The sequence below is a fragment of the Chlorocebus sabaeus genome, chromosome 16 (genome assembly GCF_047675955.1).
Source record: "Chlorocebus sabaeus isolate Y175 chromosome 16, mChlSab1.0.hap1, whole genome shotgun sequence".
Lineage (NCBI taxonomy): Eukaryota > Metazoa > Chordata > Mammalia > Primates > Cercopithecidae > Chlorocebus > Chlorocebus sabaeus.
Genome location: NC_132919.1, coordinates 1,290,710 through 1,420,203, shown reverse-complemented (window position 1 = coordinate 1,420,203; position 129,494 = coordinate 1,290,710). Strand labels below are relative to the sequence as shown.

The following is a 129,494-nucleotide window of genomic DNA, read 5'->3' as shown; positions in this document are numbered from 1 at the left end:
TCGCCTGTAATCCCAGCACATTGGGAGGCCGAGGCGGGTGGATCACCCGAGGTCAGGAGTTCGAGACCAGCCTGGCCAACATGGTGAAACCCCGTCTCTACTAAAAATACAAAAATTAGCCAGGCGTGGTGGCGTTCGCCTGTAGTACCAGCTACTCGGGAGGCTGAGGCAGGAGAATCGCTTGAACCCAGGAGGCAGAGCTTGCGGTCAGCCGAGATCGCGCCACTGCACTCCAGCCTGGGTGACAGAAAGAGACCCCGTCTGAAAAAACAAAAAAAGAAAAAGGAAAGAGAAACAGACTGATATCCCAGGAAGCCTGGCCGAGAACTGAGGCCTCAGCGCCACACGCGTCTTTCCTCCTGCAATTCTGTCTGGGAGCCGCTGCCTAGAAGTCCCGGGCCGTCCAGGAACGCGAGCCTGAAGCAGCACCGAGCGGTTGGCGGCGCAGGCGCACGTCTCTGCGGGAGGCTGCGAGGCCCCGCCCCCGGGCCCTAGACCCCGCCTCCCATCCCCCTCAGCCCCGGGCCGGGCAGGGCGGCACCGCCCATGAGGCCGCATGCGCAGTGCGCGCGCGAGGACGCCTTGCCCTTCTCCCAATGGCGGGCCGCGGGCCCCTTCCCGGCAGCCTCCCTCGGGCAGGGAGCGCGTCATTTCCGGTGGGGAAGGCCCGCGGCTGCCGCCGCCATTTCGGGCGCTGCTGTGAAGCTGAAACCCGAGCCGGTCCGCTGGGCGGCGGGCGCCGGGGGCCGGAGGGGAGCGCGCGGCGGCGGCACCCCAGCGTTTAGGCGCGGAGGCAGCCATGGCGGGCAACTTCGACTCGGAGGAGCGGAGTAGCTGGTACTGGGGGCGGTTGAGTCGGCAGGAGGCGGTGGCGCTGCTGCAGGGCCAGCGGCACGGGGTGTTCCTGGTGCGGGACTCGAGCACCAGCCCCGGGGACTATGTGCTCAGCGTCTCAGAGAACTCACGCGTCTCCCACTACATCATCAACAGCAGCGGCCCGCGCCCGCCAGTGCCGCCGTCGCCCGCCCAACCTCCGCCCGGTGAGGGACTGACGGGACGGGGGGCCCTGGGCGGGGTGAGGGCCGCGGAACTCCCAGCCCGGCTGGCTGCGCCTCGAGAGCGGACCCTCGGGGTCGTGGGCAGAGGGCTGGGTGACCGTGGCAGGGGCCCGCCGGCTCCTGGGGCTCATTCCCACCCGGGGAACTGGAGTGTGGGGGAGGAGGAGCCGCGGACCGAGGCCCCGGGGTGTGCCTGGGAAGGGCAGCCCCGGGGAAGGGGAACTGCTTCGGCCCCAGGGTGGGGCTGGCTCCCGGGCCAGGCGCAAGGGTAGGGCAGGGCAAGGCAACGTGGGGACAAAGAGCTGAGGGAGATGTTGGCACTGCGGGGGCATCACTTGGCAGCGGCGCCCAGAATGAATCCGATAATCCTACAAGTGGCTTTTGGGCTGGAAGCGTTTCCTGCCGTGTTGGAGAGCCGGGTTTGGCCGTGCTCCCCTGGTGGCCTTTGGTAGGAAGTCACCACAAACTGGCCGGGAGGGATGGAGACACCCTCAGGAAACCGGTTAGTTTTTTCCTTTCTTGGGCATTTTTCCAAAATCCTTGTACCGTCCTCTTCCCCCGTGGAGGACGAAGGTGAATTAAGTGATAGAAGAAAGCCTTCAGTGACCAGCCCAACCCGGTTGAAGGCGATGCCTGGCTGCGTGCAAGAGATCTAAGCGTCCAGAAGACTGTCCGCCGGTAGAGGGTTCTGGTTTTCAAAGTGTTTAGTGGAGGAAAGACATTTTATTCCAGAAAATAAACCAGAAGTGAGGCAGTGGAAACAGACCCTTCCCTGGATGTGACTGGAGCTTCATTTTCTTTGGACTTAAACATTGTCAGTGTGTACTTCAGGGCGTGACCTTGCTCAGTTAGATGGGGCTGTGGGCTGAGTCTTCCTGGATGTTGGAAACAGACTCTACGCCAAGAACATAAATTACCTGCGCCGGGTTTTCCTTGCCAGGGATCCCTGAGATTGACTGTCTTTCCGATGCCGTTGGAGTTGATTTGGAAGTGTTTCAAGGGAATAGATAGATGCCCTTAGTACTGGAGATTTGTGAGGTACAGAGTAATTCTGGGGTTCTCATTGTATGTGTACCTGTTTAACAGCATCAGGAGTCCTCGTGCCTTCACACTGTTGCCAAGTCGAAGCAGTTTCTTCTTGGCCGCTGAGACTGGGTTCAGACTAGTCTCCTATGAATCAGGAAGCTCCTGAGCCATCCTCTGTAGACTTTCTCTTGTAGGATAGTTCTAATTTAGATTTACTTGCTCCGGCCAGAAATGGAGAATTGAATAGGCAGTCTCTTTGTTATTAACACATACCAATTTTTATTTTACTTTTTCCTGAGACGGAGTCTCGCTCTGTCGCCCATGCTGGAGCGCAGTAGCGCGATCTCGGCTCATGGCCACCTCCACCTCCCCGGGGCTCCCGGGTTCAAGATTCTCCTGCCTCAGCCTCCCGAGTCGCTGGGATTACAGGCACCCACCACCACAACCAGCTAATGTTGTATTTTTAATAGAGACGAGATTTTCACCAGATTGGCCAGGCTGGTCTCAAACTCCTGACCTCAGGTGATCCACCCTCCCAAAGTGCTGGGATTACAGGTATGAGCCACCACGCCTGGCCGACACATAACCAATTTTTTTCTTATTTTATTTATTTATTTATTACTTATTTATTTATTTTGAGTTTTTATTTATTTTGAGACGGAGTCTCTCTCTGTCACCCAGGGTGGAGTGCAGTGGCGCCATCTTGGCTCACTGCAACCTCCGCCTTTTGGGTTCAAGTGATTCTCCTGCCTCAGCCTCCTAAGTAGCTGGGATTACCAGTGCCTGTCACCATGCCCAGCTAATTTTTGTATTTTTGGTAGAGATGGGGTTTTACCAGGTTGGCCAGGTGGGTCTTGAACTCCTGACCTCAGGTGATCCACTCGCCTTTGCCCCCTCAAAGTGCTGGGATTACGGGTGTGAGCCACCGCACCCAGCTTTGTTTGTTTGAGGCGGAGTTTCACTTTTGTTGCCCAGGCTGGAGTTCAGTGGTGCGATCTCAGCTCACTGCAATCTCTACGTCGTGGGTTCAAAGGATTCTCTTGCTTCAGCCTCCCTAGTAGCTGGGATTACAGGCACACGCCACCATGCCTGGCTAGTTTTTGTATTTTTAGTAGAGATGGGGTTTTGCCATGTTGACCAGGCTGGTCTCGAACTCCTGACCTCAGGTGATCCGCCCGCCTCGGCCTCCCAAAGTGCTGGGATTACAGGTGTGAGCCACCACACCCAGCCCAACACATAACTATTTTTTAAAAATGAGTATGGGGTCTATAAGTTCACAAATTATTGTAGATCTTTCTCATTCTGGCCAGTTTAATGGTGTTATGAGATGGGAATATTGAAGTACCTGTGTTGGCCCTGAACCAGATATATGCTACTTTGATGCCACCTGCATGGTATCTGAGGTTTTGCATTATATGTAGTAACATGATGGCAAACTGTTATTGAAACTCACTTTTCAGGCTGAGCACGGTGGCTCAAGCCTGTAATCCCAGCACTTTGGGAGGCCGAGACGGGTGGATCACGAGGTCAGGAGATCGAGACCATCCTGGCTAACGCGGTGAAACCCCGTCTCTACTAAAAAATACAAAAAACCAGCCGGGCGAGGTGGCGGGCGCCTGTAGTCCCAGATACTCGGGAGGCTGAGGCAGGAGAATGGTGTAAACCTGGGAGGCGGAGCTTGCAGTGAGCTGAGAGATCCGGCCACTGCACTCCAGCCTGGGTGACAGAGCGAGACTCTGTCTCAAGAAAAAAAAAAACTCACTTTTCAGCCTTTTGTTTGTGTTTGTTGGTTGCCAGAGTTGAAAATGGCAGCCGGCAGGTTTGTTAGCTTGATATTTTTTTACATCTTAGCATAACGATTTTTATATCTCAAGACTTACTTGGATAATGGAGCACCACCTTTTCAAAACAGATAAGAACTCAGTTCCTTGGCTCAGGAAAGAAGGTGAAGATTGCCAAAGTTTGTGGATGGGGTGTGGAAAATTCACGAGTATTGTGATAATTCTGCCATATTGTACCCCATTTTCTTTTTTTTTTTTTTTTTTTGAGGCGGAGTTTCGCTCTGTCGCCCAGGCTGGAGTGCAGTGGCCGGGTCTCAGCTCACTGCAAGCTCCGCCTCCCGGGTTCACGCCATTCTCCTGCCTCAGCCTCCCGAGTAGCTGGGACTACAGGCGCCCGCCACCTCGCCCGGCTAGATTTTTGTATTTTTTAGTAGAGACGGGGTTTCACCGGGTTAGCCAGGATGGTCTCGATCTCCTGACCTCGTGATCCGCCCGTCTCGGCCTCCCAAAGTGCTGGGATTACAGGCTTGAGCCACCGCGCCCGGCCTTGTACCCCATTTTCTACGATTCAGTTGCTGTCTTTTTCTCTCTTCTGAGACAGGGCCTTTGTCTCTCAAGCTGGAGTGCAGTGGCATGAACACAGCTCACTGCAGCCTTGACCTCCCGGGCTCGAGCCATCCTCCCACTTTAGCCTCCTGAGTAGCTGGGACTACAGGCATATCCACCATGCCTGGTTAACTGTTTAACTTTTTTTTGTGGAGATGAGGGGTTTCACTGTGTTGTCCAGGCTAGTCTCAAATTCTTGGTCTCAAGAGATCCTCCCGCTTCAGACTCCCAAAGTGCTGGAATTGCAGGTGTGAGCCACTGTGCCTGGCTCAGTTGCTGTCTTTTTTGTTTGTTTGTTTGTTTGTTTGTTTTTGAGGCAGAGTTTTTACTCTTGTCTCCCACGCCGGAGCGCAATGGCGTAATATTGACTCACTGCAACCTCCGTCTCCCAGGTTCAAGCAATTCTCCTGCCTCACCCTCCTGAGTAGCTGGAATTACAGAGGCCCACCACCATGCTCAGCTAATTTTTGTATTTTTTAGTAGAGATGGGGTTTCGCCATGTTGGCCAGGCTGGTCTGGAACTCCTGAACTCTGATGATCCACCCGCCTCGGCCTCCCAAAGTGCTGGGCCTGAGCCACCGCGCCCGGCCTGTCTGTATAACCTCAGAATTACTTTGTACCTCACAAATCTCAAGTGTTAAATACTGAATCTTTGCTCCCCCTCACCAAGTCCTTTTGAAGTCACACAGAGAAATTTCTTGAATTTTAGAGAGGCGTATACAATATTAATAACTAATGTTTATTGACTGGTTATTCTGTGCCAGGTACTTTGCTTGAGTACTTTATGTGCCTTATTTCACCTGCTGTCTAGGACAGTCTGGTGAGATAAGTAATATGATCTCCATTTATTAAAATATTCCCATTTTATACAGGAGGAAACACTGAGATTCAGTAACTTGCTTAAGGTCTAGTAAACACAGCTAGTAAATGACTTTCCAAAGTTGAACCTAGGCATTCTGACCTGAGAACTGACCCTTTTATGCTACACTGTCAGAACCAGCGTCCTTTTGGGATCTCAGCAGTGTACGTGGAGGTCTGTATCCTCAATATCCTCAGTACTTTGTTTGTTTTGTTTTTTTGGACGGAGTTTCACTCTTGTTGTCCCCCAGGCTACTAGAGTGCAGTGGTGCAGTCTCGGCTCACTGAAACCTCCCCTTCCCTGGGTCAAGTGATTCTCCTGCCTTAGCCTCCCGAGTAGCTAGGATTACAGGCAAGCGCCACCATGCCCGGCTAATTTTTTTTTTTTTTTGTATTTTTAGTAGACACAGGTTTCACCGTGTTGGCCAGGCTGGTCTCTAACTCCTGACCTCAGGTAATCTGCCCGTCTCGGCCTTGTGTTTTTTTTTTTCCCCACTGTGTTGCTCAGACTGGAGTGCAGTGGCTGCTGACAGGCACAGTCATAGTACACTACAGCCCTTAACTTTGGGGCAGGCAGTCCTCCTGACTCAGGCTCTGAGTAGCTGGGACTACCAGCATGTACAGCTGCATCCAACCCAGGTTTTTTTAAAGACCAAAATTAAAGAATGGCAAGAAGAGGCCGGGCGCGGTGGCTGACGCCTACAATCCTGGCACTTTGGGAGGCCAAGGCGGGCGGATCATTTGAGGCCAGGAGTTAGAGATCAGCCTGGCCAACATGGTGAAACCCTGTTTCTCCTAAAAAATGCAAAAATTAACAGGGCGTGGTGGCATGCGCCTGTAATCCCAGCTACTGGAGAGATTGAGGCACAAGAATCGCTTGAACCCCGGAGGCGGAGATTGCAGTGCACCGAGATCATGCCACTGGCTTTATCGTTCAGACGATACGTATCTGCCATCTCAAGTCGGTGATGAAGAAGCTTTTTAAAATTGTTACTACTTTATTTTTTATTATTGCATTGGAGTCTTGCTCTGTTGCCCAGGCTGGGGTGTAGTGGGGCGATCTCAGTTCACTGCAACCTCCCCCTCCCTGCTCAAGCCATTCTCCCGCCTCAGCCTCCCGAGTAGCTGGGACTACAGGCGCACACCACCACGCCAAGCTAATTTTTTTTTTTTTTTTTTTTTTTTTTTTTTTTTTTTTTTTTTATTTATTTTTTTTTTTTTGAGACGGAGTCTCGCGCTGTCGCCCGGGCTGGAGTGCAGTGGCCGGATCTCAGCTCACTGCAAGCTCCGCCTCCCAGGTTCACGCCATTCTCCTGCCTCAGCCTCCCGAGTAGCTGGGACTACAGGCACCCGCCACCTCGCCCGGCTAGTTTTTTGTAATTTTTTTTTTTAGTAGAGACGGGGTTTCACCGTGTTAGCCAGGATAGTCTCGATCTCCTGACCTCGTGATCCGCCCGTCTCGGCCTCCCAAAGTGCTGGGATTACAGGCTTGAGCCACCGCGCCCGGCCTTTTTTTTTTTTTTTTTTTTTTTTGAGACGGAGTCTCGCTCTGTGGCCCAGGCTGGAGTGCAGTGGCCAGATCTCAGCTCACTGCAAGCTCTGCCTCCTGGGTTTATGCCATTCTCCTGCCTCAGCCTCCCGAGTAGCTGGGACTACAGGCGCCCGCCACCTCGCCCAGCTAGATTTTTGTATTTTTAGTAGAGACGGGGTTTCACCGTGTTAGCCAGGATGGTCTCGATCTCCTGACCTCGTGATCTGCCCATCTCAGCCTCCCAAAGTGCTGGGATTACAGGCGTGAGCCACCGCGCCCGGCAATTTTTTTGTATTTTTAGTAGACGGGGTTTCACCATGTTGGCCAGGCTGGTCTCAATTTCCTGACCTCAAGTGATCCACCTGCCTCGGCCTCCCAAAGTGTTAGGGTTACAGGCGTGAGCCCCTGCGCCCGGCTGGGTATTATTTTCAAAGGCATGGTACAGAATGGGCCAGGGATTCTCAGCCTTTTCTGTTGAACCTGTGTTTAACTTGTCTTGTCCTCAGCTTGCATCGGCTTCCTATGGTGCCATAGCTTGGGAGTTCCCTGAGGCCATAGGGAAGGGCTTGGTCAAGTCTCCTGGTCACATTCGGGCAGGTTGGGCTTCAAGATGGACCTCCTTGGAATGCTTGCAAGAAACTGGTTTTTTCCTCTTGGAATAGCTAAACGGTGACCAGTTGTCGAGTTGACAAAACGGAAGGAGTGTGAGTTAGGAGAGTCGTTAGGAGCTTGAGCTGTGCAGCCTGGCTTTGGGCCTTATTTAGCTACACTTACTACTTGTGTAACTTTGGGCAAATTGTTTAACTTTTCTCTGCTTCAATTTCCTCATCTGTGAAGGAGGGAAATAGTAATACTGACCTCAGGGTTGTAATGATATTCCATACTAAGTACTGGCATATTCAGTACTCCATAAGCATTTTATATATATTAATTTTAATAACATAACTGTGAGGTATGGGGGCTTTTGAAGCAAAATGGAAAACTCTTCTCATCTTTGAGAGGCTCCAGAATGCATGGTGTGGATGGTAGGAACTGGTGAAACAGTTTGTCTTAGGGAGTAAGTGCCTGGGTGGGGTGCATCTGTAAGTGTGAAAGGACCTCGGGTTCAGCACATGGCAATAAGATGGTGCTTCCTGTTACCTGCTCATCCCAAAGGCTTCTACCTGTTGCCCTAGTGGGTAGAGGAGAGCATAAAACTTGCTTCATTTTCAAGGCCTGGGACAGAAGCTAGGGTGTTAATAGTTTGTGATACCCTCTCAAGGTAGTGAAGAGTTACAGGCCAGGCTGGCAGCTGGGCCACGCCTCTTCTCTGGAGGTAGCATGAGGCTGCCGATGTCCCATTGCTGCCTTTTTACATCTTCAGCCTCTACTTCTCATTTGTTCATCTGTCTTGGCAGTTCACAAACCTGATTCTCTTGTCTTACTCTCGATGTCTTAGTGGCCTTGCCTCCAGTGGTTCTGGAGAAGTACTTCAGTGAGAGCTCCTTATAGTTTTTGAACCAAAATAATTCCATGGTGAAGGGAGTAGGTTTATTTATTGCAGGACTTCCCCAAGTATTTACTGTGCTCATGTGAATTGTGAGTTTCCAGGAGAGGGTGCTGGTTTTCACACCTGTTTGACTGCAGAACCTTCCGCCACCATGGCCCTGTTGCTCAGGCTGGTGTGCAGTGGCTCCATCATAGCTCATTACAGCCTCACTGTATGACCCAGGCTGGGCTTGCACTCCTGGCCTCAAGGGATTTCTCCCAAAAGATTAATAAATCAATTAAAAAAAAAAAAAAACAGAAAAAATAAAGAGATCCTTCTGCATCAGCCTCCCAAAGTGCTGAGATTACAGGTGTGAGCCACTGCACCTACCTGACCACAGAACTTTTGAGAAGCATCTTGAGATCCTATGGAATTTTCTCTGGGAAACAGTCCGGTGGGCTCTGGATTTGAGGGTGAATTGAAAATTGCTGAAGGAATTTGGAGGATTGGTTGCTTTTTATTGAGCACCTATAATGTATGAGCCACTTTTTTTTTGAGATGGTGTCTCGCTCTGTCACCCAGGCTGGAGTGCAATGGCGTATTCTCGGCCCATTGCGACCTTTGCCACCCAGGTTCAAGCAATTCTCCTGCCTCAGCCTCCCCAGTAGCTGGGACTGCAGGCGTGCAACACCACGCCCAACTAATTTTTGCATTTTTAGTAGAGATGGGTTTTCACCATGTTGATCAGGCTGGTCTTGAACTCCTGACCTCAGGTGATCTGCCTGGCTCTGCCTCCCAAAGTGCTGGGATTACAGGCTTGAACCACCATGCCCAGTCTCTAGCCACTTTTAGGAACTTTATTAGATGGGTATTTGACCTCATTTTGCAGAGTTGGGGTGAGGCACACGGAAGTTAGATAACTCAGACAGCTAGGAAATGGGAGCCAGAATGCACCAAACCTGCAAGGGACCATCCTCATGCCCACCATTTTTAGAACGTTCTGTTTGCTTAGGAAGCCATATATCTTCTCAGATGGAAGCCAGTGGCTTGCCCTTTTTTTTAATTTTTTTTCTTTTGGAGACACTCTCACTCTTACCAAGCTGAAATGCAGTGGCACAATCTCTGCTCACCGCAAGCTCCGCCTCCTGGGTTCCCGCCATTCTCCTGCCTCAACCACCTAAGTAACTGGGACTACAGGCACCCGCCACCACACCTGGCTAATTTTTTGTATTTTTAGTAGAGACGGGGTTTCACAGTATTAGCCAGAGTGGTCTTGATCTGCTGACCTCGTGATCTGCCTGCCTCAGCCTCCCAAATTGCTGGGATTACAGACACGAGCCACCGCGCCCGGCCAGCCAGTGGCCTTTTTAGTGTTTTGTATTGGTGGGTATTTAAGCAACCCCTGTGAATACCATAGGCAAAGAAGGAAGGGAGGGAGCAGGAATTGAGGAATGAAGGGAAAAGAGAGGGCCAGGTGTGGTGGCTCATGTCTGTAATCCCAGCACTTTGGGAGGCTGAGGCTGCCGGATCACTTGAGGTCAGGAGTTTGAGACCAGCCTAATCAACATGGCAAAACCCTGTCTCTCTTAACGATACAAAAATTAGCCAGGTGTGGTGTCGGGCGCCTGTAATCCCAGCTACTCGGGAGGCTGAGGCAGGGAGAATTGCTGGAACCCGGGAGGCGGGAGGTTGCAGTGAGCCAAGATCGCACCAGTGCACTCCAGCCTGAGCAACAGAGGGAGACCCCGTCTCAAAAAAAAAAAAAAAAAAAAAGAGAAAGTGCTGTGAGATCAAGGAGAGGCAGATGATCCAGTCGCGCGCTCTCGTGGTATCCTGGTAGCCGTGTCAGAAGTGATTAGGCCTATTTTAGCCCACAGAGCCCTCAGGTGTTCTTCAAGAAACCTTCAGGGAGAGCGTGGCCTTGTATAACTGGTCATAACCTGAGGCTTGAAATACTTAGCAGGCTTAGAAGTAACGGGTTGAGCAGGTACCGAGAAGCAGAGAGGATATCCCCTCCTTGCGTTGATTTTTATTTCTGTATGTGTGAATTCCTAACTCCACGTTCAGAATCCAGCACAAGGTGATGTAGAACAAGTCATTGAGGTTTTCCAAGTCCTGGATAGCTATGAGAGTCCTGTCATTGCTTCTGTTCTCTAGACTGGCTGACTGTGCCTCCTTCCTTTCCCGCCCTTCTGTTTCCTGCCTTTGGCTGTTTGTGGTTGGAAGGGGTGGAAAGAGAGAAAAGGAGCCGGAACACACAACTGTGGTGAGGTTTGGGCTTATCTGGGACTTAGGTGTGTTCTGTTCTCCTCCCTTCCTTCTGGAGTTTGGATCAATGAAGCTTGATGGCCCCCAGCAGTTCACAGAAACGGGCATTTCTCTGTGAAATTATTACATTGTCAGAGTAGAAAAATATAAGTAAAGTACATCAAAGGTTTTCCATGGCATTTTGCTTGCATTTCTGTGTCTGTTGGGATTGCCAAACCAAAAGAAACTCATAGTGAGCCTAGTTTACACTATGTGGCATTTGAACAAGAGGAGAATTGAACCTGCTTCCTCCCTTTGTGCCCGATGATCTGCCACGTTTTCTCTCACTCATCTTTCAGAGGGACTTGGCTTAGTAGTCTTATGTGTTCCTTCCCCGCAAAATGCATTTCACTCGGCCTGCAGTGCTGACTGAGGAACCATAACAGTGGGTGGCAGGGGGTGGTTGCCTGCCTTGAGTGGAGCCAGTACCTTGGAAGTGTTCACGGATGGTCATAGTTGCTCACGGTGATTCTGTTGTATCTCAGGACACAGTGTGTTGTTGCTGCAACTGTCTTGTGCAGGAACATAGCTCCAGGTGAAGATGAGAGCCGGGTGGGGAGGCTGTCTTCCTAAGACGTGCTGCTTTCTCCTTGTTCACCAACCACACTGTGCTTGCTGGGTATCTCCAGCAGTGCTGTGAGCTGCTCTGAGCTTCTGCAGTCTAGGAGGGCGTTGTATTTAGCTTCTTTCTAGCACTTCAGAGTTACACTCATTAAGAATAATATCTGGCCGGGCGCGATGGCTCACGCCTGTCATCCCAGTACTTTGGGAGGTCGAGGCGGGCAGATCACAAGGTCAAGTGATCGAGACCATCCTGGCTAACACGGTGAAACCCCATCTCTACTAAAAATAAAAACATTAGCAACACTTACTGAGCACTTAGCTGCCAACCACTGTCCCAGAACTCCCAGAAAGACAACTAATGGAACACCTTGGCATGTAGTTGGGTAAACCTTACCAAGGGAGGTTTTCTCCACCCAGGTGTGATCAGAACCATTTCTGAACCATGGGTGCTCAGGTGGCCTCCCTACCACTCTGCCCTGGAGTTTTCTTGACCAGGCAGTGCTCAGTAGGTCCCTATGCTCACACTGACCCTGTCCTTAACAGTTTCTCCATAGGCCTGAAAGATCATCTTGAATTCGCCTACTGGTGATAGGCAAGGTGGCCATGACTCTCCTTGACTGCCAGACTTGAATAGGAATTACTCTCCAGCAGTGATCCTCCTCAGTAAAGAGAATCTCCAGGATATAGCACTCCATGCCTGCTACAGTCCTAACCAAAATCGTCTTCCCGGTCCTGTACTTGGAACTTTTGCGATCACCCTCTATTGGTGCATGAGGAACGTTTGCCGTAGAGGACAGTCCTGGCACTCGCACCCCTTTCGGTGTCCTAAATTGGAGAGACAGCCAGTATTCCCGAGTCTGGGCTGTTCACTGTTTTAAGCTGACAGCCGTGAATTCCACAGGCGGACTTTGGGTAATGTGGGAAGTGTGCGGCTCTCCTTCAGACGCTCTCATCGTTCATTTGGATGGAAAGAGTGCTCATCAGTACTCATTCTACCCACAGGACTTTTCATTCCCTTCCAGAGTTAACATTGTGTCTTTTTACCTCTCTCCAATAGTGGAATGAATTTTCAATGTACGTTTTCTGATCATACTGGAAGAATTGCGGTTTTTTTCTTTTTTTATTAGAGACAGGCTCTCGCTCTGTTACCCAGGCTGGAGGGCAGTGGCACAATCCTGACTCACTGCAGGCTCCGCCTCCCAGGCCAATCGATCCTCCCACCTCAGCCTCCGAAGTAGCTGGGACTAAAGGTGTGCACCACCCTGCCTGGCCTTTGTATTTTTTTTTTTTTTTTTTAAGTAGAGACAGGGTCTCACTGTGTTAGTCAGGATGTTTCTAACATTGAACAAAATAATTAGGTCTCTAGCTGGTCGTGGTTGTACGCACCTGTAGTTCCAGCTACCTAGGAGTCTAAAGCAGGAGGATGACTCCAGGCCAGGAGTATAAGGCCACGGTGTGCAGTGGTAGTGTCTGTGCATAGCTACTGGAGTTTATCCTGGGCAGCAAAAACCTGCCTTTCAAAATTAACAAGGCCAGGCAAGGTGGCTCATGCCTATAATCATAACACTTTGGGAGGCCAAGGGGGAGAGCATTACTTTGAGCTCAGGAGATCAAGACCTGCCTGGGAGACCTGACAAAACCCCGTTATTTAAAAAAATAGGCCGGACGTGGTGGCTCACGCCTGAAATCCCAGCCCTTTGGGAGGCCGAGGCGGGCGGATCACAAGGTCAGGAGTTCAAGACCAGCCTGGCCAACATGGTGAAACCCCATCTCCACTAAAAATACAAAGAAAATTAGCCGGGCGTGGTGGTAGGCACGTGTAGTCCCAGCTGCTCAGGAGGCTGAGGCAGGAGAATGGCGTGAACCCAGGAGGTGGAGCTTGCAGTGAGCCAAGATCGCACCACTGCACTCCAGCCTGGGCAACAGAACAAGACTCCATCTAAAAAAAAAAAAAAAAAAAGTCTGGGCGTGGTGGCTCACACCTGTAATCCCAGCACTTTGGGAGGCTGAGGCGGGCGGATCACGAAGTCAGGAGATCAAGACCATGCTGGCTAACACGGTGAAACCCGGTCTCTGCTAAAAATACAAAAAATTAGCCGGGCATGGTGGTGGGCACCTGCAGTCCCAGCTACTCGGGAGGCTGAGACAGGAGAATGGCGTGAACCTGGGAGGCAGAGCTTGCAGTGAGCCAAGATCGTGCCACTGCACTGCAGCCTGGGCAACAGAGTGAGACTCCATCTCAAAAAAAGAGTAAAAATTAAAAAATATATATTAGCTGGGTGTTGGTGGGTGGTTTGTACCTATAGCCCCAGCTATTTGGGAAGCTGAGACTGTAGAATTGCTTGAGCCCAGAAAGTGGAGGCTGCGGCCAGGCGCAGTGGGTCACGCCTGTAATCCTAACATTTTAAGAGGCCAAGGTTGGTGGGATCACGTGAGGTCAGGAGTTTGAGACCAGCCTTGCCAACATGGTGAAACCTCATCTCTACTAAAAATACAAAAAATTACCTGGGTGTGGTGGCGGGCGCCTGTAGTCCCAGTTACTCGGGAGGCTGAGGCAGGAGAATCACTTGAACCGAGGATGGGGAGGTTGCAGTGAGCCAAGATCATACCACTGCACTCCAGCCTGGGCAACAGAGCAAGAGTCTATCTCAAAAAAAAAAAAAAAAAAAAGGCCGGGCGCGGTGGCTCACGCCTGTAATTCCAGCACTTTGGGAGGCCGAGGTGGGCAGATCACGAGGGCAGGAGATTGAGACCATCCTGGCAAACATGGTGAAACCCCCTCTCTACTAAAATACAAAGAAAATTAGCTGGACGTGGTGGCGGGCGCCTGTAGTCCCAGCTGCTCGGGAGGCTGAGGCAGGAGAATGGTGTGAACCCGGGAGGTGGAGCTTGCAGTGAGCCGAGATCGTGCCACTGCACTCCAGACTGGACGACAGAGCAAGGTCCATCTCAAAAATAAAAGGCCAGGCGCAGTGGCTCACGCTTGTAATTCCAGCACTTTGGGAGGCCGAGGCAGGCGGATCAGGAGATTGAGACCATCCTGGCAAACATGGTGAAACCCCGTCTCTACTAAAATACAAAAAAAATTAACCGGGCGTGGTGGCGGGCGCATATAGTGCCAGCAGCTTAGGAGGCTGAGGCAGGAGAATGGTGTGAACCTGGGAGGTGGAGCTTGCAGTGAGGCGAGATTGTGCCACTGCACTCCAGCCTGGGCGACAGAGCGAGACTCTGTCTCCAAAAAAAAAAAAAAGGTTGCAGTGAACTGGGATTTTGCCACTGCATGCCAGCCTGGACAGCAGAGTGAGGCCCTGTCACATACCAGGCTCAGTGGCTCAGGCCTGTCATCCCAGCACTTTTGGAGGCTGAGGCCGTCAGAACACTTGAGGTCAGGAGTTTGAGACCAGCCTGGTGGTGGAACTGTGTCTTACAAAAATTAGCCAGGCGTGGTGGCACACACCTGTAATCCCAGCTACTTGGGGGGCTGAGGCAGGAGAATCGCTTGAACCCAGAAGGTGGAGGTTGCAGTGAGCAGACATCTAGCCACTGCACTCCAACCTGGATGACAGAGCAAGACTCCATCTTCAAAAATAAAGAGACCCTTTCACACAAAAAAAAAATCGCAACAATAAGCAAATAATTAAAATTAATAATAGGCTGGATGCAGTGCTTCACATCTATAATCTCAATACTTTGGGAGGCCAAGGTGCGCAGATCGCTTGAGCCCAGGAGTTCAAGACCAGCCTGGGCAACACAGCAAAACCCCATCTCTACAAAAAATACAAAAACTAGCCAGGTGTGGTGTGCGCCTATAATCCCAGTTGCTCAGGAGGCTGAGGTGGGAGGATCACTAGAGCCTGGGAAGTGGAGGCTGCAGTGAGCCAAGATTGTGCTCAGGAGATCAAGACCTGGCTGGGCGACATGGCAAAACACCATTATTTAAAAAAATAGGCCGGGCGTGGTGGCTTACGCTTGTAATCCCAGCACTTGGGGAGGCAGAGGCAGGTGGATCTCTGGAGCTCAGGAGTTCAAGACCAGCCTGGGCAACATGGTGAAACCCTATGTCTACAAAAAATACAAAAATTAACTCGGCGTGGTAATGCATACCTGTAGTCCCAGTGGCTCCAGAGGCTGAGGTGAAAGAATGGCTTGAGCCCAGGAAGTGGAGATTTCAGTGAGCCAAGATCATGCCACTGCACTCCAGCCTGGGTGACAGAGCCAGACCCTATCTCAGAAAACAAAAAACCGCAGCCTGGGCAGTGAAGCAAGACACTGTCTCTATTAAAAAATTTGAAAATCGGCCGGGCGTGGTGGCTCAAGCCTGTAATCCCAGCACTTTGGGAGGCCGAGACGGGCGGATCACAAGGTCAGGAGATTGAGACCATCCTGGCTAACATGGTGAAACCCTGTCTCCACTAAAAAAATACAAAAAACTTGCCGGGCGCAGTGGCGGGCGCCTGTAGTCCCAGCTACTCGGGAGGCTGAGGCCGGAGAATGGCATAAACCCGGGGAGCGGAGCTTGCAGTGATCCGAGATCCGGCCACTGCACTCCAACCTGGGCGACAGAGCGAGACTCCGTCTCAAAAAAAAAAAAAAAAAAAATTGAAAATCAGCTGGGTGAAGGGCCGGGCACAGTGGCTCACGCCTTTGGGAGGCCTAGGTGGATGGATCACGAGGTCAGGAGTTGCAGACCAGCCTGGCCAAGATGGCGAAACCCCGTCTCTACTAAAAATACAAAATACAAAAATTAGCCAGGTGTGGTGGCGTGGGCCTATAGTCCCAGCTACTTGGGAGGCTGAGGCAGGAGAGTTGCTTGAATCCGGGAGGCTGAAGTTGCAGTGAGCCAAGATTGTGCCACTGCACTCCAACCTGGGCGACAGTGTGACTCCGTCTCAAAAAAAAAAAAAAAAAAAAGTCATCTGGGTGCAATGCCATCTGCACCTTTAGTTACAGCTACTTAGAAGGCTGAGGTGGGAGAATGTCTTGAGCCCAGGAGTTTAAGACTGTGGTGAGCTATGATCACACCACTGCACTCCAGCTTGGACAACAGAGGTAGACCCTGTCTCTAAAAAGAAATAACAAAAACATATACTCAGGAGACTAAGGTGAGAGGATCGCTGGGCCCAGGAGTTTGAGACCAGCCTGGGCCACATAGCGGGGAGACTCCTATTTCAAAAAACAAAGCCCGGGCCGGGCATGGTGGCTCAGACCTGTAATGCTAGCACTTTGGGAGGCCAAGGCAGATGGATCACTTGAGCTTAGGAATTCGAGACTGGCTTGGGCAACGTGGCGAAATCCCCTCTCTACAAAAAATGCGTTGTGTGTGGTGATGCGTGCTTGTCGTCCCAGCCACTCCGGAGGCTGAGGTAAGAGGATGGCTTCAGCCCGGGAGGTAGAGGTTGTAGTGAGCTAAGATCACGCCACAGCACTCCCGCCTGGGTGACAGAGCCAGACCACCCGGTCGCAAGACAATCGCAAAGCCAAAAACTCACAAAACTCATTTTGATTTTTTTTTTTTTGAGACAAAGTCTTGCTCTGTTGCCCAGGCCAGAATGCAGTGGCATGATCACGACTCACTGGAGCCTTGACCTGGTCTCAGGCGATTCTCTCACCTCAGCTTCTCGAGTAGCTGGGACTAACAGGCATGCACCACCTTGCCTGGCTAATATTTTCTTATTTTTTTAAGAGATGGGATCTCACTTTATTGCCCAGGCTAGTCTTGAACTACTGGTCTCAAGCAGTCCTCCTGCCTTGGCCTCCCAAAGTGCTGGGATTACAGACGGAAACCACTGTGCCCATTTTTTTTTTTTTTCACACTTACTTAGTTTTTCTTCTTTTAAGAGTTAATGTCTTGCTGTGTCATCCAGGCTGGAGTGCCTTGGCACGATCATGGCTCACTGTACTCACAAACTCCTGGGCTCAAGCGATCTGTCACCTTAGCTTCCCGAGTAACTACAACTGCAGGCGTGCACCACTAGGCCCGGCTAAGGTTTTTTTTTTTTTTTTTTTTGAGACGGAGTCTAGTTCTTTCACCCAGACTGGAGTGCAGTGGCACGATCTCGGATCACTGTAAGCTCCGCCTCCCGGATTCACGCCATTCTCCTGCCTCAGCCTCCCGTGTAGCTGGGACTACAGGCACCCGCCACCGCGCCCGGCTAATTTTTTGTATTTTTAGTAGAGATGGGGTTTCACCGTGTTAGCCAGGATGGTCTCTATCTCCAGACCTCGTGATCCGCCTGCCTTGGCCTCCCAGAGTGCTGGGATTATAGGCTTGGGCCACTGTGCTCAGCCAACCCAGCTAATTTTTAATAATTTTTGTAGTGATGAAGTCTTGGCTGTGTTGAAAGTCTTCGCTGTGTGAAGTCTTCGCTGGTCTGAAAATCCTGGATTCAAGCGATCCTCCCACCTCAGCCTCCTAAAGTTCTAGGATTAAGGTGTGAGGCGCCAGGTCCAACAAAATTCATTTTCTTTTATTTTTGTTTGACACAGAGTCTTGCTTCATTGTCCAGGCTGGAGTGCATTGGCATGATCATGGCTCACTGTAACCTTGACCTCCCAGGCTCAAGCCATCCTCCTACCTGAGCGTCCCGAGTAGCTGGGACTACAGAAGTGTGCCACCGTGCCCAGCTAATTTTTAAAATTTTTTGCAGTGACAACTATGTTGCCAGGCTGGTCTTGAACTCCTGAGCTCCGGGGATCCACCTGCCTCAGCTTCCCTAAGTGCTTGAGCCTGGGAGGTCAAGGCTGCAGTGAGCTGTGATCATGCCACTGCACTCCAGCTTGAGCGGCACAGTGAGACTGTCTCAACAACAACAAAAACCACAACAGTAAAGAGACAGTTTTTCTTATTCAGAATTATACATTCTAGATGTGGAGGGGAAATATATATGAGCTCAGTGTAGACACTAAGCTCTCTCCACCCTCTGGAACATCAGCAGGGACCCATGGAAAATGAGAGCTTGCTACATTTCCTGAGATTGAAAAATAGATGCAGTCCGGGCATAGTGGCTCACGCCTGTAGTCTCAGCACTTTGGAAGGCTCAGGTGGATGGATTACCTGAGATCAGGAGTTTGAGACCAGCCTGGCCAACATGGTGAAACCCCATCTCTATAAAAATACAAAAAAAAAAAGAAAAAGCTGGGCGTGGTGATGGGAGTCTGGAATCCCAGCTGTTCAGGAGGCTGAGACAGGAGCTTCGCTTGAACCTGGGAGACGGAGGTTGCAGTGAGCCGAGATCGCGCCCCTGCACTCCATCCTAGGCGACAGAGTGAGACTTGGTCTCAGAAAAAGATGCAACAGAACCTTGAGGCGTACACTGCTCTGTAAATAGGGCAGCGACAGAACGTGTTTGGAGGATGCACTGAAAGCCCCTCTGTCTTTGATTCAAATACGAGAGCGCGTCCTGACCAGCCTAGTCTCTTGGCCTTCTGATCCTTCCTTGGGGCCCTAGTGATGGGCATCTTTCTTCCCAGGGGATAGTTCAGCTTCCAAATGTGATGTCGGTATGCTGTGAAGAGAAGGGTTATTTTTTCTAGAGTTTTTTTTTCTGGTTAAATCTTGACTAAATGTATATGGGGCGTGAAATCTCCATTTCGGCCAGGCACAGTGGTGGCCTCCTGTAGCCCCAGCTACTCAGGAGTTTGTGGCGAGAGGATCACTTGAACCCTGGAGGTCAAGACCAGCCTGGGTAACACAGTGAGATCCTAATTCAAAAAAAAATAAAGTAAAATCTGTATTTCATTTCCAGTATAGTACATCATTAAATAACAGCCTGCTCTATTTTTTCCAGGGGTGAGCCCCTCCAGACTCCGAATAGGAGACCAAGAGTTTGATTCATTGCCTGCTTTACTGGAATTCTACAAAATACACTATTTGGACACTACAACGTTGATAGAACCGGTTTCCAGATCCAGGCAGGGTAGTGGAGTGATTCTCAGGCAGGAGGAGGCGGAGTATGTGCGAGCCCTCTTTGACTTTAATGGGAATGATGAGGAAGATCTTCCCTTTAAGAAAGGAGACATCTTGAGAATCCGGGACAAGCCTGAAGAGCAGTGGTGGAATGCGGAGGACAGCGAAGGCAAGAGAGGGATGATTCCAGTCCCTTACGTCGAGAAGTATAGACCTGCCTCCGCCTCAGTATCGGCTCTGATTGGAGGTAACCAGGAGGGTTCCCACCCACAGCCACTGGGTGGGCCGGAGCCTGGGCCCTATGCCCAACCCAGCGTCAACACTCCGCTCCCTAACCTCCAGAATGGGCCCATATATGCCAGGGTTATCCAGAAGCGAGTCCCCAATGCCTACGACAAGACAGCCTTGGCTTTGGAGGTACATAACGTGCACAATGTAGAAAGAAGAGATCTGCTGCAGGGTCTCCTCTCGGTCCTCTTAGAGCTTTGTAGCAATGCTGACTACAGCAGCATTGGGATGTTGTAGATGGCAAAGCTGCTAAGCACTGATTTTGGCATTTCATGTTGGGTTTTCTCTTTTTCATAGAAAACCTGTTTGGGAATGAGTAAGCTTAAAACTGTGTAACTGAATGTTCTTAATTGATCTACTAAACACACTTGGACTGCTTTAATAACACCACCTGAATTCACAGGAATTCACCTCAAATGTTTTTCCTCATCCACATCCTCATCTGTTTCTTGCTTTCTGTTTGTCGTTGTCTAAAAGAAGGTGGGTTCAGATGGATTTGAGCGTACTAAGTGGTCTCTATCAAAGCACTTAAATGGAATTTTCCCACAGAAACTTGTTTTTGCTTCAGGGGACGTGAAGTTCCTTACCACTAATTGTGTTCATTGAGTAAGAATCCAAGAGGAAGCAGGCATAGTAGAGGTGTGAAGAGACTCACACCCAGAAGTCCTCATTCTGAGGAGTGGCAGGTGCGGGTCTTTCTAAATCATTTAAGAAGCCAGTTCTTCCTCAGGAATTAATTTTTGCCTTAACTGGTGAAATACCTTCGGTAGCCCACTTCCTTCTGGCCAGCCATTACATGGTGTTAATTCCTTTATTCCTCTCTTTCTCAGTCACTCCTTTATCTCCTTCCTTTCTTCTTCCTTCCTTCCTCTCTCCGTTCCTTTCTTTTCAGAAGAGCTGATGGTTCAGTGTAAAAGCTAGTACAGACTGGGCACAGTGGCTCACACTTGTAATCCTAGTGCTCTGGGAGGCTGAGGCAGGAGGACCACTTGATACCAGGTGTTCAAGACCAGTCTGGGAAACGTAGTGAGACCTCAGCTTTTTAAACAAAAAGTGGGAAAAAACAAAAAACAAAAAACGGCCAGGCATGGTGGCATGCACCTGCAGTCCTGGCTTGAATCAGAAATGGAATGTGTGTTGTCAGGGTTATCACTGCCTCTTGTTCTCATTCTTTGTTTGGAGGAAAATAGATTTCTACCCTCAGGTCTTCCTGTGAGGTGAGATGAGATGACGGTAACATCTGGCATGGTGCTGTGTGTATGATGGATCTGACTCTTTTTTATTTTCTTGTTTTTTCCTCTCTTTTTTTTTTTATTTTTGTCTGGCCTTACTGAGTCACTAGGTGTAACTCTTGATATTTATTCCAGACTTTGTTAGCACTGGGTTGAAGTAAGTATGAAAACATGGATCAAACGCCGGGCGTGTTGGCTCATACCTGTAATCCCAGCACCTTATGAGGCTGAGGTGGACAGATCAGTTGAGCTCAGGAGTTGGAGACCGGCCTAGGCAGCATGGCAAAATGCCATCTCTACAAAAAATTAGCCAGGCATGGTGGCACATGCCTGTGTCCCAGCTACTCGGGAGGCTGAGGAGAGAGGATCACCTGAGCCTGAAAGGTCGTGGTTACTGTGAGCTGAGATCATGACACTGCCCTCCAGCCTGGGTGACAGAGTGAGACTCTGTCTCAAAAAAAGAAAAACCATGGAACAAGCCAGCTGATCCAGGAGAAACCAGTTATCACATGAATTTTGCTTCTATTTGCATTTCCTTTCTCAAAGAGATTTAATCATGCCTGCCTTAATTAGAGGCTTTACTGCTCAAAAAAATGGTTGAGCTTTTCTACCTGCTGTGAAACACAAATCTTATAAAGATTTGAGTAGAAAACTGGTTTATGATTTTAGTAAGTTTTTCTTTTTGATTTGGGTATTGGGTTTTTTTGGATTTTTTTTTTTTTTCTCTTTGAGACGAAATCTCGCTCCATCGTGTGGGCTGGAGTACAGTGGCACGATCTCGGCTCAGTGCAACCTCTGCTTCCCAGGCTCAAGCGATTCCCCTGCCTCAGTCTCCTGAGTAGCTGGGATTACAAGCACACACCACCATGCCCGACTAATTTTTGTAGTTTTAGTAGAGACAGGATTTCACCATGTTGGCCAGGCTGGTCTTGAACTCCTGACCTCAGGTGATTCAACCACCTTGGCCTCCCAAAGTGGTGGGATTACAGGTGTGAGCTGTTGTGCCTGGCCAATTTTTAGAAATGTCTTTATGTTGAGCTAAAATGTATGTACTGTGTGTGATCACTGCTTATCAAGGGGATGGGGAGCTTAGCTTCAGGCATTATCAGTTGAGCCAGAGATCTTTTGTGACTCACACCAGAGCCAGGGTAAGGCCTGTCTCCCTTTTCCACCTATGCCAGTTTCAGTCCGTCGCTGATGCATGTGAATAGTTACGGCAGAATCGTTCTCATTTGTTTCCATCAATTTGAAAGACTGTTGATGGGCCCTAGATATACTACCTGTTACTTAGATCAGGGGTCTGCAAACCTTTTCTGTGAAGGTTTTTGAGGGCCTTAAATTCTGTGTCCCAACTCTGCCATTGTACCAAGGAAGAAATCATAGATAAAACAACAAATGAGCTTGCTATGTTCCAATAAAGCTACAAAAACAACAGGCGGATGTTTGGCCAGGTGCTGTGACTTACGCCTGTAATTCTAGCACTTTCAGAGGCTGAGGTGGGAGGCTTGCTTGAGTCCAGGTGTTTGTAATCAGTCTGGGCAACATGGTGAGACCCAGTCTCCACAAAAAATTTTTTAAAAATTAGGTGATCTAAAAACAAGAAACAAAAACAAAACATACATGCCAGGCGCGGTGGCTCACGCCTGTAATCCTAGCACTTTGGGAGGCTGAGGCGGGTGGATCACCTGAGATCAGGAGTTTAAGACCAGCCTGACTGATACGATGAAACCCTGTCTCTACTAAATATACAAAAATTAGCGGGGCATGGTGGTGGGCATCTGTAATCCCAGCTACTCGGGAGGCTAAGACAGGAGAATAACTTGAGCCCGGGAGGCAGAGATTGCAGTGAGCCGAGATGGTGCCGTAGCACTTCAGCCTGGGCAACAAGAGCAAAACTCCATCTCAAAAAAAAAAAAAAAGCCAGGCATGGTGATGTGCACCTGGGGTCTCAGCTGCTTGGGAGGCTGAGGTAGGAAAATTGCTTGAGCCCAGGAGGTTGGAAGACAAGGCCCCTGTGCTGCCTCTCTCTACTTGCTTTTCCATGGTGTTGTGTGTATGAATTTGTGTGTGCGTCCTGCCCTGAGCTCACTGAAAGCAAGTCTGGATCAAAGGAATGTTTGCAGTCATTGGTGTGCTTCTGGTTGGTAGTAGGGACCTAGAAAAGCGGTCACCTGGGTTTGCACCAGCAAAGAAAATCAGAGTTCTGTGATGTCCCCTGGATAGTGAATTCCAAAAATGAATACCATTTGGGTTCTGATTTTATTCTTGTTATCTCTGGAACTCACTGATCAGCTGGGTAATCTTTTGTTCCTGGACTAATTCTAGATGTGACTGCACCAGGATCACGATTAGCCTTGAAAACTACATAGAATTAGGGAATGACCAGTGTTCATTACGTTCCTTGGGAGCAAAGAAACTGGAGTAACCACGTTGAGTCTTCTTTACCAGTGACTCCATGATACAGCGGGAGTTGCTTCCTCAAAAAGGAAAGACAGAATGATGCTTGTTATATTTTAGTCAACTTTTCTAGGTGTTTTGTGGATTGTGGTTCTTTAGGATATAGCCTTAAGTCCACCATTCTACTTGATAGCAAAATCTATGTTTAAATACCTCAATGTTACATTCTTTGTTCTTTCTTTTCTTTTCTTTTTTTTTTTGAGACAGAGTCTCGCTCTGTTGCCCAGACTGGAGTGCAGTGGCACGATCTCAGCTCACTGCAAGCTCCACCTCCCAGGTTCATGCCATTCTCCTGCCTCAGCCTCCCCAGTAACTGGGACTACAGGCGCCTGCCACCACACCCAGCTAATTTTTTTTGTATTTTTAGTAGAGACAGGGTTTCACTGTGTTAGCCAGGATGGTCTCAATCTCCTGACCTTGTGGTCCGCCCACCTTGGCCTCTCAAAGTGCTGGGATTACAGGCGTGAGCCACCGTGCCTGGCCTTCTAAGGGATAGATGAGTAGGGATTTGTATGAGGCAAGATGTTATTGGGGAAAGGAATTATGTGTAAATTAGACCTTTGGACCATATCAGAACTATTTTTAATGTATAGATTCTCTGTTTTTTTTTTTTTTTTTTTGAGACAGAGTCTCACTCTGTCGCCTAGGCTGGAGTACAGTTGCACAGTCTCGGCTAACTGCAATCTCCGCCTCCCGGGTTCACGCCATTCTCCTGCCTCAGCCTCCCAAGTAGCTGGGATTACAGGAGATCGCTACCACGCCTGGCTAATTTTTTGTATTTTTAGTAGAGACGGGGTTTTACCATGTTAGCCAGGATGGTATCCATCTCCTGACCTCGTGATCTGCCCATCTCGGCCTCCCAAAGTGTTGAGATTACAGGCGTGAGCCACCACGCCCGGCCCTTTTTTTTTTTTTAGATGGAGGCTCCCTCTTGTCACCCAGGCTGGAGTGCAGTGGCTCAATCTTGGGTCACTGCAACCTCCACTCCCAGGTTCAAGCAATTCTCCTGCCTCAGCCTCCCGAGTAGCTGGGATTACAGGTGCACGCCACCGCGTCCGTCTAATTTTTTTTTTTTTTTGAGACGGAGCCTCGCTCTGTCGCCCAGGCTGGAGTGCAGTGGCTGAATCTCAGCTCACTGGAAGCTCTGCCTCCCAGGTTTACGCCATTCTACTGCCTCAGCCTCCCAAGTAGCTGGGACTACAGGCGCCCGCCACCTCACCCGGCTAGTTGTTTGTATTTTTTAGTAGAGACGGGGTTTCACCGTGTTAGCCAGGATGGTCTCAATCTCCTGACCTTGTGATCCACCCGTTTCGGCCTCCCAAAGTGCTGGGATTACAGGCTTGAGCCACCGCACCCGGCCATAATTTTTTTGTATTTTTAGTAGAGATAGGGTTTCATCATGTTGGCCAGGCTGGTCTCCAACTCCTGACCTCGGGTGAGCTGCCCACGTCGGCCTTCCAAAGTGCTGGGATTACGGGTGTGAGCCACCGTGTTCGGCCAGATTCTCTTGGTTCTATCCTACAGAGGACAACCACATCAAAATCCAAATTTTTTTTACACCAGGTATGGTGGCATGTGCTGTAGTCCCAGCTACTTGGGAGACTGAGGGCAGAGGAACCCTTGAGCCCAGAGTTTTTTTTTCTTTTTGAGACAGTGTATTGCTCTGTCACCCAGGCTGGAGAGCAGTGGCACAATTCTGGCTCACTGCAAACTCCGTCTCCCGGATCCTTGTGCCTCAGGCTCCTGAGAACCTGGGATTATAGGTACCCACCACCATGCTCGGCTAATTTTTATATTTTTAGTGGCGACCAGGTTTCACCATACTGGACAGGCTGATCTGCAACTCCTGACCTCAAGTTATTCGCCCAACTCGGCCTCCCAAAGTACTGGGATTACAGGCATGAGCTACCTTGCCCTGCTGAGCCCAGGAGTTTGAGGCTTTGCCCAGCAACGCAGTGAAACTCTGTCTCTCTTTAAAAAAAAAAAAAAAAAAAAAAAAAAAAAAAGAGGCCAAACGCAGTGGCTCACCTATAATCCCAGTGCTTTGGGAGGCCAAGCAGGAGGAGGATTGCTTGAAGCCAAGAGTTCAAGATCAGCTTAGGCTCCAAAGCAAGACCCCATTTCTACAAAATTAAAAGTACAAAATTAGCCAGGTACAATGGCACGTGCCTGTAGTCCCAAGTACTTGGGAGGCTGAGATAGGGGGACCACAAGCCCAGGAGTTTGGGGCTACAGTGAGCTACACAACTGGGCACCCTAGCTTAGAGCAAAGCCTGATCTCAAAAAAAAAGAAAGAAAAAAAAAACCAAAAAGAAAAATCTTTTCTTTACAGTTGATTAGGTTCTTGGCAGAGATGTTCAAATATAGGGGGATGAGATAATGGCTATGCCATAACTGAAATGAATCTTTTTTTGTTTTGTTTTTGTTTTTTGAGAAAGAGTTTTGCACTTGTTGCCCAGGCTGGAGTGTAAAGGCACTGGGTTCAAGTGATTCTCCTGCCTCAGCCTCCCGAGTAGCTGGGATTATGGGCGTGTGCCCCCACACCTGGCTAATTTTGTATTTTTCACAGAGATGGGATTTGAAAATGTTGATCATGCTGGTCTTGAATTCCTGACCTCAGGAGTTCACCCACCTCGACCTCCCAAAGTGCTGGGATTACAGGTGTGAACCACTGCACCTGGCCTGATTCTGATTTTTAAATGGATAAAGAATAAAATTTGTAAGCAACCAACTGGGCTAATTAACCTGACCAAAATGGCCTTGAAGTAAAAATACCTCAAGGAAGACCTTACTAAAATTAAATAACCCTTTGTGTTTTTTGGGGCCTTTCTCCTGAAATGTTGAAAGCACACGAAAATTCTCCTGAGGTCCCAAAGGCACTATGGCGATATTTAGAGACCAGGGCTTCCTGTGGTGCCAGACGCTGCCTTAGGCTTTTTTTTTTTTTCTTTGAGACGGAGTCTCGCTCTGTTGCCCAGGCTGGAGTGCAGTGGCACGATCTCGGCTCACTGCAAGCTCCGCCTCCCGGGTTCGTGTCATTCTCCTGCCTCAGCCTCCTGAGTAGCTGGGACTGCAGATGCCCGCCACCGCGTCCGGCTAATTTTTTGTATTTTTAGTAGAGACAGGGTTTCACCGTGGTCTCGATCTCCTGACCTCGTGATCCACCCGCCTCGGCCTCCCAAAGTGCTGGGATTACAGACGTGAGCCACCGTGCCCGGCCTGCCTTAGGTCTTTAACAGTTTGGAGGAAGGGGTGGCTGCCGACTCTGGCTGGAGGAGGGCAGAGGAAGAATGCTGGAAGGAGTTGGGTATTCTAAGAACCACCATGGTGAAACCCCATCTCTACTAAAAATGCAAAAATTAGCTGGGCATGGTGAGGCGCCTGTAGTCCCAGCTTACTCAGGAGGCTGAGGCAGGAGAATCACTTGAATCCTGGAGGTGGAGCCAACATAGTGCCACTGCACTCCATCCTGGGCGACAGGAGCAAAAACTCCGTTACAAAAAAAAAGCCTGAAAGAAAAGATCTGGAGCCGGGCGCGGTGGCTCACACCTGTAATCCCAGCACTTTGGGAGGCCGGGGCGGGCGGATCACGAGGTCAGGAGATCGAGACCATCCTGGCTAACACGGTGAAACCATGTCTCTACTAAAAATACAAAAAATTAGCCAGGCGTGGTGGCGGGTACCTGTAGTTCCAGCTACTCGGGAGGCTGAGGCAGGAGAATGGCGTGAACCTGGGAGGCGGAGCTTGCCGTGAGCGGAGATTGCGCCACTGCACTCCAGCCTAGGCGACAGAGCCAGACTAGGTCTCAGAAAAAAAAAAAAGAGAGAGAAAAGAAAAGATCTGAAGGCACATCAGCAGGCTTTGCCCCACATTTTGAGAAATTGGTATCGTTCTGTGTTAACAGCAAGGGGTGGGACTGGTCCACTTTTGAACCTACCCTTCACTTCTTAGAGCTGTGTGGGATGTGATTTGAGACCACACTTTGAATGCTTAAGAATAAAGACAACATACGCTGGGCGTGGTGGCTCACACCTGTAATCCTAGCACTTTGGGAGGCTGAGGTGGGTGGATTACGAGGTCAGGAGTTCAAGACCAGCCTGCTTAGCATGGTGAAACCCCGTCTCTACTAAAAATACAAAAAAAAAAAAAAAATTAGCTGGGCATGATGGCGCGTGCTTGTCGTACCAGCTACTTGGGAGGCTGAGGCAGGAGAATTGCTTGAACCCGGCAGGTGAAGTTTGCAGTGAGCCAAGATTGCACCACTGCACTCCAGCCTGGGTGACTGAGTGAGAGTCTGTCTCAGAAAAAGAATGAAGACAATATAACATTGAGGTAGGTATGTATGTATGTATGTATGTATGTATGTATTTATATATTTATTTTGAGACGGAATTTCGCTCTTGTTGCCCAGGCTGGAGTGCAATGGCACGATCTCGGCTCACCGCAGCCTCCGCCTCCCAGGTTCAAGCGATCCTCCTGCCTCAGCCTCACGAGTAGTTGGGATTAGAGGCATGTGCCACCACGCCTGGCTAATGTTGTATTTTTAGTAGAGACGGGGTTTCTCCATGTTGGTCAGGCTGGTCTCAAACTCCCGACCTCAGGTGATCCGCCCACCTTGGCCTTCAAAAGTGCTGGGATTACAGGCGTGAGCCACCGCGCCCGGTCAACACTGAGGTATTTAAACAAATTTTGCTTTCAAATAGAATAGTGTACTTAAGGTACCTAAAGAGCCACCTTCCGCAAAATCTCAGGGATCCAGTTTGATGAGTTTACATCCACGTGCGCCTGTGTGACAGCCATCCAGGCAAAAGAACGTTCCCAGTGCTCCAGACGCTCCCTCATGGCCCCGTGTTTTCTTTTTGAGACGGAGTCTTACTCTGTCGCCCAAGCTGGAGTGCAATGGCGTGATCTTGGCTCACTGCAACCTCTGCCTCCTGGGTTCCAGCGATTCTCCTGCCTCAGCCTCCCTAGTAGCTGGGATTACAGGCATGAGCCATCATGCCTGGCCAATTTTTGTATTTTTAGTAGAGATAGAGTTTCACCATGTTGGCTAGGCTGGTCTCGAACTCCTGTCCTCAAGTGATGTGCCTGCGTCGGCCTCCGAAAGTGTTGGGATTACAGGTATGAGCCACCGTGCCTGGTCTCCTGTGTTTGTTTCCAATATGAGTAAAATAACGGATTCAGATATAGCAGATATTGGGGATGTTAGTGGAGAAGATGGGCCTTAAGTTAACAGACCATATTCTTTTTTTTTTTCTTTTGGGATGGAGTCTCGCTCTGTCGCCCAGGCTGGAGTGCAGTGGTGGGATCTCGGCTCACTGCAAGCTCCACTTCCCGGGTTCACGCCATTCTGCTACCTCAGCCACCCGAGTAGCTGAGACTACAGGTGCCCACCACCACGCCTGGCTAATTTTTTTGTATTTTTAGTAGAGATGGAGTTTCACTGTTAACCAGGATGGTCTCAATCTCCTGACCTCGCGATCCGCCCACCTCAGCCTCCCAAAGTGCTGGGATTACAGGCGTGAGCCACCGCGCCCAGCCAAGATGCTTCTCTTTTTTTTGGAGACAGAATCTTGCTCTCTCCACCGGGGTGGGGTGCAGTGGTGCACTCAGCTCACTACAGCCTCAAACTCCCAGGCTTAAGTGGTCCTCCTGCCTCAGTCTCCTGAGTAACTGGAACTACAGTTGCACACCATGATGCCTTACTAATTTTTTCTTTTTATCCAAGAGACACAGTCTTGCTATTGTTGCCTAGCCTGGCTGGGCTGGGGCATGTCAGAACCCTTTTTTTTTTTAAGAGAGTTTTGCTGTGTCGCCCAGGCTGGAGTGCAGTGGTACTATCTTAGCTCACTGCAATCTCTACCTCCCGGGCTCAAGCAGTCCTCCCACGTCAGCCTCTTGAGTAGCTGGGACTACAGGCGCACACCACTATGCCTGGCTCATTTATTTATTTATTTTATTTTTTGAGACAGAGTGTAGCTCTGTTGTCCAGGCTGGAGTGCAGTGACACAGTCTCAGCTCACTGCAACCTCTGCTTCCTGGGTTCAAGCTGTTCTCTGCCTCAGCCTCCCAAGGAGTTGGGATTATAGGCGCACGCCACCATGTCTGGCTAATTTTTGTATTTTAGTAGAGATGGTGTTTCACCAATTTGGCCAGGCTGGTCTTGAACTCCTGACCTCGTGATTCACCCACCTCGACCTCCCAAAGTGCTGGGATTACAGGCGTGAGCCACCGCACCCAGTCAATTTTTAAATTTTTTGTAGAAACGAGGTTTCACTATAGTGCACAGGCTGGTCTTGAACTCCTGAGCTCAAGTGATCCTCCTACCTTGGCCTCCCAAAGTGCTGGGATTACAGACGTGAGCCACAGCGCCCGGCCCAGATGTGAGAAACTTTGAATTCTAAAGTTTCTGGCAGGCCAGGTGCGGTGAGAGCCCTGGTGGTAGCAGCCTGTGAGGATTGTTATCTGTGTGTAAGGATAGGCTACCATCATCCCTTCCTCTCCTTCACACGTGTGCTCAGCCTTCATCTTCATGACGCAGGCAGATTTAGCTGCTTGGTTTTTTCTGTTTTTGCAGAAGGGTCTTGTTGCCCAGGCTAGAGGGCAGCCTCGACCTCCCAGGAGGCTCAAGTGACCTACCTCAGCCTCCCAAGTAACTGGGACCACAGGCGCACACCAGCACGCTTGGCTTTTTAACATTTTTGTAGAGACAAGGTCTCACTCTTTTGCCAGGGCTGCTCTCAAAATCCTGGGCTCAAGCCATCCCCCCATCTCAGCTTCCCACAGTGCTGGGATTACAGGCATGAGCCACCGCACCCAGCCCACTGCTGTTTTTTTTCAACCTCTATCTTATGTGTTTCTCTATCCCCTTCTTTCTGTCCCTCATTTTCTCAGCATCCTGTGACCCATACAATGACTTGAGGCCTCTGATTTTTAGAGAGGTCTTTAGGAGGCAGCAGAGGGGCCAGCAGGCCAGCTGTTCATCTGTAAGTGAGGCCCTGTGGCTGGACCTCCGTGGGCTTTGGTCAGTAGATGGCCTGCGGACGTTTCTAGGGAACCCAGTACAACCCCAGGAGCATGATTTGAAAGTTCCTGATACTGTATAAAATGCATACATGATGCGGAGGCTCATGCCTGGAATTAGCTGGGCATGGTGGTGTGCACCTGTAGTCCCAGCTACTCGAGAGGCTAAGGTGGGAGGATCCCCTGAGCCCGAGAGTTACAGGCTGCAGTGAGCCATGATGGTGTCACTGCACTCCAGCCTAAGTGACAGAGTGAGACCCTGTCTCAAAAAATAAAAGATAAGAAGCATAAATGGGCTTTGGAACCGGATAGTTCTGGGCTCAAATTCCCAGCTCTGTCACTAACTCTGCTGCCTCTGTGGCAGGTGTATCATGCCATTTCTCTAAACTGCCGTCTTTGGATTTGTAAAATGAAAGCAGTTCCTGTATTGCAGGATTATTATGAGGATTGGAAAATACCTTATACTTTAGTGTAATATAAAGTTATAAAATATAAAATGCCCTCTGCTATATAATAATTCAGTAAATAGTAGTTGGTTTAATAAAACCAAATGAACAGAGTATGCTCAGAATTCAAACATTGATACTTAACGGATGGTCATAAAACTCTTTAGTCCAGTGGCATGGCGCCTGAGGCTGTGTTCACCATTCAGCACTTCGCCATGGGGTGAATCCATTCATCAGACCTCTGAAGTTTCATAGCAGGATAGAAATATATCATAGATTTCGGCTGGGTACACTGGCTCACGCCTGGAATCCCAGCACTTTGGGAGGCCAAGGTGGGCGGATCACGAGGTCAGGAGATCAAGACCATCCTGGCTAACAAAGTGAAACCCATCTTTACTAAAAATATTTTCAAAATAGCATCTGGGTGTGGTGGCGGGCACCTGTAGTCCCAGCTGCTTGGGAGGCTGAGGCAGGAGAATGGCGTGAACCTAGGAGGCGGAGCTTGCAGTGAGCTGAGATCCCGCCACTGCACTCCAGCCTGGGTGACAGAGCGAGACTCTCTCAAAAAAGAAACAAAAAAACAACTTGATATTTCATTTTGCAACAAGAGACATTTCGTAAATACATGCTGAAATACAGGGGGTTTTTTTGTTTTTGTTTTTTGAGGCAGGGTCTGGCTCTGTTGCCTAGGCTGGAATGGAGTGGTGTGATCTCAGCTCACTGCAACCTCTGCCTCCTGGGCTCAAGCAATCCTCCCACCTCAGCCTCCGGAGTAGCTGGGACTGTGAGTGGCCACCACCACACCCAGCTAATGTTTGTATTTTTTGTAGAGATGGGTTTCACCATGTTACTCAGGCTGGTCTCAAACTCCTGAGCTGAAGCAATCCATCCACCTGTGTCAGGCCCACCAAGTGCTGGGATTGCAGGCATGAGCCACTGTGCCCGACCATAGTTGGTTTTTTTGACCCCTCATTGGGTAATGATCAGGTAATAAGCAGCATTGAGGGAACAGCAAGGTCTGTCCAATGGTGGGATTGGGGGGCTGGGCAGGCAGTGGCTTGTCAAGTAGAGCTTGCTTAATGAGGTGGGGGTTTTCTGAGAGCTAATTGGATTTGGAGTTTGGACCTCTACCTGCCCATGTGGGAAAAGGCTTGCCTTGGTCAGGAGGTGATAGGAACACTTGATTTTCTAGGACCAAGTGACCTGTGCTTGCCATGATCGCTTTCTGCTGTGCAAGCAGTAATAGACCAGGACATGTGTGCAAGTGGGCTGGGGGACTGTGCTGCTGCCATACGCTAAAGACGGCAGAAGGCGGCTGGGCGCTGTGGCTCACGCCTATAATCCCAGCACTTTGGGAGGCCAAGGCGGGTGGATCACGAGGTCAGGAGTTCGAAACCAGCCTGGCCAAAATGGTGAAACTCCATCTCTACTAAAAATACAAAAATTAGCTGGGCATGGTGGCGGGAACCTGTAATCCCAGCTACTCTGGAGGCTGAGGCAGGAGAATTGCTTGAACCTGGGAGGCAGAGGTTGCATTGAGCCGAGATCGTGCCATTGCACTCCAGCCTGGGCAAGAGAGCAAGACTCCATCTCAAAAAAAAGAAAAAACAGAAAAAAAGAGGGGAGAAGGTTGCTTCTTCTCGGACAGGGTCTGCGGAGCAGGTAGAAGGCTGAGGGTAGTGAGTACAAAGAAAGGGAATACTAGCTCACTCACTGAAGTTGGGATTGCTTGTTCAGAGACACTTGAGATTTCCAGTAATTACCACTTTCCTGTTTTAATCAAAAAGTATCATTATCTGGGATCCTGTTTTACTTTCTGTATTCTCTATTTTTCTGCACAGCTAAAAACACTTCTTCCTTCTGCCTGCATTAACCACAGGAATCAGTCTGGTGGCTGGGGCTGGGGAGGCAGCAAGGGGCCATTTCTGTAACATCCCTAGAGCAATCACATGGGCAGGGTGTGCTGACCAGAGAACGGAGTTGTGCAGCCTGCATTCCTAACTGGAAATAAAGTGCTCTCCTTATTCTCCTCCTGCAGGTCGGTGAGCTGGTAAAGGTTACGAAGATTAATGTGAGTGGTCAGTGGGAAGGGGAGTGTAATGGCAAACGAGGTCACTTCCCATTCACACATGTCCGTCTGCTGGATCAACAGAATCCCGATGAGGACTTCAGCTGAGTATAGCTCAACAGTTTTGCTGACAGATGGGAACAATCTTTTTTTTTTTTCCAGCTGCCATCTATACAGTTTTCTTACAGATGTCAAAAGCAGTCTAGTTTATATAAGCATTCTGTTACCTGTGATCTTTTTTTAGACTGAACTACTCCATTCCTAGTCTTATGTACCATATTCAGGGTACAAACTGGAGGGCTCATGTGTTAGCTTCTGAAATTGGCAATTGGAGGAGGTAGTGGCCGTGCCTGTGTGTATCAGAAGGGATAGGTATCTTGCCTCCTTTCTCTCAGGCAATGCAAATCACCCTGTGGAAAACCGATGGACAGGAAGGAGTATTACACACTGCTTACCCTGATTTATTCAGTGGTTTTGTTTTCATTCTGGAACCATACTATCAAATGGCGACAGACTGTTCCCTTCCACCCCCGTGAAGTAATCATGCACTGTGTGAATAGTATCAAGCAGGACTGCTTTCATTGTATGGAGCATGACCAGCATATGACTCATTCTGACATTTCAGATCCTAAGAATTCTAAGAACACTACTAGAAGCATTTGTTCCCTCCTAGTCGATGCTTCATACTTTTTCTTGGGATTCTTTTAGCCCTTGACATTCTTGTCCCCCAAACCTGTAAGTAGGTTAATTCCTAGGATAAGTGTGTATTTTCATTCCAGGTGAGAAGCAGAATGTACCGAGCACTTTATTCAGTGCATAGCTTTAAGCCAGTGTTGGATTCACTAAGTGGACAGCCAGTCTCCCAGCTCTCTGCCTTCCCCAAAGGGTCGTAGTAGGTCACTCTTCTACAGCAGTTAACTAGAGTCCTAACTGATGGGATGCAGCAGCGCCATTTATCCTGAAGGCCAGTATCCTATTAGGAGACTCTTGGAATTCTTAGGTTCTACTCAGAGTGGAAGGACCAATCACCTCTAATATTCTGTGGAAGGTTTTGGGGCCAAATTCTGCCCTCTGCATTCTGTGCAACTTGTATAAAAGTCAAGTTAGTATTACATGAGTTTGGGGTAGGGTTAGTGCTTTGAAAAATGTTGAACTGGCCGGGCGGTGGCTCACGCCTGTAATCCCAGCACTTTGGGAGGCCGAGGTGGGTGGATCACGAGGTCAGGAGTTCGAGACCAGCCTGGCCAACGTGGTGAATCCCCATCTCTACTAAAGATACAAAAAATTAGCTGGGTGTGGTGGCGCACACCTGTAATCCCAGCTACTCGGGAGGCTGAAGCAGGAGAATTGCTTGAACCTGGGAGGTGGAGGTTGCAGTGAGCCGAGATAGCACCACTGCCCTCCAGCCTGGGTGATAGGGCGAGACTCTCTCTCAAAAAAAAAAACAAAAAAAAAACCATGTTGAACCAATCCTGAATTACTGATGTATTATTCATTTCTCATGAGGAGAGTAATGCTGTTGAAGTATATTACATTATAAACTGCCTTCACTTTTGGCTCTTTTTGTGTTCAGGTTTAGTTTACAAATCGATTTAAGTATGGAATGATTTATATGGGGTCAGGTGCTCCAAAAAATAGACTTATGAGACCAAAAATGATCTAGGCTATTTAGACTACAGCATGAGACTTCCAAGTTAGTTCCCAGTCTATAAAGGCACTTACCAGTCTGTGGTGTGGTATGACCAGTAGAAACAACTTCTAGTTTGCTTGGGACCTCATTTTGGAAAAATAATCTACCTTTCTAATTGTTCTGCATAGGTTAATATGATCAATTTGCATTCTTTGAACCTATACCAGATTGTGGTATCTGAGTGACGGGCACATTGCCTAACACACAGTGTGCACGTATTTGAGTGAATGAGGAGACTGAGAAACTGGTGACGTGGCACAGGGAAGCCAGCTGGCCCAGGATTCCATACATGACCACAAGCAGACTAATGAGTTGACGCTAATTTAATGTATTTTTACCTCACACTAAGGTCATGCTTGATAAAGACATTAAACTCAACTTGCAGAAGATTAGCACAGTGCTGTGCACAGAGTGGGTGCTCAGTAGTGTTGAATGAACAGGTTTGTAATCCTAGATGTAATTCCATCTGACTGCTTTGTTAAATTTTCAGTTAGAACATAGATACTGTAAAATCCAGATACACATTAAATCTTGTTTTCCTGAAAGTATGGCATCTAAAATATTTGTAGAAAAACCTTGTCGCAAATGACTTGAATGTTCCTATTTTCTTTTCCTTTGACTTTGATATTGGCTTGTAATGTCTCTTTTCATCATATGTAATATCAGTGGAACATGCAGCGCTACTCAAGTCCTAAGGATTCCTCAGTGATCGGTGGTCCAGAGCCGTTCCATGAACCGCTGGCCTGGATTTGGCTGTTGGGTGTGGCAGTTAATGCACCTCAAGAAATCAAAGGATGTCTTATGTCTTCCCAAAAAAAGCAAATGCTGAAATCCTATTGGCAAAGTAAACTGAAATTGGCTGCTATATTTTATATAATCATTTCTGCAAATCCCGTTTTTGGAATACTAATATTTGACATGGTTAATTCTTATTAATTTGTTGGAATTGTTTATTGTTAATAATGCAAATAGATAATTTTTAATTATCCACAAGTAACATTTCACTATTAATGGTTTGAAATAGGTGATAAGCAAACCAATTTGAAATAAAAATATAAACATGTGCCATTGTATTATAACACTACACACTTTCTTGACAGTTAAATTTTAAAAAACTGTGTTTCGTAGCATGTATTGTATGTGTTTATAGTTTACATAGCAAATAAACATATGGCCAAATGTTTGGCTTGCTGATGTTTTGGAAAAAGGAATCTTTGAATATTTTTCACAAAAGAGCTAAATATTTTTTTTTTTTTTTTTGAGACGGAGTCTCGCTCTGTTGCCCAGGCTGGAGGGCCATGGTGCGATCTCGGCTCACTGCAACCTCCACCTCCTGGGTTCACGCCATTCTCCAGCCTCATCCTCCCGAGTAGCTGAGACTGCAGGCACCCGCCACCATGCCTAGCTAATTTTTTTTGTATTTTTAGTAGAGACGGGGTTTCACTGTGTTAGCCAGGATGGTCTCAATCTCCTGACCTCATGATCCACCCGCCTCAGCCTCCCAAAGTGCTGGGATTACAGGCGAGAGCCACTGCGCCCAGCCCTGTTTTGTGTTTTTTTTTTTTTTTTTTTTTTTTGGAGACGAAGTTTCACCCTTGTGGCCTAAGCTGGGGTGCAGTGATGCGATCTCGGCTTACTGCAACTTCTGCCTCCCAGGTTCAAGCAGTTCTCCTACCTCAGCCTCCCGAGTAGCTGGGGTTACAGGCATGCACCACCACGTCCAGCTAATTTTTTGTACTTTTAGTAGAAATGAGGTTTCACCATGTTAGCCAGGCTGGTCTCGAATGCCTCACCTCAGGTGATCCACCTGCCTCCGCCTCCTCAACTGCTGAGATTACAGGTGTGAGCCACCACCACGCCCAGCAAGAGGTAAATCTTTACGCTTAGGCAATAGGAGGTATGTGCCTTTAGCAGCCTACAGTCATGTAATTAGAGAAACAATTTTACAAGCTCTCTGGGTGCTTAAAGATGGGAATAGGCCGGGCGTGGTGGCTCATGCCTGGTAATCCCAGAACCTTGGGAGGCCGGGGAGCAGAGGCGGTCAGATCGGAAGGTCAGGAGTTCAAGACCAGCCTGGCCAACATAGTGAAACCCCGTCTCTACTAAAAATAAAAAAATCTGGCTGGGCATGGTGGCTCACTCCTGTAATCCCACCAATTTGGGAGGCTGAGGTGGGTGGATCACAAGGTCAGGAGATAAGACCATCCTGGCTAACGCAGTGAAACCCTGTCTCTACTAAAAATACGAAAAATTAGCCAGGCATGGTGGCACGCACCCGTAGTCCCAGCTACGTGGGAGGCTGAGGCAAGAGAATTGTTTGAACCCGGGAGGCAGAGGTTGCAGTGAGCTGAGATGGCACCGCTGTACTCCAGTCTGGGCAACAGCGAGACTGTCTCAATCAATAAAATACAAACATTAGCCAGGTGTAGTGGCGTGTGCCTGTAATCACAGCTACTCGGGAGGCTGAGGCAGGTGAATTACTTGAACCTGGGAAGTGGAGATTGCAGTGAGCCAAGATCGCGCCACTGCACTCCAGCCTTGGTGACAGAGCGAGACTCCATCTCAAAAAAAAAAAAAAAAGATGGGATTAATAAATAGATATATAGATACAGATTTTTTAGTTTTTTTGTTTGAGATGGAGTTTCACTCTTGTTGCCCAGGCTGGAGTGCAATGGCGCAATCTCGGCTCTCTGAAACCTCCACCTCCCAGGTTCAAGCAGTTCTCCTGCATCAGCCTCCCAAGTAGCTGGGACTACAGGCGTGAGCCACCATGCCCAACTAATTTTGTATTTTTAGTAGAAATGGGATTTATCCATGTTGGTCCGGCTGGTCTGGAACTCCGGACCTCAGGTGATGCACTTGCCTCAGCCTCCCAAAGTGCTAGGATTACAGGGGAGAGCCACCGTGCCTGGCCTTTTTTTTTTTTTTTTTTTTTTTAGACAGTTTCACTCTTGTTGCACAGGCTGGAGTCCAATGGTGCTATCTCAGCTGGTTGCAACCTCTTCCTCCTGGGTTCAAGCGATTCTCCTGCCTCACCCTGCTGAGTAGCTTCACCCTCCTGAGTAGCTGGGATTACAGGCATGTGCCACCATACCTGGCTAATTTTTGTCTTTTTAGTAGAGGTAGGGTTTCGCCATTTTGGACAGGCTGGTCTCGAACCTCCTGACCTCAGGTGATCCACCTGCCTTGGCCTCCTAAAGTGCTGGAGGTGTGAGCCACCGTGCCTGGCCTCCTGAGTTTTTTTGTTTTTTTGTTTTTTTTTCTTTTTTTAAGACGAAGTTTTGCTCTCGTGTCCCAGGCTGGAGTGCCGTGTCATGATCGCAGCTCGCTGCAACCTCGCCTCCCAGGTTCAAGTGATTCTCCTGCCTCAGCCTCCGGAGTAGCTGGGATTACAGGTGCCTGCCACCAGGCCCGGCTAATTTTTCTATTTTTAGTAGAGATGGGATTTCACCATGTTGGCCAGGCTGGTCTTGAACTCCTGACCTCAGGTGATCCACCCGCCTCGGCCTCCCAACGTGCTGGGATTACACGCGTGAGCCACCCACCGTGCCCGGTCTCTGGCCTGATGATATTTTTAAGGGTCTCCATGAGTATCAGTCATAAAATACTGATTTGAGGGGACCATAAGAATCATATAAAGGCCTGAAAGCAGGGCGGGTACTGTGGCTTGTGCCTTTAATCCTAGCACTTGGGAGGCCTAGATAGTCGAATCACGAGATCAGGGCTTCGAAACCAGCCTGGCCCACATGGTGAAACCCTGTCTCTGCTAAAAATACAAAAAAAAATTAGCTGGGTGTGGTGGCATGCGCCTGTAATCCCAGGCACTTACGAGGCTGAGTCAGAAGAATTGGTTGAACCCGAGAGGCTGACGGTGCAGTGAGATTGTGCCACTTCACTCTAGCATGAGCGACAGGGTGAGACCCTGTCTGAAACACACCTGTGGAATGGTGTGTTCGTTTATGTAGTCTACAGTATTCATACCACCTGTCATATTTTGTGACCTTGACTTCCAGGTTAAATTCTTTTCCTCTTACAGGTATGAAAACATGAGAGGGGGCCGGTATAGAAGAAAATGAAAGTAACCATTAACCCTGCTAAGTTTGACAGGGGGAGGCAAAGGATTTGACGTGCTGTTGCCACCCGTGTTGTGAAGACTATGAAATGGGAGATCAGGTAGAGGGCAGAAAAGAACCAGCCATGTAGAAGTGAAGCTCAACAACAGAGCAGGCCGGGCGCGGCGGGCGGATCGCCAGAGGTTGGGGGTTCAAGACCAGCCTGGCCAGCGTGGAGAAACCCCGTCTCTACTAAAAATACAAAAATTAGCCGGGCCTGGTGGCAGGCGCCTGTATTCCCAGCTACTGGGGAGGCTGAAGCAGGAGAAGCACTTTAACCCGCGAGGCAGACATTGCAGTGAGGAGATCACACCATTGCACTCCAGCCTGGGCAACAGAGTGAGACTCTGTCTCAAAAATAAATAAAAGTACAGAATTAGCCGGGCGTGGTGGCAGGCGCCTGTAATCTCAGCTACTCAGGAGGCTGAGATGGGAGACTTGCTTGAACCTGGGAGGCAGAGGTTGCAGTGAACCAAGGCCATGCCACTGCACTCCATCCTGGGTGACACAGCCAGACTGCGTCTCAAAAAGCAAACAAGTGGCTAGGCTGGATGGCTCACACCTGTAATCCTAGCACTTTGAGTCTGAGGTGGGCGGATCATGAGGTCAGGAGATCGAGACCATCCTGGCTGACACAGTGAAACCCTGTCTCTACTAAAAATACAAAATATTAGCCGTGCGTGGTGGCGGGCGCCTGTAGTCCCAGCTACTCGGGAGGCTGAGACAGGAGAATGGCATGAACTCAGGAGGTGGAGCTTGCCGTGAGCTGAGATCGTGCCACTGCACTCCAGCCTGGGTGACAGAGCGAGACTCCATCTCAAAAAAAAAAAAAAAAAAAAAGCCAACAAGCAAAAAAAACCTGATATTTAGAAAAAAGGAATGAATGTGGTGGGTGTTTTTTTTTCCTTTTTTTTTTTTTTGAGATGGGAGTCTTGCTCTGTCACCCAGACTGGAGTGCAATGGTGCCATCTCAGCTCGCCACAACCTCCACCTCCCCGATTAAAGGGATTCTTCTGCCTCAGTGTACCAAGTAGCTGGGATTACAGGCGCCCCCCACTGTCTCAAAAAAAAAAAAAAAAAAGGCCGGGCGTGGTGGCTCACACCTGTAATCCCAGCACTTTGAGAGGCTGAGGCGGTTGGATCACGAGGTCAGGAGTTCAAAACCAGCCTGGCCAAAATGCTGAAACTCCGTCTCTACTAAAAATACAAAATAATTAGCTGGGCATGGTGGCAGGCACCTGTAATCCCAGCCAGTCGGGAGGCTGAGGCAGAGAACTGCTTGAACCCGGGAGGTGGAGGATACAGTGAGCCGTGATCACACCATTGCACTCCACCCTGGGCAACAGGGTGAGACCCCATCTCAAAAATAAAAACAAATGGATGATCACGTTCCCCATTTGCTCCTCGTTCAACTTGCCTATCTCAATGTCTATCGTCATTGGCCAGGCCACAACTCTGGAGACAATCCTCTCCTCTTCTCACTCGTAATTTACCAAGTTCTCAGTCTTACACAGTTCACTTCCCTCCCTCCCCACTGCTGCCACCCTAGTTCAAACTGCCAGCGCCTCTCTCCTAGATGACCTCAACAGCCGCCTAACGGCTCCTTGTCACGAGTTTTGGCCCTTCCAGTCTATCCTCCACATTGCAGCCCCTGTGAGCTTTTATATCATCTCCTATTAGATTATATTCTCCTTCAGCCAGTGTCTCAACTCCCTGCAAAGGGAAACAGAGCTCTTCATGTTCCAGCTCCTTTCCTTCCCAGCCTCATCTTCCTCACTCTCCCTCCAGTGCTCTGGGCTCCAGCCACACTGAATTTCTTGCCCTGTCTTTGCCTGACCCACCTGCTCTCTCCTCTGGGCTTTTGGACACTTAACACTCTCTCATTTTCAAACATCAGTCTTATCTAATGTCCGAATTTGGATTAGGTGCTTGTGCTGTGTCCTGTCTTGCTACCATGCACTTACTGCCGTGACCTCACACTGAACTGAGATTGCCCATGAGTGTGTCCATCACAAGACCACGGCCATTCATTGTTGTATTCCCAACACCCAGTCCTGCTGGACACAGCAGATACCCAGGGGTTGTATTCTGAACCAAAGAATGAAAACACGATAGGTGGGCTAGGTCATCAAAAGCCACGTGGGGCTGGGCACAGTGGCTCACCCCTGTAATCCTAGCACTTTGGGAGGCCGATGTGGGCAGATCACGTGAGATTGGGAGTTCGAAACTAGCCTGGCCAACATGGTGAAATCCCATGTCTAATAAAAATACAAAAATTAAGGCCAGCCACGGTGGCTCACACCTGTAATCCCAGCACTTTGGGAAGTCAAGATGGGCAGATCACTTGAGCTCAGGAGTTCCAGACCAGTCTGGCCAACATGGTGAAACCTTGTCTCTACTAAAAATACAAAAACTAGCTGGGCCTAGTGGCAGGCACCTGTAATCCCAGCTACTCAGGAGGCTGAGACAGGAGAATTCCTTGAACCCAGGAGGTGGAGGTTACAGTGAGCCAAGATCGCACCATCGCACTCCAGCCTAGGCGAAAGAGCAAGACTCCGTCTCAAAAAAAAAAAAAAAAAAAAAAAAAAAAGCCGGGCGTGGTGGCGCACGCCTGTAATCCTAGCTACTGGAGAGACTGAGGCAGGAGAATCACTGGGACCCCTGAAGCAGAGGTTGCAGTGAACCGAGATCGCACCATTTCACTCCAGCCTGAGCATCACAGCAAGACACTGTCACAAAAAAATAAAAGTATATCAGTTAGCTTTTGCTGCAAAGTAAACCATGCCAATCCTTAGTGGCTTAAAACAACAGTCACTTAGTCATAATTACACAGGTCAGCAGCTGGGGTTGGGCTCAGTGGGGCAGTTCTCCAGGTCTTGGCCAGTTTCACTCATGGATGAGGTCAGCTGCTGATTGGCGGGGACTGGCTGGTCTTGGATGGCCCTCAGCTGACACAGTTTATCTTTGGTTCATGTGGTCTCCCATCCTACAGCAGGGCAGCCTGGACTGGTGGCTATTGGCAGGGTTCCAAGAGAGCAGGCAGTATTACACTAGGTCTCTTAAGATGTAGCCGTGGGGCCGGGCGCGGTGGCTCCATCTTTTAATTTAAAAGTAAACTTTTTTGTCAAAAGTGCAAAATTGGGCCGGGCGCGGTGGCTCAAGCCTGTAATCCCAGCACTTTGGGAGGCCGAGACGGGCGGATCACAAGGTCAGGAGATCGAGACCAGCCTGACTAACACGGTGAAACCCCGTCTCTACTAAAAAAATACAAAAAACTAGCCGGGCGAGGTGGTGGGCGCCTGTAGTCCCAGTTACTCAGGAGGCTGAGGCAGGAGAATGGCGTAGACCCGGGAAGCGGAGCTTGCAGTGAGCTGAGATCCGGCCACTGCACTCCAGCCTGGGTGACAGAGCAAAGACTCCGTCTCAAAAAAAAAAAAAAAAAGAAGTGCAAAATTGGGGCCGGGCTCAGTGGGTCACACCTGTAATCCCAGCACTTTGGGAGGCCAAGGCGGGGGATCACGAGGTCAGGAGATCAAGATCATCCTGGCTAACATGGCGAAACCCCATCTCTACTAAACATATAAAAAAATTAGCAGCCGGGCTTGGTGGCGGATGCCTGTGGTCCCAGCTACTCGGGAGGCTGAGGTAGGAGAATGGTGTGAACCCGGGAGGCGGAGGTTGCAGTGAACTGAGATCGCGCCACTGCACTCCAGCCTGGGCAACAGAGTGAGAATCCGTCTCAAAAAAAAAAAAAAAAAATGCAGACTTGGGGAGGGCAGAAAGATCACACACAAGGCTGCCACTTCACACCTGGAGGGTTGCACAGCTGCCAGGCAGAGGTGCTCCTCGCTTCCCAGATGGTGCAGCCGCTGAATTGCCCTGCATTCTGGTGATCAAAGCAAGTCAGGAGGCCAGCCCAAATTCAAGCAGGCTTTGTCTGCTTGCAGGATCATCATTTTTGTTTAGTTTTGTTTGTTTAGCTTTGAGACAAGGTCTCATTTTGTCACCCAGGCTTCAGTGCAGTGGCATAGTCACAGTTCACTGCAGCATCGACCTCCTGGGCTCAAATTATCCTCCCACCTTAACCTCGTTATTATTGGGAACTACAGGTGCGCACCACGCCCAGTTAATTTTTGTATTTTTTTTTTTTTTTTTTTTTGAGGCGGAGTCTCGCTCTGTCGCCCAGGCTGGGGTGCAGTGGCCGGATCTCGGCTCACTGCAAGCTCCGCCTCCCGGGTTTACGCCATTCTCCTGCCTCAGCCTCCCAAGTAGCTGGGACTACAGGCGCCCGCCACCTCGCCCGGCTAGTTTTTTGTATTTTTCAGTAGAGACGGGGTTTCACCGTGTTAGCCAGGATGGTCTCGATCTCCTGACCTCATGATCCGCCCATCTTGGCCTCCCAAAGTGCTGGGATTACAGGCTTGAGCCACCGCGCCCGGCCTAATTTTTGTATTTTTTATAGAGATGGGGATTTCATCATGTTGGCCAGCTTGGTCTAGAACTCCTGAGCTCAATCGATCCTCCTGCCTCAGCCTCCCTTACTGCTGGGAAGTCTTTTTTCGTGAGACAGAGTTTCACTCTCTCGCCCAGGCTGGAGTGCAGTGGCACAATCTTGGCTCACTGCAACTTCTGCCTCCTGGGATCAAGCGATTTTCCTGCCTCAGCCTCCTGAGTAGCTGGAATTACAGGTACCTGCCACCACGCCTGGCTATTTTTTGTATTTTCAGTAGAGATGGGGTTTCACCATGTTGCTTAGGCTGGTCTTGAACTTCTGAGCTCAGTTAATCCGCCTGCCTCAGCCTCCAAAAGTGCTGGGATTGTAGGTGTGAGCCACTGTGCCCGGCAGGATCATCATTTTTAAATCAAACTAGGGTGTTTATTTGGTAGGGATACCTTTTTTTTTTTTTTTTTTTTTTTTTTTTTTTTTTTTTTTTTAAGACAGAGTCTTGCTCTGTTGCCCAGGCTAGAGTGCAGTGGCCGGATCTCAGCTCACTGCAAGCTCCGCCTCCCGCGTTCACGCCATTCTCCTGCCTCAGCCTCCCGAGTAGCTGGGACTACAGGCGCCCGCCACCTCGCCCGGCTAGTTTTTTGTATTTTTTTAGTAGAGACGAGGTTTCACCGTGTTAGCCAGGATGGTCTCGATTTCCTGACCTCGTGATCCGCCCATCTCGGCCTCCAAAAGTCCTGGGATTCCAGGCGTGAACCACCGTGCCCGGCCAGACACAGCTCTTATTAATGGATCAGAATAAATCAATGAGGAATTGAGAGAAATGGGAGCAAGGAAAAACAACAAAGACTCAGGTTAATATGTCTAAATTGAATTCAGAAGTCACCAGAAAAACAAAGCACACACAGTCTGATTTGTTTCTATCAAAGGCAACTCTATAGAGATAGGAAATAGATTAGGGGTTGCCTCTGGCTGGGAGTAGGAATGGAGACTGATTGTAAACGGGCACAAAGTTGATTTTAATGTGACAGGAATGCTCTAAAATCAGACGGTGGTGATGGCTCGGTAACTCCATCATATACTAAAACTCATTGAATTCTTGCTCAAAATAGGTGAATTTATGGTGTGGAAATTGTATCTCAGTGAACATACTCTTTTTATTTTGTTTTGTTTTTTTGAGACGGAGTCTCGCTCTGTCTAGAGGTGAGGTTTCACCATGTTGACCCAGCTGGTCTCGAATTCCTGACTTGGGGTGATCTGCCCACCTCAGTATCCCAAAATGCCAGGGTTACAGGCATGAGCCACTGTGCCTGGCCCCAACAAACATATTCTTTAAATATTGTCACTTGTCAGTCTTAGCACAATAAGACCAAAGGAAGCTTGCAGCAAGCACCACCTCTGAGGTATTCTGGCCAAAAAGAAAAAAGAAAAAAATTTAAGGAATAGGAAATAATTTAAATAGCATCGCAAGGAAGCAAAGAAACAAGTCCAGAAGGCCGGGTGCAGTGGCTCACACATGTAATCACGAGGTCAGGAGATGGAGACCATCCTGGCTAATAAGGTGAAACCTTGTGTCTCCTGAAAATACAAAAATTACCCGGGCATGGTGGCAGGTGGCTGTAATCCCGGCTACTGGGGAGGCTGAGTTCAGAAGAATGGCTTGAACCCGGGAGGCGGAGGTTGCAGTGAGCCGAGATTGCGCCACTGCACTGGGTGACAGAGCAACACACCCCTGTCTCAAAACAAATAAACAACAACAAAAAAACCCAAGTCCAGAGTGTGAGATATTTTACATGACAAACAGCCCAGAGTCGTCGTCTTTTCATACATGATGTGAAAAATAAAATGTCCGGGTGCGGTGGCTCACGTCTGTAATCCCAGCACTTTGGGAAGCCAAGGTGGGTGGATCACCTCAGGTCAGGAGTTCGAGACCAGCCTGACCAACATGGAGAAACCTCGTCTCTACTAAAAATACAAAAAAGTAGCCAGGTGTGGTGGTGGGCACCTGTAGTCCCAGCTACTCAGGAGGCTGAGGCAGGAGAATGGTGTGAACCTGGGAGGCGGAGGTTGCAGTGAGCCGAGATCGCACCACTGCACTCCAGCCTGGGCGACAGAGTGTGACTCCATCTCAAAGACAGACAGACAAACAAAAAACAAAAAACCACCTAAACCCACAGGGCATCAACCTAATGGCTAAGGTTAGTATGACCATAAACCACGCATAACATTTTCGAACAGAAACATTCCACACTCCTTCCTGACCAGAGACATGTTAGCCCCGAGATAACCCCCTCCAGCTGGAAAGATGTCAGCCCCAAGATAACCCTCTCCACCCAAGACATTCCAACCCTGCCATAAAACTTACACACACAGAAACATTCCCAGCTTGTAATAAGCCCCCTCACCCTAAAACCAACATATACTCAGTCTGTAAGAGGAAGCACTCTTGACTGAAGTCAGCCAGAAGCCCCTCTCGGGTTTATTTTCTCTAAAATAAATCTGTCTTTAACTGTTGAGCTGCATTTCATGTTTTTTTCCTTCTTTCTTTCACTCATAGAGAGGATCACTTGAGCCCAGGAGATTGAGTCCAGACTGCAAAATAGCAAGACGTTTGTGTCTAAGAAATCAAATAGAGGCCAGGTGCGGTGGCTCACACCTGTAATCCCATGAATTTGGGAGACTGAGGCAGGTGGATCACTTGAGGTCAGGAGTTCCAGACCAGCCTGACCAACGTGGTGAAAACCCATCTCTTCTAAACTACCAAAATTAGCCAGGCATGGTGGTGGGTGCCTGTAATCCCAGCTACTTGGGAGGTTGAGGAAGGAGAATCGCTTGAACCCAGGAGGTGGAGGTTGTGGTGAGCCAACATTGTGCCATTGCACTCCAGCTTGGGCAACAGAATGAGACTCTGTCTCAAAAAGTAAATAAATTAGGCCGGGCACGGTGGCTTAGGCCTGTAATCCCAGCACTTTGGGAGGCTGAGGCAGGAGGATCACCTGAGGTCAAGAACTCGAGACCAGCCTGACTAACATGGAGAAACCCCATCTATACTAAAAATACAAAAAATTAGCTGGGCATGGTGGCGCGTGCCTGTAGGCCCAGCTACTCAGGAGGCTGAGGCAGGAGAATCGCTTGAACCCAGCAGGTGGAGGTTGCAGTGAGCCAAGATTGCACCATTGGACTCCAGCCTGGTGACAGAACAAGACCCCGTCTCAAAAATAAGTAAGTAAATAAATTAAAAAAATAAATAAAATTAAATGAATAAATAAATAAAACTAAGAATGTTGGAACATGGAAAAAGACAATAATGAAATAAAGCAAATTCAGCCCGGCCTGAAGGCTCATATATATTTATTTATTTATTTATTTATTTATTTGCGACGGAGTCTCCCGCTGTCGCCCAGGCTGGAGTGCAGTGGCACGATCTCGGCTCACCGCAAGCTCCGCCTCCCGGGTTCACGCCATTCTCCTGCCTCAGCCTCCCGAGTAGCTGGGACCACAGGCGTCCGCCACCTCGCCCGGCTAGTTTTTTTGTATTTTTTAGTAGAGACGGGGTTTCACCGTGTTAGCCAGGATGGTCTCGATCTCCTGACCTCGTGATCCGCCCGTCTCGGCCTCCCAAAGTGCTGGGATTACAGGCCTGAGCCACCACGCCCGGCCTGAAAGCTCATTTTTAAAAAACTCTCTCACCAAATTAGAATTAGAAGGATCTCCTTAACTTGATAAAAATTATTTAGCAGGGCTGGGCGCGGTGGCTCACGCCTGTAATCCCAGCACTTTGGGAGGCTGAGGTGGGCGGATCACGAGGTCAGGAGATCGAGACCATCCTGGCTAACACGGTGAAACCCTGTGTCTACTAAAAATACAAAAAAGGCCGGGCGCGGTGGCTCACGCCTGTAATCCCAGCACTTTGGGAGGCCGAGGCGGGCGGATCACAAGGTCAGGAGATCGAGACCATGGTGAAACCCCGTCTCTACAAAAAATAGAAAAAACTAGCCGGGCGCGGTGGCGGGCGCCTGTAGTCCCAGCTACTCAGGAGGCTGAGGCAGGAGAATGGCGTGAACCCGGGAGGCGGAGCTTGCAGTGAGCCGAGATTGCGCCACTGCACTCCAGCCTGGGCGACAGAGCGAGACTCCGTCTCAAAAAAAAAAAAAATACAAAAAAATAGCTGGACGTGGTAGCAGGCGCCTGTAGTCCCAGTTACTCAGGAGGCTGAGGCAGGAGAATGGCATGAACCCAGGAGGCGGAGGTTGCAGTGAGCTGAGATTGCGCCACTGCACTCCAGCCTGGGCAACAGAGTGAGACTCCGTCTCAAAAAAAAAAAAAAAAAAAAAAAAAAAAGAAAGAAAAAGAACTAATAAGACAGTTAAGTAAGGCAGTTGGGTACAAGATAACTATCAAAAATCATTGATTTGGGGCTGGGCACAGTGGTTCATGCCTGTAATCTCAGCACTTTGGGAGGCTGAGGCTGGAAGATTATTGAGCCCAGGCATTTGAGACCAGACAGATCAACAGGGCAAAACCCCATCTATACCAAAAAAAAAAAAAAAAAGAATTTTTGTATGTATCAGTGGAAGTATAGCTCAATCAGAAATATAAAATAGGGGGAGAGCCCATTTATAACATCAATAGCCTCCTAAATAGTTGGGAACAAAATGAATTAGAAATATGTGTGAGGCCGAGCGCAGTGGCTCACGCCTGTAATTTCAGCACTTTGGAAGGCGGAGGCGGGCGGATCATGAGGTCCAGTGATCGAGACCATCCTGACTAAAACAGTGAAACCCCGCCTCTACTAAAAATACAAAAAAAAATTAGCCGGGCGAGGTGGCCGGCGCCTGTAGTCCCAGTTACTGGGGAGGCTGAGGCAGGAGAATGGCGTGAACCCAGGAGGCGGAGCTTGCAGTGAGCCCAGATCATGCCACTTCACTCCAGCCTGGGCGACAGGGCGAGACTCCATCTCAAAAAAAAAAAAAAAAAAAAAAAGAAATATGTGAGACCTCTGTACATCTAACTATACAATTGTATTTAAGATCATTTCAGGCCAGGTGTGGTGGCTCACGCCTGTAATCCAAGCACTTTGGGAGGCTGAGGCAGGCAGATTACCTGAGGTCAGGAGTTCAAGACTAGTCTAGCCAACATGGTGAAAGCCCCTTTCTACTAAAAATAAAATATTAGTCAGGTGTGGTGGCACACGCCTGTAGTCCCAGCTACTCAGGAGGCTGAAGCAGGAGAATCGTTTGAACCCGGAGGCAGAGGTTGCAGCGAGCAAAGATTGTGCCACTGCACTCCAGCCTGGGCGACAGAGTAAGACTATCTCAAAAAAAAAAAAAAAAAAAAAAAAAAATCATTTCAAGAAGGAGACTGGAATAAAATTGGAGAATTTTCCTGAGAAAACTCATTTTTGAACATATCTCCAATTCTTGGGCCAGGTGCAGTGGCTCACGTCTGTCATCCCAGCACTTTGGGAGGGCGAGGTGGGTGTATTACGTGAGGTCAGGAGTTAGAGACTAGTCTGGCCAACATGGCGAAATCCCATCTGTACTAAATACAAGAAAATAGCCGGGCATGGTGGCACATTCCTGTAGCCCCAGCTACTTGGGAGGCTGGGGCAGGAGAATCACTTGAACCCGGGAGGCAGAAGTTCAGTGAGCCGAGATTGTGCCACTGCACTCCAGCCTGGGCAACAAGAGCGAGACTCTGTCTCAGAAAAAAAACAAAGAAAAGAAAAAAAATTTTCCAATTTTATTTGAATTAATCTATAAATTCAGAACAGTCTCCCAAAAAATCTACAGGGTCTTGAGAGAACTTTTCAAGTTGATTCTAAAGTTCATCTAGGAGAGTAAAAGTACAAAAGTGAGTGAAATTTTGAAGAAAAAAATATTTAACCATACATAAAAACGTACTATAATGGCATTATATTTAAAATCTTATCGACATAAGAACAAACAGATCAGTGGAACTGAATAGAAAGATTCTAAAACCAGACATAGGAAAATTTGAAACATAATAAACATGTCATTTCAAATCACTTTAGATATGGAATTTTTTTTCTTTTTTTTTGAGATGGGGTCTTGATCTGTCATCCAGGCTGGAGTGCAGTGGCTCAATCTCAGCTCACTGCAACCTCCGACTCCCTCGTTCAAGCGATTCTCCTGCCTCAGCCTTCCGAGTAGCTGGGATTACAGGCATTCACCACTGGCCGGGCGCGGTGGCTCAAGCCTGGAATCCCAGCACTTTGGGAGGCCGAGACGGGCGGATCACGAGGTCAGGAGATCGAGACCATCCTGGCTAACACGGTGAAACCCCGTCTCTACTAAAAAATACAAAAAACTAGGTGGGCGCCTGTAGTCCCAGCTACTCGGGAGGCTGAGGCAGGAGAATGGCGTGAACCCGGGAGGCGGAGCTTGCAGTGAGCTGAGATCCGGCCACTGCACTCCAGCCCGGGCAGCAGAGCGAGTCTCCGTCTCAAAAAAAAAAGAAAATACAGGCATGCACCACCACGCCCAGATAATTTTGTATTTTTAATAGAGACGGGGTTTCTTTTTTGTGTGTGTTTTTTTTTTTTTTTTTTTTTGAGACGGAGTCTCGCTCTGTCGCCCAGGCTGGAGTGCAGTGGCGCAATCTCGGCTCACTGCAAGCTCCGCCTTCCGGGTTCACGCCATTCTCCTGCCTCAGCCTTCCGAGTAGCTGGGACTACAGGCGCCCGCCACGCGCCCGGCTAATTTTTTTCTATTTTTTAGTAGAGACGGGGTTTCACCATGGTCTCGATCTCCTGACCTTGTGATCCGCCCGCCTCGGCCTCCCAAAGTGCTGGGATTACAGGCGTGAGCCACCGCGCCCGGGGAGACGGGGTTTCACTATGTTGACCACGCTGGTCTTGATCTCCTGACCTCGTGATCCGCCTGTCTTGGCCTCCTAAAGTGCTGGGATTACAGGCGTGAGCCACTGTGCCTGGCCTGTTTTGTTTTTTTGAGACACAGTCTCTCTCACCCAGGCTGGAGTAAAGGGGTGTCATCAAGTCCCACTGCAAACTCCAACTCTTGGGCTCAAGCAATTCTTCCTCCTCAGTCTCTCAAGTAGCTGGGACTACAATCACACACAACCGTGCCCAGTTAATTTTTGTATTTGTAGTAAAGACAAGGTCTCAGTATGCTGCCCACGCTGGTCTCAAGCTCCTGGGCGTAAGGGATTCCCCCACCTAAGCCTCCTGAAGTGTTGGCATTACAGGCATGAGCCACCAAGCCTGCATGGATTATTTTTCTTTTTTCTTTGTTCTTTTTCTTTTTTTTTTCAAGACATAGTCTGGCCCTGTTGGCCATGCTGGAGTGCAGTGCTGTTATCATGGCTCCCTGCAGCCTCCACCTCCTGGCCTCAAGTGATCCTCCCACTATAGCCTCCCAAGTAGCTGGGAGTGCAGGTGCATGCCACCACACTAATTTTTTGTAGAGACGGGGGTCTCACTATGTTGCCCAGGCTGGTCTTCAAATCCTGGTCTCAAGTGATCCTCCCACTTTAGCCTCCTAGAGTGCTGGGATTTCAGGCATGAGCCACTGTGCTGAGCCTGGGCTTTTTTTTTTTTTTTTAAATGCCATTAAGTCTATTGATTTTTTTCTTTTTCTTTCTTTTCTTTTTTTTTTTTTTTTTTGAGACAGAGTTTTGCTCTGTCACCCAAGCTGGAGTGCAGTGGTGTGATCTTGGCTCACTGTAACCTCCTCCCCCCAGCTTCAAGTGATTCTCCTGCCTCAGCCTCCCGAGTAGCTGGGACTATAGGTGTGCTGCCATCATATCCAGCTAATTTTTATATTTTTATTTTTATTTTATTTATTTATTTTTGAGATGGAGTCTCGTTCTATCGCCCAGGCTGGAGTGCAATGGCGCAATCTCAGATCACTGCAACCTCCACCTCCCAAGTTCAAGCGATTCTCCTGCCTCACCTCCTGAGTAGCTGGGATTACAGGCACCTGCCACCATACCCGGCTAATTTTTTGTGCATTTTTAGTAGAGACAGGGTTTCACTATGTTGGCCAGACTGGTCACGAACTCCTGATCTCGTGATCCATCCACCTTGGCCTCCCAAAGTGCTGGGATAACAGGAGTGAGCCACCAAGCCTGGCCTTTGTATTTTTAGTAGAGAAGGGGTTTCACCATGTTGGCCAGGTTGGTCTCAAACTCCTGACTTCAGGTGATCCACCCACCTCAGATTCCCAAAGTGCTGGGAATACAGGAGTGAGCCAACAAGCCCGGTTAATGATATTTTTGTAACATCTTATTTCTTTCTATCGTGCTTAGTAGACTGCCACGTATCCAGGGGCTCTCCGGACGGACTGAGTGAGTTCTTGTTTCTTATTAAAGCACATTTTCAATCAGGCAGGGAGACTTACACTTGGGGCTGTGATCTAATGACCTGGAGACTGTTTCAAAGGACTTTGAATAGCACATGAAGGATCTATTGCCACAGCAGCAGGGAACAGCAGTGAAGAGCGCAGGACCGTATCACGACAGCCACCTCTGTGCAGCACCAGGATGTTTTATATCTGTTTATAATCCCAAATGCTACATCAAAATGTTTCTGTGTATATTTTTGGTGCCCTGTCAACAATGTCTGCCCGTTAGTTCCGTGTATTGCGAGAACAGGCAGTACAGTCACAGAAGCAATCTACGTGTAGGATTTCTGCCGTCTCAGCAGTTACTTAGGAAGAGGCAGTTTTGGAGAGACTTCAGCGGGTCTGGGGAGACACTGTGCAGAAGCTTCTTTGAGAAAGCGACGACAGAAAGCTTCTTTCCCTAGCACAGACAGCGGCATGTGCACGGCAGCCCTGCAGTCAACCTGGCAGCACAGCTGTCTTTGTAGGTAGGGTTTTGTGAACGTGTTGACCAAATCCGTAATTTGCCCACCCCTGTTGGCCACTCATTGCTCTCAAATTACCTGTCTGTCTTCACTGCTCCTCTCAGGAGACCCCTACACTTACCAGTTCCACTTTCTCTGCTTCCCTGAGCTTCAACCAAACGCAGTAGGCTTCCAACACCATTTTGAAACTCCTCTTGAAGGTCACTAATGACCTAATCGCTATATCCAATGGCTTTCCCTCAGTGCTAATCTTACTTATGTTGCTGCAGAATTTAATTCGACTGACACCACCTTTAATCCTTTTTTTTTTTTTTTTTTTTTTGATATGGAGTCTCACTCTGTCACCCAGGCTGGAGTGCGGTGGTGCAATCTCGGCTCGCCACAACCTCTGCCTCCCAGGTTCAAATGATTCTCCGGCCTCAGTCTCCTAAGTAGCTGGGATTACAGCTGCATGCCACCACGCCCTGCTAATTTTTGTATTTTTAGTAGATACAGGGTTTCAGCATGTTGGTCAGGCTGGTCTCGAACACCTGACCTTGTTATCCGCCCACCTTGGCCTCCCAAAGTGGTGGGATTATAGGCGTGAGTCACCAAGCCCGGCCAACAGCTTCCCTTCTATTTGGGATGCATGTCCCCTTTTACAACTCCTTTGTGGTCATTTGTACCTGGGTGATCCTTAGGGTACCTAAGGATCTACCTGAGGATCCCTGATCCTCTGAACCAACATGTGCTAAAAGGAACTTTGTCTTTCTCTGGATTCCATCAGCAAGTGTTCCTAGCATTCCCATTTTTTGTTAATATTCTCAGGGTGGAGAGATGGAAAGTCAATTTTTATTATAAGATCTCCAATCTGGGCCTGGAGCGGTGACTCACACCTGTAATCCCAACTCTTTGGGAGGCCGAGGCGGGTGGATCACCTGAGGTCAGGAGTTCGAGACCAGCCTGGCCAATATGGTGAAACCCCGTCTCTACTAAAAATACGAAAATTAGCTGGGCAGTTGTGCACGCCTGTAATTCCAGCTACTTGGGGGACTGAGACAGGAGAATCGCTCGAACCCGGAAGACAGAGGTTGCAGTGAGTCAAGATCGTGCCACTGCACTCCAGCCTGGGCCACAGAGCGAGACTCCATCTCAAAAAAAAAAAAAAAGCTGCAATCTGATCAGCTACTTGTGGCTTCCTTCTATAGTGCCATTCCTATTTATCCTTTCCTTTCTATTTTTATTGCTCCCATCTATTATCTTTGGTTATCCTCCTCTTTAATCATTGCTATGGAATATTTGTTAATATTTCTGAAATATAACTATGATGGTGTCATTCTCCATGCAAAATCATACAGCTCCCTTGGCCACAAAATAAGATGCAAAGTTGGGTAAGCTGGTGCAAGCCTGTAGTCTCCCAGCTACTCGGGAGGCCAAGGTGGGATTGCTTGATCTCAGTTTAAGACCAGTCTGTGCAACATGGCAAGATCCCTCCCTATCCCCACTTTATTTTTTGAGACAGGGTCTCGCTCTGTTACCCAGGCTGGTGTACACTGGTGCAATCACAATTCACTGCAGCCTCAACCTCTTGGACTCAGAAGATCCTCCTGCTTCAGCCTTTGAAACTGCTAAGATATGGTGGGGCATGGTGGCTCACACCTGTAATCCTAGCACTTTGGGAGGCCTAGGCGGGCAGATCACGAGGTCAGGAGATCGAGGCCATCCTGGCTAACACGGTGAAACCCTGTCTCTACTAAAAACAAAAAATTAGCTGAGCATGGTGGCACATGCCTGTAGTCCCAGCTACTTGGGAGGCTGAGGCAGGAGAATCGCTGGAACCCAGGAGGTGGAGGTTGCAGTGAGCTGAGATCACACCACTGCACTCCAGCCTGGGCAACAGATGGAGATGCCGACTCAAAAAAAAATAAAAGGTTTTTGTAGACATGGGGTCTCGCTATGTTGCCCAGGCTGGTCTCAAACTCCTGGGCTCAAGTCATCCTTCTGCATGGGCCTCCCAAGTGCCAGGCACCGAAGCAATGTTCACTGAGTTATTCCTGCCTCCACAATCTTAATTTGATCTTGGTCCAACTCTTCTGTACCCTGTACTCCACACCATCCTCATCTAACAAATTCCCTGCTCCTATTCATGGTGGGCCTAGGGAGGGAAAAAGGTTAAATAGGAGGAGAAGAAAAAGATCAGTGTGAGGGGAAAGTTGATATGTGACAACTGGACCTTGTCTCTGACTACAACAGGACCCAGTTCGTTTCTTTTTTTTTTTTTTTGAGATGGAGTTGTGCTCTTGTTGCCCAGACTGGCGTGCAATGGTGTGATCTTGGTTCACCGCATCCTCCAACTCCCTGGTTCAAGCGATTCTCCTGCCTCAGCCTCCCAAATAGCTGGGATTACAGGCGTGCACCACCACACCCAGCGAATTTTTGTGTATATGTATATATATTTTTTTCTTTTGCGACAGTCTCGCACCGTTGCCCGGGCTGGAGTGCAATGGGGGGATCTCAGCTCACTGGAACCTCTGCCTCCCGGGTTCAAGAGATTCTCCTGCCTCAGCCTCCTGAGTAGCTGGGATTACAGGCATGCACCACCACGCCCAGCTAATTTTTTGTATTTTTAGTAGAGACAGGGTTTCACTATGTTGGCCAGGCTGGTCTCGAACTCCTGACCTTGTGATCCGCCCGCCTTGGCCTCCCAAGGTGCTGGGATTACAGGTGTGAGCCACTGTGCCCGGCCAGGGCCCAATTCGTTACCCTGAGTGTAAAAGTGTCTCAAACCAGGACTGGCAGAGAAACCCAGGACGCGGGCCGGGCGCGGTGGCTCACTCCTGTAATCCCAGTGCTTTGAGAAGCCGAGGCGGGCGGATCACCTGAGGTCAGGAGTTCGAGACCAGCCTGGCCAACATGGTGAAACCCCGTCTCCATTAAAAATACAAAAGTTAACTGGGCTTGGTGGCGGGCGCCTGAAATCCCAGCTACTCGGGAGGCTGAGGCAGGAGAATCACTTGAACCCGGGAGGCAGACGTTGTGTTGAGCCGAGATCGCACCACTGCACTCCAGCCTGGGGAACAAGAGCGAAACTCCGTCTAAAAAAAAAAACAAAAACAAAAACAAAAAGGAAACCAGGACGCGGTAGTGACAGCCGCTGCTTTCGGGGAGGAAGACCTGCCATGACAGAAACCGTTAGAGCCTCCGTCGTTCTCTTCCGCAGGTCGGGCCTCGGGCCCAGGTCTCCCGCTGGCTTTTTTCAGGAGCGGTCCCGGCCGGCCCCGCCTCAGCCCTTCCCGTTCCCCGGGGGCCGCTCCCTCTCGGCAGTCGCAGTTCCCGCCTCTGGGCTCCGGCGCCCGCTGAGCCGGCGGAGGAGGGGCGTCTCCTGCGCTGGTTCCAGCCTCTTCGGCCGCCGAGTTCCAGGACCCGCCCCCCGCGCCAGTTGCCAGGGAGCGGTTGCCATAGAGCTGAGCAGTTGTCCGCGTGCGCAGGCGGAAGTCCCGGATTGAGGCGCCGCCATTTTTGCTGCCCGGACGCGGAGCGAGAGGCTGAGAGAGTCGGAGACACTATCCGCTTCCATCCGTCGCGCAGACCCTGCCGGAGCCGCTGCCGCTATGGATGATCGAGAGGATCTGGTGTACCAGGCGAAGCTGGCCGAGCAGGCTGAGCGATACGACGGTGAGTTGGGGGGGCACCGGGGGGCTGGAATTCTCGGACCCTCTGCCGCCGCCCACAGAGGCCGGGAACAGGAGACAAAATGGCGGCATCGTCTGCGAGCCTGGCCCGGGGGCTTGGGTTCGGGAAGCAGGAAATGGCCTGGGAGTTCCCGGGGCGATGGGAGGCTGTATGCCCTGGAATGTGACCCCTTCGTCGTCCTTAGCTGCAAACAACTCGCGGGCCGGGAGGCCGGGGCGACGGGGTGGAGGAGTTGGTTGTAAAATGGCGGCTGGGGGGAGGGCGAGTCCCGGGGCGGGGGAGGGGGAGGAGATGGCGGGTGCTGTCTCCGAACGAGCAGCCCTCAGGGGAGCTTCTGGGACGGTCTTGGGATGTGGAGAACAATTGGGTGCGGTGACGGGGGAAGCAGCACCCGCCACATGGGAGAGAGCGGAGACCGGGAGCTGTAGCGCGGGCGCCTTTCAGGGAAATATGGCGGGTGGGGGCGGTGGCTTTTCCCCGGAGGCCCCGTGTGGGGCGGCGGCCGTGGAGTCTCACAAAGGAGAAGCCGTGAGAGCGATGGGCTTCCTCAGGCCTGAGGCGGGGGACAGTCCTGGGGGATGGTGGGGGAGAGGGGTGAGTGGGAATCCCTGCAGTTCGTCCGGGGCGGTGGCAGGCTCCGATGCTGCGATCGGGTTTCTCTCCCGTAGGCCGGCACCTCGTAGTGAGGGGGTTTGGGGTTTTCCTCCTCGCCGCCTGCTGGGGAGGCCCAGAAAACCCTCCCTCCCTCCCCTTTCCTCAGACTTAAAACAGGAGACCTCGAAGTTCCTGTAAGCTTTCTCTGACTGCATCACCAGTGGGTTCTGATGGATAGAAGCAGGAGACCAGGAGGCCACGACTCTGAGAGTTCGAGCCTTTGTAGGGCCCGAGCCTCAGTCCACCCGCTTGTAAAAACGATGACTTTACAGTTTGTGCGCACCATCATGACACATGGAAAGACCTGTTGAAATAAAGTTATTTCCAATAGTGTTCAGTCACTGTATTTTGGTTGACTCTGCAGGCTCGGAATGCTGGTCTGTACTTCGTGGGGGAGCTTAACCTATTCCAGGCACTCGGCTGAGGCTGGGGTTTTTGAGTTATGAAGGTTGGAGATCCTGTTGCTTTCTTTTTTTCCATTTCAAATAAATGGGTTTATGTAGAAATTTTAGTAATTCCTCTTTGTTCGTTGTTGCTTTGCCCATAACGGGTTCTCCAGTCCTTTTTCATAAGTTTATCGAAATATCCATTGTGTCTGTCTAGTCATTGTCAGGAAGTTTATTCTTAGTCCTCCCTCCCAGTCCACCTTTTGAAATACCCTCACATTTATAATTGTGCGATACTGTAGTATTAAAGGAAAAGTCATGTATGTGGGTCCTGTGGTTTTAATGCTTTTGTGTGGTAGGGTGGGATGAGACATGGTTGGAATCAAGTATCTTTGATCCTTAGATTTTTCCTGATTGAGCTACCTGTGTTTCAAAATGTTATGTAGGGCCGTTGCTTTCCTGGAAATGCAGATTCAGTCGTGTGAATAACCTCAGGGCTCTTACCCGTTATCAGAAACGAGGATTCAGGGATTTGAAAATAAGACCAGGCCTCTAGAAGTCAAATTTGGGAAATAATACTAAACTAAATTTCGTCTTGTAAATTCTTAAATTGCTATTTGTATTGAACAAGATTCCTGTTGGGAGACGGAGGGGGATTAGATGGGGAAGTACAGCTCAAGGTCAGCTTTGTCTTTATTTCAGTGTTTAAAAATCAAACAGATAAAGATGTGCTTGTATTGGAAGTCTCCTCTTCCGCTCCTCATCTCCAGATGTTCCCCTCTTCATCTATTAGTGTTCTTGGGAGGAAACAAATTATACTTGAATGCTTTCTGTTTTGTGGGCATTGGAGCTCTGAGTAAACTTGCTGTGATAACTAGAAAGGATGTGAGGGAAGGTCTTTTTTTTTTTTTTTTTGAAAGCTCCTTTAAAAAACCGATTTGAAAGCTTATGATGGTAGTTTCCAATTAAATGACAGGTTAGTGATAATTATATTTTTGATGTGAGTGGTGAGGATTTCTGACCAGAGCCCTTTCTGGTTATTGAACATAGGACTCTGATAAAGCCACATCCTTACAGTTGTTAATGTTAGGTGTCCCCTTCAGGATCTAAAGGGGTAAGGAAATAGAATCTACAAGGTGAGGAGCTATTCCTGTGACTTGGGGCATATGGTAGGGACTCAGTAGAAAGGAGAGGAGGAGAAGGAGACAGACACCAGGAATTTCTACCTGTGTCCTCTGCCTGTGTCCATTCCTTTATTGAGTGCAATATTTTTTTGTTTCTGGTGACGAAGTGTTTCCGGAGTCCTGGTCACCAAACAGAATTTAGCAGGTGTCGGTGGTGGAAGAAGGTAAGACAGTGTATTGGCAGGATTTCTTTGTTGGATACTTGTACCCAAATGCTGGTTTTCCAGCTGCTCTTTTATCTTTCTGTTAACTGCAGTAGGCCTATTTTATTTTGCTTGCTGTGATGAATTAGTGCCTAAACTTATATGTACCCTCATTTAATTCTATCCTGGGGCGTTGGAATCAATTTATATGGATTATTTAATGGTACGGGAGGAAGAGCTAAGCTGTATTCAGGAAAAGAACACTTTTATGTCACAGGAAATATTTAAGTTTGGGGCCAGGAGGTGAGGATTCAATCTAGCATCTCATCACTTTAACAAGCCAGTAGTCTAAGGAATCATTTTTACATCCTTTCAGACCGTATTAAGCAAGTCCATTATTTCTTTTTTTTTTTTTTTTTTTTTTTTTTTTTTGAGACGGAGTCTTGCTCGGTGCCCCAGGCTGGAGTGCAGTGGCGCGATCTCGGCTCACTGCAAGCTCCGCCTCCCGGGTTCACGCCATTCTCCTGCCTCAGCCTCCCGAGTAGCTGGGACTACAGGCGCCCGCCACCTCTCCCGGCTAATTTTCTTGTATTTTTAGTAGAGACGGGGTTTCACCGTGTTAGCCAGGATGGTCTCGATCTCCTGACCTCGTGATCCGCCCGCCTCGGCCTCCCAAAGTGCTGGGATTACAGGCTTGAGCCACCGCGCCCGGCCAAGTCCATTATTTCTTAATATTTCTCAAACATTGTTTGAGAATGTATATGAATTAGTATAAAATGAATAGTATATATGAATTAGTACAAAAAAGTGGGGAATAGGCCCGGCGCAGTGGCTCACGCCTGTAATCCCAGCACGTTGGGAGGTCAAGGCGGGTGGATCACCTGAGGTTGGGAGTTCAAGACCAGCCTGGCCAACAAATTATCTGTGCATAGCTACTGAGGAGGTTGAGGTGGGAGAATCACTTGAACCCAGGAGGTGAAGGTTGTAGTGAGCCATGATTGTGGCATTACACTACAGCCTGGGCGACAGAGCGAGACTCTTGCCTCCAAAAATAAAAAAGAGGCCGGGCGCGGTGGCTCAAGCCTGTAATCCCAGCACTTTGGGAGGCCGAGACGGGCGGATCACGAGGTCAGGAGATCGAGACCATCCTGGCTAACACAGTGAAACCCCGTCTCTACTAAAAAATACAAAAAACTAGCTGGGCGCGGTGGCGGGCGCCTGTAGTCCCAGCTACTCGGGAGGCTGAGGCAGGAGAATGGCGTAAACCCGGGAGGCGGAGCTTGCAGTGAGCCGAGATCTGGCCACTGCACTCCAGCCTGGGCGACAGAGCGAGACTCCGCCTCAAAAAAAAAAAAAAAAGAAAGTAAGGCTAGGTGCGGTGGCTCACGCCTGTAATCCCAGTACTTTGGAAGTCTGAGGCCAAGGCGGGCAGATCACCTGAGGTCAGAAGTTCGAGACCAGCCTTACCAACATGGAGAAACCTCGTCTCTACTAAAGATACAAAATTCTCTGGGGGTGGTGGGTGCCTGTAATCCCAGCTACTTGAAACCGGAGGCAGGAGAATCACTTGAACCTGGGAGGCCGAGGTTGCGGTGAGCCAAGATGACGCCATTGCAGTACAGCCAGGGCAACAACAAAAAACGGGGAATGTAGAGGGGAAAAATGAATAGTTTCCCCGTTTTGGGGGAGCAGAGGGGCAACATAAACTACCTTTGGGCTTGTGGAGCAGTTGTTGGTTTTGTGTCTTCCCTGTCAAGATTGGCTCCATGGAAGGTAGGGTGAAGTTTTGATGGTCATGTTGGATTCAGTAGGAATGCATCTGTTGTGTTATTTACTTGAGAGCTGTCTTTTTTTTTCCCTCCGCCTCCCGGGTTCAAGCGATTCTCCTGCCTCACCCTCCTGAATAGCTGGGACTACACCATGCCAGACTAATTTTGTATTTTTTTTTTTTTTTTTTTTAGTAGAGGCATGGTTTCTCCATGTTGGTCAGGCTGGTCTTGAACTCGCAACCTTAGGTGATCGGCCCACCTCGGCCTCCCAAAGTGCTGACATTACAGGCCTGAGCCACCGCACCCGGCCGAGAGCTGTCTTTTTTTTTTTGAGGTGGAGTCTTGCTCTTGCTGCCCAGGCTGGAGTGCAGTAGCACGATCTTGGCTCACTGTAACCTCCACCTCCTGGGTTCAAGCGATTCTCCTGCCTCAACTCCAAGATTACAGGTGCCCGCCACTATGCCCGGCTAATTTTGTATTTTTAGTAGAGGTGGGGTTTTGCCATGTTGACCAGGTTGATCTCGAACTCCTGACCTCAGGTGATCCGCCCGCCTCAGCCTCCCAAAGTGCTGGGATTACAGGTGTGAGCCACCAAGCCCGCTGAGAGCTGTCCTTTTAAAACACCAGAGTTTCACCTCTAGCTAGCTTATTCTGCTGGTTAGTGAAGAATAGGGAAGGGAGCATGTGCGGAATGAACTTTTTAAAAACTACGGTCTTCTTAGGGAAAAAGAGGTAGTAGTAAATTAACTTTGTTAATAAGTTTAGAAGCATTTTGATTACTCATTCTTTGACTGTAGGCCAGTAATATTCCATTGCCATTTCAGTTAATGGAGTAACTTTATGGAATAAAGTTTTTCTCCTCCTTAAATGCATAGGCAGAACTGGGTAATGTGTTAAAAATCCCTTCTGGCTGGGTGCAGTGGCTCACGCCTGTAATCCCAGCACTTTGGGAGGCTGAGGTGTGTGGATCACAAGGCCAGGAGATCGAGACCATCCCGGCTAACACGGTGAAACCACGTCTCTACTAAAAACACAAAAAAGTAGCTGGGCATTGTGGCGTGCGCTTGTAGTCCCAGCTACTTGGGAGGCTGAGGCAGGAGAATGGGAACCTGGGAGGCGGAGCTTTCAGTGAGCCGAGATTGTGCCACTGCACTCCAGCCTGGGCAACAGAGTGAGACTCCGTCTCAAAAATAAATAAATAAAAATCCCTTCTATGGCCGGTCACAGTGTCTTGCGCCTCTAATCCCAGCCCTTTGGGAGACAAAGACAGGTGAATCACAAGGTCAGGAGTTCAAGACCAGCCTGACCAACATAGTGAAACCCTGTCTCCACTAAAAACACACAAAAAAATTAGCTGGGAGTGGTGGCGGTCACCTGTAATCCCAGCTGCTTGGGAGGCTGAGGCAAGGAGAATCACTTGAACCCAGGAGGCGGAGGTTGCAGTGAGCCGAGATTGCACCATAGCACTCCAGCCCAGGCAACAGAGCGAGACTTTGTCTCAAAAAAAGAAAAAAGAAGAATCCCTTTTACAGGTAGTACTTAGCCTGTGTATTTAAAACAGATGCTCTTTTGTGTATCCTTTAGGTGTTTTTGTAAAATTGTATATATCTGGCATATTGTATTTGGTTGTCTCTCACAAATTTGCGATATATGAAATCAAGAATTCCTGCAATTTGCAGTGAAGGGTAAATTTTTAACTACTGTGGATATGCTGCCAGCCTTGTCACCTTTCTGTGAAAAGATTTCAATTTGAGCTTTTACAGTATGGGAAGTAACACGGCAAGTATTAAAACAGCAAGATTTTGGAGTCAGTAAGTACAGATACATTGAAAGGCCATGCAAATAGACTTTTCATAACTGTGTTATAGCTTGGTCAAAGGAGTAGGAGATATTTTTGAAATTCCTTGCCTTTAACCTGGTATACCAAGTGAAATTTCAGCCCCATAGATTAATATATTTCCTTAAGAAATAAATATGTTTTAAATACTTGATCCAGCTGATCTGAAAGCATTGTTTTTTTTTTTTTTTTTTTTTGAGATGGAGTCTCCGTCTCCCATGCTGGAGTGCAGTGGTGCCATCTTGGGTCACTGCAACCTCCGCCTCCTGGGTTCAAGTGATTCTCCTACTTCAGCCTCCTGAATAGCTGAGATTACAGGTGCACGCCACCTGGCTAATTTTTTTTTTTTTGAGACGGAGTCTCGCTCTGTCACCCAGGCTGGAGTGCAGTGGCCGGATCTCAGCTCACTGCAAGCTCCGCCTCCCAGGTTCACGCCGTTCTCCTGCCTCAGCCTCCCGAGTAGCTGGGACTACAGGCGTCCACCACCTCTCCTGGCTAGTTTTTTGTATTTTTTAGTAGAGACGGGGTTTCACCGGGTTAGCCAGGATGGTCTCGATTTCCTGACCTCGTGATCCACCCGTCTCAGCCTCCCAAAGTGCTGGGAATTACAGGCTTGAGCCACCGCGCCCAGCCCTGGCTAATTTTTGTATTTTTAGGGTCTTTTTTTTTTTTTTTTTTTGAGATGGAGTCTCACTCTGTCATCCAGGCTGGAGTGCAGTGGCGTGGACTTGACTCACTACAACCTCCGCCTCCCAGGTTCAAGCGATTCTCCTGCCTCAGCTTCCTGAATAGCTGAGATTACAGGTGCACGCCACCTGGCTAATTTTTGTATTTTTAGGTTCTTTTTTTTTTTTTTTTTTTTTTTTTGAGGCGGAGTCTCGCTCTGTCGCCCAGGCTGGAGTTCAGTGGCCGGATCTCAGCTCACTGCAAGCTCCGCCTCCCGGGTTCCCGCCATTCTCCTGCCTCAGCCTCCCGAGTAGCTGGGACTACAGGCGCCCGCCACCTCGCCCAGCTAGATTTTTGTATTTTTTAGTAGAGACGGGGTTTCACCGTGTTAGCCAGGATGGTCTTGATCTCCTGACCTCGTGATCCGCCCGTCTCGGCCTCCCAAAGTGCTGGGATTACAGGCTTGAGCCACCGCGCCCGGCCTTTTTTTTCTTGAGATGGAGTCTCACTCTGTCATCCAGACTGGAGTGCAATGGCGTGGTCTTGGCTCACTACAACCTCCGCCTCCTGGGTTCAAGCGATTCTCCTGGCTCAGCCTCCCAAGTAGCTGGGACTACAGGCACGTACCACCACACCCAGGTAATTTTTCGTATTTTTAGTAGAGACGGGGTTTCACCATGTTGGCCGGGATGGTCTTGATCTCCTGACCTCAGGTGATTTGCCTACCTTGGCCTCCCAAACTGCTGGGATCACAGGTGTGAGCCCCTGCACCTAGCCAGTTTTTGTTATTTTTAGTAGAGACAGGATTTTACCACGTTTGACAGGCTGGTCTTAAACTCCTGACCTCAGGTGATCCGCCCGCCCCGGCTTCCCAAAGTGTTGGAATTTCAGGCGTGAGCCACCACGCCTGGCGAGTTTTTTTTTCTTCCTTTTTTTTTTTTTTTTTTAAGATGAAGTCTTCGTCTGTTGCCCAAGCTGTAGTGCAGTGGCACAGTCTCGGCTCACTGCAACCTCTGCCTCCCGGGTTCAAGCGAAGCGATTCTCTTCTCTCAGCTTCCTGAGTAGCTGGGATTACAGGCGCCTGCCACCACGCCTGGCAAATTTTTGTATTTGCAGTAGAGACGGGGTTTCACCATGTTGGCCAGGTTGGTCTCGAACTGCTAACCTCATAATCCGCCCACCTCGGCCTCCCAAAGTGTTGGGATTACAGGCGTGAGCCACCGCACCTGGCCCGATTTGTACGACTCTAAGGCTGACTGATAACTGCAGGCATATTTTTTCTTTAAATTTCAAGAACACTGTACACCACCAGTAATGACAAGCACAAAGGCTACATTTTTGTTTTTATTAATTTTTTTGAGATAGAGTCTCGCTCTGTCACCTAGGTTGGGTGTAGTGGTACGATCTTGGCTCACTGCAGCCTCTGCCTCCTGGGTTCAAGCAATTCTGCCTCTGCCTCCCGAGTAGCTGAGACTGTAGGCACCCGCCATCGCACCTGGCTAATTTTTGTATTTTTAGTAGAGATGGGGTTTCACCATATTGGCCAGGCTGGTCTCTAACTCTTGACCTCAGGTGATCCCACCCGCCTTGGCCTCCCAAAGGGCTAGCATTACAGGTGTGAGCCATTGCACCTGGCCTAAATTTTTAGTTTTTTAATGGGTACATATTAGGTGTATATATTTATGGGAACGCTAAATTTTAAGCTTTTTTTTTTTTTTTTTTTGAGACAGGGTCTTGCTTTGTGATCCAGGTTGAAGTGCAGTGTTGCTATTATAGCTCACTGCAGGCTTGACTGCCTGGGTTTAAGTGACTCTCCTGCCTCAGCTTCCCGAGTAACTGGGACTACCGTGCCTGCCTAATTTTTGTGTTTTTTGTAGAGATGGAGTGTCTGTGTTGCCCAGGCTGGTCTTGAATTCCTGGACTCCCACCTTGGCCTCCCAAAGTGCTGGGATTACAGGTGTGAGCCACTGCCCCTGGCCTAAACTTTACATACATTACATATATGTAACATACATGTATGTGAATGTTATATACATATATGTATATGATATTATGTACCTCACAGTTCACAGACCACGTTGATGAAAGTTTTTAATTTATATAACCAGATTGAAGCAGGTAAAGTGTTACTCCCATTTTCTGGTTCAATAAAGTGAATTTGAGAGAGTTTTCTGTGATCATATGGCTAATCAGGTATTAAATGATAAAGCCAGAACTTAGTGTCTGCTCACCTTTAGACCGGTACACTTATTCTTCTTAGCCTCTCAAAAAAGACCTCTGTTTAAGTAAGGTGGTGCCTTTTAGGGGAGTAGGGGGTGAGTACGGTATACTTCTTTAACAATTCTAATAGCAATTACTTCACATCTTGATGTTTATGATGACTAATATCCATGGTGAATTGTAGACAGTCTTTCACTTTTAAGCCACAGTGAAATTAAAATGAGGGGAAGTTTAGGTACTCTCAGAATGTTTATTCACATACAGGTTCTTAAAAAACATGGTTTATTGTAGACAGATGTCACCTCTTTAAGCAAAAGGAAAAAACCAAAAAATCTCCAGCCAAGTGCTGTGGCTCACACCTGTAATCCCAGCACTTTGGGAAGCTGAGGCGGGCAGATCACCTGAGGTCAAGAGTTTGAGACCAACCTGACCAGTATGGTGAAACGCAGTCTGTTCTAAAAATACAAAAATTAGCCGGCTGTGGTGGCTCGTGCCTTTAGTCTCAGCTACTGAGGAGGTTGAGGTGGGAGAATCGCTTGAACCCGGGAGGTGGAGGTTGCAGTGAACCCAGATGGTGCCGTTGTACTCCAGCCTGGGCCACAGAGGGAGATCCTGTCTCAAGAAAAGAAAAGCCCCATATTTTATCATAATGTCTGTGCTGGAATATGGCTGATGCTATGCATTTCTGTAAAGTAGCTTTAAAATATTTTCCCCTCTCACTTTTATCTTTTTTTTTTTTTTTTTTTTTTTGAGACGGAGTCTCGCTCTGTTGCCCAGGCTGGAGTCCGGTGGCTGGATCTCGGCTCGCTGCAAGCTCCGCCTCCCGGGTTTACGCCATTTTCCTGCCTCAGCCTCCCGAGTAGCTGGGACTACAGGTGCCTGTCACCTCTCCCGGCTAGTTTTTTTGTATTTTTTAGTAGAGACGGGGTTTCACCGTGTTAGCCAGGATGGTCTCTATCTCCTGACCTTGTGATCCACCCTCCTCGGCCTCCCAAAGTGCTGGGATTACAGGCTTAAGCCACCGTGCCTGACTATCTTTTTTTTTTTTTTTTTTTTTTTTTTTGAGGCAAGGTCTCACTCTGTCACCCAGGCTGTAGTGCAGTGGTGCGATCTTGGCTCACTGCAGCCTCTGCCTTCCAGTGTCATGTGATTTCCCCACCTCAGTCTCCCAAGTAGCTGTTTTTTTTAAAAAAAAATTTAATTTGCCGGGCGCGGTGGCTCAAGCCTGTAATCCCAGCACTTTGGGAGGCTGAAGTGGGTGGATCACGAGGTCAGGAGATCGAGACCATCCTGGCTAACACGGTGAAACCCCATCTCTACTAAAAATACAAAAAAATTAGCCAGGCGTGGTGGCAGGCGCCTGTAGTCCCAGCTACTCGGGAGGCTGAGGCAGGAGAATGGCGTGAACCCAGGAGGCGGAGCTTGCAGTGAGCCGAGATAGTGCCACTGCACTCCAGCCTGGGCGACAGAGCAAGACTCCGCCTCAAAAAAAAAAATAAATAAATAAAATAAAAAAATTTAATTTAATTAATTTATTTATTTACTTGGAGAGGTGGAGTCTTGCTCTGTCACCCAGGCTGGAGTGCTGGAGTGCAGTGGCGTGATCCACGACGCCCGGCTAATTTCTTTTGTATTTTAGTAGAGACGGGGTTTCACCACGTTGCCCAGGCTGGTCTCAATCTCCTGAGCTTAAGTGCTAGGATTACAGGTGTGAGCCACTGCTCCTGGCCTTTGTTTTTTTGAAACGGAGTTTTGCTCTTGTTGCCCAGGCTGGAGTTCAGTGATGCGATGTTGTCTCACCACAACCTCCGCCTCCCAGTCAAGCAATTCTCCTGCCTCAGCCTCCGGAGTAGCTGGGATTACAGGCATACACCACCACGCCTGGCTAATTTTGTATTTTTAGTAGAGACGGGGTTTCTCCATGTTGAGGCTGGTCTCGAACTCTTGACCTCAGGTGATCCGCCCACCTCGGCCTCCCAAAGTGCTGGGATTACAGGCGTGAGCCACCGCGCCTGGCTTTTTTTTTTTTTTTTTTTAAGTCTAGGGTTTTGCCACCGTTGCCCAGGCTGTTCTTGGAACTCCTGGACTCAAGCAGTCTGTCAAACTTGGCCTCCCAAAGTGCTGGGAGTATAGACGTGAGCCACCACCTCAGGCTACCTTTGTCTTACTGAATGCTGTTAAGCTGCTAGGTTAGTGATGTAGTCATACATCTTTTTTTTTTTTTTTTTTTTGAGATGGATTTTGGTTGTCATCCAGCCTGGAGTGCAGTGGTGCGATCTTGGCTCACTGCAGCCTCTACCTCCTGGGCCCAAGTGATTCTCTTGCCTTGGCCTGCCTAGTAGCTGAGACTACAGACTTGGGCCTTCATGCCTGGCTAATTTTGTATTTTTAGTAGAGACAGAGTTTCACCACATTGGCCAGGCTGGTCTTCAACTCCTGACCTTAGGTAGTCCTCCCACCTCAGCCTCCCAAAGTGCTGGGATCGCAGGCGTGAGCCACTGCACTCGGCCAGATACAGTCATACAGCTTTTAGGAGGGACAAAGATTGGCATGTGATTCACAAATGTTGTTCCAGGTAGTTGGCTAGAGAGCTGTCAAATGGAATGCATTAAGGAGTAGCAAAGAGCAGCAAGAAAAAGGGCTATTTTCACTAGTACTTTTGAAATGGTCGGTTAACAGTTTGAGAGAGAGACATACTCTTTTGAGACAAGGTCTTGTTCTGTTGGCCAGGCTTGGATTGCATTGGTGCAGTAACGATTCACTGCAGCCTCAACCTCCCAGGCCCAAACGCTCATCCCATCTCAGTCTCCCACGTAGCTGGGCGCACAGCTGTGCACCACAATACCCGGGTAATTTAAAATAACTTTTTTTTTCTTTCTTCCCTCACCCCCACCCAAACCAGAGACAAGATCTCACTGTATTCCTCAGGCTGGGATGCAGTGTCACAGTTATGACTCACTGCAGCTTCGACCCCCTGGGCACCTCAGCATCCCTAGTAGCTGGGACTGCAGAAGTATACCACCACTTCTGGCTAATTTTTGTAGAGACAGGATTTTGCCATGTTGCCCAGACTGGTCTTGAACTCCCTAGCTCAAGATTCATGTGCCTCAGCCTCCCAAAGTTTTGGGATTACAGGCGTGAGCCACCATGGCTGGTAAAAAAAAATTTTTTTGGTAGAGGCCTGGTCCCAGCGGATTGCCCAGGCTGATCTTGGACTCCTGAGCCCATGTGATCCTCCCACCAAGTAGCTGGTACTACCATGACCGGCTAATTAAAAAAATATTTTTTTGGTAAAGACGGGATCCCACTGTCCAGTAACTCCTGGGTTCCAGCGATCCTCCCATTTTGGCCTCCCCAAAGTGCAGGGATTACAGGCATGAACCACTGCGCCTGGCCAGCTTGATATATTTAGGTATTGATATATCCAAGTTGATGAATTGGGTTGCCAGCAGAACTTCATGGGTTGTGCTCTGACTAAATGTTAATGCTAATCATGGCCCTGAGAACAATTTCAGATGTTCATTTAAATTTATTATTAAATTGTAGCAAGTAATAAGTCACCGTAATTTAACATCCAGATGAGTACATCTTGAAAAGACATACTAATTCATAAGCTAGCACAGCAGCCATAGACTGGGATTGTCCTGGGCAACAAACTTACCTTGTGGTCACCCTACTTAAGGCCATTTGTTACTAGATTTTCTCATTTAGACTCATAGAAAAGTTTCCTAAACTTTGTCCAACCTTTTATCACAGAGATATCTTAGATCTAAGTCTCTAGAAGGTTGAATTTCATTTTTTTCCAAATGAAGTTAGCATTTGGCAGAACGTAAGTCAAAGGAAAAGTGAAAATTTCCTCCTCCTAGCTCCCTCCCCCACAAATGGGAACGTGCTAGTTAAGGATGTGGTAGTTGCTGAAAATAGAGCTTGCTGGGATTCCAAATCCTCTGATGGTGTCAACACCTAGTGTGTTGGTTTTCTTATGGCTACCTTGAGCCAGTCCTGTGTTTAAAAATATAATAGACCAAGGTGTTGGTAGCAGTGTCCTAAGCTCAGAGCTTTCCCCACATACTTTTTTTTTTTTTTTAATTTTTGCAAGTCTCTTTCAAACCAGATACCCACATAAAAATTTAAAGACTCACCCGTATCTTGTTACAACTGTTCTGTTCAGAATGCCAAACTGTGTAGTTCAGACCATATGACTGTGATCCTGTCTTATCTCTTTTGAAATTTTAATCTTGAATTTATTGCCCTTTCAACAATCTATCATAGTAGCTGGACAGATCTGTTGTTGGTAGCTTGATTTGTGATCGGATCAGGATTTTGTCAAGCTAAAGCAATATGAAATATGTTCAACTCTTCATATCTAAAGTTTGAAGGAGACACATTACTGTAAGAGTTAGGACGGTATTTCATAATTTGGCAGATGTGGTGTATCTGCCATCCCAGAATGCACAGGAATCACTGGGTTCCTTATCTTTTGAATGGGGATAAGTGATGTCTCTCTTGCGTACTGATTTACAGGGTGGCTATGAAAGTGTAATACTTGTCAGTACTATTTATTGTGAAACATTCTTTTCTAACGTGAAAGGTCAGATAAGTGTTTTTGTTACTGCTGTGCTAGGATTATATTAGGAGATGATAACCTACCTTTTTGAGTTATTCTTAGCAAGTGTACTCTGCTGGGCTTAGTTCTTATGTGAGATCTGCACAAAGAAATATTCTCAAAATCCTTAATCTTACATCTGTAAATTTGCATATCCAAAGTAAAGGTCGTCCAAATTATTCCCAAATAGTAATTTTGTCATGTTGAGCTTGTATATAGTTGTTTTGGTATTAATTTTAGATTAATAAGAGATTATTTCTCTTTAGCAAATGTAACACCTTTTGTCTGAATTTGGGATGAAAGCTTCTGTAGTATGAAAGTGTAGGCTGGGCGCGGTGGCTCAGGCCTGTAATCCCAGCACTTTGGGAGGCCGAGTTGGGCCGATCACCCGAGGTCAGGAGTTCAAGACCAGCCTGACCAACACGGAGGAATCCCATCTATACTAAAAATACAAAATTAGCCAGATATGGTGGCAGGCGCCTGTAATCCCAGCTACTTGGGAGGCTGAGGCAGGAGAACCACTTGAACCCGGGAGGCGGAGGTTGCAGTGAGCCAAGATCATGCCATTGCACTCCAGCCTGGGCAACAAGAGTGAAACTCCGTCTCAAAAAAAAAAAAAAAAAAAAAAATTTTAGTGTTAGTAGGGGCCAGGTGCAGTGGCTGATAATCCCTATAATTCCAATACTTTGGGAGGCAGAGGCAGGAAGATCCCTTAAGCCCAAAAGTTTGAGACCAGCCTGGGCAACATAGTGAGACCCTGTTTCTACAAAAAGAAACAAAATTGACTTGGCCTAGTGGCATGCACCTGTAGTCTCAGCTACTTAGGAGACTAAGGTGGTAAGATGTCTGGCTTGAGCCCGGGAGGTCGAGGTGCAGTGAGCCATGATAAGACCGCTGCACTCCCTCCTGGGTGACACAGTGAGACCCTGTCTCAAAAAGGAAAGAAGAAAGATTTAGTGGGATTGATGACATGTTTTTGATTGTGATAGGTTTAATTGTAAAATAATTAGTTAAGATTTATGATAGGATTACCATGAAATTTTCAAGAACATTATTTGACCAGAAAATAATTGTTACTGTTGTATGATAGTTATGACAGTTTTTGTAGATTTTTAGAAACACATTCATGTGTATGAAATACTTTATACAGAATATACTGCTTAAGAAACATTAAAATATATTATTAAAGTATTGAAATTTTGGTGAGGGTTTCTTAGCTCATCAAAGAATTGAGGTACTTGTAATCTCATTACTTTTGGAGGCCAAGGTAGGAGGGTCATGTGAGGCCAGGAGTTTGAGACCAGCCTGAGCAACATTGCAACACCCCGTTTCTATTAAAAAAAAGAAAAAAAGGCTGGGTGTGGTGGCTCACGCCTGTAATCCTAGCAGTTTGGAAGGCTGAGGCGGGCGGATCACGAGGTCAGGAGTTGGAGACCAGCCTGACCAACAGGGTGAAACCTCGTCTCTACAAAAACAAAACAAAACAAAAATTAGCCGGTCCCAAGTGGTGGTGGCGTGTGCCTGTAATCCCAGCTACTCAGGAGACTGAGGCAGGAGAATCGCTTGAACTCAGAAGGTAGAGGCTGCAGAGAGCCAAGATTGTGCCTCTGCAGTCCAGCCTGGGAAACAGAGTAAGACAAGACTCTGTCCCCGCCCACGCACCCCCCCCCCCCCCAAAAAAAAATCCTTACCACTCTCAGCGACTTGAGAAAACAAGTCAAACCTCTTAAAAATCTGGATGGATAGTTAATCCTTCTTCTAAACTGAATTGGACCCAAAGGTTATTTATGGTGGTTTTCTTCCTGAGTATTCCAAAACAGAATTTTAAAGTATTTTTTGTTTCAGTGTCTTTTCTAATTCCGTAAAAAGATTTAGACTTTGATCTACCTCTTTTTCCTGTACTTAGTGTTTTAGGTCATTGATCTTTCCAGCCTCTTACTTTCCACCTCAGCTTTCACTGGACCTTCGCCTCTTTGGTTCTGCTGCAGCCAAATGTGTTTACCAGGGAGTGTCCTCATAAATTGAGAGGAGGAATCTCCCATTCTGGTGGACTAGGGGATTACTCCCCTATCCCCAGTATTTTTATTTTTGTTTTTTAATCTTTGTGCCATTCCAATTTTAGAATGTGGACTGATTTTTGTTTTTGTTTTTTTTGAGACGGAGTCTTGCTCTGTCGCCCAGGCTGGAGTGCAGTGGCCGGATCTCAGCTCACTGCAAGCTCCGCCTCCCGGGTTTACGCCATTCTCCTGCCTCAGCCTCCCGAGTAGCTGGGACTACAGGCGCCTGCCATCTCGCCCGGCTAGTTTTTTGTATTTTTTTAGTAGAGACGGGGTTTCACCGTGTTAGCCAGGATGGTCTCGATCTCCTGACCTCGTGATCCGCCCGTCTCGGCCTCCCAAAGTGCTGGGATTACAGGCTTGAGCCACCGCGCCCGGCCTGTTTTTGTTTTTTAATCTTTGTATCATTCCAACTTTAGTGTATCTGTTGCCAAAGTGAGCACAACCCTACCCTAAATATTGAGAGTGAAGGGAAAAGTACCTTTTGCAGTCAAAATTGTAGAATCTTGGTAAAAGGTTGTCTTGTTTTTGTTTCTTTTTAACCTAGCAGAAGCTGGTTTGGAAAGAAGTCTTAAAGTTCCATAGAAGGTTAAACAATTCATGTTTTACTCTTTTTTTTTTTCTTTTGAGATGGAGTCTCACTCTCTTGCCCAGACTGGAGTGCAGTGGTGCGATCTTGGCTCACTGCAGCCTCCACCTCCTTGGTTCAAGCGATTCTTCTGCCTCAGTCTCCTGAGTAGCTGGCATCACAGGCACCCGTCACCATGCCCAGCTAATTTTTGTCTTTTCTTTAGTGGAGACGGGGGTTTCACCGTGTTGACCAGGCCGATCTCAAACTCCTGGCCTCAGGTGATTGGCCCGCGTTGGCCTCCCAAAGAGTTGGGATTGCAGGCGTGAGCCACCTTGCCTGGCTCATGTAGTTTTAGAGTGAGGAGAGTTACCTCTGTTTAGGCTGGTATATGAAGAGGAATCTTGACATCCTTGAGTATCAAGATTATTGTCTTTTGAAAAACCTTAATCAAGGTATTAAAGTATAGAAAACAAGTTCCCAAACTCATTTGACAAATACTTATTGAATGCCAACTATGTACCAGGCACTGTTCTAGACACTTGAGACACTTGGTATTCATCAGTGAACAAAATAGACAGAAGATCTCTTCAAGGATTATATATTCTAGTGAATATATAATTGCTTTCAGAGTTACTCTGTTCCTATGTGTAATTAAGAGTTACTTTGAATTAGTTAACAACAATGGTGTCTGCTGTATGCAGCGTACAGTATCAGGTGTTGGGGGTCGCATATTAAAGACTGTAGAAAGCTCAGTGTTTTCTTCACTGACTACTGGTGTAAAATGGCACTAGCAAATTGAAAAACCTCTTTAAAGTGTTTCATTTTGATGATAAAACCCTGTAGTAATAATACCATCTACTGTTTATTGGCTATTTCTCTCACTTGTCATCCAAACAACCATGCAAAGTACTACCCATTTTACAGGTACGGATCAAGTACTTGAGGAGAAGTGACAAATTTGAAATGTCACTGGTATTCTGCCAAGGCTGGTGTCCTGCAAAACTGATACTCCTTCCACTTTGGTGTTTGTTGTAGGCTGGTGCCCTGCAAAACTGGTACTCCTTCCGCTTCAGTATTTCTTATGTGTAAACATCAGTCCAAACTGCTTGGGGCTCCCCCCTCTTTTTTGTGGAGACTAAGTCTCTCTATGTTGTTGCCCAGGCTAGTCTCTCAGCTCAAGCAGTCCTCCTACCTTGGCTTCCTAAAATGCTGGGATTGTAGCAGTCTTTTGGCTTAGCTTCTCTCTGAATAGTGTTATCTTTTTATTTGAGACAGAGTCTTGCTCTGTTTCCCAGGCTGGAGTGCAGTGGCGCGATCTCAGCTCACTGCAACTCCGCCTCTCGGATTCACGCCATTCTCCTGCCTCAGCCTCCCGAGTAGCTGGGACTACAGGCACCTGCCACCATGCCTGGCTAATTTTTTGTATTTTTAGTAGAGATGGGGTTTCACTATGTTAGCCATGATAATCTCGAACTCTGGACTTCATGATCTGCCCACCTCAGCCTCCCAAAGTGCTAGGATTACGGGCGTGAGCCACTGCACCCAGTCTAATGTTATCTTTAATATGAAGAAGACAGAATGGAATATAGGTTGAGTTATATTTTCCAGGTAACAGGTAATGGAACTAGCATTGGAATAAGAGTCATTAAATTTAGGAGCAGGCCATTTCCATCCTCCCTGGTCCTTTTCTCCCTGCTTTCCCCACCCTCTGAAAAATCTACATTGTTTTGAACTCTTTTTTTTTTTTTTTTTTTTTTTGAGACGGAGTCTTGCTGTGTCACCCAGGCTGGAGTGCAGTGACCGGATCTCAGCTCACTGCAAGCTCCGCCTCCCGGGTTCACGCCATTCTCCTGCCTCAGCCTCCCGAGTAGCTGGGACTATAGGCGCCGCCACCTCGCCCGGCTAGTTTTTTGTATTTTTAGTAGAGACGGGGTTTCACCGTGTTTGCCAGGATGGTCTCGATCTCCTGACCTCGTGATCCGCCCATCTCGGCCTCCCAAAGTGCTGGGATTACAGGCTTGAGCCACCGCGCCCGGCCTGTTTTGAACTCTTTTGATACATGGCAGGAGTCCCTAACGCCCAGGCTGTGCACCCATACTGGTCCCTGGAAAAATTGCCTTCCACGAAACTGGTTCCTGGTGCCAAAAAGGTTGGGGAGCACTGATATATGGGACTAAAGCTTTTTAAATGGCTGGATAAGAAGCTCTGGGAACTTAGTAAATTGCAGTATGGTGGTGCGCTTTTTCTTTGTGTACCTTTTCAGTAGATAACTTTTCACGCATGTAGTTGGGAGGCGTGGGTGAATGATCATAGGGGACCGTGGTGTTTTTCTCTAGACCAGTTGCTGGTAGATTTTCATCTTCTCAACAATTGATTTACATCATTAACGTGGTCCTTTTTTTTTTTTTTTTTTTTTTTGAGACGGAGTCTTACTCTTGTCACCCAGGCTGGAGTGCAGTGGCACGATGTCGGCTCACCGCGGCCCCCACCTCCCGGGTTCAAGTGATTCTCCTGCCTCAGCCTCCCGAGTAGCTGGGATTACAGGCACCCGCCACTACACCTGACTAATTTTTGTATATTTAGTAGAGATGGGGTTTCACCATTTGGGCCAAGCTGGTCTTGAACTGCTGACCTTGTGATCCACCTGCCTTGGTCTCCCAAAGTGCTGGGATTACAGGCATGAGCCACCGCGCCTGGCCCTTTAACATGGTCTTAATGCCTTTATCTGATTGCTGCAGATTTCTTTTTAGCCTTTACCGTTTCTAGTTTCAGAATACTGCCAACATTTCTTTATTCATTTATTCATTTTAGCTTTTTTTTTTTTTTTGAGACAGTCTTGCTGTGTCACCCAGGCTGGAGTGCAGTGGAGGATGAGCTTTAGCCAAGGAGTTACAGACTGTAGTATGCCATGGTCGTGCCTGTGAATAGCCACTGCAAGCCAGCCAGGGCAATATAGGGAGACTGCTCTAAAAAGAAAAAACAAATCTGAAACTGATTTTAAAAAAAATTTCTTTGGGAGTCTAAGGCGGGTGGATCACCTGAGGTCGGGAGTTCAGGACCAGACTGAGCAACATGGAGAAACCCATCTCTACTAAAAATACAAAACATTAGCCGGACTTGGTGGCGCATGCCTCTAATCCCAGCTACTTCCTGGAGGCAGAGGCAGGAGAATCTCTTGAACCTGAAAGGCGGAGGTTGCAGTAAGCCGAGATCATGCCATTGCACTCCAGCCTGAACAACAAGAGAGAGACTCTGGGCCGGGCGCAGTGGCTCACTCCTTTAATCCCAGCATTTTGGGAGGCCAAAGCGGGTGGATCACAAGGCCAGGAGTTCAAGACCAGCTTGGTGAAACCCTGTCTCTACTCAAAATACAAAAATTAGCTGGGCATGGAAGCATGCACCTGTAATCCCAGCTACTTGAGAGGCTGAGGCAGGAGAATGGCTTGAACCCAGGAGGCAGAGATTGTGGTGAGCCGAGATCACGCCCCTGCACTCCAGCCTGGGTAATAGGGCGAGACTCCATCTCAGAAAACAAAACAAAAAAGAAACTGTCTCCATCTCAAAAAAAAAAATTTTTTTTTTCTATGAACCAGATAAGAATTCTTTTTATGTTTACCCTTTATTAGGAAGACAGTTATCACATGCAACCACTGGTTAAATTACATTAAAATCAAGTTAGGGCCGGGCGCGGTGGCTCACGCCTGTAATCCCAACACTTTGGGGGGCCGAGGCGGGCAGATCACGAGGTCAGGAGATCGAGACCATCCTGGCTAACACAGTGAAACCCCGTCTCTACTAAAAATACAAAAAATTAGCCAGTCGTGGTGGCGGGCGCCTGTAGTCCCAGCTACTGGGGAGGCTGAGGCAGGAGGATGGCGTGACCCCCAGGAGGCGGAGCTTGCAGTGAGCCAAGATTGCGCCACTGCACTCAAACCTGGGCAACAGTGCAAGATTCCCTCTCAAAAAAAAAAAAAAAAAAATCACCTTGGGCAACTTGGATATTTTCTAGCTAAAATATCTACCCAGAATATTTTTTCAGTCCAGATGTATGTACATAATTTTGTATTTCACTGGGAAGCTTAGAAGAAAACTTCTAGGACCTGGTACTTTCTGTGCATGTGTTTTGTTTACCATTTCATTGTTACATAGATGCATATTTATGTCTGACTGAATATTACGTGAATATTTATCTTACATTATGAACTGCTTGTGAATGTTTTTATTGACTAACATATCTAATACTATTTTGTATTGACACTGCAGAGAACTATTTATATCCAAATTGTGATTTTTTGTAATTTGAATTGTTTACTAGTTATGAGAAGTGGGATTTGTTAGTAAATGAGCATAAATTTTTTTTTTTTTTTTTTTTTTTTTTTTTTGAGACGGAGTCTTGCTCTGTCGCACAGACTGGAGTGCAGTGGTGTGATCTTGGCTTGCTGCAAGCTCTCCTCCTGGGTTCATGCCATTCTCTTGCCTCAGCTTCCTGAATAGCTGGGAATACAGGCGCCCGCCACCATGCCCAGCTGATTGTGTGTGTGTGTGTGTGTGTGTGTGTGTGTATATATATATATATATATTTTTTTTTTTTTGAGACAGAGTCTCACTCTGTCGCCCAGGCTGGAGTGCAGTGGTCGGATCTCAGCTCACTGCAAGCTCCGCCTCCCAGGTTTACACCATTCTCCTGCCTCGGCCTCCCGAGTAGCTGGGACTACAGCTGCCTGCCACCTCGCCCGGCTGGTTTTTTGTATTTTAGTAGAGACGGGGTTTCACTGTGTCAGCCAGGATGGTCTCGATCTCCTGACCTCGTGATCTGCCCGTCTCGGCCTCCCAAAGTGCTGGGGTTACAGGCTTGAGCCACCGCGCCCGGCCATTTTTTATATTTTTAGTAGAGTCGGGGTTTCACCATGTTAGCTAGGATGGTCTTGATCTCCAGACCTCGTGATCTGCCCGACTCGGCCTCCCAAAGTGTTGGGATTACAGGCGTGAGCCACCGTGCCCAGCCGAATAGAAATCTTTTTACATGTGTACTCTTACTGTTTTGAGATGTGGTCTCACTGTTGCCCAAGCTGGTGTGCAGTAGCAAACACACCTCACTGCAGCCTTTACGTCCTGGGCTCAAGTGATCCTCCCACTTCTGTGTCCTGAGTAGCTGGGACTACAGGTGTGCCCACCGTGCTTGCCAAATTTTTTTTTTTTTTTTTTGAAACAGGGTCTCACTCTTTCTCCAAGGATGGAGAGCAGTGGCTGGATCTTGGCTCACTGCAGCCTTCGCCTCCTGGGTTCAAGCAGTTCTCTGCCTCAGCCTCCCGAGTAGCTGGGATTACAGGCGCCTGCTTCACGCATGGCTAATTGTTTTGTATTTTTAGTGAAGGCGGTGTTTCACCATGTTGGCCAGGTTGGTCTTGAACTCCTTACCTTGTGATCCACCCGCCTCAGCCTCCCAAAGTGCTTGGATTCCAGGCATGAGTGACTGTGTCTGTCCCTCTTTGGCTAATTTTTTAAATGTATGAAGAGATAGGGTCTTGCCAGATTGCCCAGGCCGGTCTTGAACTCTTGGGCTCAAGAAATCTTCCCACCTCAGCCTCCCAAAGTGCGGAGATTACAGGAATACTGTTTCTGTTTTCTGAAAAGGTTTATTAATTGTATATAATATTGGCAGCCTACAAATGTGCAGCACAAAGTTTAACTAAAAACTTGTGTTTTAAAAAATTTAAACAAGGGCAGGGTGCGGTGGTTCACGCCTTTAATCCTAGTGTTTTGGGAGGCTGAAGTGGGTGGATCACCTGAGGTCAGGAGTTCAAGACCAGCCTGGTCAACATGGTGAAACCCCGTCTCTACTAAAAATACAAAAACTAGCCTGGCGTGGTGGCACGTGCCTGTAATCCCAGCTACTGGTGGGGGTGGAGGCAGGAGAATTGCTTGAACCTGGGAGGTGGAGGTTGCTGGGAGGTGAAACTGCGCCACTGCACTCCAACCTGGGTAACAGACCAAGACTCTGTCTCAGAAAATAAAATAGCAACAATTTGTGAAATACAGTTTTTCCACTTGTATTTTTTTGAAACGGAGTTTCGCTCTTGTTGTAGTGCAGTTGGGTGATCTCAGCTCGTGGAAACCTCGTCCTCCCGGGATCAAGCAATTCTCCTGCCTCAGCCCCCAGAGTAGCTGGTATTACAGGCATGTGCCGCCACACCCAGCTGATTTTGTATTTTTAGTAGAGATGGGGTGTCTCTCTGTTGGTCAGGCTGGTCTCTAACTCCCGACCTCAGGTGATCTGCCCGCCTCAGCCTCCAAAAGTGCTGTGATTATAGGCGTGAGCCATCACACCCGGACTAATTTTTGTATTTTTAGTAGAGGTGGGGTTTTGCCATGTTGGCCAGGCCAATCTGTAACTCCTGACCTCAGGTGATTGTTGGCCTCCCAAAGTGCTGGAATTACAGGCGTGAGCCACTGCGCCCAGCCTCTTGGACTATTTAATCAATGCGTATTTATTTGGCATGTATTGGGAGCAACTTTCCCCTTGTGAGTAATAAAATGATTACTTACAATACCTATTATGGAAGAGCTACAGTCTAAGCAGGCAAGCTGTGGCTAGAAGCAATGATGATTGCCAGCTTGTATGATAGAGGCATTGTAGAGAAGGGGAATAAGGGATTGTGTGCTGTAGTAGTTGGGGAAAACTTGAGTAGTAGATGAGACATTAACTGGGGGGTAAGATTTGGATGTTGGGAGAGTGAGGTTATGTTACCAAAGGCACAGATATGGGATTAAATATGTGAGATGTAAGAATGGAAAATCTGGGTTAGAATAAATGGAGCCATACTCTACAAAAGGCTTTATTAGACTTAGATTCGAAACTCTGTGTTCTTTGTTTAGCTCGCTCTTAGGCACATTAACACCCCCACCTGTCTGGATTCTTGTTTTTTGTTTTTTGTTTTTTTGTTGTTGTTGTTATTTAATCTTGGAAGTGAGGCGAAGAAAAGAAATTAAACATATAATTGAATTTATATTATGTGCCAGACAATTTATTCTACAATCTCATTTTAAACTCTCATAACTCAGGGCTAGATATCCTCCATGTTATGAGTGAGGAACAAGCTCCTAGAGATTAAGTGGCATACTTGAGGTCAAATAGCATATGAATAAGCAGAAATGGAAATCTAGTCTGGGCTGGGTGTGGTGGCTCACGCCTGTAATCCCAGCACTTTGGGAGGCCGAGGCAGGCAGATTACCTGAGGTCATGAGTTCGAGACTAGCCTGGTCAACGTCATGAAACCTCGCCTCTGCTAAAAACACAAAATTTAACTGGGCACGGTAGCATGCGCCTGTAGTCCCAGCTACTTGGGAGGCTGACGCCGGAGACTCTTGAACCCAGGAGGCAGAGGTTTGCAGTGAGCTAAGATGGCACCACTGCATTCCAGCCTGGGCGACAGAGTGAGACTCTGTCTCAAAAATAAAATAAAATAAAATTCTAGTGTTCTAGTCTGAATCTTTTTTGCTGTAACTGGTGTTTTCTGTGCTGTGGTGGTACGTTCCTGTGCTGTTTCCCAAAGTGTCATTTTTGTCTAATAAAAGTGCAGGTGGTGTGGGTACTACAAGAAGAGTCAAAAGTTACTAGGTTAGAATAGGGCCTCTTCAGAGAAGCTTTTTAGTACTTGCATTATTTTCTGTTTACAGCATCCTGGTTCTTTCACAGTACTGAACACAAAGTATAATTTACATGTCAACGAATCCTGTTCATTTTACACAGTTTGTATCTTAACTTACATTAAAACACGTTCCAAGAGTGTTTCCTAAATCTTGTCCAACTGTTTACCTCAAGTTACTCCTTCCTTCATAACTCATTGTAACACACCCCAGGATACATCCCAGCCTTTTGCTTGTCTTAGTTGAATAGAGCTAGTGATTACTCTTCTTGAATTTTATCTTTCTAAGAAAATATGACTTAAGACTCCTCAAGCTACAGATTTGACATTTTGTTACATTCTTAGATTCTTTCCATGTTATTTACTATTAGAATTAGTGTACTTGATAATTTTTTTCATCATTCGAATTAGAAGTTTTGCATATATGAAATCTTTTGAGGCAGAGTCTTGCTGTCTTTGCCCAGGCTGGAGTGCAGTGGTGTGATCACAGCTCATTGCAGCCTTGACTTCCTGGGCTTAGATGATCCACCCACCTCAGCCTCCAGAGTAGCTGGAACTAAGGTGTGTGCCCCATGCTTGGCTAATTTTTTGTATTTTTAGTAGAGATGGAGTTTTGCTGTGTTCCCCAGACTGGGCTCAGACTCCTCAGCTCAAGCAGTCCGCCCACTTCAGTCTCCTGAAGTGTTGGGATTACAGGCACGAGGCCATGTAAAATCTGAAGTGTGTCTTAACATCCCATAGAGCTCTTAGGTGATTTGGAAGCACACTAACATGAGTATAGTCAACCTTAAAGTGGTGACATCGCAAACTTTGAACAGGCTTCAAGCAGCCGAATTAATTATGATAAAATTAAAATTGCCAAATTTGGGCAGAGCTTTAATGTTTAAAAACCAATATAAGTCAGGTTAGCCATCTGAGAATGTTTTGTAACTTTCTTGGGGATCATACTGAATTCTTTTTTTATTTTTTTGAGACAGTTTTGCTCTTGTCGCCAGGCTGAAGTGCAATGGAATGGCACGACCTTGGTTCATTGCAACTTCCTCTGCCTCCCAGGTTCAAGCGATTCTCCTGCCTCAGCCTCCTAAGTAGCTGGGATCACAGGTGTGTGCCACCATACCCGACTAATGTTTTGTATTTTTAGTAGAGACAGGGTTTCACCATGTTGGCCAGGCTGGTCCTGAGCTCCTAACCTCAGATAATCCACCCACCTTGGCCTCCCAAAGTGCTGGGATTACAGGCGTGAGCCGCCGTCCCTGGCCCATACTGAATTTCTTTTATGGTAAACTAGTAATGTTGCTCCTAAAATTTTCTGAATCAGGTTTTTTAAGACATTCTTTATAGTACAGAACTGATGCCTCCCAGATTATTTGTCAGTGTGATAGAGAAGGTGCGTGATAATTGTTTTAGAAAAAGTTTTGCTCCACCTTTATATTTCTGAATAGTAACAGGAGAGTTCTCGTGTCACTAACAAGATATTGGGACCTTTTAGAAATCAGTAAGGTGGGCCGGGCGCGGGGCCTCAGGCCTGGAATCCCAGCGCTTTGGGGGGCTGAGGCGGGCGGATCACGAGGTTAGGAGATCAAGACCATCCTGGCTAACACAGTGAAACCCCATCTCTACTAAAAATACAAAAAAAAAAAAAAAAAAAAATTAGCCGGGTGTGGTGGTGGGCGCCTGTAGTCCCAGAGACTCAGAGGCTGAGGCAGGAGAATGGAGTGAACCTGGGAGGCGGAGCTTGCAGTGAGCCGAGACTGCGCCACTGCACTCCAGCCTGGGCCACAGAGCAAGATTCTGTCTCAAAAAAAAAAAAAAAAGAAAAAAAAAGGTAAGGCAGAATGTTGATTGTCATTGAATTATCTGTGAATTGACTGTGTTTAGTGATTGTCCAGCTTTTGCTTAATTTTACTCATTCCTTGGAGGCTGTCCAAGCTTAATCAGGTTATTTGAAAGCTCCACGATTCCTGGGCATTCTCATGTCGGCCTTCTGCAGAAACGTCCTCAGTTATTTCATGGTGTCAGAAGTATCCAATTGAAGATTGCTTTGCATGTGTAAATCTAGTCATATATTTCCTGCGATGACTCCTTTTTAAGTAAATATCCACAAGGTAAATTCCTTAGAAAGTAGTACCTTGTAAGTTTTTCCCCAACAGACTTGCATACCACCCCTGCCAAACCATCAAAACAATTTGAGGCTTTTATTTTGAGATGGAGTCTTGCCTCTGTTGCCCACGCTGGAGTGCAATGATGCAATCTCAGCTCACTGCGAGCTCTGCCTCCCGGGTTCAAGCAGTTCTTCTGCCTCAGCCTCCCGAGTAGTTGGGATAATAGGCACCTGCCACCACGCCTAGCTAATTTTTGTATTTTTAGTAGAGATGGAGTTTCACCATGTTGACCAGGCCAGTCTCGAACTCCTGACCTCAGGTGATCCACCTCAGCCTCCCAAAGTGCTGGGATTACAGGCGTGAGCCACTGCTTCCAGCCAGGAAGTCTTTACGTAGTAAGACATTTGAGTGTGATCCAGAGGGATGATGTTTGCTAGGCGAAAGGAAAGGTCACTGGCTAATTGATTAGCCTTTATATAAAGCAAGCTCAGGACCTTTCCAGAACCTAAGTGACCGAACTGTTTCTTTTTGAGAGACAAAGTCTTGCTCTGTTGCCCAGGGTGGAGTGCAGTGGTGTGATCATAGCTCACTGTAGCCTCGGACTCCTGGGCTCAAGCGATCCTCCTGTCTCAGCCTCTGGAGTGGCTGGGACACAGGTGTGAGCCACATTCTCGGTTCTGACAGAACCTTTTTATGTCAATGCCTGATGCTATGCCCTTTTCTTCCCTTGGTGTGATTTCTTTTACTGTTCTTGAGCTGAAGAATTTGTTTCTGTGAGCACTTTGATTGCAAAGTCATTGAAGTTTGATGGTTAAAAGTTCAGGCTCTTAGATTGTCTGGGTTTGTTTGGGTTTTACCATTGTGTGAGTTTAGGAGCAATCCTCTCAGCTTAATTTTTCTGCCTTTAAAATCAGGATTAAGGCCGGGTGTGGTAACCCACGCATGTAATCCCACTGCCTAGGGAGGCCGAGTCAGGTGGATCACCTGAGGTCAGGAGTTCAAGACCAGCCTGGCCAACATGGTGAAACCCCGTCTCTACTAAAAATACAAAAATTAACCAGGCACAGTGGCGGGCACCTGTAGTCCCAACTACCAGGGAGGCTGGGGCAGGAGAATCACTTGAACCTTGGAGATGGAGGTTGCAGCGTGATTGCACTTCAGCCTGGGCAACAGAGTGAGACTTTGTCTCAAAGCAAAAAACAAACAAAAAAAAACAAACTTAGGGTTATGACCCTGTATGCTTTGGTAAGAGGTACATTAATCCTGTCAGCCAGTACAGAACCTGCTCGTTTTTCCCCTGACAGATTCTGAACAGTTGGCTTTTTTCCTGACCCTGAATTTCATTAGAAGCTGTAAATTGTGTCTTGTGACGTGTCAGCCTGATGGGGGAGACCTGCTCCTTTTATGATTTTGTACTCTGTGTCTGTCAGAAACTGTTGAAGCTCAGTGGAGACTTGTTTTACTACCAGGCAGGGACAGTCTTGGGAAAATCAAGTTTACTGGGATGTTGATGTAAAGATATTAGAGGTATGAAAGTAAGCTTTTTGTATTCAGGAGGCTGAAGTGGGAGGATTGCTGGAGACCAGCCTGGGCAACATACAGAGATTCCCGTCTCTTTAAGAGAAAAGAATATAGCCAGGCGCGGTGGTTCAAGCCTGTAATCCCAGCACTTTGGGAGGCCAAGACGGGCGGATCACGAGGTCAGGAGATTGAGACCATCCCGGCTAACATGGTGAAACCCCGTCTCTACTAAAAAATACAAAAAAAAATAGCCAGGCGAGGTGGCGGGCGCCTGCAGTCCCGGCTACTTGGGAGACTGAGACAGGAGAATGGCGTAAACCTGGGAGACGGAGCTTGCAGTGAGCTGAGATCCGGCCACTGCACTCCAGCCTGGGCGACAGAGTGAGACTCTGTCTCAAAAAAAAAAAAAAAGAAAAGAAAAGAATATAAAAAGCTTTTTTTGGGAGGGGGTGAACCTCTAGGTGGAAAAAGAAATGTGTTTTAAGTGGGAACAAACCTCTTTTCTTTTCTTTCTATCTCTTTGTCTTTTTCTTTCTTTGTTCTGTCTTTTCTTTCTCTCTCTCTCTCTGTCTTTCTTTTGACAGAGATTTGCTCTTGTTGCCAAGGCAGGAGTGCAGTGGTGAAATCTTGGCTCACTGCAACCTCCGCCTTCGTGTTCAAGCGATTTTCCTGCCTCAGCCACCCGAGTAACTGGGATTACAGGCATGCGCCACCACATCTGGCTAATTTTGTACTTTTAGTAGAGACGGAGTTCTCCATGTTGGTCAGGCTGGTCTCGAACTCCCGACCTCAGGTGATCTGCCCGTCTCGGCCTCCCAAAGTGCTGGGATTACAGGTGTGAGCCACTGTTCCTGGCCCCACGTTTTATTTTTAAATTATTGAAACTGTGTCTCGCTCTGTTGCCTATGTTGGCTTTGAACTTCTCAAGCCTCTTGCTCTGCAGGTAGGTCGGACTGTAGGCAGACACCACCATGCCTGGGTCTAAACCACATTTTAATATATGAAACTTGTCTTTCTGGTAGAGTCACGGAAACCAGTTATTTTCCCTCTGTTGTTACAGAAGCAAATAAAAGGATCCTCGTACAGATGCATTCAAATACATATTCAAATCTGAGGCAATGTGATTAAAGCGCAGCTCAAGTCAGACCCCCTGAATTGTAGTCCATTGGCTTTGTGATCTGGAATCAGTTTAACCTCTATGTTCTTCAATATATGGAGATATTCTAAAATGGGATAATATTGGTACCTACTTCAGAGGTCTATTTAGAAGATTAAGTGCATTAATACAGCGAAGCATTTGGAACAGTGCTTAGTTTAGCATGGGGTGTTTTATTTGTGAATTACTTTGTCGAATGAATGTATAAATTCTTGAAAGAACGCAACCGAAAACCAAACCTCAGTTAACAAGTTAGGGTGAAAAACTTCTGACTCTACTGGCAGCAACAGAGTATGGGTGTCCCAGACACGGGCTGGTTCCTTGTGGTGGATCTGTGTCTAGGCTATTATCATACAATGAAGGGAAACTTCCCTGGAACTAAACAGACTTAACCATGTTTAATTAACTTGTGAGGATTATGTTCTTCAGAGTGGTGATTTTAATCACCCACCCATTGTCCCCAAATCATGAAAAGTTCCAGAAATTCGATTTTGTTACTCAAACTTACTGTAGCAAAACTGCCTGTGGATCCAAAAGAAGTGGTTTCGACCATTTCGGTTTTCTGGTTCTTAAGTTTTGATCACACCTGCTGCAAGCACGTGACAGCCTTCCCCCACCCCCAAAATGCCTACATCCCAGTGATAAAATACTTGCTGCAAAGGTGACTTCAGGAAGTGCTAATTGTGTTGAGGACCTTTATGTGAATATAATGGTTGGAGTTCATCCTCTACTGAGGGAGGGCTGAAGGGTGTAGTTAGTCTAGAGTTTTGGATAAATCAGCTTTTTCTATATAGTTTTGGGGTACATTATCATTAGTATTATGTTTCTGTTACTGGTGTTAAAAGGACAAAGATGACAGTGATATTAGGAGAGTGTGTCATTGTAGTCATTATTTGTGCGAACTGGTACAAAGCACTGGTCGTAGAATGTTTGGAGAGATTGAGAAGTTAACTTTTCTTCCTCTTGAAGGAGTAGTGTGCTGGGTGGTGTGCACCTGTAGTCCCTGTTACTTGGGAGGCTCAGGTGGGAGGATCACTGGAGGCCAGGAGTTTAAGGCTACATAGTGCGTTATGATCATGGGCCTGTGAATAGCCACTTCACTACATACAGCCAGGGCAATGTAGGGAGTGAGACCCTGTCTCTTGAAGCAGTGTCTCCTGACTCATGCTACTTCTGTTCCTTAATCTGCTACCTTAAGGGATGAGTGTGGGGGGGGGTTGGGGTAGAGGAGTCAGTGGGATTTAAAAAATGAACAACTCCTACAAACCAGTAATGAAAAGACAAATAATTAAATATTTGGCAAAATGTTTGAATAGATATTTCTTCAGAGAACACACAAAAGGCTCATAAGCACATGAAAAGATGTTCAACACTATTAGCTATCAAGGAAATGCAAATCAAAACCACAAGGAAATACAGCTTCACACCCACTAGGATGACTAGTTGAAAGCATAACTAACAGATGTTCCTGAGGATGCAGCCAGATTAGAATCCTGCGTTGCTGGTGGGAGTGTAAAATGGTGCCGCTCCCATAGAAAAGTTTGGGATGTCCTTCCTCAAAAAGCTAGTTACTATGTGATCCTCAAGTTCCTCCTAGGTGTGTACTCAAGGGAACTGAAAGCGTATATTCATACAAAAACGTCAAGACTGTTCGTAGCAGCATTGTTTATAATAGTCCAAAAGTGGAAACAACCCAAACGTTCATTAACAGATGAATGGATCCCCCCGCCCCGAGACCAGATCTTGCTCTGTTGCCAGGCTGGAGTTGAGTGGCGCGATCTCGGGTCACTGCAACCTCTGCCTCCTGTGTTGAAGCAATTCTTCTGCCTCAGCCTCCTGAGTAGCCGGGACTACAGGCGTGTGCCACCACGCCCAGCTAATTTTTGTTTCTTTAGTAGAGACAGGGTTTCACCATGTGTTGGCCAGACTGGTCTCGATCTCTTGACCTCGTGATCTGCCTGCCTCAGCCTCCCAAAGTGCTTGGATTACAGGTGTGAGCCACTGTGTCCAGCCTTTTTTTTTTTTCTTACTTTTTGTTTTTCTTTTGGAGACAGTCTCGCTGTGTTGCCCAGGCTGACCTGCAGTGGCGTGATCTCAGCTCACTGCAGTCTCCACCTCCTGGGCTCAAGTGATTCTCCTGCTTCTGCCTCCCAAGTAGCTGGGATTACAGACATGCACTGTCATGGCGGGCTCATTTTTGTATTTTTAGTGGAGGCGGGGTTTTGTCTTGTTTTGGCCAGGCTGTTCCTGAACTCCTGACCTCAGGTAATGCAGCCGCCTCCCAGATTTCTGAGATGGCGTGAGCCACCGCCCTGGCTTAATGAATGGATTTTTAAATCATGGTATATCCATACAATAGGTGAAGTACTGATGCCATGCTACACTAGGTGTGAACCTTGAGACCATGCTATGGGAAAGAAGCCAGTCACAGCAGGCTCCATACTGTAGGTTCTGTTCATAGGCACACCTTGTTTATTGTACTTCACAGATACTACATTTTTACAAAACAAACGGAAGGTTTCTGGAACCTGCTTTGAGCAAGTCTGTTGGTGCCATTTTCCAACGCAGGTGCTCACTCTGTGTCACTGTTTTGGTAACTTGTGCAATATTTTACACTTGTTTTTTTTTTTTTGAAATAGAGTCTTGCTCTGTTACCCAGGCTGGAGTACAGTGGCGCAGTCTCTGCTCACTGCAAGTTCCGCCTCTTGGGTTCACGCCATTCTCCTGCCTCAGTCTCCCGAGTAGCTGGGACTACAGGCGCCCACCACCACGCGTGGCTAATTTTTTTTTGTATTATTTAGTAGAGACAGGGTTTCTCCGTGTTAGCCAGGATGGTCTCGATCTCCTGACCTCGTGATCCACCCTTGGCCCTCCTAAAGTACTGGGATTACAGGTGCGAGCCACGATGCCCAGCCTCAACCTTTTCATTATATGTTATAGTGGTTATCTGTGATCAGTAATCTTTGACGTTACTATTGTAATTTTTCTGGGGATCCATGAACTGAGGGAAATTAATTGATGTGTGTATTCCTTTTTGTTTGTTTTTTGAGACAGAGTTTCACTCTTGTTGCTCAGGTTAGAGTGCAGTGGTGCGATCTCAGCTCACTGCAGTTTCCACCTCCTGAGTTCAACGATTCTCCTGCCTCAGCCTCCCGAGTAGCTGGGATTACAGGCATGCACCACCACGCCTGGCTATTTTTTTGTATTTTTAGTAGAGACAGGGTTTCTCCATGTTGGTGAGGGTGGTCTCGAACTCCTGACCTCATGTAATCTGCCTGCCTCAGCCTCCCAAAGTGCTGGGATTACAGCGTGGGCCACCACACCCGGCCTGTATTCTTTTACTATTGATTTTTTGAGACAGGGTCTCACTCTGTCACCAGGCTACAGTCTTGTGATCATGGCTCACTGCAGCCTTGACCTCCTGGGATGAAGCAATCCTCCTGCCTCAGCCTCCTGAGAAGCTGGGACGACAGGCACACATCACCATGCCTGGCTAGTTTTTGTGTTTTTTGTAGAGATGGGGTCTCACCTGTTGCCCAGGCTGATCTTGAACTCCTAGGCTCAAATGATCTTCCTGCCTTCGGCCTCCCAAATATTGGGATTATAGGCATGACCTCTTGTTTGTGTTCTGACTCCTTGTCTCTCTGCCTCCCCTTAGGGTTATCTGTTACCTGAAACACAACAATATTTAAATTAGGCCAATTAACAACCCTGCAATTGCTTCTAAGTGTTTAAGGGAAAGGAAAAGTCCCAGTCTCTCACTTTAGGTGGAAACGATTAAGCTGAGTAAGGAAGGCTACCTTAAAAGCCGAGATAATGGTCTGAAAGCTGGTCCTCTCGCACCACAGTTGTGAATGCAAGGGAGACGTTCTTCAAGGAAATTAAAAAGTGCTACTCCAGTGAACACAGCAGTGATGAAAGCAAAACAGCCTTCTTGCTGACAGAAAGTTTTAGTGGTCTGAATAGAAGATCAAAACTGCCACACTATTCCCTTAAGCCAAAGCCTAATTCAGACTAACCCTCTAACTCTCTTCAAATTTAAGAAAGCTGAGAGAGGTGTGAAAGCTACAGATGTAAAGCTGGAAGCTAGCAGAAGTTGGTTCATGAGGTTTAAGGAAAGACGCCATCTCCATTACTTAAAAAGTACAAGGTTGGCTGAGCGCAGTGGCTCACGCCTGTCATCCCAGCGCTTTGGGAGGCCGAGGCGGGCAGATCACGAGGTGAGGAGTTAAAGACCATCCTGACCAACATGGTGAAACCCTGCCTCTACTAAAAAATACAAAAAATTAGCTGAGCGTGGTGGCAGACACCTGTAATCCCAGCTACTTGGGAAACGAAGGCAGGAGAATCGCTTCAACCCAGGAGACGGAGGTTGCAGTGAACCGAGACGTTGTGACAGCACTCCAGCCTTAGCGACAAAGTGAGACTCTGTCTCAAAAAAAAAAAAAAAAAGTACAGGGTCAAGTAGCAGGTGCTGATGTAGATGCTGCGTCTAATTATGCAGACGATTTAGCTAAGATTATTGATGGTGACCACACCAAATAGATTTTCAGTGTAGACAAAACAGCCTTGTATTAGAAGAAAATGCTGTCTAGGACTTTTCCTAGCTAGAGAGAAGTCAGTGTGTCTGGCTAGGACAGGCTGATGCAGTTAGGGGCTGATGCAGCTGGTGACTTTAAATTGAAACCGGTGCTCATTGACCGTTTCAAAAATTCGAGGCCTCTTTAAGAATTATGCTAAATTTACTCTGCCTGGTTTATAAATGGAACAGCAAAGCCTGGAAGACAGCACTTCTGTTTACAGCATGGTTTTCTGAATATCTTAAGCCCACTGTTGAAACTTAGTACTCAGAAAAAAAAAAAAAAAGCTACCTTCAATATATTACTGCACATTGAAAATGCCCCGAGGCTGGGTGCAGTGGTGCACAACTGTAATCCCAGCACTGTGGGAGGCCGAGGTGGGTGGGGCACTTGAGCATAAGAATTCAAGACCAGCCTGAGGAACATGGCAAAACCCTGTCTTTACAAAAAATAATAAAAATTAGCTGGGTATAATGGTGTATACCTCTGTAGTCCCAGCTACGTAGGAGGCTGAGATCGGAGCATTGCTTGAGCTGGGAAGGTTGAGGCTGTAGTGAGCTGAGATGGTGCCACTGTATCATCTTGGGTGACAGAGTGAGACTGTTTCAAAACACACACACCATACAATTCTTTCTCTCACACTAACACACTGTTCTTGGTCACCCGGAGCTCTGATGAAGTTGTATAAGGAGAACAAGAGCAAGGTTTTTTTTTTTAAAAATAGAGATGGGGTTTCACTATCTTGTCCAGGCTGGTCTTGGACTCCTGACCTCGTGATCCACCTGCCTTGGTCTCCCAAAGTGCTGGGATTACAGACATGAGCCACCACGCCCGACCTGCGATGTTGTTTTTGTGCCTGTTAACACGGCAGGTGGGCAGATCACCTGAGGTCAGGAGTTTAAGACCAGACTCACCAACATGCTGAAACCCCGTCTCTACTAAAAACAGAAAAGTTAGCCGGGCATGGTGGCGCCCGCTTGTAGTCTCAGCTACTCAGGAGGCTGAGGCAGGAGAATTGCTTGAACCCTGGAGGCAGAGGCTGCAGTGAGCTGAGATAGTGCCACTGCCTGGGCGACAGAGCAAGACTCTGTCTCCCAAAAAAAAAAAAAAAAAAAGTTTTTTTGTGGGTAAATGCTGTCCAGCAGCATCAGATGCTACAAAGAAATCATGCAGGAAAGGAAAAGTCCATCAACATGGCAGACTTCGTTGTCTTGCTGCGGCCACTCCAACCTTCAGCAGCTGTCACCCTAGTCAGTCAGTAGCCATCAACATCAAGGCAAAACCTTCCAACGGCAAAATATTATCACTTGCTGAAGGCTCAGAAGAACATTAGCATTTTTTAGCAATAAGGTATTTTTAAATTAAGATATGTACATTGTTTATACATAATGCTGTTGTACACTTAACAGATTACAGTGTAGTTTAAACATAACTTTTCTATGCACTGGGAAACACAAAATTTCATGTGACTTGCTTTATTGCAATATTTTTTTTTTGCAGTGCTCTGGAACTGAACCCGCAGTATCTTCCAAGGTATGCCCACACCTGAAATGTGCATAAGAGACAAGTGTGTAGAGGCGGAAAGTAGATCGTGGTTGCCTTGGGCTGGGGTTCGGGTACATGGGAAGTGATCGTTAGTGGGGTTCGGGCCTTTCTTTTTGAAAAAAGTGATGAAAATCTAAAATTATGATTGCAGAGTTCTGTGAATATACTAAAAACCATTGAATGGAAGAGTTTATTTATTTTTTGGAGACAGTCTCTCTCTCTGTCGCCCAGGCTGTAGTGCAGTGGCGCCATGTCAGCTCACTGCAACCTCCGCCTCCCGGGTTCAAGCAAATCTCTTGCCTTAGCCTCCTGATTAGCTGCGGCTACAGGCACCCGCCACCATGCCCAGCTAATTTTTGTATTTTTAGTAGAGATGGGATTTTACCATGTTGGCCAGGCTGTTCCTGATCTCCTGACCTCGTGATCCACCCACCTTGACCTCCCAAAAGTGCTGGGATTACAGGGGCTCACCCCTGCTCCTGGCCAAATGGTACACTTTAAATGGGTGAATTGTTACGGTAGGCGAATTATATATAAATAAAGGTATTATTAAAGGGATAACTGTTGCTTCTATAATTTTACCAGTCTGTGCATTGTTTTGTTTATATCTAAAATGAAGGCATTTATGCTTGAATCTGAAACAGTAGAGCATCACTGAGTGTTATAAATATATTTCCCCTTGCATTATAAAAATACTAAGTCTTCATTGTTGAAAATTTGTAAAGCACAGAAATTTGAAGAAAATGAAATCATGGGGAATAATACTCGAGATATGTAACTGTTAAATTTTTGGTAGTATTGGACATCTCTGCGTAGTTTTTCTGTATAGAATATTGTAAAGCCTTAAAATTAAAAGAATTAATGGTACTGTTTTTGTGTAGCTGGATTAAGATTTACTTTGCGATCAGTTTAGAAAGTTTAATTGGCTGGGCGCGGTGGCTCACGCCTATAATCCCAGCACGTTGGGAGGCTGAGGCAGGCGGATCTCGAGATCAGGAGATCGAGACCATCCTGATTAACACGGTGAAACCCTGTCTCTACTAAAAATATAAAAAATTAGCCCGGCGTGGTGGCGGGCGCCTGTAGTCCCAGCTACTCGGGAGGCTGAGGCAGGAGAATGGTGTGAACCCAGGAGGCAGAACTTGCAGTGAACCGAGATCGTGCCACTGCACTCTAGCCTGGGCGACAGAGCAGACTCCGTCTCAAACAAACAGACAGACAAAAAAAACCACGAAAGTTTAATTACAGACTTACCTCTGAGTTATATTTGACTTGCTGATTTTTGAGAATTAAACTAGTGTGGAGGTGAGATTACTTAGTCCGCTGCTTCTAAATTTAGCCTGTTTCATGACTATGGTTTAGAAAACAAAATTGGACATGTTTTAAATGAATGCTTTCAGACTCCTACAAATGAATTAATGAGTGGTCTTATTACCATATTGTAAAATTTTGTGTTTTTGGAGACAGAATCTCACTCTGTTGCCCAGGCTGGAGTGCAATGGTGCAATCTCAGCTCGCTGCAAGCTCCGTCTCCGGGGTTCAAGCCATTCCCCTGCCTCACCCTCCTGAGTAGCTGGCACTACAGGCGCCTGCCACCATGCCCGGCTATTTTTTGTATTTTTGTTTTTCTTCTTTTTTGAGATGGAGTTTTGCTCTTGTTGCCCAGACTGGAGTGCAGTGGCGCGATCTCCACTCACTGCAACCTTCGCCTCCCGAGTTCAAGTGATTCTCCTGCCTTAGCCTCTTGAGTAGCTGGAATTACAGGCATGTGCCACCACGTCCAGCTAATTTTTTCTTTTTCTTTCTTTCTTTCTTTTTTTTTTGAGACGGAGTCTTGCTCTGTCTCCCAGGCTGGAGTGCAGTGGCCGGATCTTAGCTCACTGCAAGCTCCGCCTCCCGGGTTTACGCCATTCTCCTGCCTCAGCCTCCTGTGTAGCTGGGACTACAGACGCCCGCCACCTCGCCTGGCTAGTTTTTTGTATTTTTTAGTAGAGACGGGGTTTCACCGTGTTAGCCAGGATGGTCTTGATCTACTGACCTCATGATCTGCCCGTCTCGGCCTTCCAAAGTGCCGGGATTACAGGCTTGAGCCACCGCGCCTGGCCCCGGCTAATTTTTTCACATTTTTAGTAGAGACGGAGTTTCTCCTTGCTGGTCAGGCTGGTCTTGATCTCCCGACCTCAGGTGATCTATCTGCCTCAGCCTCCCAAGGTTCTGGGATTACAGGTGTGAGCTACTGTTCCCGTCTAATTTGTGTATTTTTAGTAGAGACGGGGTGTCACCATGTTGGCCAGGCTGGTCTTGAACTCCTGACCTCAGGTGACCAACCTGCCTCAGCCTCCCAAAGTGCTAAGATGACAGGTGTGAGCCACTGCACCCGACGTGTCATCCTTCTTTAATGGTTCAGAATTGCATTAGAAACCTCAGCTTGAGGTGTACAGTTAAACGTGCCACTTCTACGGGTACAGTTCCGTGAGCTCTCCTTTGCACAAAAGCCCCTCACTTCACCCCTGCACCTTGATAACCATTTGCTTTGTCTTTTTAGTTTGTGTTTTTTGTAGTTTGATATAAATGGAATGATAAAATCTTTTTAATCTAGCTCTTTTCACTTAATATCTTTTTGAGATTATTCCATGTTGTTGCTTGTTATCAGTTAATTATTTTCTCCCCTCTTCCTCCTCTTCTCTTTCTGGACACAGGGTCTCTTGCTCTGTCATCCAAGCTGGAGTACAGTGTTAGGATTATACAAAGTAATTGTGGTTTTTACCATTGCTTTTAATGGCAAAATCCGCAGTTACTTTTGCACCAACCTAGTAGCTCACTGCAGGCCGAATTCCTGGGCTCAAGCAATTCTCTTGCCTTAGCCTCCTGAGTAGTTGAGGCTACAGGCACACACCCCCACACCTAGCTAATTATTGCAGAGGCAGTGTCTCACCATGTTGCCCAGGTTGGTCTCAAAGTACTGGGCTCGAGTAATCCTCCTGTCATGGCCTCCCCAAATGCTGCGATTAGAGATGTGAGCTACTGTGCATGGACAGTGAATTGTTTACTTTCGAGTGGTGCCCATCTTACAGATATGAGCAGCAGTTTGCTTATTCATTTCCCCTCTGGATGCACATTTGTGTGGTTTCCACTTTTTGACTATTATGAATATAGTTGCTGTGAGTGAGTGAGTGTGTAAAAGTCTTTGTAAAGGTTTATTTATTTTTCTTCTGTATAATACATAGAACTAGGATTGCTGAGTCATGTGGTAAATGTTTATTAAAACATTGCCATTTTTTTTCAAAGAGACTTTACAAAATATTCTCTTTTTTTTAATATTTCCAAAAGGATTAATTTTTGAAATATATTTTCCTGGATACATTAGGCACACTCCCCTTAATTTAGTAGTGTTTTGGTTTTCGTTTTGTGTTTTTTTTTTTTTTTTTTTTGGATACGGAGTCTCACTCTGTCACCCAGGCTGGAGTGCAGTGGCGCGATCTCAGTTCACTGCAGTGTCTGCCTCTCAGGTTCAAGCAATTCTCCTGCCTCAGCCTCCATGGTAGCTGGGATTACAAGCGTACACCACCATGCCCAGCTAATTTTTGTATTTTTAGTAGAGACGGGGTTTCACCGTGTTGGCCAGGCTGTTCTCGAATTCCTGACCTCAGGCGATCCATCAGACTTGGCCTCCCAAAGTGCTGAGATTACAGGGATGAGCCACTGTGCCCACCCAATTTAGTAGTGTTTTATGAAGTTACCATATCTTTATACCTGTTAAAGTATACTTATGCTTATGGTGTTAATGAATGCTAAGGATGCTTATTTAAATGCAGATAATTTTTGTTGTTGTTGTTTTTTTGAGACAAGTCTCGCTATGTTGCCCCGAGTGGCAGTACAGTGGCGCGATCTCAGCTCACTGCAATCTCTGCCTCTTGGGTTCAAGCTATTCTGCTGCCTCAGCTTCCCAAGTAGCTGGGATTGTGGTGGTGTGCACCATTGGTCAGGCTGGTCTTGAATTCGTGACCTCAAGTGATCTGCCCACCTTCGCCTCCCACAGTTCTGGGATTATAGGCGTAAGCCACTGCATCCAGCCTATTTTAATTTTAATTTAATTAATTAATTTATTTATTTTGAGGTGGAGTCTCCATCTGTTGCCAGGCTGGAGTACAGTGGCACAGTGTTGGCTCACTGCAATCTCCACCTCCCAGGTTCAAGCAATTCTCCTGTCTCAGTCTCTGGAGTACCTGGGAGTAGAGGTGTGCATCACCACGCTCAGCTAATTTTTTTGTATTTTTTGTAAAGACAGTGTTTCACCATGTTGGCCAGAATAGTCTCTATCTCTTGACCTCGTAATGCACCCACCTCGGCCTGCCAAAGTGCTGGGACTACCAGCATGTCCAGCCTCTATTTTAATTTTTTAGAGACAGGGTCTGACCGTGTTTCCTTGGCTGGTCTCGAACTCCTGAGCTCAAGTGATTCTCCTGCCTCAGTTCCCAAAGTGCTAGGGGTATGAGCCACTGCTACTGGCCTAAAATGCAGATTCTTGAGTCTCATCACCAAAGATTCAAACGTGGGTAATGTTGGAGAGCCACGTGGTAATATGGCATCAAAATAAGTTTCTGTTAATGTATTTATTCAGTTAATATTTCTTGTGCTGTTGGCGCTTTGCATTCACACACTGTTGTGTTAGCTGTATTTCTTCCCTATGCTTGCGATAGATCCCAAGGCTTCTCTGGGCCCCTTTCTTTGCTCGCCACCTAGTGGTAACAAATAGGAGTCATCAGAAGTTTCACCAGAAGGAGCTTCATACAAGGAAGGATAGAAAACATCCAAAGTCTGTTGGTGGCCAACCATACACTCCGTACATTTTTGCTGTATGAACAAATTGCCCCTTCTCTTGTTTTTTTGGAAATACTATTTATTTGTAAGACAATACGTTTTAGAATCTGTAAATTCTTAATCTTTCTCTTAAACTGGCGGCTTTTTTTTTCTTTTTTTTGCTTGGAAAATGGTTAGGTATGCCTAATTAGAGAGGTGCTTTCAGACCACACTAAATTGTATTAGATAGTATATGAAGTCTTCCTGATTCCATAGAACTTACATTCTAGAGTCTTTGCATTGGCTCTTAGTTTGGTTTCCTTTACATGTTTTTGGTTTTTTACTCATATTAGTTTTGATGATTATGAAATTATTTTTGTTAAAAAAATTTTTTTCCAGTAGCTTGACAGAAAAAAACCTACTTTGAATGGGATATGTTAAGAAAACTTCCAGTTTGTAAGATCTGACTTTTCCTTTTCCCATGCAGAAATGGTGGAGTCAATGAAGAAAGTAGCAGGGATGGATGTGGAGCTGACAGTTGAAGAACGAAACCTCCTATCGGTTGCATATAAGAATGTGATTGGAGCTAGAAGAGCCTCCTGGAGAATAATCAGCAGCATTGAACAGAAAGAAGAAAACAAGGGAGGAGAAGACAAGCTAAAAATGATTCGGGAATATCGGCAAATGGTGAGATTGCTGTGCCATTGTCCCCCCTTATCCACAGTTTGAGTTACCTGTAGGACGGTACACTAAGAGGTTTTGAGAGAGAAGGAGACTGCATTCATATAACTTACATTACAGTATGTTACAATGTTTGTTATTAATCTTTGTGCCTAGTTTATAAGTTAAACTTTCCCATGGCTATGTATGTATAGGACAAAACATAGTCTATATCAGATTTGGTATTATTCATGGTTTCAGCACATCCACTGGCTGGTCTCAGAATGGACGCCTCTTGGGTAAGGGGGAACTGTTGTATTTTCAAGCAAAATGATGACTGTTTTTAAAAAAAATACGGTGGGTTGGCTGGGCATGGTGGCTCATTCCTGTAATCCCAGCACTCTGGGAGGCCGAGGCGGGCGGATCACGAGGTCAGGAGATCCAGACCATCCTGGCTAACATGGTGAAACCCCCTCTCTACTAAAAATAGAAAAAATTAGCCGGGCGTGGTGTCGGGCGCCTGTAGTCCCAGCTACTCTGGAGGCTGAGGCAGGAGAATGGCGTGAACCCGAGAGGCGGAGCTTGCAGTGAGCCGAGATCGTGCCACTGCACTCCTGCCTGGGTGACAGAGTGAGACTCTGTCTCAAAACACACACACACACACACACACACACACACACACACACACACAACAAATACATTGGGTTAATTTGTCTCATTCCTCTTCCCCCCGCCCCCCCAGAGTCGCCCTGTCGCCCAGGCTGGAGTGCAGTGGCCAGATCTCAGCTCACTGCAAGCTCCGCCTCCCAGGTTCATGCCATTCTCCTGCCTCAGCCTCCTGAGTAGCTGGGACTACAGACGCCCGCCACCTCGCCCGGCTAGTTTTTTGTGTTTTTTAGTAGAGACAGGGTTTCACCGTGTTAGCCAGGATGATCTCGATCTCCTGACCTTGTGATCCACCCGTCTCGGCCTCCCAAAGTGCTGGGATTACAGGCTTGAGCCATCGTGCCCGGTCCTTTTTTTTTTCTTTTTTTTTTTTTCTTTTTTTTTTTTGAGACGGAGTCTTGCTCTGTCACCCAGGCTGAGTGCAGTGGCCGGATCTCAGCTCACTGCAAGCTCCACCTCCCAGGTTTACGCCATTCTCCTGCCTCAACCTCCCGAGTAGCTGGGACTACAGGCGCCCGCCATGTTGCCCGGCTAGTTTTTTGTTTTTGTATTTTTTAGTAGAGACGAGGTTTCACCGTGTTAGCCAGGATGGTCTCGATCTCCTGACCTCGTGATCCACCCGTCTCGGCCTCCCAAAGTGCTGGGATTACAGGCTTGAGCCACCGCGCCCGGCCTTTTTCTTTTTTTTAAAGAGAAAGTTTCGCCCTTGTTGCCCAGACTGGAGTGCGGTGGTGTGATGTCAGCTCATTATAACCTCTGCCTCCCGTGTTCAAGTGATTCTCCTGCCTCAGCCTCCTAAGTAGCTGGGATTACAGGTGCCTGTCACCACAACTGGTAAATTTTTGTATTTTTAGTAGAGATGGGGTTTCACCATGTTCACCAGGCTTGTCTGGAACTTCTGACCTCAGGTGATCTGCCAGTCTAGGCCTCCCAAAGTGCTGGGATTAGAGGTGTGAGGCACTACACCTGGCCTAGTTTTTTCAACAGAATAGAACATATCAGAGTGGGACACTGTAAGCATAAGGATTATTTAATGAAGTTATTTTACATACTGTGTGTGTATATGCATATATAAAATGTTTCTTATTGTAGGTCTTGTTAAAAAAATTGTATAGCCATCACTCTAATGCAGGCGGTTTTCAATTAGAGGTGCTTTTGTCCTTCAGAGGACATTTGACAATGTCTAGAGATACTTTTGTCACTTAGAGGGTGCTGCTAGCATCTAGTGGGGTGGAGACGGGATGCTGCTAACCATTCTACTGTGCGCAGCACAGCCCCACAGCAAACTCCAATAGTGCTGCTGGTGAGAAACTGATTTAGTGGAAGAGACAGGCACGTAACGCATGAAAGAGAACAAGGAAGAGAATTACAGGGCAGGTGGAAAGTGAGCTTGGTTGGGAGAGGGAAAGGTGGGGGAACCACAGTTACTGACTCACCAGCTGTACTGGGCACTGTCCTGAGTAGAGAAATATTTTTCTTATATGTATTTGTGCAAGGTAGTACATGAAATCTTTAAAATAGCACTGGAAGGGGGGAAGTATTATCCCAACCTATGAATGCACAAGCCAGGATTTTGAGTGTTTAACATACCTGAGGTCACTTAGAAAGTTGTGAGTTGGGGCCGGGCGTGGTGTCTCGTGGCTGTAACCCCAGCACTTGGGGAAGACAGAGGCAGGAGGATCGCTTGAGCCCAGTAGTGGGCAAAAAAGTGAGACCCTGTCTCTAAAAATAAAGTTGTAAGCTGGGGTTGATGTGTTAACCATTACCCTGAAATATGTTGGGTCAAAGAATTTCGTTGGTCAATAGACAAGTTGTGTGTCCCAGTGGAAGGAGGAGGTGAGGAAGTTGAAAGTGCTAAAGAAAGAAGCCCAGGAGCTCCACTGTGGGATTTCTGTGGGATTTTGGCTGCCTGGGAAAGGGAAGTGGGAATCAAAGAGAGCAACTGATAAAGTGGGAGAAGATGTAAAAAGCTCAAGAGTCTGGCCGGGCGCGGTGGCTCAAGCCTGTAATCCCAGCACTTTGGGAGGCCGAGACGGGCGGATCACGAGGTCAGGAGATCAAGACCATCCTGGCTAACCCGGTGAAACCCCGTCTCTAGTAAAAAATACAAAAAAATAGCCGGGCGAGGTGGTGAGCGTTTGTAGTCCCAGCTACTCGGGAGGCTGAGGCAGGAGAATGGCGTAAACCCGGGAGGCGGAGCTTGCAGTGAGCTGAGATCCGGCCACTGCACTCCAGCCTGGGCGACAGAGCGAGACTCCGTCTCAAAAAAAAAAAAAAAAGCTCAAGAGTCTGATGTCTTAGGTGAGATACATGCATTAAAAAAGAAAAAGTGGCGAGGCGCGGTGGCTCATGCCTGTAACACCAGCACTTTGGGAGGCCGAGGTGGGTGGGTCACACCTGAGGTCAGGAGTTCGAGACCAACCTGACCAACATGGTGAAACCCCATCTCTACTAAAAATACAAAAATTAGCCAGGCGTGGTGGCACGTGCCTGTAATCCCAGCTATTCAGGAGGCTGAGACAGGAGAATCGCTTGAACCCAGGAGGCAGAGGTTGCAGTGAGCCAAGATCGAGCCACTGCACCCCATCCAGCCTTGGCAACTAGAGCGAAACTCTGAATCAAAGAAAGAAAAAGTAAAAGAGTCCAGGTGTCTTGATGAGTCCATAAATAGAAATTACAAGAGAAGAGGAACTGAAAAAGGAAGCCATGGGCCCAGAGTGGAGTGTTACAATTCGGACTGCTAGTATGGGGCAGCGTGGTCATGGGTGTGGACAAGTGGAAGTCTTGGAGTAGAGAACCAAGAACTTGTCGAATGGAACACAGCCACACCATACCTTGGTGTGATCTCAGGTATCGGATGGGTTTGCTGTAGACATTCAGTGAATCTGGGAGAAGGGTGTAGAGATCTACTGAAGACAGAAACTGAGAAATAGAATGTAGACTATCAGCTTGTGAGGAGGAAGGATTTGGAGTAATAGGAGAGCAGTCATTGACTGTGCGAGGAGCTAGGAGAACTTAGAAATCTTCCTTCTCCTAGACCAGTCTCTGTTGGAAAAGCCGTCAGGGCGGTGGTTTATTCAGAAAATGATTTTGCTTGGGATAAGGATGTGATTATAGAAGAAAAAGTGAGAGAATGTTTTACAGTGAAACGGAGGTTCCGGGGGCATGGAGAGGAACGAAAGGTTCAGCAACAGTGCATGAGTTAATAGCAAATAGGAAGCAAGCTGGGGATGTGCGTCAAGAGGTGGTGTACGCGTTCAGCATTATCAGTGGATAGAGATGGTGGCAGTAGCTACTTTGGTAGATAGGTTTTTGGTGTCTTAACTAGTTACAGATCTCTGCCATTTAAGGAATTGCCTGGTGATTGTTAGGAATGTGAGTGCTGAAGGCAGACTGCCTGGGTTTAAATTTTAATTTTGTCCCTTGCAACCGGCCTGAGTTCAAATCCTAGCTCTGCTTATTAAATTCTTTTAAGTTGATCTTAGAACAATGTGTTTACATTGCTACCTCGTGGAAGAAGTTAATTCACGTAATTGACCAGCATTTATCAAGAAGCATCAGTGTTTTAGTCATTGGTAATTCTGTAACTGGACTGCGAAGGGAGTGTGGGGGCTGGCGTATGTGCGCCTGCATGTGTGTATGTAACAATAGCATGCAGAAAGGAAAAGATGCTTTTTATAACCTAGAGGCAGCTTTTCTCTGCTTTTGTGTCAATAAGGAAGAAGAGAGTTGGGAGAAGGTTATTAATTCTTTTTAATACTAAGCTCTCCTCCTCAAAACCAGAGATAGATAGAATGTGTAACAATTTGTAGAATTTCTAGACTTAATCAGATTTTAAAAAAATATTTATTTTTATTTTTTCAGGTTGAGACTGAGCTAAAGTTAATCTGTTGTGACATTCTGGATGTACTGGACAAACACCTCATTCCAGCAGCTAACACTGGCGAGTCCAAGGTTTTCTATTATAAAATGTAGGTTCTATACTAGAAGGGAAAATGTAAGATTGAAAGTTGGTCCTTTTAGAATTACAACTTTTTTCTATGTGGGTTTTCAACTTTTATTTAAGAATAATTGTTCAATGTTAGAAGGATAGTTAATATTGGAATAAAAACATGGACTATTATGAAAATGTAAAATTTTTAATAGTTGTAGAAAAACATAATTTTATATTTTCTGTTTTAGCATAAACAAGTTTCAGTCTTACTAATGTGTGTTAAACTGTTCTCCCATTTATACTTCAGATTGTTCCCAGCTTTTGCTTATTTTATATTCTTTTGTTTTGTGAGACCTATCCCATTCCCTTCCCCCAAGCGGCATACATTTCACAGTGCTTAGTGTTTTATATAGAAATTTTATTTTATTTTTAATAAACAGTCATGCCATTCCCTGGAACCACTTGCTTAATTCTGGTCTATTAGGTGATAATTTTGTTAATTTTTAGAGGCTCCTCAGTTAATTTCCTTGGGATTTTTGCTTATATTTAGTAATATGAAATGTCTAAGGAAAAACACAAAAGGAAGCCAATTATTCCTGAGGGTATTTAAAATTATTGAAGTATACCTGCTAATTGTTACATATATTTTTGTCGCATATTTTATATAATATAGAACAATTTTAGCTTATTTTCCTTTAAAAATCGTCATTCCTGGTTTAAAATTTTTTTTTTTTTAATTTTGGTTTTGTTTTAGGAAAGGGGACTACCACAGGTATCTGGCAGAATTTGCCACAGGAAATGACAGGAAGGAGGCTGCGGAGAACAGCCTAGTGGCTTATAAAGCTGCTAGTGATATTGCAATGACAGAACTTCCACCAACACATCCTATTCGCTTAGGTCTTGCTCTCAATTTTTCCGTATTCTACTACGAAATTCTTAATTCCCCTGACCGTGCCTGCAGGTAAGTTGTGGGGAAGAAAAAAGCTCTCAGCTTGAAAGTTAAGGGGTAGCTATTTGGATTTTCCATATTGTTTCTTGGGCCTGCCTTTGTAGACTTGGCTGCATATTACTCCTTTTGACTCTTACTGAAACTACTTTGGATAGTATTAAAACAGACCTATCTCAACCCACTAGCATAGCAGTCAGGGTAAGTATTTTTATGTGGGATATTTTGGTAGATTGAAATCTAACGTGTTAAAATGAGTAGAGGAAGGAAATGAGAGGAATTATAAGATAGAATTATTTTAATTTTATATATTAGTTTTCAGTCTTTTTTTAAAATTTGAGACCATGTCTCACTTTGTCTTCCAGGCTAGAGTGCAGTGACGCCATCTCAGATCACTGCAACCTCCACCTCCTGGGTTCAAGTGATTCTCCTGCCTCAGCCTCCTGAGTTACTGGAGTTACAGGGGCCTGCCAACATGCCCAACTAACTTTTTTTGCGTTTTTAGTAGAGACAGGGTTTCACCATGTTGGCTAGGCTGGTCTGGAACTCCTGACCTCAAGTGATCCACCTGCCTTGGCCTCCCAAAGGGTTGAAATTACAAGCATGAGCCACCACACCCAGCCAGTTTTCTGTCTTTATGGGCATGTTTTTAATAGTTACTCTCGTAGAAAACGTAATTTTATGTTTTCTGTTTTAGCATAAACAAGTTTCAGTCTTACTAATGTGTGTTAAACTGTTCCCCCCATTTATTCTTCAGCTTGTTCCCAGGTTTTGATAATGTAGATACAAATGTAAGGAATATTTGTATGTACATAGCTTTTTACTTTTAAAAAGTTGTGATAACCTGGGCGCGGTGGCTCACACCTGTAATCCCAGCACTTTGGGAGGCTGAGGCGGGTGGATCACCTGAGATCAGGAGTTCGAATCCAACCTGACCAACATGGCAAAACTCTGTCTCTACTAAAAATACAAAATTAGCCGGGTATGGTGGTGCATGCCTGTAATCCCAGCTACTCGGGAGGCTGAGACAGGAGAATCGTTTGAACCCAGGAGGCAGAGGTTGCAGTGAGCCTTGATTACACCAGTACACTCTTGCCTGGGCGACAAAGCAAGACTTTGTTTCAAAAAATACACACACACGCGCACACACACAACAATTTAGTGGCACCAAATACCTTGACAGTGTTGTGTAATCACCACTATTTATTTGAAAACTTTGTCTTCACCCCACACAAAGCAAATTACAGCCATTAAACAATCAATAACTTCATTTCCCTTACTTTGTCATTATGAATTTTGCGCCCATTCTAGATACTTCATGCAAGTAGGATCATATAATATTTGTCCTTTTGTGGCTGTCTTTATTTCATCTAGCATCATGTTTTTATCCATTTAAAAGCATCAATCAGAGATTCAGTCCTTTCCGTGACTGAATTCACACAATTCATTTTACGTGTTTTGACACATTGTTTAGTCATTAAACTTTGGGTGGTCAGTGGGTATCTTTCCACCCTTTTTCTGTGGTGAGTACAGTGCTGCTGTGAACATGGATGCATTAAGTATTTGCTTCAGTCCTTGTATTTAACTTCACCTTGAGGTGGAATTGGGACTGAAAATTCTGTGTGTACCTTTTTTTTTTCCCAGACAGGATCTTGTTCCGTCTCTGCAGTTGTGCACTCATAGCTCACTGCAGCCGTGGCTTCCTGAGCTCAGCTGATCCGCGTACCTGAGCCTCCCAAGTAGCTGTCACTAGAGGAGGATGCCACCATACCTGGCTTTTTCTTTTCTTTTCCTTTGTTTTTTGTTTGTTTTGTTGTTGTTTTTTTTTGTTGTTGTTGTTTTGTTTTTTTTGAAGCAGAGCCTGGCACTGTTGCCCAGGCTGGAGTGCAGTGGCACAATCTCGGCTCACTGCAATCTCTGCCTCCCAGTTTCAAGCAATTCTCCTGCCTCAGCCTCCCAAGTATCTGGGATTATAGATGCCCACCACCATACCAGGCTAATTTTTGTATTTTTATGTAGAGACGGGGTTTCACCATGTTGGCCAGGCTAGTCTTGACCTCACCTTAAGTGATCCGGTCACCTCAGCCTCCCAAAGTGCTGAGATTACAGGCGTGAGCCACTGCACCCGGCCTATTTTAAATTTTTACAGTAAATATTGCAGTAGCAAAATGGTTGTTTTTTTGCTTTTTTTTTTTCGATGAAGTCTTGCTCTGTTGCCCAGGCTGGAGTGCAGTGGCGCGATCTCAGCTCACTGCAAGCTCCGCCTCCTGGGTTCACGCCATTCTCCTGCCTCAGCCTCCCGAGTGGCTGGAACTACAGGCACTTGCCACTAAGCCTGGCTAATTTTTTTATATTTTCAGTAGAGACGGGGTTTCACTGTGTTAGCCTGGATGGTCTTGATCTCCTGATCTCGTGATCTGCCTGCCTTGACCTCCCAAAGTGCTGGGATTACAGGCGTGAGCCACCACGCCCGGCCTCTTTTGCTTTTTGTATGTTTTTTTTTGGTTTGTCAAGGACCACTGCTTAAGCCAAGTAGGTTTTTTAAGTGAAAGCCTTTCAGAGATTGAGGAAAGTAGATTAACTGATACATTAGAACTTTAACGTTGACTATTACAGGCATGCTTCACTGTGCTCGACTGATTTTTTTTGCATTTTTAGTAGAGACGGGATTTCACCATATTGGTCAAGCTGGTCTCAAACTCCTGACCTCAGGTGATCCACCCACCTCAGCCTCCCAGAGTGCTGGGATTACAGGCCTGAGCCACTGCACTCAGCCAATCTAAAAATATTCTTTTTTTTTTTTTTTTTTTTTTTTTTGAGACGGAGTCTCGCTCTGTCGCCCAGGCTGGAGTGCTGTGGCCGGATCTCAGCTCACTGCAAGCTCCGCCTCCTGGGTTTTTTACGCTATTCTCCTGCCTCAGCCTCCCGAGTAGCTAGGACTACAGGCGACCGCCACCTCGCCCGGCTAATTTTTTGTATTTTTTAGTAGAGACGGGGTTTCACCGTGTTAGCCAGGATGGTCTCGATCTCCTGACCTCGTGATCCGCCCGTCTCGGCCTCCCAAAGTGCTGGGATTACAGGCTTGAGCCACCGCGCCCGGCTGCTAAAAATATTCTAAATGGCTAGTTGAGTTTGTCCAGGATAGGGGTTGTAACTGAAGAAGCTTTGGCTGTTTAACTGATAGTGGTGGTTGCACCTTTCCTTGTCAGACTCCAGTCTAGCTGTCCCACATGTAGCTCCAGTTTTAAGTCACTTCCATGCCTTTGCTCATGCTTTTGCTTAAACCTGAAGTGTGTTCTTTTTGCTTTCTCCTGATCCATTAAGGTTAGCTCAGATTTGACCTTCCCATTAATTGCTCCTCCTGGGTCCCTGAGATACTTTATTTAGAGTAGCACTTCATTCTTCTTCTTCTTCTTCTTCTTCTTTTTTTTTTTTTGGTTCTTTTTTTTGTCCAGGCTGGAGTGCAGTGGCACAATTTCAGCTCACTGCAACCTCCGCCTCCCGGGTTCAAGCAATTCTCCTGCCTCAGCCTCCTGAGTAGCTGGGACTGTAGACATACACCACCATACCTGGCTAATTTTTTGTGTTTTTAATAGGTTTTGCCATGGTGGCCCGGCTGGTCTTGAACTCCTGGCCTCAAGTGATCTGCCCGCGCGCATTGGCCACCCAAAGTGTGCTGATTACAGGCGTGAGCCACCACACCCAACCTCCTCCTTTTAAAATAGTTACATATTTGTCCATCCTCCATTTCTAAAGTTTTAAGGTGATTGTGGACTTAGATTATGTCTCTCTTTATTTTTTCTATTGGTATCTGGTATCATTTCTTGGGCATAGTACACAGTATTCAGTACGTGTGGATTTTCTTTTAAAACTGTAAAAGGCTTACATGACCACATTTCCGTGGCTTCTGTGTTGCCTTTTATTTTCTTTGCTTCCCTGCCTCCATTAATGTGAAATTAAATTTTGTTAAACTTTGAGGTATTGTCCAAGATTTTCTTTTTGCATTAATACTTTGTTAAATATCTGGGGGTGGTGGTTTGTACCATTGGTCCCAGCCACTCAAGAGGCTAAGGTGGGAAGATTGCTTGAACACAGGAGTTCAGGTCCAGCCTGGGCAACATAACGAATCTCTTTTAAAAAAAAACTTGGCCGGGCACGGCGGCTCACTCCTGTAATCCCAGCACTTTGGGAGGCCGCGCCTCTGCAGATCGTGCCACTGCACTCCAGCCTGGGCTACAGAGCAAGACTCCGTCTCAAAAAAAGAAAAAAAAGTAGTGCTCCACATACCTTTAAGTTAATTTTTATTGTATTTCCTTTTTCTTTGTATCATTGTCACTATTACACACTGGAATAACTGAAGAAAAGATTGATGTCTAATATGTCTTTTCTAATTCTGATTTTGGACTTAATTTTTATAATACATTTATTTAAATACCTTTAGGTTGGCAAAAGCAGCTTTCGATGATGCAATTGCAGAACTGGATACGCTGAGTGAAGAAAGCTATAAGGACTCTACACTTATCATGCAGTTGTTACGTGATAATCTGACACTATGGACTTCAGACATGCAGGGTGACGGTAAGCAAACTAGGAAGTAAAAGAGGCACCTCTTTCAGTTGCAGGATTTGTTTTTACTCTCTGTAGACATTCCTTGGCATATCTTTACATCAAGCTACAATTTAGACTCACTGCCTGCTCTCTATGAAATTTTAATTATTGTCTTTATAGGAAATGGTGCTAAAGTACTATTTTGGGGAACTTAGTTTAACTCTTCCTTTACACTGTTTCAAAGGTTGAGGACAGGAAAAGTGGAGAGCAAGTAGTTTATCTTCATCCAGATTCAATTTTAGGGGGCTGAAGTTAACTATTTAAATCCAGATGGTATCAATAGGTATTTATGAAGTTTTTCTCTTTGTTGAAATATTTTATCTAAAAGGGAACTAATTTCCCATTTACCTCTGGGGTTCAGCAGAGAAATTGTATGTTGGCCCTTGGGTCTTTTTTTTTTTTTTTTTGAGACGGAGTCTCGCTGTGTTGCCCAGGCTGGAGTGCAGTAGCACAATCTCGGCTCACCGCAAGCTCTGCCTCCCAGGTTCAAGCGATTCTCCTGCCGCAGCCTTCCGGAGTAACTGGGGTTACAGGCATCCGTTATCATGTCCACCTAATTTTTGTATTTTTAGTAGAGACGGGATTTCGTCATGTTGGTCAGGCTGGTCTTGAACTCCTGACCACAGGTGTTCCGCCCGCCTCAGCCTCTCAAAGTGCTGGGATTGGCCGGGCGCGGTGGCTCACACTTGTAATCCCAGCACTTTGGGAGGCCGAGACGGGCGGATCACAAGGTCAGGAGATCGAGACCACGGTGAAACCTGTCTCTACTAAAAATACAAAAAATTAGCCGGGCGCGGTGGCGGGCGCCTGTAGTCCCAGCTACTCAGGAGGCTGAGGCAGGAGAATGGCGAGAACCTGGGAGGCGGAGCTTGCAGTGAGCCGAGATCGCGCCACTGCACTCCAGCCTGGGCAACAGAGCGAGACTCCGTTTCAAAAAAAAAAAAAAAGTGCTGGGATTACAGACGTGAGCCACTGTGCCCGGCTGTTGTTACTTTTAAGAGGTTTTCATTGCAAACAATTTAGCTAGAGTATTTTACTAAACTTAATTGTGATGCTGAGTGTGTGTTAATGTTTCCTTTAAATACAGAAGCCCAAATTTGTTACGTTTGTTGATTTTAAAGGAAATTTAATTCTCTCTAGAGAATCGTTTTTATCCATGGTAGATTGTTGAACAGGGATGGAGGAGAAGAAAAATTAGTGTGGTATGAGCATTATATTACAAGATAGTTTTACATTTGGTGGTGCTGGTGCTGGTAGGAGGTTGGAAACAAAGTCTGTTGTCAGTTTTAGCTGCGGTTCCTTTAAGCATGTTTCTTAAGCTGGGCTGGGTGCGGCCAACACAGTGAAACCCCTGTCTCTACTAAAAATACAATAGGTGTGTTGGCGGGCGCCTGTAGTCCCAGCTACTCAGGAGGCTGAGGCTGGAGAATTGCTTAAATCCGGGAGGCGGAGGTTGCAATGAACTGAGATCGTGCCATTGCACTCCAGCCTGGGTGACAGAGGGAAGACTCCATTTCAAAAAAGAAAAAGAAAAAAAAATGCTTCTTAGACTGAAACGTATGTTGTGTTGCTTGAGGCTATCTGTAGTGTCTGTTGGGGAAATCGACCTGCTGTATTGTCTTTGGAAGTGTTACACTTTTTGAAAATGCTTCTGAAAGTGGGCACGTATGTGTCTTTTCTCTGAAAGGATCAAATCAGATTTGTGACTTTTGGGTTATGGTACTAAAGTGAGACTTAGCTTTTACTGCTTCCTAGCTCTGGGAAATGTTTAGGATTTGACTAGATCGGGATTGGCATGAGATACTCATATACATAGGACTGACTTACACACTTGCAATAGTGCCAGATGGAGCCACAGACCACTTCCCAGCGCAGCATTTCAGGCAGCTACTCTCAGTCCTTGGAACTCAGAAACAATTTACCAACTCTGAACAAGTGGCTTCCAGCTTGAAAATCTATCCCACTCTGGTTGCAGTGGCTCATGTCTGTAATCCCAGGACTTTGGGAGGCTAAGGTGGGGTGATGCCTGAGCCTAGGAGTTCAAGACCAGCCTGGGCAACATAGTAAGACCCTGTCTTTAAAAAAAAGAAAAAAAAAAAAAAGGCCAGGCGCAGTGCAATGTGCCTGTAATCCCAGCTACTTGGGAGGCTGAGGCAGGAGCATTGCTTGAACACAGGAGGTGGAGGTTGCAGTGGGCTGAGATCGTGCCACTGCTCTCTGGCCTGGGAGACAGAGCGAGGCTTCATAGAGCAAGACTTTATCTCTCCAGTGAGGTTGGGGGATCTTGAGGCTGCAGTGAGCCTTGATTGCGCCACTGCATTCTAACTTGGATGACTGAACGAGGTGCCATCTCTTAAGGGGAAAAAATTGTTTTAACAACTATGAAGAAGAATGGCCAAACAGCTGTGGACTCCTAACAGTCATCCCCAGCTCAGATACTAGCATCTCTCTGCCCGTTGATGGAGGGAAAGCATGTGGAGAGTTTGGGAAGCGGGATTGACTTGAGGAAATGATACCCTCTCACACCTGAGGATGTGTGTTTGAGAGTAAAAGTGATAAGTAATAAAGGTGACTTGACTTGAAAGTTGTGTGTGTGTATGTGTATTTATTTATTTATTTATTTATTTAGAGACAGAATTTCGCTTTTGTTGCCCAGGCTGGAGTGCAATGGTGCTGTCTCAGCTCACTGCAACCTCTGCCTCCCGGGTTCAAGTGATTCTTCTGCCTCATCCTCCCTAGTAGCTGAGACTGCAGGTGTCCGCCACCACGCCTAGCTAATTTTTTGTATTTTTAATAGAGACAGGGTTTTACTATGTTATGTTGGCCAGGCTGGTCTCGAACTCCTGACCTCGTGATCTACCCATCTCGGCCTCCCAAAGCGCTGGGATTACAGGTGTGAGCCAGCCTGCCCGGCTCATTTTTTGGTTTGTTTTGGTTTGTTTTGTGATGCGGAGTCTCCCTGTGAGCCACCGTGCCTGGCTATTTTCATTATTATTATTGTTTTTTAAATAAAAACATTGCCAGGCACAGTAGCTCATGCCTGTAATCCCAGCACTTTGGGAGGCCGAAGTGGACGGATCACCTGAAGTCGGGAGTTCGAGATCAGCCTGACCAACATGGAGAAACCCCGTCTCTACTAAAAATACAAAAATTAGCCAGGCATGGTGGTGGGCACCTGTAATCCAAGCTACTCAGGAGGCTGAGGCAGGAGAATCACTTGAACCCGGGAGGCAGAGGTTGCAGTGAGCCGAGATCGCTCCATTGCACTCCAGTCTGGGCAACAAGAACAAAACTCCCATCTCAAAACAACACATTTGATGCCAGCTCATGACCAGGTCCTGGATTACAAAATTAAATGGTTTATAGTTAGTAGTGGTTCTGTAGCTCATTATCACTGATAACCAAGAGTTGATTAATGAAAGTAAACTACCTGTCAGTCTACATATAGAACTAACGATATCCCTTATTCTTGGTTGTCGAGTACAGTTTTAGGAAATGGATCATCTTAAAACAGGGTAATACATTCAGGCGTGGTGGCTCATGCCTATAATCCCAGCACTTTGGGAGGCCGAGGCAGGCAGATCACCTGAGGTCGGGAGTTCGAGACCAGCCTGACCAACATAGAGAAACGCCATCTCTACTAAAAATACAAAATGAGCCAGGCATGGTGTCGCATGTCTGTAATCCTACCTACTGGGGAGGCTGAGGCAGGAGAATCGATTGAACCTGGGAGTTGGAGGTTGCCATGAGCTGAGATCACACCATTGCACTCCAGCCTGGGCAACAAGAGAGAAACTTCGTCCAAAAAAGGGTAATAACTTCGCAGTTTTAAAAAATCTAGTGAAATTTGGCTGGGCGTGATGGCTCACGCCTGTAATCCCAGCACTTTGGGAGGTTGAGGTGGGCAGATCAGGAGATTGAGACCATCCTGGCTAACACGGTGAAACCCTGTCTCTACTAAAAATACAAAAAAATTAGACGGGCATGGTGCGGGCGCCTGTAGTCCCAGCTACTGGAAAGCTGAGGCAGGAGAATGGTGTGAACCCGGGAGGCGGAGCTTGCAATGAGCCAAGATCCTGCACTCCAGCCTGGGCGACAGAGCAAGACTCTGTCTCAAAAAAAAAAAAAATCTAGTGAAATTAATTTGCGTTCAGTTCCTTATTGGGTCTGTAAATCAGTTGATTAAAGTTGGTTAAGCAGACTGATTTTCACAATTAGTTTTTATTAAACGAAATATTTTTATTTATATAATGTTTCCAGTCATGAAATGGTTCAACAGTGAAAAATTCAGGTTGTCTGCTGACGTTCTGGTACAACTAACAAACTGAATACACAAATATTTGTGGGTACAGAGAAATTGTTCATCAGTTTGAGAAGTTGAATTTGTCAAAAAATAGAGTATTTACTTTTTTCTTTTTTTTTTTGAGACGGAGTGTCACTCTGTCGCCCAGGGTGGAGTGCAGTGGCGTGATTTCTGCTCACTGCAACCCCCACCCCGGGTTCACACGATTCTCCTGCCTCAGCCTCCCTGAGTTGCTGGGACTGCAGGTACTACAGGTACCCGCCACCACGCCTAATTTTTTTGTATTTTTAGTAGAGACAGGATTTCACCTTGTTACCCAGGATGGTCTCAATCTCCTAACCTCGTGATCCACCTGCCTCGGCTTCCCAAAGTCCTGGGATTATAGGCCTGAGCCACCGCACCTGGCCTAGTATTGCATTTTTTAATAAATTGGTTTTGAACTAGCCGGGCGAGGTGGCGGGCGCCTGTAGTCCCAGCTACTCGGGAGGCTGAGGCAGGAGAATGGCATGAACCCGGGAGGCGGAGCTTGCAGTGAGCTGAGATCCGGCCACTGCACTCCAGCCTGGGCGACAGAGCGAGACTCTGTCTCAGATAGATAGATAGATAGATAGATAGATAGATAGATAGATAGATAGATAGATAGATGATAGATAGGATAGATTAGATAGATATAGATTGGATAGATTAGATAGATAGATAGATAGATAGATAGATAGATAGATAGATAGATAGATAGATAGATAGATAGATAGATAGATAGGTTTTGAAACTGCAATGGTGCCTGCCTGTAATCTCAGCTGTTTGGCACTGTGAGGCAGAAGGATCACTTGAGTTGGACACCAGCTTGGGCAACATAAAAGTTCATCTCACGAAATAAAATACTACTACTGTGACTTGGGTTCCATGGTGATTATAGGAGAATCGTCATGAAATTGGCAGTTTACTAGGATGTGACTTGCATTTAGTTTAAGGATTATTTAGTGTTTTGTTTTTTTTTTTAAAGAGACAGGGTCTTTATGTCTTTTAACTTTAGAATATGTTAATGTCTGTCCCAGCATGTTGGAACATAATTTCTTTAAAGGGAGGGATCATTGCGTTTTCTCAAGTGATTTTAGTCCCTTTACCCTGTGATAAGAGGATTATTTCATATACGAATCCATAGATAGGAAATACGTGTTCTCTCTGCCTGTTCCTCTCCCTCCAAAATGTAGATACACTGGGCAAAGAAACACATCCAGGGAATCCTTTCTCCCCTAGTATCTGTATGCCTTTCAAGAGGATATTACATCCTTCTCAGAGTAGAAGGGAGGAGGAGACAGATTGTTTCTTAGAGTGAAGTTTATACGAAGTAAAAAGACCCAAGTCTGGCTCCTATGTCATTGATGTTTTCCTTTGTCCTGCTCTGTTGGTTTATTTTTCTTGTAATGTTGCTATCATATGATTGTTCTCCCTCCCTTTTTCCTTGCAATATAGATTCCTAAAGGAAAGCCCAACTCTTCCTTTCCTAAAAACTCTACTTTGTAAGTCATGTTCATGGCACAATGAATTCTGCTTTCAGTTTTGGTTCTTCACTAATCATGCCTGTGTATGATCGTCCTGTTGCTTACAGACTCTGCCTGTTCCACCTTCCAGGGCGCTGACCTAAGCCTTTTCTGGCCTGCTGCTCCTGCCTACTGTGGTTGGGTGTGATGTATATGACAGTGACATTTTTACGCCAAAGTTACTTGGAACTTCTGGCACATCTCATGGTTGCTTACGAGCGAGTTGTGTTCTAGTGTTGTGTGTTAACGATATTTTGGCAGTGATTTGCTGTTAACGAGAGTGAATGTTCCTGTCATGTTTCCTGTATTTGAATATATTACTGTCCTTTGGAGAACAGTTGGGTATCCATCAGTTCTTTCTTCCCTAAGCAATTTTTTTTTTTTTTTGCCTTTGCATGTTTTTTTTCTGTATTATGAATTAAAGATCTTCATGTATCTTAAGTAGTTTTTTAATTTTTTACACTTTTTTGAGACAGAGTTTCGCTCTTGTTACCCAGGCTGGAGTGCAGGGGCGCGATCTCCGCTCACTGCAACCTCCGCCTCCCGGGTTCAAGCCATTCTCCTGCCTCAGCCTACCGAGTAGCTGGGATTACAGGCATGTGCCACCACGCCCAGCTAATTTTGTTGTATTTTTAGTAGAGACAGGGTTTCTCCATGTTGGCCAGGCTGGTCTTGAACTCCCAACCTCAGGTGATCCACCCACCTCGGCCTCCAGAAGTGCTGAAATTATAGGTGTGAGCCACCATGCTTGGCCAGTTTTTTAAATTTTTTAAAGACAGGGTCTTGCTTTGTCACCCAGCCTGGAGTGCAGTGACTTCAAAGCTCACTGAAGACTGTAACTCCCCCCACCTCAGCCCACCAAGTACTGGGACTATAGACATGTGGTCCCATTCCCATTCCCATTCCCAGCATACATATTACTTTTAGTTTTTTTTTTTTTTTTTTCCCGAGACAGAGTCTCACTCTGTCACCCAGGGCGTGATCTTGACTCACTGCAACCTCCGCCTCCTGGGTTCAAGCGATTCTCATGCCTCAGCCTTCCAAGTAGCTGGGATTACAGGCATGTGCCACCATGCCTGGCTAATTTTTTGTATTATTTTTTCAGTAGCGATGGGGATTCACCATGTTAGCCAGGATGGTCTTGATCTCCTGACCTGATGATTTGCCCGCCTTGGCCTCCCAAAGTGCTGGGATTGCAGACATGAACCACCACACCCGGCCTTATTTTTATTTTTTGTAGAGACAGGGCTTCACTGTGTTGCTCAGGCTTACGTGTTTTTTTTTTGAAGTCACACATCAATGTCAAACATTTCCATCACAGAAGAGATTTTAAAACTGTCTTCACTGAAACTTTAATGCTGTGACATTTATCACTTTGAGATCTTTTAGGCTGTTTCAAAGCTGTCCTCAGTGTAAATGCTTCATGTTTGTAGGCAGCTAGTTTGGTGGTGTTTGTCCATCTTATTTAAATAATTTAACAAGCATTATGAATGGATGGTCATCTGAACGTTTATGATTCTTGGGTTGATTTTTCATTTATTTTGATTCAAACTAGTTAAGTATGTAGGAATTGTAAGTGGGTTTTTTTAAGTACAAGTGAATGTAACTTTTACCTGTTACATCATTTTTAAGAGAAAAGCCTGCATGCTTCTTTATTTCGGCTGTGTTTAATGCATACTAATAGGTAGATACCCTCCAACCAATAGGCTGGCTTTCTATTGCATGTCATAGTGCAGTTGAAACTCCTTCGGGTAATTACCCTGTTTAAAGGCGAAAGACAAATAGCATGAGTGAAGTGGTCCAAATGCCGTTCTTTAATAACCTCAGTGGTCTGATTTACTTTGAGCATGTTGTGTTTCACTCTGCAGTAAAATCTGATTAGTTTGGTGTATCTGGCCAAGATACAAAAGGTGAAATACTCGTAACAGCAGAACCCCACAATAAAATACTGTAGAACTTCTTGAGAACAGTTTATTGCTCAGTGAACTATTTTGAATCATTTCTGAAAATTAGCTTGTGGGTAAATTAGATTTTGCAAAAAGTTTGCAAAATACTCTTTGATTCTTGAAGAGGTGAGGTTATTGAGAAAAGAGTATTTTGACCCAAGATTTATGTGAAAGCTTGAATGTCATTCTAGTAAGATGGTTTCCTTGGCTGTCTACTTTAAGAGCTTGTTTAGCATAAAAGCATTGAGTTGTACTGTGCATCAGTTTTTTCATTCTGTTGACCAATAAATACTTTCAGGACCATAATCCCTTCTTGGCTTAGGCATCTCAGGTGTCAAGGATGATAGACGTCCTTTGCCTGTGTCATCGTAGCAAATAGGAGTCTTTATGCTTGGAATGACACCTTTGTTTGTGGCTACCATGGCCTAATGTAGTCAGTACGAAATAATTTAACTTCTTTTCTTTTTTTAACAGGTGAAGAGCAGAATAAAGAAGCGCTGCAGGACGTGGAAGACGAAAATCAGTGAGACATAAAAGCCAACAAGAGAAACCATCTCTGACCACCCCCTCCTCCCCATCCCACCCCTTGGAAAGTCCCCATTGTCACTGAGAACCACCAAATCTGACTTTTACATTTGGTCTCAGAATTTAGGTTCCTGCCCTGTTGGGTTTTTTTTTTTTTTTGGTTTTTTTTTTTTTTTTTTTTTTTAAACAGTTTTCAAAAGTTCTTAAAGGCAAGAGTGAATTTCTGTGGATTTTACTGGTCCCAGCTTTTAGGTTCTTTAAGACACTAACAGGACTGCATAGAGGCTTTTTCAGCATTACTGTGTTGTCTCCGTGCCAGATGTGGCAAGATCACCATTAGAAATGGAAATTACATTTGAAAGCCATTAGACTTCTAGGTGATGCAAGCATCTAAGAGAGGTTAATCACACTATAGAGGCATAAGCGGTATCAGTTTTCTAATTGTTTAAACTGTATTTTATACCAGTGTTTGAAAGTAATTGGGTGTTAGCTTGAGATGGTTAAGGGTTGTTTGAGGAGGGGGTTTGTTGTAATGGTTTTGCTGTAAAAAAATGTTTCAAACTCTGCTGAAATGTTGCTGAAAAGCGTGGTGCTGGTAACAGTTCAACAGTCCGTGGCTGCTCATTCTTGCCTACTTTACTCTCCCACTGAAGCAGGTTAGCGTTGAAGGTGGTATGGAAAAGCCTGCATGCCTGTTCAATTCTTTGTTTCTTCTCCTTCCCCCTCCCCCTACCTCCTTCCCCTCACTCCTCCCCTCCTTCGCTCGCTCAACCTCTTTTGTTCAGTATGTGTAACTTGAAGCTAATTTGTACTACTGGATATCTGACTGGAGCCACAGATACAGAATCTGTATTGTTCTTACTGAAACACAGCATGGAATTAACATTAAACTTAAATAAAACAAACCTAAATTAAAAATGCCAAATATCATCGCGCCTCCATCCTTTATACTTCTAAAATAAAATCTCTAGTCCAAGCACACTGACAGTATTATGTTTGCCTGAATGTGAAACATTCCTTTTTTCTTCCATAAATAATTTGTTTGCTTCCCAAAGATGTATATTTTGGAAAAAATTTGCCTGTAGTCTGGTTGTGAAGAACACGGAGTCAGTTGATGGCGTGTCTTGTCCTCCAGACCAGGCAGCAACAGGGTATTTATTTTAATCATCAAAGTACAACATGAGTAGTACAAGGTGTAATTATGGATCATTAAGCGTAGTATTTTGTACAACCAAATAAGGCTGAATGTCTTACAATAATTCTTACGGTAAAAACTGTGTGCCCTCTTCCTCCAGAGGCCAGTGGCGGTAGTGGAGAACTGCTCAATCCTTTGTTAGTAATCCATGCACACCTTGTAGACAGCAGTGTAGCAGTCTCCCTTCCCAGAAACACTCCCTCTAAGAAGCTTCTTTCCATTAACAGTTTGTACATCAGTGTGTGTAGATACCTAGTTACTGTAGATCTTTTTATGTTAGGCATTTAGATGTGTCTCATTCTGACTGTAACACTGATGTACACCTGATGTTTGTCAAGATCAGTTGGCTACTTTTGGGCAGGTGCTGCAATAAATACCCTTGCAGCAGTTTCTGCTTAAATATTTGTATTTATCTGGAAGGTACATTTGAGTTGATAAATGCTTCCTCGTCACACTAGTCTTCTAAAATTGTATGTTAAGACTGCAAATTTACTCTCAGCTTAAACTCTTAGTAGCAGAGATTTAGGAAACGAACAAATTAGTGATATCCTAGTTGTGTTTAGTGAGTGCTGGCAATGAGAATAAACATGTTTTTGTGACTTGCTTTTCCGAGAGATAGGGAGACCATTGAATATAATCATATACTGCTCTCTGTCTGGAGCAACCTCCAAGCAGCTTTCAAGCTGATTTGCTCTTGCTTCCAGCACACCTGCTACAGGTCAAAATCCAAGGAATTTGTCAAGTCTGTTGGAGAGTAAAGAAGCCACTCGTGGGATGCAGGGATTTGCTGCCACCACACTGAACACTAATGCATGAACGGACTCGCAGAGCTCAGATGAACACATGTAATTGGGGGTGTTCGTTTTGAAAACATGCTTAATGGAGGTGGCGCTGCTGTTTGTTTATCTTGTAACGAGGCAATACCAAATGTCACAACTGTCCCAAGTTGGTTCACATGATTTTTGCTTTGTGAAAGGGTTTCTTAAGACTTTCAGTCAGCAGTTTCAAGATGCATGAGCATTTTCAAAGGTGTGGCGATTTTTGCAAGGTGAAAAAACAGAACCTACCACTCAGAGAAACTTACAAAGGTAGTTAGGAAAGAGGTGATTGGAACGGGTTTATAAGAAAGATCCTTGTCGGCCGGGCGCCGGTGCCTCACTGCTGTAATCCCAGCACTTTGGGAGGCTGAGGCAGGCGGATCATGAGGTCAAGACATGGAGACCGTCCTGGCCAACGTTGTGAAACCCCGTCTCTACTAAGAATACAAAAATTAGCTGGCAGTGGTGGCACTAGCCTGTACTGCCAGCTACTCGGTAGGCTGAGGTAGGAGACTCGCTTCATTCTGGGAGGCGGAGGTTGCAGTGAGCCAAGATTGCATCACTGCGCTCCAGCCTGGGCGACAGCGAGACTCAGTATCCAAAAAAAAAAAAGATCCCTATCAAAAATTGAAAGGCCGGGTGCGGTGGCTCACCCCTGTAATCCCAGCACTTTGGGACGCCAGGGCGGGTGAATCACAAGGTCAGCAGTTGGAGACCAGCCTAGCCAACATGGTGAAACCCTGTCTCTACTAAAATACAAAAAAATTAGCTGGGTGTGGTGGTGCATGCCTGTAATTGCAGCGACTTGGGAGGCTGAGGCGGGAGAATCGCTTGAAAAACTGAAGGAGGAGGTTGCAGTGAGCCGAGATCGCGCCTCTGCACTCCAGCCTGGGCAGTAAGAGCAGGACTCCGTCTCAGCAAAGAAAAAAAAAAAAAAAAAAAATTGAAAGGCAGCCAGGGAAACCTGCAGAAGGTGCCGACGTGCTGTGAGGACAGTGTCACTCCCAGTTCCTGTATTTGTGGGCTGGAAAGGGAAGTGCCCCAGAAGTTTCTGCTCTTGATTTGAGTCCCTTTGAGGATCAGTTAAGTAGAAATTGTTAGTCACAACTTGAACGTAGCTAATTAGTGTTTTGATTACACATCTCAGTACTTTGCCTTGGAAAAGGAAAACCCAAAGCTTTCCTAAAATGTTAGGAGCGACAGTAAGTGGGTTTGTGTACATGCTCTGTTCCAGGTGGGTGCCCACAACAGCACGTCTGCACAGTTACATTTCGGTCCTACAGGAAGATGGGGATGAACTTCCATCACTGAAAGGGGAAACTGATGGAATAAATGGAGACATTTAATTGGCCCCTGTCCCAGACAATGCCTTGAGCCTTATAAATGAAACCTCAAATTAGCTGCTTCCTGATCCTAGGACAATAGAGTGGGCTTGCTGGAAAATCGGGATAAAGGTGTGAACCCTGTTTTCTTTTGAAAATTCTAACAGTAGTTCATGGAAAACTGGTGAAATCCTAGAATGTGTCATTAAAGGAAGCCTTTGTGAGCACCGTGAGAGGAAATGGGAATGCTGCCAGATCCAACCTGGATCAGGAAAACCGAGCCCTCTGTTGTTTTATCCTGTTTCTTTGAGTTTGTAGGATTGTAATTGATACTGTTAATATTTTGCTAACATTGGCTGGGCCTGGTGGCTCACGCCTGTAATCCCAGCACTTTGGGAGGCCAAGGCGGGCGGATCACAAGGTCAAGAGATTGAGACCATCCTGGCTAACAGGTGAAACCCCGTCTCTACTAAAAATACAAAAGTTAGCCGGGCGTGGTGGCGGCGCCTGTAGTCCCAGGTACTGGGGAGGCTGAGGCAGGAGAATGGTGTGAACCTGGGAGGCGGAGCTTGCAGTGAGCCGAGATCATGCCAGTGCACTCCAGCCTGGGTGACACAGCGAGACTCCGTCTCAAAATCAAATAATAATTTTGCTAACACTGAGTATCAGCTTTGCACCAGGCACTGTGCTCATTACTCAGCAATGTCTGGAATCTAGCACATAAATGCTCAAGAGTAATCAGGTGAGCTGCTGCCTGCGTTTTTGCATATGGAAAGCTGAATGGGAAGTACTTAAGGAACTTACTGACAGCTGCACAGCTGATGATTCAAATGCAGAATTCACTTCATCTGTATCACTGAAGAGTCCCATTAGGCCATACTACCTTTGCTCTTCATTAAAACTCAGTGTTTTCTCGAAATACTATATTCCCCCTTATTAATATATTCTAAAATGATCATTTAAGGTATTTAAACTTTTGTTGTTGTTGTTTGTTTTTGAGACAGAGTCTCGCTCTGTTGCCCAGGCTGGAGTGCAGTGGTGCAATCTCGGCTCACTGCAAGCTCCACCTCCCAGGTTCACGCTATTCTCCTGCCTCAGCCTCTGGAGTCGCTGGGACTACAGGCGCCCGCCACCATGCCCGGCTAATTTTTTTGTATTTTTTAGTAGAGACAGGATTTCACCATGTTAGCCAGGATGGGCTTGATCTCCTGACCTCGTGATCCGCCCGCCTCCGCCTCCCAAAGTGTTGGGATTACAGGCGTGAGCCACCGTACCCGGCCACATTTTCGAGGTCAGTATATGTTTTATAATTAATACGTGTCTTGGAAAAGCTGCAATATGAATATTCACCAGTGTATTAGAATTGAAATATAAATGGTACCATTATTTAGAGCTCAGGTGGCTACTGTCCAAAAAGTTTATTTTGTAGGTTAAGGTTTTGGCAATTTTTGTTTTTTAAATTTAGCTTAATTTGGAAATTTTCATGAAAAAATTTTACAATTGGATCAATACTTCATTCCAATTTAAGATACTTTACCTTGGACAAGTAGAGCCACCGTCCACGTGGAGAACAATGGTTATGAGTTGTCGGGTTGCCTAAGAGCCGTGACAGTTTTCTAGAGAACCAAAACCTTAATACCTTAAGGTCACATTCATTTGTAGCTGCTTTTGGGGGAGACATTTCCAGTGTACCTGCCTTCTAGGAAACGTTCTCAGCTCCTGCTTTGGGACAGAGCCTGGGTCAGCCCTCAGCACCAGCTTACTGTGGTGGACAGGAGGAAACTGGCCTGCTGTGTATAAGGGGAGACAGAAAGTTATTTTTTTATTTTTATTTGAGACAGGGTCTTGCTCTGTCACCCAGGCTGCAGTGCAGTGGCATGATCATGGTTCTGTGTGACCTCAGCATCCTGGGTTCCAGGGATCCTCCTGCTTTGGCCTCCCGAGTTGCTGGCACCACAGGCGTGCCCCACCGCGTTTGGCTAATTTCTGTATTTTTTGTAGAGAAGGGGTTTCACCATGTTGCCTGGGCTGGTCTCAAACTCCTGGGCTTAAGCAGTCCGTCCGCCTCAGCCTCCCAACATGCTGGGATTACAGACGTGAGCTGCTGCACCTGGCCGGAAAGTTGTTATTTTTTTTTAATCTCTTGCTTTTTGACACTTGTTTCTTTTTTCTTTTTTTTTTTTTTTTTTTTTTTTTTTTGAGACGGAGTCTCGCTCTGTCGCCCAGGCTGGAGTGCAGTGGCCGGATCTCAGCTCACTGCAAGCTCCGCCTCCCGGGTTTACGCCATTCTCCTGCCTCAAGACTCCCGAGTAGCTGGGACTACAGGTGTGTCCCACCACGCCCGGCTAGATTTTTGTATTTTTAAGTAGAGTACTGGGATTACAGGCTTGAGCCACCGCGCCCGGCCGACACTTGTTTCTCACACAACTGGATTTAACAATGTCTAAGAGCGTCTAATCACACAACCCGGGCAGCGTCAGTTACGTCTGGGCGTTTTCTTCCCTCACGAGAGCCACCAGCCGCGCGTTCCAGTCATGCCGCGACTCTGGGCGTTTGTTGGCGCTCGTGCTTCTGCCCCATGGTGAGTGCTTGTTCCTGGGTCTTCACAAAGATTTTGTCTTTGGCATTTAAAATCCTGGTGCTGGCGGGCGCGGTGGCTCACGCCTGTAATCCCAGCACTTTGGGAGGCCGAGGTGGGCGGATCATAAGGTCAGGAGATCGAGACCATCCTGGCTAACACGGTGAAACCCTGTCTCTACTAACAATACAAAAAATTAGCCGGGCGCGGTGGCAGGTGCCTGTAGTCCCAGCTACTCGGAAGGCTGAGGCAGGAGAATGGCGTGAATCCGGGAGGCAGAGGTTGCAGTGAGCTGAGATTGTGCCACTGCACTCCAGCCTGAGCGACAGAGCGAGACTCTGTCTCCGAAAAAAAAAAAAAGAATTCCAGGAACAAACAACCCTAAAGAAGTTTTATCTTGTTTGTCATTAAGGAGATGTAAGCCAAAACAGGAGATAAGATGTCAGTTTCATCTGCTTTAATTGCAGTAATTAGATTTATATTATATCCTATTATGGTGAGGATGTACAGAAATCTTTTTTTTTCTTGAGACAGAGTTTTGCTCTTGTTCCCCGGGCTGGAGTGCAATGGCACGATCTCGGCTTACCGCAAACTCCGCCTCCTAGGTTCAAGCAATTCTCCTGCCTCAGCCATCCGAGTAGCTGGGATTACAGGCATGCGCCACCACACCCGGCTAATTTTTTGTATTTTTAGTAGAGATGGTTTCTCCATGTTGGCCAGGCTGGTCTCGAACTCCCAACCTCAGGTGATCCACCCGCCTCGGCCTCCCAAAGTGCTGGGATTACAGGCGTGAGCCGCCACGCCCAGCCCAGAAATGTTCTTGTATGCTGTTGCTGTATGTTTAAAGTAAACTTTTACTCAAGTGTAACATAAAAACATAAACCATTAAAAATAGCTTAATACATTTTCACAAAGGGAGTGCACCATTTTACCACCGCCCACATCAAGAACTAGAACAGGACCAGCATCCTGTAAGACCCTGTTAAGATCCCCTCTGATCATTTACTCTCTCACCCCCAAAATGGAATCTAGTATGAACTTCAGTTGGTCTTGGTAGTTTCTGAATTTGATATAAATAGAATCATAGAGTATTTTCTGGAGTTTTATCTCTCAGCGTGTTGGTTGTACGAATCCATGTCATCGTGATAACTAGCTATGTCGTATTCTGTGGCAATTGTATACCACTGTTCTGTGGATGGACATTGCAGTATTTTCATGTTTTGGATGTTACAAATAATGTTACAAATATTGTTGGACATGTGTTTTGGTATATACATGTATGCATTTATAAGTAGGAAGGTGACTGACTGGCTCATCAGACATTACAGTAGATAACTGCAAAACAGTTTTTTTTTTTGTTTTTTTTTTTTTTGAGACGGAGTCTCCCTCTGTCGCCCAGGCTGGAATGGAATGGTGCGATCTCGGCTCACTGCAAGCTCTGCCTCCCAGATTCACGCCATTCTCCTGCCTTAGCCTCTGGAGTAGCTGGGACTACAAGCACCTGCCACCACGCCTGGCTAATTTTTTTTGTATTTTTAGTAGAGACAGGGTTTCACCATGTTAGCCAGGATGGTCTCGATCTCCTGACCTTGTGATCCGCCCGCCTCAGCCTCCCAAAGTGCTGGGATGACAGGCGTGAGCCACCGCGCCTGGCCACAAAACAGTTTTTTAAATGAATTGTACTATTTTACGGTCTTATCAGCTGCGCATGAGAGTTCCAGCTACTCCACATCTTCACTGACGTTGGATATGGTCAGTTTTTTTTTTTTTTTTTCCTAAAGAGACAGGGTCTCACTCTATCACTCTGGGAGCCATGTAGTAGCATGTAATAGTTCACTGCAGCTTTAAACTCCTGGGCTCAAATGATCCTCCCATCTCAGCCTCTTTTTTTTTTTTTGAGATCGAGTTTCACTCTAGTCACCCAGGCTGGAGTGCAGTGGCGCAATCTCAGCTCACTGCAACCTCCACCTCCCGGGTTCAAGCGATTCTCCTGCCTCAGCCTACCCAGTAGCTGAGATTACAGGCGCCTGCCACCACAGCTGGATAATTTTGTGTTTTTAGTAGAGATGGGGTTTCATCACGTTGTCCATACTGGTCTCGAACTCCTGACCTCAGGTGACCCACCTGCCTCGACCTCCCAGAGTGCTGGGATTACAGGCGTCACGAGGTCAGGAGTTCAAGACCAGCCTGGCCAATATAGTGAAACCCCGTCTCTACTAAAAATACAAAAATTAGCCAGGCATGGTGGCACATACCTGTAATCCCAGCTATGTGGGAGATTGAGACAGGAGAATCGCGTGAACCTGGGAGGCAGAGGCTGCAGTGAGCTGAGATCGTGTCACTGTACTCCAACCTGGGCGACAGAGCAAGACTCTGTCTTAAAAAAAAAACAAAAAACAAAATCTTGTTGGCTTGATTTCAGTGTCTTTAAGCTTCGGTTGGTGGCCTGCGTGTACTACTGTGAGGGAAAAACACTCCATTTCAACAGCTTTCCTACCCCATGTACCAGATACTAAATCACTCCTGCCTTTTTTTTTTTTTTTTTTTTTTAGACGGAGTCTGACTCTGTTACCCAGGCTGGAGTGCAGTGGTGCGATCTCCGCTCACTGCAAGCTCCGCCTCCTGGGTTCATGCCATTCTCCTGCCTCAGCCTCCTGAGTAACTGGGACTTCAGGCGCCTGCCACCACACCCAGCTAATTATCACTCCTAAGTTTTACTTCTACTTGGAGGAAATGAAGATATCAGGGATAATAGACAAAGGAAAAGTAAGATCCTTTGTTTCAGAATGTCATTTTGTTGAAAAAGATAGTAAACTGTTAGGCCCCAAATAGAGAAGCATTAATATTTATCTCTTTTTAACAGATATCATTTTTAGAGGGGAATGAAAAGGATTGTGCACTCTGTTCTTTCAAAACTGTGAAGCGGCTCAATTCACATATTCTCAGTATCACTAGGTCTGTCACTTAATCTGATTTTGTATTCTCTGCCAAAAATGTTTTAAATTGTTCTCTTTTGTCCTGGGTCACGTAAAAGTGGGTCTGGAGCAAACAACGGAAGGACTGAACTATTTTTGAAAGAACATGACCACCTTTGAAAGTAGGTGTTATTGAATGTATGTGTATTATGTGGTTTTCCGTGTTTATTAATTCATTTACTTGTGTAACAAACGTTTTATGATGTCTTTATAGAAAGTGCTTTATGCATGCAAATTCGTTTTATTCTCCTAGTGACTTTTTTCATTAGAAAAGGAATTGCAAGGCCGGGCGTGGTGGCTCACACCTGTAATCCCAGCACTTTGGGAGGCCGAGGCAGGTGGATCAATTGAGGTCAGGAGTTTGAGACCAGCCTGACCAACATGGTGAAACCCTGTCTGTACTAAAAATACAAACAGTGAGCCGGGCATGGTGGCGGGTGCCTGTAATCCCAGCTACTCGGGAGGCTGAGGCAGGAGAATCACTTGAACCCGGGAAGTGGAGGTTGCAGTGAGCCGAGATCACACCATTGCCCTCCAGCTTGGGGGACACAGCGAGACTCCGTCTCAATCAATCAGTCAATCAGTCAAAGCTGTTGAAATCAGAACACAGAAGGGGCAAGACCTGTTGAGAAGCCTGGGTGCTCCCCACGTTGGAGCTGGTGTGTCTGAATCTGTTGGTGTTACCGATTCCCACCAGGGGGCGCCCTCTCCTAGGGTATGTGTCGCTTGCGGCGTTCACAGCTTCGCTGCTGCTTTTTGTGTTTGATCAAGACCACCATACAAAGTATTTTGCATTGCGTCCAAAATTACATTAATACATTCTTGGGGAACACAGCCACTTTTAAGAGATAGCACTGTCTAGTAGCACAGAATAAAGATGAGATGGCACTGTGTTTTTATATTTATTGCCTCAAGAAGCAGCAGTTAGAAATGCAGCAGTTTACTTTGAAAAGATGATTTGATGCTGAAAAGAGTGAACCATTTCATTACTCCATAACCCGTGTATTAAAACTCTTCTAGTGGCCGGGTGTGGTGGCTCACGCCCGTAATCCTAGCACTTTGGGAGGCCGAGGCGGGCGGATCACCTGAGGTCAGGGGTTCGAGACCAGCCTGACCAACATGGAGAAACCCCGTTTCTACTAAAAATACAAAAATTAGTCAGGCGTGGTTGCGTGCACCTGTAATCCCAGCTACTCAGGAGGATGAGGCAGGAGAATTGCTTGAATCCGAGGGCGGAGGCTGCGGTGAGCTGAGATCGCACCACTGCACTCCAGCCTGGGCGACAGAGCGAGACCCCATCTCAAAAAAAAAAGTGGGGGTTTGTATAGACAGTGATTGGATCAGTGCCCAGCACACAGTAAGTGCTAAGTACTTTTTGCTACTACAGTAGTTTCTCAATAACTACAGATTCTAAATCTAAGCATTTGATATAAATTTCCAGATAAACTCACTATTCTGATGAAATCTATGATTATTAAGGATGCTTTTTTTTTTTTTTTTTTTTTTTTTTTTTTTGAGACAGAGTCTCCCTCTATCACCCAGGCTGGAGTGCAATGGTGTAATCTTGGCTCACTACAAACCTCTGCTGCCTGGGTTCAAGTGATTCTTCTGCCTCAGCCTCCCGAGTAGCTGGGATTACAGGTGCCTGCCACTGCTCCTAGCTAATTTTTGTAGTTTTAGTAGAGATGGGGTTTCACCATGGGCCAGGCTGGTCTTGAACTCCTGACCTTGTGATCCGCCCACCTTGGCCTCCCAAAATGCTGGGATTACAGGCATGAGCTACTGTGCCCCGCTCACTTTTTTTTCTTTTTTAGACCGAGTCTCACTCTGTTGCCCAGGCTGGAGTGTAGTGGCATGATCTCAGCTCACTGCAACCTCTACCTCCCAGGTTCAAGTGATTCTCCTGCCTCAGCCTCCTGAGTAGCTGGGATTACAGGTGCCCACGACCACGCCTGGCTACTTTTTGTATCTTTAGTAGAGATGGGGTTTCACAGTGTTAGCCAGGCTGGTCTTGAACTCCTGACCTTGTGATGCGCCCTCCTCGGCCTCCCGAAGTGCTGGGATTACAGGCGTGAACCAGCATGTCTGGCTGATGTTCCCTTTCATGGCCAGGGATCTGAGGCTCTGTCCTGACACACTACCCTCTGATGGCAGAGACACCAAGAAGTCAATAAACAGGTGACTGGAGAATCTCGCTAAAGATATCACGACATTTTCTTTTGTTTCTCTAAGTCAAAAACTGGCACAAAAACAAGTCTCTTCCTCCTAAAGACACAGATTTGTGTGACTGGCGTGGAACAGAAAGGAAGGAATGCACCTTTGCCTGGTGATTTCTGCTCAGCTTGGCAAAGATTTCCCACCTTAGGCTGGGCGCAGTGGCTCAAGCCTGTAATCCCAGCACTTTGGGAGGCCGAGACGGGCGGATCACAAGGTCAGGAGATCGAGACCATCCTGTCTAACCCGGTGAAACCCCGTCTCTACTAAAAAATACAAAAAACTAGCCGGGTGAGGTGGCGGGCACCTGTAGTCCCAGCTACTCGGGAGGCTGAGGCAGGAGAATGGTGTGATTCTGAAAGGCGGAGCTTGCAGTGAGCTGAGATCCGGCCACTGCACTCCAGCCTGGGCGACAGAGCGAGACTCCGTCTCAAAAAAAAAAAAAAAAAAGATTTCCCACCTTGGCAGAGCTGCTCAGCTTGCAAAGCTCGTTTTATCATTAACCCTCTGGCGACACAGAAGAGAGAAGACAGTGGGGTGCTGGAAGGTCCTTCTGCTTGGAGGAAGACCAGAGATCACTTGGTGATGTTTTCTTCACCCTCCAAAATTATCTTTTAATCTGTTGCCCTGGTCTGTGGTATTCGGTTTCCCTCCTTGAGAGATAAATCTTTTGCAAACAGCCACTGTCTCTTAACTAGTGCATTTTTTTCTAGAAATTTTCAAACATCCAGTCTTTTACAGAAATTACTTATAGCTTATGTGAGAACAGGCAAATGTGGTTGGTAGCCATTTTTATCTTAGTGCCAAAAAAGGTTTGGTTTAAACAATTGTTTCCAGGCCAGGCGTGGTAGCTCACGTCTGTAATCCCAACACTTTGGGAGGCCGAGGCAAGCAGATCACCTGAGGTTGGGAGTTCGAGACCAGCCTGACCAACATGGAGAAACCCTGTCTCTACTAAAAATACAACAACAACAACAAAAAATTAGCCGGACATGGTGGCGGGCGCCTGTAGTTCCAGCTACTCAGGAGGCTGAGGCTGGAGAATCACTTGAACCTGGGAGGCAGAGGTCTCAGTGAGCCGAGATCACGCGACTGCACTCCAGCCTGAGCAATAGAGCAAGACTCCATCTCAAAAAACAAAAACAAAAAACACAAAAAATAATCCTTTCCCAAAAAGTGACAACTTTTTACTAAATGAATATGGCAGTGTGTGTTTTTCACCCTGGAACAGGCCCTCGCATCCTCTCCATTTCCCGTTCTATCCTCTGTTGTGTGCTCTGCTGGCTGGGGCCCCGTTGTTTTCGACCTGACTCAGTGCCAGCCACCTCTGAGCCGGTGCCCTGCCTCTCATGTAACCCCTCTCAACCCACCCTGCACAGAGCTGCCGCCTTATCTTCCTCAGCAGCGTGCAACCTGTCATCGCTCTGTTCGAGGATACGGTGCAGCTCCCTGCTGTTTGTGACCATGTGTGCTGGTGCGTTAACCCATGAGATGTCTGGCCAGCACTTTGCTTCATACATTAGACCTAAAACACACAAGAGCATGGTGGCTCACCCCTGTTTTTTGTTTTGTTTTGTTTTTGTTTTTTTGAGATGGAGTTTTGTTCTTGTTGCCCAGGCTGGAGTGCAATGGCAGGATCTTGGCTCACTACAACCTCCACCTCCTGGGTTCAAGCGATTCTCCTGCCTCAGCCTCCTGAGTAGCTGGGATTGCAGGCATGTGCCACCACGCCCAGCTAATTTTGGATATTTATTTATCTATTTATTTTGAGACAGAGTCTCGCTCTGCCGCCCAGGCTGGAGTGCAGTGGCGCGATCTCGGCTCACTGCAGCTTTCGCCTCCCGGGTTCACACCATTCTCCTGCCTCAGCCTCCCGAGTAGCTGGGACTAGAGGCATCTGCCACCACACCCTAATTTTTTGTATTTTTAGTAGAGACAGGGTTTCGCCGTGTGAGCCAGGATGGTCTTGATCTCCTGATCTTGTGATCTGCCCTCCTTGGCCTCCCAAAGTGCTAGGATTACAGGCGTGAGCCACCGCGCCTGGCCTAATTTTGTATTTTTGGTAGAGACAGGGTTTCACTATGTTGGCCAGGCTGGTCTCGAACTCCCGACCTCAGGTGATCTGCCCACCTCGGCCTCCCAAAGTGCTGGGGTTACAGGCATGAGCCACCGCACCCAGCTGACTCATACCTGTTATTCCAGTACTTTGGGAGGCCAAGGCAGAAGGGTTACTTGAGCCGAGGAGTTCAGGACCATCCTAGACAACATAGCAAGGCCCCATCTCAAAAAACACACACCAACCAAATACTGCATGTTCTCACTTATAATCAGGAACTGAATGATGAGAACCCATAGAGATATGGCGGGGAACAGCACACACTGGAGCCCGTTGGGGAGAGGGGTGCGGGAGGGAGAGCATCCGGAAGAAGAACTAATAGATGCTGGGCTTAATATCCAGGTGGTGGGTTGATCTGTGCAGCAAACCACCATGGCACATGTTTACCCATGTTAGAAACCCGCACCTCCTGCACAGGTACCCCAGAACTTAACACACACACACACACACACATACACACACACACCCCAATACAATTCTGTTCACTTAGCGAGGTAGTAGTATTCGCTTTTTTGTTTGTTTGTTTTTGAGACAGAGTCTCGCTCTGTCGCCCAGGCTGGAGTCAATGGCGCGATCTCGGCTCACTCTGCAACCTCCATCTCCCGGGTTCAAGGGATTCCCCCTGCCTCAGCCTCCTGAGTAGTTGGGATTACAGGTGCCTGCCACCATGCCTGGTTCATTTTTGTATTTTTAGTAGAGATGGGGTTTCACCATGTTGGCCAGGTTGGTCTCGAACTCCTGACCTCAGGTGATGTGTCTGCCTTGGCCTCCCAAAGTGCTAGATGACAGGCGTGAGCCACGTGCCCGGCAGAATCTGATACTATTAGGTTGTAAGAAAGTCACTAAGTCACTCGAGTTTTGTTTTCTTATCTGCAAAATGGGCTGCAGCAACTTTGCAAACTTATAGAGATAACATCAAATAAAGGATCAACATGGTACAAAATTCCTCAGAATGTTCTCAAGAAATAATGTGGGGGCAGGGGCAGTTTTCCACTAGACTGCCAGTCCCCGGAGAGCTGGGCGGTGTGTGCTGTTCACCTCTGTATCATGCGTGTGAACTTTATGCAGAAACTGTCATGTCACTCCTGAATTCAGTTCCACCCATCTCAGAGCCCGTATCCTAATGGGCAAAAATGCAATCAATCTTAGTCATACTGAATCTCCTTCCCTTTGCCTCTTGCGTTATGCAAAGTTCCCAAGAGTTTTTCACCATCCAGGACATTTGAGGAAAACACTCAAATCCACACTGGAGCCCCCTGAGACGCTGCCAACTGAGCCACGTAGTGGTCCCTTGAAGCTGCCAGAGCGTCTCAGAGAGGTCTCTGCTAAGGAGGGCCTGGGCCTGGGGTTTTCTGGTGGGCCCCATCCCACCAGCCAAGGGGCTGCCACTCCCAGGGGAACTGTGAGGGAGGGGACACAGGCGGAAGCAGTCACAGGCTGGCACCAGTGGCCCATCCTCCCCACCACTCCCATCTCCCAGGAAGCTCTACGGGGTTCCCTCCGCCTCCCAAGTTCCTGCGCTCCCACCCCATGCTGGAGGAGCTGCTCCTCTCTCGGTGGGGATGGGAAGGCAAAGGAAGGAGAGGCTGACCCCCTCATAACTCACCCCAGGGGCAGTGGCTTTAGCACCTGGCACACTGTCTGCATTAAGTGGTTGTTGAGTGACTGAAGAAAGGAATACAAGCAAACGCCATCAAGTTTTTTTTTTTTTTTTTTTTTTTGAGACGGAGTCTCACTCTGTCGCCCAGGCTGGAGTGCAGTGGCCAGATCTCAGCTCACTGCAAGCTCCGCCTCCCGGGTTTACGCCATTCTCCTGCCTCAGCCTCCCGAGTAGCTGGGACTACAGGCGCCTGCCACCACGCCCAGCTACTTTTTTGTATTTTTTAGTAGAGACGGGGTTTCATCGAATTAGCCAGGATGGTCTTGATCTCCTGACCTTGTGATCTGCCCATCTCGGCCTCCCAAAGTGCTGGGATTACAGGCTTGAGCCACCGCGCCCGGCCGCCATCAAGTTTTAACATCAATTTGCTTGTGTGCATGAGCTCAGGACCCAAAGCCCATCCTCAGAGGTGGACCTGAGTCACGTCCAGCTGACCCCATAGAGCCGGAGCAGGCACCTCTGCAGCTCCGTGGACTAACCCTCTTCCTTAGAACTGTGGGGTACTGGGTCAGAGTCCTTCCAGTGGTCTCTGTGGGGTACTGGGTCAGAGTCCTTGTAGTGGGCCCTCTGGGGTACCAGGTCAGAGTCCTTGCAGTGGTCTCTGTGGGGTACTGGGTCAGAGTCCTTGTAGTGGGCCCTCTGGGGTACCAGGTCA

The 129,494-nt window shown here is 47.0% G+C and overlaps 2 protein-coding genes across 4 annotated transcripts; both read left to right on the top strand.

The window, feature by feature from the left end:
• Positions 1 to 675: 675 nt before the first annotated feature.
• CRK (CRK proto-oncogene, adaptor protein) lies at positions 676 to 35,517 on the top strand. Of its 2 annotated transcripts, none has more exons than XM_008009805.3 (3): positions 676 to 1,040; positions 18,987 to 19,352; positions 32,591 to 35,517. In XM_008009805.3, exons 1-3 carry the CDS (start codon positions 800 to 802, stop codon positions 32,596 to 32,598), a joined length of 615 nt encoding a protein of 204 aa, XP_008007996.1. In that variant the 5' UTR covers positions 676 to 799; the 3' UTR covers positions 32,599 to 35,517. The 2 variants fall into 2 exon arrangements, with proteins under 2 accessions (XP_008007996.1, XP_008007995.1); XM_008009804.3 differs by having other exon boundaries at positions 685 to 1,040; positions 18,987 to 19,522.
• A 19,678-nt stretch (positions 35,518 to 55,195) lies between these two features.
• Positions 55,196 to 114,886, top strand: YWHAE (tyrosine 3-monooxygenase/tryptophan 5-monooxygenase activation protein epsilon). Of its 2 annotated transcripts, XM_008009807.3 has the most exons (7): positions 55,209 to 55,371; positions 89,988 to 90,020; positions 95,320 to 95,519; positions 100,023 to 100,129; positions 100,847 to 101,053; positions 105,480 to 105,616; positions 113,911 to 114,886. In XM_008009807.3, the coding sequence occupies exons 3-7, from the start codon at positions 95,322 to 95,324 to the stop codon at positions 113,961 to 113,963; spliced, it is 702 nt and encodes a 233-aa protein (XP_008007998.1). In that variant the 5' UTR covers positions 55,209 to 55,371; positions 89,988 to 90,020; positions 95,320 to 95,321; the 3' UTR covers positions 113,964 to 114,886. The 2 variants fall into 2 exon arrangements, with proteins under 2 accessions (XP_008007997.1, XP_008007998.1); XM_008009806.3 differs by lacking the exon at positions 89,988 to 90,020 and having other exon boundaries at positions 55,196 to 55,371.
• The last annotated feature ends 14,608 nt before the right edge of the window (positions 114,887 to 129,494 follow it).

Coding starts and splice junctions, on each gene's coding strand:
- YWHAE (XM_008009806.3), top strand. CDS start 55,308: ATGGATGATCGAGAGGATCTGGTGTACCAGGCGAAGCTGGCCGAGCAG. Junction 95,520..100,022: donor TTCGGGAATATCGGCAAATG/GTGAGATTGCTG, acceptor TTATTTTTTCAG/GTTGAGACTGAGCTAAAGTT. Junction 101,054..105,479: donor TCCCCTGACCGTGCCTGCAG/GTAAGTTGTGGG, acceptor AAATACCTTTAG/GTTGGCAAAAGCAGCTTTCG.
- CRK (XM_008009804.3), top strand. CDS start 800: ATGGCGGGCAACTTCGACTCGGAGGAGCGGAGTAGCTGGTACTGGGGG. Junction 1,041..18,986: donor GCCCGCCCAACCTCCGCCCG/GTGAGGGACTGA, acceptor TATTTTTTCCAG/GGGTGAGCCCCTCCAGACTC. Junction 19,523..32,590: donor AGACAGCCTTGGCTTTGGAG/GTACATAACGTG, acceptor CTCCTCCTGCAG/GTCGGTGAGCTGGTAAAGGT.